The sequence below is a fragment of the Sapajus apella genome, unplaced genomic scaffold (genome assembly GCF_009761245.1).
Source record: "Sapajus apella isolate SASKATOON/1434 unplaced genomic scaffold, GSC_monkey_1.0 scaffold1, whole genome shotgun sequence".
NCBI lineage: Eukaryota > Metazoa > Chordata > Mammalia > Primates > Cebidae > Sapajus > Sapajus apella.
The window spans coordinates 44,326,437-44,457,089 of NW_022436941.1; the positions used below are offsets into that span (position 1 = coordinate 44,326,437).

The following is a 130,653-nucleotide window of genomic DNA, read 5'->3' on the forward strand; positions in this document are numbered from 1 at the left end:
AAGATAACACTGTATCACTAAAGTGAATGAAATTAGCAAGCGTTAATCATGTCTTAACAGCTAGCCAATCTTAGTGGATTGAAATTAAGTCAATTTGCAAACTGTTTACCTGTGATTTGACAGGGGCTTCCACTTAATCCAGGGAAAGATAATCCATAGTAGGTGTAATTCACGTTACACACCTACTATGTTTGAGGGTCTGAATCTAAAGGGAGTGCACCCATACAGTGGAGAAGGCATTTATTGGGAGGGAAAGACATGGAATTATAGCCCTAATCCTATTTAAAATAATGAAAAATATGGATTACATTTTCCCGGGGAATCCCAGTAGACAAGAACAATGTTTTATAAGCTGTGGGTAAAAACAAGCGTCTCAATTAAAAAAAAATAATATTTTTTTAAACTGCCTTTCAACAGTTTCAAAGCTTTCAATACTTTGTTTTAGCTGGTGTTTCTGATCACCCAATTAATCCATCCTCTGACAGGAACCCATCTGTCAGTCTATCCACACACAGCCTGAAAGGGACTCCAGATTAGGCTTCCTCTTTTAGCCACGCCTACACAGGAAGCATTCCGAGGAATGGAAAGTATGCCAGGCCTGTGCACACCCCTCACGCCCCCAACCCTTCACTTAACCTGGACAGCCCATCTCTCTTAACCTTTAAACCCTAGCTAGGTTTTCACACAGCCCTATCAAAGAAAATGGACAGAGCCCAAACTGAATCAGAGAATGAGAGTGGTCGAAGTTTAATTTAGGTCAATGCCAGTTTTACTCTTCTAGAGTCCTTTGCAAGGAGATTAACATCCTAACCAGTTGTGATCCCAGAGAATCACAACAGGGCGTGGCGTCGGAAAGACTTTGAAACTCAATTCTTTATTATACCATGCCCCCCATATGAAAGGCGTATTGTATCATGCCCACCACATCCCGCGTGGTTTTGTCCTTAAGATGCTCCACAAGATCTAACACAACTCCTACAGCTAAGAGTCGACTCACTAATTTCAAGAGGTTTTGTTTTTATAAGCTCTGTGTGTGGCATCCGATAATCTCAAGTTTACAGTAAAACGACAAGGAAGGCTTTCCTCCAATCCCATTTGCTCAACTACGGTACTCGGAGTTTTGAGGAGCAGCTCACTAGTGAGTTCACCTACTGCGTCCTCCCCAACGCGTACACACCAAGTTCCACAGCTTCCGCAGCCGTCGGGGAACGAAGTCCTTATTTGGTTACGGCCATCCCTTCACACACTGGAGGTGGAGATCCTCTTCTCCAAGGACCACCCACACAGGGCGAGTTTCCCCAATTCGGACTTTCCACTACTATCCCCTCCAGGGGCGGGGCCCCAACTCCAGGTAACCAGACCAGGCAACTTGGACTCCCAATTAGCAGAGGAGACCCTAGCCAGCCTGGCCAATCATGCCCGGCAAGCCAAGACTACCAGACGTGACGTCAGACATGAGTAAGTTGGCGCGTCACCTAGACGTCAGCCTCTTACCTCTCGGACGTCCCGTCCCAGGAGCAGAACTCCTGCTACTTTGGACCCCGCCCCCGTGAGAGTGGAGAGTGGCCAATGAGGGCGGTTCTGAAGGGAACAAGGCCAATGAGAGGAGCCCGGGGCGTGGCGCGGGGCCGGAGGGTGGAGAGGGTGGCGGCTGTGGCAGTCCGAGGTCTGGCTGCGCGCAGTATATGACAGTACGTCAGCAGCGGGATGGCCCTAGCTGTGGCGGCGGCTGCAGAAGCCCAAGCAGCCGCGGCCGCAGTGGAGGCTAGAGCCGGAGCGGTGGCGGCGGCGGCACCCCAGGGAGTTTAAGATGGCGGCGGGGGGGGCAGCCGGCCTGCGGGAGGAGCAGCGCTATGGGTTGTCGTGCGGACGGCTGGGGCAGGACAACATCACCGTACTGCATGTGAAGCTCACCGAGACGGCGATCCGGGCGCTCGAGACTTACCAGAGCCACAAGGTGAGCGGGCCGGCCGGCCGACTGGCTGGGCTCAGGGAGGCAGAGCGCACCCCTCACTGACCAGCCGCGCCTCCCTCTGCCAGTGCGCCTGGTGCGGAGCCGGCGGGGCCGTGGCTGGCAGCTGCCGCCGTCAGCGCCCACCGTGGCCGGGCAGGGCAGGGCCGGGCAGGGTGGCTGACGCCGCGGTCCCGGGCCGGCCGGGACGTTGGGAAGCGGGCAGGCGGGCGGCCCCTGGTGGCGGGGCCGAGGCAGCCGCAGCCCTTGGTCGGCTGCGCAGCCGCTGCGGGACTTTCCGACGGCGCCCGCGGATTTCCTGGCTCGTTGGGTCCCAAGGAGGGAGAGAGGCCCGGGTAAGAGAAGTGAGATGACCACGCTGCCCTCGGCGGGGAAGGGGGGCAGCGAGCAGCGTACAGGCAAAGAACTAGGGAGGATGTGCGGGCACCAGCTGTCCGCGTTTTCCAGTAACGGAGGCACTGTGGATCAGCAGAGACAGGACCCAGGCGCTCCGCGTGTGGGGGTGGGACACCCCATGTATTCCCAGGGACTTGGGGACACAAGCGCTCCGCGTGTCCCCAAGTGCTCGAAGGGATGGGGACTTGGGCTCTTGGCGCATTGAGAGGGGCACACGGTGTACTAGTAGAGATAGCGACTTAGACATTCCGTGTAAGGGGGAGGCGCACACCGGAACGGCGAGGACACTGGCGCTTCGCGTACGGGGCGAAGGGGACACACCTGCATTCTCAGGGACTCCGAGACACAGGCGCATCGCGTTCCTGGAGACGCCCCGCGTCCCGGACGGACACAAAACAACACAGCGCCCCGGGGAGAGACCTGAGGACCCACAAACAGTTATCGATCCCTGGGAGCAAGACATCGGGTTCTGGGGAAAAGAGGTTTACGGACGCTCAACGTACTGGAAAAAGCTCCCGGCGTCTTGGGCTGACTCTGGGACATGTAGACTGGGAACGAGCCAGTAGGTGGGGAGAGGATATAAAGCATCGCGAACAGAGACTCGGGCCTCTCACCCCGTGTTCCCGAGAGAAGCCCATGGACACACAGACACACACACACCCCTCCAGTACAGAGAGAGGCTCACTCAGATAGGTGCACGTACACTGCAATTGGACTACAAATCCAGAACGCTTTCATGTTGGAAAAAAGTGGGAGAGAGAGAGGGGTCACCGAGAAGGGACGCGGTAACCAGGGTGCATGGGGAAACCGTTTATGGTTTTGCAGTACTGTATGGCTTTGAGGGAAACTGAATGGATACATTGCATGAGGGAGGGATATGCCATACGAGAGAACCTGTAACGTTTTACAGGAGAGGAGAGAGTCGGAAGGGAGATAGAACCCACCGGGCATCTGACAAATAGCCTATTCTATAATGAGGAGCACACTCATAAAACACGAAAAAAGGGCAGAAGGACACCGAGACAGAGACTCACATAGTTATTCAGCGAAAAGTGGGGGAAGGAACTGACATCTGTTGAGCTCCCACTAGTGCCAGGCACTTTAAATACATAGAGCGAAGGCAGAGTCTAAGGCAGAGCTGCAGGAGAGGTGTGAACCCGGGTTCATTGAGAGTGTGTTCAGAGACACCCCCTTCTATATAAGTGTGCACACAGAGGAAGGCATTAGTTTTTCACACTTTGGATAGAAAATGGACTCACGTGATAGGGCATTTGTAAACAGCAGTAGAGACTCAGAGGTGAGAATATTGTTAGGAAGGCACTTACAGAATTAGGTGGACACATGGGTGTACATACTAGGACACTTGTGTTACTAACCAGTGAAGCATATGGTGAAAAACACTCACAGACTTTGTGTGGTGGGATGAGGGGGTGTCAGGGAGGAGTGCAGGCACAGGGAGAAAGATACCTTCCTACATGCAGTGAAATCTGGGGAGAAAATGTCAAGAATGGCTGGGAGAGGTAAGAGAAATACAAAACTGCATGTGCCAATAGCTACTCCCAGATAGGTGCACCTGCAGCAAAGAGACCAGCATCAGGACGGAGTGGGAGGCCCGTACGGGGGAAGCCAGATACACAGGCAGAGGGACAGAAGCAGACAGTGGAGAGAAACTCACCCTTGCAAGATGGAAAGATAAGCTTGCCTGCTCCAAGGGAAGGGCGTGGGAAGGAATGGCAGTGGGAAGAAGGTAGGTAAGGAGATGTAAAGAGAAAACCCAGAGGCTCAGAGAGAAAGAAGTCAGCAGGAGGCAGCCAGCCCCTATTCAGGAACAGACCTGAGGAGCAGAGAAAGACTGACACACAGTGGGTGGGAAGAGGCATCTCTGAGGGCAGTAAGTCAGTCAGCTACCTTGGGAAAACAACAGGCAAACTGTACAGTTGATTACAGCAAGATTGACAGTGTACACTTGTGGGGAAACTGAGGAGGTCCACTTGGGGAAGGGAAAGTTCAGTGACAAAGATGCCCCCAGTGCCCACTTATCTGCATGACCACTAGGGGCCCCAGAAGGGAGTGCTTTGTTTTCCTACTGCTGTAAGACTTTTTCTGCTTCCTATATGCTACTGTTTTTATATTTGAGATTAAGTTTACAGTGCTCTAAAAGCCCGGGCATTTATATGCCAGTAGCTTCCAGGGGACAGAAGATCAAAAATTCTTTCTCTTCCAACCCACCTTTAACTTAGTTCTTAATTAAAAAAAAAAAAAAAAAAAAAAAATTAAGAGGTACCAAAGTCGTCAACGGCTTTGCTTGCTCTGTCTTTTTCCATTTCTGTGCATGCACATTTATGGGTCTGATTGTTCCCTACAGGGGCAGTAAAGGGAAATGGGGAAGACTTTTTCCAGCTCTCTCTACCTTAAAGCATGGAGCCAGGTAGATTGTATTAGCCCTAGGATTCCTTTTCTTCTGCAAAACTGGTGGTAGAAGCAGTGGCATGGGAGGAATGGTACATAAGCTGACTATCCTTAACCAGCTCCCATCCTCAGGCCTCACTGTCAGCTCAGCCATGGAAACACTTATTAAGGGGTGTGGAAAAGCAAGCAGGATTTGGAGTAAAACTGTCAACCTCAGTTGGATGAAAACTGGGAAGACACCAAAAAAATGAGACAGATATCTTTCTGGTGGCTAATTGTATCAGTGGTACTTACTGCAGGCTCCACCTACATAAGTGTCCTCAGTGCCCCTCCTCCTGGCTCAGCCAGACCAGTGCACCCCTGTGGGCACAGTAACAGTTGCTACCTTTTATCCTGGCTGAGCTTTTATCCTCCAGTGGAAGGATATTAACTTGGCCTTTTTCACCATTATTATAAATCCTTTCCATCATTATTAGAAACAGGGCACTAAATTGAAGTAATTTTAATTACTTCAATTTAAAAAAATTGAAACAGGGCACTAAATTCACATGGCTTTAAATTGAAGCTGCTTCACATGGGAATTTATTCGCATTGATTGGCTAATTTGGAAGAAGTTTCTGGTGGTCAAACCTGTTCTCTCTGGGGGGAAAATTGGTTTTAATTTCTCTTATAAAACTGCCTTCCACCATTCCTTTGCTCATATAGGAGGGTACTTGATAAGCAGCTCTGGCCTATGTAAAGTGATGACTATTATTCCTTCTCTTCTAATGACTAAGAGCCACAAATTTCAACAGGTTAATTTGCTAAATTAATCATCAGAGAATTCTTTTTTTGTCCAAATTATTTTGTCTATTGGAGTTACTCTTCTAAATTAACCCACTTTGACATAAGGTTTCAGAGAAGTGAATTTAGAAATTTTAGGAATCTATGATTTAGGCAGAATAGAGAAGTTCTTTAGACATAATTAAGCAGATTTACAGAGTTCTTAGGTTCTTGGAAAGAGAATCTTTGAAAATTCTGAAATCTTGTTTTTTTTTCAAATTACAATTGCTCACTATTTCAAAAGACACATAATCCTAATTGACTTTCAGGTTTCCTATTTGTAGAGAAGTGATCTTGGGAGCCTTTCTAAACAGGCAGAGGGGCATTGTGAGTCCAGCAATGGGAGTTATAGTTGGAGTAAATATCTTTTAAAAGTTGTTTTTCCACTCACTTTGAATACAGAAATGGTTTCAAGTTGATTATATATCACATTAACTGGAAAGTTATTTTCATGATTGGCAGAAAAATTTAGACATGATAATACAGATATCTACAATATTAATCTTCTAAAATGTAGATTATTTTGATTGAGGAGAAAAGTTGTTAAATAAAATTACAAATTACAACTTTATAGTCATTTCAAATTGTTATCTGTGATTGTGTGGTCTACATAAGTTCTACATGTTTTAAATGAGCCTATATTACTGTAATTACATATTTCTCCCAAATGTAAAACTATATTTAAAAATAAAATCCAACATTTAAAAATACATTTCAGCTAAGTTCCTCAGTAAGGCAGCTGGCTTTATTTTGATGTTTGAGTAATTTACTTTTATAAGAAAAACTTTATCAAAGCATTATTTTCAGATTTTGTTGTTCCTGAGTCTGTCAATTTAGTTTTTTAAAAATGTTTACTCAAAGTTTCAAAGGTGGTGGCTCAAATAATTTTACCATGTTTACTGAACTATTACATAAGAACTCTTGCATAGTCGTGTCTGGGAGCAGGGGCTGCTCCTTCTCTATCCCTGAAGATCAGAAAGCAGATGCCTTTAAGTAGGATTCCACTAACACATTCTCTTGTTAACTCCATTGGCTTTCCATTTTTCTCCCTTCATTAGTGTCTTCTAGGAAAGTGATAATGTTTTTAAAATTTGTATATTTAATTGTTCATAATTTTAGATGCCATTATTTATAAACAAAGCATAAGTTCTTATTTAAGCCTCCAAAATTATTGTCCTTCATAGTGGCTCCCTTTAATGTGTTACTTGACCTTTTGATAAATCAGTGAGTCCACAGGTCAGAGGGTAAGTGACTTCCTCACCTTATCCTTTTTTTCTACCAGGTAAACTTTTTAGCATTTGATTCATTGTAGTTTAAGACACAGAAAAGACTCATACTCTGCTTTTTTCTTATCTCTTTCTTTTTCTGCCTGCCCACATTTTGTGTGTGTTTTCAATGTTCTGCCTTATAAATACAGAAGACTGTTCTTAAGCTACCACTTGAGCATCCAGACCTGCCAGCACAGCACTGCCACCACTGTTGGGCACGTTTATTAAGTAAAATAGTGAGGTTTGCTTTAGCAGATTCTATTTGTTTCACTTTTAAAATGTAGCCAAGCTTAATTTAAATAAATTAGTCCCACTGACTTTTAACTTAGACCCATCTTCAGTCTGTGCTTGATTTTAAAATGCTTTTTATCAAGTCAAGTCAAGTTTTTTACCCATCCTTCAGTGTTTGAAAAGTTTATTCAAATGCCCCGTTGCTCAATGTAAAGAAGGTGTTCCTCCCTGAGAGAAGTAGTAGCCAGATTGCCTAAAAAGATAGACAGGGAAGCTTGGCACCAGAATTGGGAAGAGAAAGAAAGAACATATGTGAAGGATTGGAACATGTTCAAGAAAAGAATTTAAAAGGAAAGGGGCGTAGAATTCTTGGAATGACTTACAGGAAAGCTTACCAAGGACAATCACCAGATTCAGCCTTTCCATTTTCTCCATTTGCACTTGTGAAAAATTACAGAAGCTGTGCTCATAAGGCTTATTAGGTAATTGGTGATAAAGCCAATGGAGAGAGAAAAACGAGAATTTCAGCTGAACCAAGGCTAGGTCACCTTTAACAATTTATGATGTCCTTTTTCTCTGCAACAGAGAAGCTCAGAAGCCTGGCTGTAGATCCAGCCCATTATTTGCTGGATTGGGCCAAATGTATTTTGGATTGTTTGAGAAAATGTCCATAAAATTTGGTATTATAGCCATTCTTGCATTTAAGTGGAGCTAAGTTTTACAATGAAGAAAACAACATGTATATAGCCCAGCATCTGACTGTCCTGCATACCTCAGCTCCATACAGAATTTCCTAGGACTTATTCACAAATCTCCAGCAGTTCTGGAGTAGAATGTAATAAAAATGGCCATGTCTTTAGAGCAAATTAAAGCTGAAAAACATGGCATAACTTGGGTCAGGTTACCAGCGCGTCGCTATTTCTGTCTTTTATTTTTTTATCTCCTTCCTTCTGCCCAGAATTTTTTTTGTCTTTTTTTTTTTTTTTTTTCTTTGAGACGGGTTTCGCCCTGGTTACCCAGGCTGGAGTGCAATGGCGCGATCTCGGCTCACCGCAACCCCCGCCTCCCGGGTTCAGGCAATTCTCCTGCCTCAGCCTCCTGAGTCGCTGGGATTACAGGCACGCGCCACCATGCCCAGCTAATGTTTTGTATTTTTAGTAGAGACGGAGTTTCACCATGTTGACCAGGATGGTCTCGATCTCTTGACCTCGTGATCCACCCGCCTCGGCCTCCCAAAGTTTTGTTTTTTTTTGATGGTGGCATTATGACTTGAGAGCCATGTTAAATCTTAAGGAAGAACTGGTTTAAGAGTTTCCGCTAATACTTTGCCAGCAAAGACCAAAGCTAGCATTTCCATGGTTAAATTCACGATATAAGAAAAGGGGATTTTATTAATGAACCTATAAGTTCCCTGAATATTCATAAATAAAATTATTACCTTAAATTGACCTCTACAGTAACAGTGTTTGGCTACTGGCTTCATAGTAACTAGATTGTTAAACAAATGGCATGAGTTTCTTTTCATCATGGGGATCCTATATGTTATTGATGTAAAATCCTTGGGTCATAAAGGATTTGTGCAAGATTTTAGCAGACAGAAACTGGATGGGGACCACATCTGCAGCAGAAACAATGGCATAGGTAAGAAAAGAACCATGGTAGCTAGGTTAAGCTCCAAGAATTGCCATAAAGACCCTGTTCTGCTTAACATGGAGGGCCGGAGAAAAATATAGTTGAGTTTAAGAGAGAAAAACTAGGTCAGAGCAGATTTATTACCTTACTAAGAATTTTGCATTTTATTCTGTGAACACTGAGTAGAAACTTAAGGTAATTTGATCTGTGTTTTAGGATTGTTATGGCCTTGTTGTGCAGGATGACTATAATGTGAATCTGGAAGGAGATAGACAAGTTAGGAAGAAGTTTCTGGTCCCGGCCAGAGATAACTGGAGTCTACCCTACAATGTTGGTAGGAGATCAACAGAATCTATAGAATTTAACAAGAGATTTTAAAGAAGCAGGATTGAATTGAGATTTCTAGCCATTGGCACTAGGATGGGTACTCCTAGTAGAAAAAGGGAAATTGGAAGCAATTGGGAGAGTCGGGTGGGGGTGGGGCAGATAAAGATGTGAGTACCATTCTGGTGAACATTCATTCGCTCAGTTTTTTAATTGGTAATGAGGAGACTTGGGTTTGATTAAATGTTTTATATTTGAGAAGTATATTCAGGAGTTTGAGGCAGACAGATACGTAAAACACTGCTGTATTACTTAACATGTCTTTTATAAACTGTTTTATTTGGATGGAAATTTTAGAGATTGTTGATGTTTTGGGGAAAGTTGAAATTCTTTGGGAAAAAAATTGGTTTTGAGCAGGGCATTTTAAATTTTGTTTGTTTGTTTGTTTTTTTGAGAAAGAGTTGCGTTCTTGTTGCCCAGGCTGGAGTACACTGGCATAATCTTGGCTCAATGCAACCCCCGCCACCCAGATTCAAGTGATTCTCCTGCCTCAGCCTCCTGAGTAGCTGAGATTACAGTAATGCACCACCATGCCCAGCTAATTCTGTAGTTTTAGTAGAGACGGTGTTTCTCCATGTTGGTCAGGGTGGTCTCGAACTTCCGACCTCAGATGATCCGGCTGCCTTGGCTTTTCCAAGTGGTGGAATTACAGGTGTGAGCCATCGTGCACAGGCTTTGTATTTTTATAGACTTTCTTTATTGAATAACCTCTATAAATTATGGCCATCATAGGGCACTGATAATATGAAATCTAATTATATTGTAACATGAAAATCAGACCATTTGTGGTTTCTGTCCCTATTGATTAATGAAACATAAGTAACTCTATATAATGTGTCTGGATTTACATTTCAAGTTTTATTTTGAAATAGCGTAATTCCTAAAGGCCTTGAAGGAGTACTTTCACTTATCTCACATTACCTCTATTCCTGTTTTGGTGTTTTGATTTCTTTGTTTCTTTTTTGTTTGGCAGTTCCTTATGAAAAACAAAACAAAAGAATCATGAGTGCATAAAACTTTTGGTATACATACACATTGTAATGGACTACAATGCTTGGTTGTTGATCCAGGGAGATTACCTTGTCTGGAAGACTTTTTCACTGAACAGTGAGCTTATTTAAGGGTGCAACCAGGCCTGAACTTTCTTACAAGATTCGCAGAGATACTTTAAGACTTAAATACGCTTAGCTAGAAAATTAAGTATTAGCATATTTTAAGATAACATTTGCTATTATTGCTTTTCACTCCATTATTAGAAACCACGATGCCTCAAGGACCAGAAAAGGTGTCCATGTAATAAAAACTCAGTGGAGAATCTTAAGATGTTTTTTCTTTAATAAAAAGTTAAGAGGTAGAGGAGTTAAACTACCAAATATTCATCTGTTCATTCAGCAAACATGTATTTATCTTCTGACATTTGCCAGGGATATAACTAGGCATTGGAGATATAAAGCTGAATAAGTCATGAGTGGTCACTGCCAAGAAAGTGCTTGTCATTTTAGTGGAAGCAGGCAAATGTGAAAAAATAAATGTTATAAAGTTTGTGTTCAAAGAGATGTCTTCTTTACTTGCCATCTTCTTGCATTGTTTTCACCACACCCCTGAGGTTATACCTGACAAGGTCCCTGTTGAAGTCCAGTGGTCATCTCTTCGTTTCCATCTTACCAGACCTCAGAGGTATTCCGTTCTCTTGACCAATTCTTCCTATTAGAAACATTTTCTTGATTTTCCTCCCTGCCCATTCTTTCTTTCTCATTCTCCTTTGCTTACTTTCTTTTTGACTGGCCTCTGAATGTTGGTGCTCTCTTATCTATTTAGTCACCCTAGGTGAGCTCATTTAGTCCTTTGAATTTAAATGTCATCTATATGTTAATGACTCCCAAATATTTATCTCCAGATTTATCATTTTCTCCAGCTCCGGGCACTTATTTCCAATACGTTTCCTCATCAAAGTTTAATAGACATCTCAAACCTTACATATCCAAACTGTGATTTATACTCTTTTAGGAGTTTTGCTTAAGGGTATGGCTAATCATTGCAAGGAGAAAACTATCCTCTGATAATCAACTATTTCAATAAGTGTAGACGTAAAGGAAATTTTAAAACTGTTGCCTGATTTCGTTATTATAAAAGATCATCTCCTTTGTTGATAGGAGAATCCATGATGGATCAAGTAAGATTTTTTTTAACTTTTATTTTTGGTTTGGGGTACATGAACAGGTTTGTTATGTAGGTAAATTGTGCGTCATGGGGGTTTGGTGTACAGATTATTTCATCACCAAGTACTAAGCATAGTACCCAATAGGTAGTTTTTTGATCCTCACCCTCCTTCCACCCTCAAAGTAGGCCCTAGCGTCTGTTGTTATCCTCTTTGTGTCCATGCATATTCCATGTTTAGCTCCCATTTATAAATGCAAACATACAGTATTTGGTTTTTTGTTCCTGTGTTAGTTTGCTTAGGATAATTGCCTCCAGCTCTGTCTGTGTTGCTGCAAAAGACATGATCTCACCCTTTTTCATTGCTATATATATTCATGGTATATATATACCACCTTTTCTTGATCCAGTCTACTGTTGATGGTCATTTAGGTTGCTTCCATATCTTCACAGTTTTTAAAGATGATTTTACTTCTCAATCTATATCTACCTAAGTGTTGCCTATCTCAGTAAGTGGCAGCACTCTCTACCAATTGCCTAGAAATTGACTAGCAACTGTTGATTTGTCTTCATTTTCTTGACATATTTGATCTGTCAGGAAGTACTGTCAACCTTCAAAATATCCTGAATCTAACCCCAGCCATTACTGCTATTCCAGTCCCAGTTACACCATCATCTCTCCTCAGGATCACTGCCATGGACTTCGAGTTGGCCTCCAAGTTTCTACTCTTCTCCTATAATCCACAGAAGCTAGAGTGATCTTTTTAAAACATTAAGTATGATCAAGTAGTTTCCCAGTTTCAAGCTCCCTAATGGCTCCCTTTGTTAAAAGTGTTTTAGATGCTACATTTTATGAATTTCCAGGTTTAAAAAAAAGAATCTCCATCTTCTAACCCAAGTTTATTTTACCGTTTCTTATACTTCTGCTTTAGAGATCATGATCTCAGGAAACAAATCTTTACTTGCATTTACAGTCAGATTTGACATGAAAGCTGATTATAAAATTACAAGGCCCACAATAAATCTGGGGAAAAAATGGTGGGGTACTATGCTTCAAGTGTTGTTAATTTAAAGGCTGGTTCACAGTAACTAACTTTTTGGTTAGTTGTTTGGTTTAGATTTTTGCCATTCATGTTCCTTTAAGAGCTGTTTGAAATTCTAACATTTAGGACAACTATATATGTATATAATTTGGCATGTGTCAGATAGCCACTGTTTTCGAGAAGCTATCTTTCAAAACAAGGGTTGTGTTAAATAGATTTGGGTTTTAGTAATCTTTTATATTTCACTCTTTCCATGCTGTAGTAGCTAGAAAGAAATTATTCTTTACTTCATATATTCTTTAATCTGGTTCTTCCAAATCTACAGAAAAGGAATTTCTTCTGCATCTAAGATTAGATTGACTCACAGGGCAAAGCACTAGATTGGTTTTGTGAAGCTTAATGACTTTCTTTTTGGCATCTAATAAAAGGTTTGACGCAAAGAAGGAGATACCATTTATTAAAGTAGTTTTGGATTATCTCTCAATTTCATATCATGTATTATTCTAAGCATATTATTGACTTTTAAGAAGAGCTGAGTATATTTGAGTTCTTCAGGATCAACTGTCTGATTTCCTGTGCTGTTTTCTGCTTTTAGCTCCTATTTTCTTTCTTCCTCTTCTCTCCTTGCCTAGATATTTTATTACAGTGGTTAAAATGTAATTATTAGATAGTCTTCTTTGGGTTCTCCATCATATGATGTCCTAAAGAACAAAGAAAAAAGTTATGAACAAAAGAATCATTACTACCAGTTCTTAAATAGGGGGAAAGAAAGATGATCTATTTTATCCAAGTTGCATCCCAGGGAAAAGTGTATCTACTTATTTACTTTTTACCAGTGCAAGTAAAAACAAGTTCTCAAATTGTCTAGTATTTTCCTTCTGCCATAGTGCAAAACCAAAGAAGTGATTCTTAATTCTCTAGCTTCAGTTTTAAATTTCATATTACTATTGTTGGAGAGGGGCAGGAAAGACTAACTGTATAAAATGCTGAATAAAAGCACAGTTCTGAGTCCCAGATCACTTATTAGCTGTGTAGTCTTTGGTAATTCACAGGACTTACCTGAGAAATGAGAATAATAGTATCTACCCCACAAGGCTGCTTCTGAGAATTCCCAGAGGCAGTAGTAAAAATGGATAGTGCCTGACACATTTTAAACACTCAAATAATAACTGGTTAGCTATAATTGTTTCTTTAAACAATCCATGTTAAGTAGTCACTTGAACTATAACCATTTATATAAAGTTTTTTTGTTTTGGGCATAGTTCCAAAATTATATTTGACATTGGAATTTTTTTTTTTTTTTTTTTTTTTTGCGGTGTCTTTATCGTGGCTTAATGCAGCTTAGATACAAAGGTAGATACAAAGTATTTAGTAAATATTTGCTGGTTGATTTCAAATCATTTAAGAATTCTTATATTAAGAAAGGAATAATTCAAGAGTTAACTTTGAATTAACTCAGAGTTCCATGATGAATTCAAAAGGGAAGCTAAAGGTATCTCAAAAACATCTCTAACCTTAGAGTATAAAGTTGGAAAGATCTCTATAATGCTTTTTAGAAATATTGTTATTTTCTAGACCCAGAATGCTACTTTATGTTTGTATATTCATAAAACTGACAGTGTTTGATAAGGGAAAGGTAACCACATATTTAATTTGTTTACATGGATAAGCAATATGTAAATAATCAAGAGATGGTTATAAACTACCTTTACAGGATAAGTAACTTTTTTATTCAACTTCAAAAAAACATGAGCTGTGCTCTTCTCCCACCCCAAAGGAATCATGTCAGATTAATATTCCTTAGGAAAATTAACATTTCTTAGGAAAATGACTCAGTAAATTATCTATTACTTTTATAGTTCTGAAATATTGTGGGGAATAGTCCCTGGAAATAGGTGTACATAGATGTCTTTAGTCATAGAGCAATTCCTGTTGCAGTAGCATTGGCTTGTAAATGCAGATGTCGAGTATAACCAAACTTAAGAGCATTTTAGCATTGCCTGTACTTCTGTTCTGTGCTTAGGAATGCCCAACATTTCATAAGAGGTATAGAGCTTAAATTCAAGGAGCTCTACGAGCAGTGAAAGTACTAAAATTTGACAGAATCTTTTGACTGCAAACCATCACTTTTATCAGGTTGTTAAAGGAGTTTCCCTAGCTAATTACAATCTGCCTTTGTGTTCTGGGTTGGAAATACATACCAGATCACTCTCTTTTTTTTTTTTTTTTTTTTTTTGAGACCGAGTCTCGCCCTGTCGCCCAGGCTGGAGTGCAGTGGTGGCACAGTCTCAGCTCACTGCACCCTCCGCTGCCTAGGTTCAAGCAATTCTGCCTCAACCTCCCGAGTAGCTGGGACTACAGGCGCGTCCCACTAAAAACTTAGCCTGGCTAATTTTTTGTATTTTTAGTAGAGATGGGGTTTCACTGCACTAGCCAGGATGTTCTCCATATCCTGACCTCGTGATCCACCCACCTTGGCCTCCCAAAGTGCTGGGATTACAGGCGTGAGCCCCCGCACCCAGCCCACTCTTAACTTACAGCTCAAATACTATTCCCTTAAGCACTAGAGTAACTTGATTTTCAAAAGAGCTACTTGGCAAAAATATTTAATTAAATCTAAAAGCAAAAGTTGAAGCCTTACCTGAAACTCATTTCTAATGGGAATGTACTCAGCAAATGTTTAAAGATACAGTGAGTTGAGGTCATGTTTGTACAATTAAACTTAGGCTAAAAAATTTTTGGGTAAAAAATCTAACATGCTTTAGACATTTGCTTATACTGGTATTGACTTCTAAACTTTTTCCTGATGGCTATCTTATTAACACAGTGAGTGATCATCAGATGCATAATAAGTGATACAGAGTTCTGTTTCTTACTGTGGCATTTTTAAAAACATTCAAGAGCTATAGCATAGTTAACATGTTCTTTTCTAAAATTGGGATTAAAATCAGTAAAGCATTTGAGGTTCTTTTAAGTATTTTTCTAGACGGCTAGATATATTAAATGAATTTTTCAGTAACAATGAGCTTAGTTTGCCCTGTTTGGATAACTGCATACAACTATTCCATAAACAAGGGTTTTATTATTTATTAAATAAAATGGTAACAAATATTTATGTATGTTCTTTCACTATACATGGTCCTTAAAGGAAAAAAAATCTAATTTTTTAAATTTTTAGTTCATCAGAAGCTGAACTAAATTATAATTTAGTTTTTTTGGAAATTATAGTTTTTTGGAAATTATAATTACTTTATGAAATTCATTTTTGTTGGAAACAAAATGCCAAAAGAACGGAGTGGACATTTAAGGTCTTTTAAATGTTTAGCACTAGGGGGTAACCCATTTCCAAGGCAAGAGGAAGAAAGAGTACTGTATTTGGAATTTGTCCTGTTTGGATAGGTGCATACAACTATTCCATAATGAAGGTTTTTATTATTTATTAAATAAAATAACAAATATTTATGTACTTTCACTAGGTTCTTAAAAGAAAAAAAACTAATTTTTTAAGTTTTTAGTTCATGAGAAACTGAACTAAATTATAATTTTGTTTTTTGTAAATTTTAATTTATTAGAAATTGTAATTACTTTATGAAATTCATTTTCCTTGGAAACAAAATGCCAGAAGAACTGAGTGAACATTTAAGGTCTTTTAAATGTTCAGCACTAGGGGGTAACCCATTTCAGAGGCAATAGAAAGAGCACTGTATTTGGAATTCAGAGAACTGAATTTAAGGCCCAAATCTGCTAATCCAGCTCTGTGATCTCGAGCAATGTACTCTACCTCTGTCTCTGAAATGGAAGATAATGTTCTTTCCTACCACCCAGGGCTGCTTTTAGGAGGCTCACTTGAGACAATAGATATAAAAATGCTCTGTGCCATACATTAGAAAACTATGTAAATAAAAATTATTCTTGTTGAGGGGTCAAGCAGTATAGATAGAACTATAAGGATGTCAAGAAGTCAGGTTCTTAATTCAGGGCATGAAGTAAGAAAATTGCATATGGTCAAAATTACTCTTGCAAGTTTCTAAATTGACGTAAAGAATAGTACATACCGTCTTGTCTGTACAACCCCGAACAGTAATATGCATAAGTGTACAATATTTATAGTGGTATACTTCATATATAAAGAAAACATATAGAAAACGATTTTACAATCTTTTTTTTAATTTTGCTAAGCACAACATAAATACTTGTAAGTTACATATGGCCAAGGCTCCTGTATCATAACAATCAGAAGTAAGACAACCTTTGAAAAAATATGCCCAATGTAGTGGAACAGTTAGATGCTGGCATTTGGACAAACAGCTAATGAGATTTAACTCATAGTTACATAGTTCCAAGTTAGCAAAATGGTAGCACCAGAGTTTTGTTTGGCTAGAAACAGGTTTAACATTTTTAAATTTGGATTTTTTCCTTTGGGCATTCATTCATTCTCCAGGTACTCGCCACTCCTTGTTGCCTTACATCCATCTGTTCGAAAGACCTTTGGGTTTCAAAGACATTGAAACATTGAGTCTTTTTGACTCCTGGTTTATCCAAAGGAAGGTCTCACTGAGCAAACTAATTTTGAGCTTGAATGTTGAATAAGCAATAAGTATGGATTGGCAAAGTAGAGTTTGGGAATTTATGCCAGGTTGGAAGAACAGGAAGGAGTTAGCAAAGTCTTTGCAAAACAAACAAATGTTAACAAAGCTGAGCTATTGTTGGGAAGAAGTGGAAGATAACTTGGTTGATTCTGGTTGATCTTGGTTGATAGTGGATGTGTTTTCTATTTAGTAGCTGACTTGTTTTGACAGACAGTGGTAAGAACTACTGTGGGCCAAGAGTGGTATGTGAGAGAAGTTCTGCTAGCTAATTGAACAATTTGGAAGGACTTCAAGGAAGGGGGAAAGCCATTATCTAGTTGTGAGGTGATAAGGGTCTTGCTTTCCATACAGAGACTAAGAACTTAATTTGATGGAGTTTGGGGCAGAGTGGCCAGAGCTGGTGACTGGGAGCCCTGAGTCACCTTGGCATCATTTTTCTTTTGTGTTTGATCACGCTTTCAACAGATCTTATCATTTTTCCTTGGGAATGTCTGCTGTGTCCACCATCCCCTGTTAGTTGCAGATGCAGTCATATTAATTTAGATCTTTATTACCATTTCCAGGATATTTCTAAAGCATCCCCCTAGAGCTGTGCAGTAGCTCATTTCTCCAGCCCTGCCCTGCCCTGATCCATCTCTCTCCATCTGTATTATTCATGACTGAAAGAGCTGCCTTCCCCTAAAACACTTCTTTGAGCAACTCACTTTCTTACTCAAAAAATTGAGAGAGCCTCCAATTGTTTTTCAAGTTAAAGGCAACAGTAAAACCCACCAGGGAGGGGGTACAGAGGGGATTAGGGCAGGATTATTTCAGAGTGATAAACTTTTTGAACAGTCATGCTGAGGTCTGAAATTTAAATTATTGCTCTATTTATTCTGTAGCAAATAGAAACTAAAAATGAAGACACATTTTGAGGATAAAAATTAGGCAGGAATTTGCAGGTCAGATCTATCCTTGCTATTGTATTTCAAGTGGGAAAGAAGCCTGCCCCTTCATTATACAGTGTCCATTCCTATCTCCTAGCTTTTTTCCTCAGGGTATTTTCTCTTCTTGGAACTTACCTTTACTAAACTGCTATTTAAGAGCCACCTTTTCCATAAACACTTATTTATTCTAACTCATACTCTCCTTTTTGAGAATTCTTACTGCATATCCTAGTGCTACTTAGCCTAGGACTTAATCATTCTCAAATTTCCTCCAGCTAAAAGATGAACTCTCTGGCATGAGGGATTAGGCTCCCACACTCTTGAATACCCCATAGCAGATATGTGTGAAACACAAAGTAGTAGAAGAAAAGCAGCATGGCAAAACAGGGAGATTGAGTTTTGAGTTCTAGTCCTGTGGGGGATAGGCACCAACTGTATTATCTCTAAGGCCTCATCTGGATTTAGAATCCTGTGATTCTCGTGACATGTAGTGTGTAAATGACTAATAGAATATGAAGTCAGGGAGAGAAGAGACTATAAATTAATTTTAAGGCGGTAAGCCCGGAGGACCAAGAGGATAGAAGTGCCATTGCCAGAATAGTAGGAAAAAGGTGACAGTTTATTTGGGAAGGCTGGGGATAGGGGAATTAGTGTCATTGAGATTTGCTGCCATTGTGAGTTTCTAATGCAAAATGTCCTGTTGGCAGTAGTAAGTAGCAGGCTATGGAGAGGTGCCAGCTGAGGAATGGAGAAGAGATTCAGAGTTATCACCCAACAGGTACAGTGAGCCTCCAGGATGAAGTGGATCTAGAAAGAGGAAAGGAAAGGCACTAGCCTTTTGAAATGAAAGGTGTGATCAGAGAGCTAGGAGGACTGGTGTCTCTAAGTGCAAGAAAGAGGTAATATCCACTGGGGATATCAGCAATTTGAAAACTGAGAAGTTTGCATTTATCTGACCAAGAAGAATCAATGAACTTAATAGAGCATTTCAAATTTCAATGTTGAGCTGAAGACAACCTCTGAGTTGCCAGGATTCAAGGAGGGAAGTGTAATGAGCCTCAGAGGCTATGTTCAGTGCTTCTGATTTGAAGGGACATTCAGAAAGCAGGGCTGATGAAAGTACTGTGAAAGCTGAAAGCTGAATCTGTATAATCTCAGTTGTAGGGCCACCTTACTCTTCCACATGAAAAGGGGCTCCCCAGACTCCTGTGGGCATGCTTTCATTACTTCAGAAAGACTGAGTTTAGCTGTGGAAAGTAGTTTGGGGGTGGGTTTTTCACCTTAAAAACGTTAATCTCTATTTATATTTTCATAAAAGGCGGTGAATTATAATTAAAATCTACTAAAAAAATTAGGTTTTTAAAATTCAAACACTACCTTTTTATTTTTCCTTTTTAAAAAGCTCACTTCTCCCACACCAGTAAATGAATTTGTTAGCCAGTAGTACTTAGATTCTTCTGATAACTCTAAAGTTAAATGATGTTTTATATGGTAGCAGAACAGTGATAACAGCATCCATTGTAATGTTTTCTCCAAGAAGATATTTGTTTATTCATTTTTATAAATAATAAGATGGCTAATGTTACACTTGATTTTACATTTAGGTGGTCTGTCTTTTAAAGAAGTACTTATCTTTAGTTCTCTTTCTCTTTCATTTATTATAATCCCTATTAGTAAACTTTTAAGTCTGCAGAGAAGTTTTGGGAAGTATTTGGAAGTAGTAGGTGATATACTATAGCTGAGGTGAGGAACATATTAGTGCCTCTATTTTTATCTGGGGTAGAGATGAGACCAGAAACCACTGTTTTTATACATCGGATTTGAATATGAAGGTGTAAATGGTTTACAGGCTGATGTACTGCCATGAAACATTACTCAAATCTGATTTCTTCATGGGTTTCTGTTGGCAATTTGGAAAAGCTTTCCCATAGAAAAATACGCTCTTGACTTTGAATACAGGAAATCATGCAAAAGACTATGGCTGACATTTACACTAACAGCTTTTCTTCCAAGTGCACAACTCTGTGATAAAATATTGAAGTTATCAAGAAGACAAAGCTCATAATAAAAAAATACTGATCTAGAAATTACATTCTCCTAGTGAGAATCATATGAGAGAACTGGTAACTTATTTGGCTCTCAATTAAAAACGAATCTCTGATAAAATGTGAGAAAATGGAAAACTGATCTATTCTCAAATATTTAATTTTATGTTTCTAGGATCCTGTTATAGTATCACAAAGTTCCTCCAATTATCTCTTCCCTCTTCCCACCCCTATTAAAAATACGCCAGGAAACTATGCAACAATACAGTTTTTAAAGGTAAAATTGAATTGGCATACTAATCATTTTTTTCCAAATCATGTCAGTCAGTTTCAAAAACATGATTAGCTGCTCTGCCAAAAAATATCTTTTGGTTGTGTGGTTCAGAGAAATGTAAATAGTGTGATATTGTTCATCTGCATCTTAATATAATAACATGCAAAAGAAGGTATGTAATGAAAAGGGATTTTCACACAGTATGACACTGACCAAATACATATTTTTTTTCCTCTTCTTTCCCTCTTTATTTATTTTTTTTTAAATAGAGATCGGGGGTCTCACTGTGTTGCCCAGGCTGGTCTTGAACTCCTGGCCTCCAGTGATCCTCCTGCCACAGCCTCCCAAAGTGCTGGGATTAGAGACATGAGCCACTGTTTCTGTCCCAAATAATGTAGATTTAAAGTTTAAACATTTAGTTCTATGTTACAGTAACCAAGGTTTACCTGTTTGTTTCTTTTGTTTCTTTTAATAGAATTTAATTCCTTTTCGACCTTCAATTCAGTTCCAAGGACTCCACGGGGTGAGTACTCTTACTGATTTAACAAACAAATCTAGTGTTCTTGCATGCTATTCAGCTTTTAAAATCCGTTTTCACTTGACCCTTTTAATATAATCAGTCACTCATTCTGTGAACTTTGTAACTAAATGAAAATTTCTGACATCTTTAAGATGCTTGAATTATCTCCCTTTATTAATTTACTTTTTAAAAATTCCTATATGGTTATTGATATTGAAAGTGTTTTTTATCCATATCATGGATAATTGCATGTGTGAATCTTTTTATTAAAGTATAACATACATCAAGGTAGTATGTGAGTATGTTTTATCACAGTTTAACATCCATAAGGGATTATTTATTTCAGATAAGTTATGATTGTGATTGCTTTTACTATTAATATTTTGCTGTGTGTATACTTTTTTAAGTTGTATGTACTAGGAAATGAAATATGTAAGTAGAAATTGAGTTCTTCATATATACAGAATAAACAAAGTTTTCCATGTCTTTTTTATTACTGCATTTAAAAGCGTAATAAATGATAATGCCTAATAAAATGGACCTATGAATTTTGTCTTTATGATAGATGATAAAGTTTATAGGAGTAGAATCAGTACTTTAAAATTATCACTATTAATATTTAATAGTAATAAAAGTCAATTGTTCTTTTTGCTTCCTCATTTAAATTAATATGTACTTCTATATTTGCCCCTATATATTAGATATAGTATGGAAATTAGTAATACCAGTAAGTGGATTTTTAGAGCTATAGAGAAAACATAAGCTGAAGGAGGAAGATTATGTTCTTGATTATTGTAAATCTGCATACTTGTGAATTTTTGTTATGTCACAAAATGTAAAAGTTAAAAGTGTCCATGTAAATAGTTTTTCTAAACTTTATAACTTGAAAACAGTTCAAGAGTCAGATTAATTACATCATTCAACACAGACCTAGAGTACTTCTAAATGTGTTACATAATGCTTACTTGAAGGAGATGTTTGTGTGGATGTCAGAGTTTTGCTTCTACATGACAGCTTTACAATGAAGTCCTGTTTTTCCTCTTCAGTGACTAAGTATTCATGAATGGGATCCTAATTGGAATAAGTATTCTTCTGAATTTTGTAGTATAGCTTTTTAGGTAGTCATTAGCACATGCTGATTTTCTATTTGAGGGCTTAGTTCAGGTGTTTATTTAAGGCTTCTTCAGTTTTCCTGCGAATTTTAGTGGCATCAATAATAGCTGAAGAGATGTGCCATGGAATCGGGCCTGATTCTACCAGCCCTGGAGGGCTCCATGGATTTTCACTAAAGGATTATCTTGGGAGAAGAGGGCTAGAGAAAGAGAATAAGGTTTGAGCTGCGTTTCTCTTACTAGGAGCAGTAGGGTTCTAGGGCTGATGCTTCCCTTAATTCTTTCTACCAGGAAATGCAAGTAAAGGATGTTTTCTAAGTAGGCATCAAAGTATGCTGAAACCCTAAATTATGGGGCACCAGTATGTGCAAGCTTCCCAACTCTTCTTTCTGACCCTTGCAGCTGTTAGCAGTTTGGGAGGGAGTATGGTTTTCTCTAGAATACTAGTTGCCCCTGATACCTAAGCCCCACTGCAAAGTGGGCAGTTTATATTTGAAACCTTGGGCCACCTTTTCTAAATTTTCCTACCTGTGTCCCCCTGTACCTTTCCTGTCCCATGTGTCCAAATGCCCTCAGTTTATCTTTGTCTGCTCCACTTTCTCTTCCTACTGTATCCCTTGCCTTGATGTAGTTCACTGATGAAAGCAATTTAGATATAAATGACTGACAGGTTTAAATCTTAATGGATGTTTGAATTTTAACAGATAAGCTTTTAACCCAGGTGAATGGCGATTAGATTTGGTAGAGTAGATAAGGCGTGGAGGTACCATAGATGGAGAGCTATGAGATGTTTGATCCTACCTTGCTTATTCTGAGTCTGTCTCCTCAAACCCCCACTCTTTTCATTATTCTAACTGGGAACAAAATATATGGACTCAGCATTGTTTTAGAGCCTGCAGCTGCATTCCATCCACCCCTCCCCCCTTCTTTTTGCAGCGCTCTCCCTAGCCGTTTGGGACTTTGTAAAAACAAAGAGTCATTACTGGGGAGAGAGTGGGTTGGCACAGCCCACAGGGAATACGCAGGGCCATTAATGTGAGGGTCTTCTGTACACTGCTCCTCTGTTTTTCTCAAGGGCCAAATTTAACGTTGTCTTGCCGATTGCTTTAAAACCTCTGAAGAAGCATGCTTACAGATTTTTTCCTATGAGGAATATGTTTAGGGCCTTAAATTGAAAGATTTAAATTTAAATTTTTCGCAAAGAATACTTTTCCTTAATGAGAAATTTTATTTCTCTTTTTACATCAAATGTGACTGGAAATGCACCTTAACTGTCATGATACTGTCATGTATAGGCATATTTGAGGTATAACTAAGCATTGTTAAAATATCGTTTTCAAACTGAACATAGAGTGTTAAAATCATTTTCTGTTTCCCTGATGAGACTCATGCTAAGCACTGCATGGTTATGCTGTTCCTTGTTACTAATTATAAGATTTTTTTTTCCCTCAGTGATGTCTATAGAAGGCCAGAATTTGGGTCTTGGCTGGTTAGCTTTTAAGTATATTTGCTTTTATGCCTGAACATGCTCTCTAGGTTGGAGTTTTCTTCTAAATAAATGCAGACTGAAATATTAAAGAATAGCAATATGCTGCTGAAGAGTGGAAATTCTGAAAGTCATTAATTACCTGGATTTTTATTATCACAGTTGGGCAGCAGCTTTTATAGCATTAAAAATAGAAATTGTGACTTTCACCATTCGTTCTACCCCTTTCCGTTAATGGAAGAAGGTACTCAGATGGTCATTGAAGGCATTTTCTGGATTCAGAAAGATGAGGAAATATCTATGGTAGCAACTGATTCTCATTTCTAAACTCATGAATATTAGGAGATAAATAAATCATCCAAAATTGCTTTGCTGATTCTGAAGAGTGATAATTGATATAATCAATTATCACAGTTCTAATCTATACCTAAGATACTCATAACTAAAGGTTTACTAGGATTATAAATCTCTCTAGACTAGCATATTTAAACAGAATGGTAGCTGGTATATTTACATGAGCTACTGCATTGCGATCTTCAAGTTACAGCATTCAGAGGGGTATAATGATATAATGCACCCAATTTCCAAAAGCAACATTTTTATTGTAAAGTAAGCTTTATAAAAATCAAGACAGTTCTATCTACTGATCTGATACTGAAAATGTGACAGGTGAAAATTTTCCACAGATGTGTGTTTCAGTACATTTTTAAAACTAAACTCTGTATTTGCATGCTTGTTGAAAGTTTCTTGTCTAAAGACACACAGTTAATAGAGGCAGAGCTGTAACTACAGTCTTGGTCTTCACACTGCTAGAGAGAAGTTCTTCCTGCCATACTGTAATAGTAGTTGTTACTGATATAGTCATCAACTAACGTAATTGTTCTAAGCAATAAACTATAAACAGGTGCCTAATCAATGAATGTGCTAATAGGTTAATTTATCATTTTGCTTGTTTCTTATTCACTGTGCAAACATTCTTTCAGCCTTTACTGGTGCCAAGTACTTGTTATGTGCTTTGTGTGAAAAGATGCAGGGATGGGCATGGCATGGGCTCTGCCCTCAGAGAACTTACAGTCTTAACAAATACCTACAGACTAATACTTAGAAAATAATTCATAATGTAGGATTCATCCAGAACCCGCTACTCAGAACTTCTATGGAAACAGGGATGATCAGAAACACAGCTTATATGCATATTTCTCATTGGTATGAAATAGCCTTTTAAACGAGGGTTTTAGTAGATATAAAATGTCACATTTTGGAAATAGGTTTGTAAAATTCCAGAAGACCTATTTAAGACCTGTGTGTATGCATGTGCACACCCAAAAGTAAGTGTGTGGTATATTATAATTGAGATAAAATCTGAAATGGCAGGGTTTTCAAGAGTGAATAATGCCCACATCCGCTGGCATGTGGTAGCCTTGTAGAGTGCACTTGCTTCATCCCTCAGGGACTCATGTCCAGGGATTGACTTCCCCAGGACAGTGAGAATAATGTTAACTTTGTCGCAGTATGTGAGATTCTAGACTTCAGTATAACTCAGTATTTGTTATGAGAATATTGCTCTAAAATTCTTTCTAATTTAGTTGCTTACTTTCAGGCTCAGTAATACCAGAGACTTCAGAAAATAGTTTCATATAATGTAATTTTTAAAAATAATATAATAATAATTATTTTTTGAGACAGGGTGTTGCTCTCCAGGCTGGAGTGAAGTGGCACAATCATAGCTTACTGTAGCCTTGAACTTCTGGGCTAAAGTCATACCCACTCCTTAGCCTCCCAAGTAGCTAGGATTACAAATGTAGGGCCATGTCTGGCTAATGTCTCACTATGTTGCCCAGGCTGGTCTCAAACTCCTGGCCTTCGAGCGATCCTGCTGACTGGGCTTCCCAAAGACCTGGGATTACAGGCTTGAAGCACCATACTGGGCCTAATTTTTTGAAATTATTTTTAAGAATTTAAGAAGAGGACTGAAAATAAGTATTTTCTGTAAGTACTATGCAATATCTCATGTGAAACACTGAGTCACACACTTTGCCAAGAATGAACACAGAATAGCCAGCCAAACAAGTTCTAAATGTATGCCTTCTAAAAAGGCACAGTGACCTTCCAAAGATGAAATTGGCATTTAACTGGTAACTTTAAAGGCTTCAGTAGTGCTATGAAACTCTTTCAGTAGAGTCATTAGACAGAGGGTTGGATTTTTCTCTTTTTAATCCCCAAACTTAGCAAAGCCTTCAGAGATATTTTCTTAATTATTTATTTTACTTTGTGGGGGCTGTGGAGAAGATTGAGTTTGAACAATTAAATTATACAGTGTTTGAAATTAGTAGGCAATTTCAACCCCCTTGAAAATGCTTCCTGCAGACTGTCCTTCCCTACCCTACTTGGTTCGTGGGGAAGCAAAGATAACTATCAGCTTGAAATACTCAGCAAAGGTAAAAATAAATTGCCAGCACTGCCATTCCTTCTTAGATGATATGCCTTCCCTCCGACTTCTTTCCCTTCATGTTTTGGTTTGGCTAGTCCTCTGGTTTTGCCAAGGGTTGTATTTAGTCAGTTGGCTCTGAAGATTGCCAACTAACAGCTACCTTTATACTCTTGGTGCTGAATGTAATACTAGAAGAATGTTAAAATCCTTTTATCCAGGTAGTTCTGTTTTAATTTTTTTAATATTACAGTGATTAACATGCATAGATATCATTTAATATTTTTACTGAATTACAACTCTTTAGCCACATGTTAATTTACCACGGTGTTAATAAAATAGTAAATTACCTATTTTAAAAAATTAATGTTTATATATAAACATATGACACACACACACACACACATTTTTTAAAATCTCATTTTACCCAGCAGATGGGCTACCCCTCGGAACTCTGGAAACTGCGTATTTTCTCACATAATAATTGAATCATAGTTTGAAGCTATTGTAAATTGACCAGAAGACCCAGTCTAGCCCAGCCCTTGCCCTTGAAGAGCTTAGAATAGCAGAGGGTGGGAGGGTAACTTTGATTGTGTGTTTGTAATGCTCAAGGAAGCTATCTCAAAGTACTCACAGACCACACCCTTACACAGGCTTCACTGTGAGGTACACCAAATCATGAGCACAAATAGGGGTGCTCACCCTGCTCTGTCCTTAACCAAACTGCATCACTTTTGAATGCAGCAGCTGGAGCCATAACTAATATCTGAAGCTTCCACAATTGCCACAGATTGTATTCTTAGCAATGAATTAAGCTTACTGCCTTCACTTAGCAAACATTTGTGAGTACACAATGTGTACCAGGCACCACGATAGACAGACACTGTGTAGACAAGGTAAAATGGCCCGTTCATATTCCTGACATAAATTTGTCACTAATGGCTTTACTTTTTTGTTTTCCCACCAAAAACTGAACTTGTGGAATTGAGTTATTTATGTTGCAGGCAGTATCACTTTAATAGCACTCACTTATTTAAGCTTAGAAAATAATATTTTACCAATTCTATGATACTTTGTAGTCCATTAAATTTAACCATCCCTTACTCCGTCACTTACATTGGAGTACAGTGGCTCAATCATAGCTCACTGCAGCCTATGGAGTAGCTGGGACTATAGGCACACATTACCACACTCAGCTAATTTTTTAACTTTTGGAAGAGACAGGGTCTCCCTATATTGCCCAGGCTGATGTCCACCTCCTGGACTCAAGCAATCCTCCTGCCTCAGCCTCCCCGTGCTAGGATTACAGGGGTGATCCACTGCCCAGCCTTACCTTCTTGAGGAGTTAGGATTTCACCTTGTAAATCAGTGCTTTTTACCTATAAAATTTCCCTGGAGAGCTATGATGAGATTTAGAAACCTGTACTTTAAAATAATTTTTTTCCCCAGATTTTTACTATCATAAGAATGTTTGAAGAATATACATATGTATAGGTACGTACACATTCTCTTCTCAGAAGAGGCTTCATGACTTCCATCAATTTCTGGGTGACCTCTGACTTCTCTAAAGTGAAAATACTACTTCAGTAAGTGAGTGGCCTTCAAACACATTTACAAATAATTCACAGTAAGACAAAACTTTTACATTGTATAGCTTTACACATATGTATGTAGACATTCACACAACTTAAACAAAAGTTCTACAACACAGTCTTTACCCCTACTTCATCAATGTACCCTGATATTTTCTATTCTATTCCCTTTCATTTAAAAAGAATCCTAGTCACAAGCTGCTAAATTAATGCCATGACCTTCTAATGGGTCACAACCTATAGCTTACCAAACATGGTAGGAGATTATCAACTATTTAAAACATTTTAGTGAGGGAGTCATGTGGTCAGATTTGCATTTTAACACGCTTCTCCAGTGGCTGCCTTGACTTAGTCATTCCTTATATACAGAATTCCTTACATATAGGAGGAGAGGAAAAGACAAGGATGACCCTCTATCTATTACTTGAGCATTTGCTTAGGTGGTGAGGCCATTCTTCAAATCTGAAATTGATGAAAGAGCAGGTTGAGACAGGAGACATGGGGTATGTTTGGTTGGGAACATGTTATCCGTGAGATGTTCAGGTAACACTCCAATCTTCATTCTGTGAGAATGGAGTTGCCCAGGGGATATTCCCATTGGAGAATTGGAACAAAAGGATTTCAAAAAGCAACTCCAAAGGACATGTTATTGGGTTTAATTATATCTGGAACTCTAGTAGTGAGAAGAAAGAAAAGGTAGATTTACAGATGAAATTCTGATGAAGCCCTATTTAAAGAGTAATATTTTTCCAGCTGTTAAAGAATACTGGTTTACATATGAATACTTAAAGTATGAATATTGTTGCTTTTCATTACTAACATTTAGGAAATTTGAAGCTTCTTTTAAATTTTGCCCATACTAATTAAGAACAATGACAGGCTAATAGAGATGAACTGTGGTATAATCATTTAGTGGAAGAGTATACAACAGTGAAAAGCAGTAACTTATTACTCTAGGTAGGCAAAAGAATACATATGGTGTGATGCTGTTTTTATAAAGTTTAATAACAGAGAAAAACAATTTATTGTGTAGGTTTACATACATGATAAAATTATTAAAAACCAAAAGAGGATGATAGTTATGAAAATGAGAATAGTGATTACCTCCGAAGGGAAAGGCAGGCAAAGGGAAAAGGAGAGCAGTATGGTGGATGTGTTATTGCTGACATTTTTGTTCTTGAGTGGTGAGTTTACAGGTGTTCAGTATGGCAGTGAGCTTCATAGCTATCAAGCTATGATTATTTTGCAGAAACAAATATGTTAAAGTTTGTTCTCATTATCATTAAAGATAATTTGTCATCTTTATGGGTTAAATAAGAAAAACTAGAACATGTTTCAATAGATGCCAAAAGGGCATTTTAAATCTGTATTTCCTAATAGCCTGACAAACCATAAAAGAAATTTTGGAGATGCCAAGTTTAAATATGACAAGACTTTAGGGAGAAAAGCTGAATATTAAAGGCTAAAAAAGCAAGTTGACAAGTAGAACAGAGAAGGCAGGTCTTGAAGTTATCTAGAGCTAGACACCAGCTAAATATCTTGCTAGTCAACTACTTGATAGAGTTGCTCTGTCATCTATCAGTGGAGAAAGAAAGTTTTCTCTCTGTCTGTGATCTCTCTCCCCAGTGAAAAGAAGGTAGAGGCAGGGTTGCTGGTGTTGTCAAGGGTGTGGGAGTAGAGGCTGCTTTCCTTTCTGAGTTAACACTTGATGTTTTGGAGAAGTGGCATTGTAAAGTGTCCTGGGGAAAAGGCCAGTCTAGAAAGGACAGATTAGGGGAATGAAAAGCAGCAGTTGGTTGAATTTTAAAAGGTGAGGTCCTTAGGGAGCTTAGGATAATAAAACTCAGAAAGCAATAGGCAACTGATTAAAGAAGAACTAAACTGGGCCCATATCAGGAGAGGGTTGGTACCTAAACAGCCATAGGAAAAGGGCAGTTCTTTATAATACATGAAGAGCCTAGTGTTTAATAACCACTTAGTAATTATGTTATGAATAGCTTATTTTAGAGTGAGAATATAAGGCATAGCCACATTTACGAAGGTAGTAATGCTCTACTAATCAATACCTAGAAATTTTTCTTATGACCTATTTTGTGAATGCTTTTTAGTTTTTCCTTAATCTAGTCATGTTGGTAGTTTATAAGTCAGTCTTCAGATTAGGAAGAAAGGTATTTGAGGGTATTCCATTTTCACTGAATAGTTTATATTTCCACACCTGTTTGAAAGTTCTGTATTTGGCTATAATGGAAAACTTTATTAGGGATACTTAATACTTAGTTTTGTTTTTAAAGGAAGATAATGTTTTGTTCTTTCAGAAAGCTTGAAGAATAGAATAATGAGCCCAGGATTAATTTTGGATAAAGTCTTTTGCTTCATAATTTCTGATTCTATATTTAAAAAAACAACTCTAACTTCTTTCAAGAATATTTAAGGTAACTGAGTCATGAAGGGCCAGTATCAGCGATAACCTAAAATGCAGTTATTATTTTTATGTACCCTTTATTGTTTTTCTGGTTGAGAAACAAAGTGAATGAACATTTTAAAAGTGTATAAAATACACACAAGAATAAAGATGAATAACAAAGGGGTCCCTAGTAGTGAAAAACAGTTTTATTCAATTTTTTTCTAGTCTTCTCTTCTTGCTCACACATTCATTTTTAAAATTGCAGTCTCAGTGTGTTTGTTGCTTTTTTTATATTCTGCTTTTTTCACTTAGCATGTATCATGAGCATTTTCCTATGTTATTAAATAGTACAAGTCACTTTTAAATAGCTACCTAACATTTCGTTTTAGGATGCACTATTATTTAGCCATTCTCCTATTACATGTATAGTTTCTGTATAACAATAATGGTATGATTAAATTCCATGTGAATAAATTATTATTGCTATCTTTATTTCTTCAGGATAGATTCTTAGATATGGCATTTACTAGGTCAGAATACTTTTAAGTTTTCAATAACTGTCTCTAAATCACTCATTCCGTCCCCATCCCCACCCCCAGAAAGCTGCTGCTGCCTTATATTGCCACAGCTGTTCAAAAGTGCCAGTCACGAGGGGTTTTCCTTGGCCAGTATTGGACACATGTTTTTTGAATTTCAAAATTAATCATTTGATAATATTTAAAAACTGTTTGACAGTGTGATTTGTTTGATTGTATTTTGACATGAGTAAAATATTGCAATGTTTTAAGATAGTGTGAAGTAATGTCCAGTGTCTTGTTGTCTCCATCTGGTATTGCTAGAAGGAGTAGCTTTGAGTTTTTTATTTCTTTATATTATTCATGTTTTCTCCCAATATGGTGGGAAGAGTTTTTATTTTAGTAGTTCATGGACTCCCTTTGACAAAATTACTCTATTTCTCTAACTTTTAAAAATAATTATACTACTTATATAACTTTTTACATACTGTATTTTGCCATTTTGACATTTTTCTTTACCATTGTTTGTGGTCATAATAATTTAGTCCTTTTGAATTTCTACCTTCATCTTTAGATGCCTGTCTTCTTTAAAAGAACATTGCAAACATCTCACAAAGCCTAGTGGTATGGATCTCTCTCTTTTTTTTTTTTTTTAATAAGGCAATGCTTTATTGGCCAGAGGTTAAAATGTTTTGCCTTATTGTTTTAGAGGGACTCTGTGGTGTGTGGTTCTACCTCATAGCAGCATTAAATAACTATCTGAAAGATAATCAAGCAAAAGTTTTGTTTAGTTATTCAAATATAGTAATTGCCTTAACTGCCCGTATGTAAACTTTTGCCCTTTCTTTGCCAAAGTGTCTCTTTCTCTTTGTGAAGGCATAGGTTTAATGGCTTTGCCAATAGCCTAACCATACCATCCTTAGAAGTCTTTTCAGTCCTATATTTCTTGCAATTATAAATTAGTCTAAGAAACCTTACAGGCCCTCTTATTTACATCAGACATGCCAATCTCTTAGAAATCAGAACTGTAGTCTCTAATTTAGCTCTTGATGTGTTGTGTATATCAATAGCTTTATACATGTGAAATTAGAAATAGTTTTATTTCCTTTATAGGCTTGAAGAAAATTAACAAACAAATTTGACTTACGAAAACTGAATACAAATAAATTTTATGGAGTAAACCAGACTCTGCCTCAGGAATGTATTTTCAGAGTAGATGTTTGGAAAGAGATTTATAAAAATTAAAATACAATATGTTTGGTTCATTTTTAGGGCCACCTATAGCTTTGATACAAAAAAATATCCTCACAAATTTTAAAATATTGTTTGTATTTATGAAGATTGAATGCTTTAGAGTCAAAGCTGTGGTTCTCATGAGGACACTTAATTCTATTTTCTTTCTTTGTTGTGCTGTAGCTAGATCTGGAACTCTCCGGGAATCTGAAAGCAGCATTTTTTTTTTTTTTTTTTTTGATAGGGCACTTGTGAAGCAGTGTTTTGCTACCCTTCTAGAGGAGCAACAGGCATCTGTAATTTTTCAGCCTTCTGTAGACACCTGTTTCAGCTGATTCATTCTCATACCTTATCTTTCTGTATTTTGAGTTTGAGACAGTTGGAAATATTGCTAGTGGTTTTCATTATTTGTTTCTTTATTTTTCCAGATAGTTTATTTGACTTCCATTTACACTAACACTTAAGCTTTGACCCAGAAGACGTGTAGCTCCTTATTTTTCTAAATTATGAGGATTCAGAATGAGTTTAGTCAGCTTTTGATTACCCGAAGAGCTTGTTACCAGAAATTACTTTAAAAATCAAACACCTCAGTATTCTAAGGAAGACATGCATGTGTTAAAGTCAAACAGGTCAAAATTGGAGTGGGGAGCTCCACAACATAGTCTTTGCATTATCAAAACAAACATTTTTTGGCATTTACTGTGTGCCAGGCCTTGTGCCAAGTACCTTAGATGGGTTATCTCTAAACTTCACATCAGTCATATGAGGTGTGTAATATCATTATCTACATTTACAAGTATGGAAACTGGGGATTACTGAGGTTAAGTATTTGCCCAAGGTACCACAGTTGGTAGATTCTGGAGCCAGAGTTGGAAACCGGACATTTTGCTGCAGAGCCAATGATCTAGCATCCTAGATGTGGTCCAAAAGGAGAAAGAGCAAGACAGCGGGACACCATTTCCTATCTTCACTATCTTCCAAATAGTTGACACCAATTCTCATTTAAAAAATGGCACATAAAGGTGCATATTTTTACACACACCCTTTTGTAATATTCATTTAAGATATGACTACAATTTAATTAAAATGATGTCCCCCAAATATTGTGTGTCTTGTTGCTGCTTCACCTTCCTTAGCATAGACTGTGCTCTTGTGCCTTTGGTCCCCAGGAAGGACTTACCACAGTGGTCTTACCACAGTGGCTGCCTCAGCAATTCCAGTCTCTCATCATTCCTTCCTTAACCAGAGCATTTCTGAGTCTGTTTGTAATACATGTTGCGTGTCCCCATAAGATTTATTTTTATTTTGAAAAAAGCATTCTGTAACTTTACCCAAAGAAAAGGCTCAAAAACAATTGAAGTTGAAAACAGAATTAAGAGCTAAATATACTTCTAAATCTATATGGAAAAATTATTCAGACTTAACTCTTGTTTGTCTTATTGAACTTACACATTTTCTTGGTGACATTGATTAGTTGGGGTGAAACCATGTGTTTTGCAAAGTCTAGGGCCTGGGCTTTTTGAGACTTCTGTTAACCTTGAAGACTTGCATGTGTCAAATACCAGTCTCTCCCCTAGATTTACACAACTGCTGCTGACTGCAGGCACGAATTCTAAGCCCGCTTATATGTGCCAGCAGTTCCTCCTGGCATCATGCAAAAGAATGTTGCTCAAGGGTCCAGGGTATAAGGAAAGGAAATTGGCAATGAATTGGAAGTTGCCATTCATATTTAAGATTTTTTTTCCTTGTAGAATTCAGGTTTGAGCTTTGTTTCTGAGAAACCATTTTTTGAAACAAAATTCTGCTTCCTACTTGACCAGAAGAATTACTAAATTTAGAATTATTTAGTATGGTTAAATTCTAAATTATTTAAAATACTAAATGGTTTAAAAGAGGTTGGGTCATATTTTCAAATGGAACTTCATGAAGCCAGAGTATTCTGTGAGTGTTTTAATAAACATGAAGATACTCTTTAAAGAAGAAAAATGTAGAATATGAACTTAAGTCCCACAAACCCAGGAAGCCACTTGGCCTAGGTTTTAGGGCTAAACATAGCACAAGAGAGTTTAGAAAGTTTCTCATCCTGACATGTGTACCACACAGCAGGCAGCTGTATGGGTTTTTTTTTTTTTTTCCTTTCTTTTCCTCTTGTTGTTTATTTTTGCCTTCTCTGGGGAACCCTGGTTCTCAACAGATTCTTAAGTCATCTATTTCAAATCCATTTATAATTTTTTAGTATCCCTGGCATAAGGTACCTTCTGAGTGAATTTAGTTCTAAGTTTCTTCAGATAAATCTAACAAATATTTATTAGATATCTACTGTATTTCAAATATATATATATATATATGTGGGTAAGACCATGAACTCACAGTCTGGTGAGAGAGAAAGACACATAAATAAATACTTAGCATACAGTATAGTGAAGGCAGCAATAGTGATGAACACCTAGAGGGGACCGTGGGAACTCAGAAAGGAGGCTTCTAAACGTACCTCACTGGGCAAGCAAAGGCTCCCTGAGGGAAGGACTCCTAAGCTGAATCTCACTAATAAGTTAGCATGAGCTAAGACAAGAAGTGGGGACACAGAGTAGCATGTTCCGGCACCCAGCAAGCACAGTATTGCTGTTGGAACATGAAATACAAGGTGGAGATGAGGCCCAGTTAAACTGGTTTAGTAGCAAAACTGCTGACAAGGAACCTTATGTATACTATTTAAGAAGCTTACGCCTACTACTAAGTAGTAGGAAATCATGTAGAAATAAATGACCTTGAGACTGACAGAGTCATGTTGACATTTTATAAGAATAGTTGTTGATAAAAACTGAATGATTAGAGGATGGCAGCTGAATGATTAGGTGATGGAATTGAGAAGGGTTCAGAAGTAGAGGCTGAAAGCAAAGTTGTCCAAGCAAAAGGTAATATTGACCCAAAACAGAGGATAGAAAAAATATACATTTAAGAAATATTTCAGAAGGAAAAAGCAGTAAGTCTTATGATTATGTGGATGTTGACGGGTATGGAGTAGTGTGAGAGAGAGGAGTCAAATTTGACTCGTCAGGATGCCAGTAATCTCAGTACTAAATGAATGGTGGTTTATTAACCGGGTAATGTGGGAGGGTGGAGAGATTTAGGAACAAGTTGATAATTTAGTTTATATCAGCTTTGTATATTTAAATTTAGGAAGGGACTGGTTAATAAAACAAAAATAAATGCAGCTTTATGGTAAGTTGCTGAACTCAATGGAAGGTTTTAGTTTTTGCCACCAAAGAAGATCTTGTGGCTTAGCCTAGCCATGACTTTATTTTGAAGAAACTACTTAGATTTTCTCAATGGCTGTCTCACTTCTATTCCAAAACCACTTTGGCACTTAGTTCAATTTTGCATTCATTTTTAAATAAGTTTTCTGTTCTCTCATCCTCCATAGTCTGTATACCTTTTCCTTGATGCAATATCTTTAGTATCTGCTATTTCCATCTTTCCCCTGCCAATAACTGTCATCACCCCTTTTTTCCTGGAAATAACCAACTACCAAACAACACTCACTCAGACACCTGGTTTCTTCTAAATAATTTTTAGTCACGAAGCTAAAAAAAATGAATCATAACAAAACTCCCTTTGAAGCACCTTTGTAGCTGGCGAAACCAACGTTGGTCAATTGTACGGTATTTAAAAATAAGAAGTACACTTAACCAGTTAATGGATTCAGTTACATTAAGGTGCTTATTATCACAAGGTTCAAAAAATATTATGTGTGTGTGTGTGTGTGTGTGTGTATATATATGTGTGTGTGTGTATATATATATATATTTTTTTTTTGGTCTATATGTATGTACCCACAAACATATACTGAAGCAATTCCATTGTTCCAGGCAAAATACTTTGGAGTTATACTTGATTACTTGCTTTTATTTCTTATATTTAATATGTCTAGGAAAGCTGCTGCATGTACCTGCAAAATACATCCCAAATCCATCTATTTCTCCTTGTCTTCTGGTCCTAGGCATCATTACTTGTTCCTGGACTTTTATACATATGTGCCACAATGGCAGGAATCTTTGTCAGTTTTATTCATTCCTATGTCATAGAAACCTAAACAGTGCCTAGCACAGTAGCACTCAGCTAATATGTGAACTAATGAATTAAATGGAATAAGTAAATTTAATGAAAGAATCAATTAATCCATGTCATCAGACACACTAACATTTAAAAGGCTAGTTCATATTAATAGAGAAGCCATATTTTAAGAGGGCCAAAAATTACTCAAAGCAGTTTTTTTGCAGTTTCAGTTATATAGCACTGAGTGTATTGGGTGTATATGATTTTTAAAAATTACTACTTTACTTTAATGGATGTTATTGCATATTTGTAATTAAAATTGGTTTTGAAATGTTGCTATCAATGATGTTTTCTCCAAAATGGTCATAAATTTAAAAGAATACATTAGGGATGAGAATGTAGTTCTCAGGAATGACTTTTCTAGTAAGACTATATCCTACAGAAATAACAGAATTAGGAAACCTGAGTATTAGGCTACTCTACTCTTTAATCTAGAACTATTTGAGAAATTTTAATACGGGATCCAGGGGAACTATATGAAAAATAATAGTGAAAGCTATTCCACTTTACTTTTTCATTGCTTTAATATACATCTTGCAAAAGAGGAAGAATGCAAGGAAATAAATGGACTTCTTTTTCCCTGAATTATTTACGTTAATTGCTATATGACCTGAATTTTAGGGATAACTGCCAATATTTCTCTTTGCGCTAGAAAAATTTGGCATTTTGCACTGCTCTTCTCATTAAAATATCTATCATATGGAAATTTTAGATGGTTCTAATATGTGTTGGATCCTCTCTACCCCCTGCCCTTCCCTCTCAGTAAGAATATTTAGCTGTTACTGATTTGTCTAATACTTAACTTTTTCTATTGCCAATGAAGGCTGCCCTCCCCTTCCTACTACCCCACCGTCCAGCATTGGCTTGCACATCTAAGCTGATCTGAGAGGCTTTTTTCTTTTTTCTCCCCTCAACCCATAATGTTGGGCCTAAAGTTATAACAGCAGGTCTAGTTTGAAAAATAGCACATGTGGCTTTCAGGTTGAGGTTTCTGTTTTCTGTTCTGATTCTCGATTATTCTGTCCCTAAACTGAGGAACCTGAATAGTACATGCAAATGTATTTCTCTAGCTTAAAGTATATTTTCTAGATTTTTAGGAAATCACAGAATCAAAAGTCTGGAAAGAATTTGAGAACAACAGAGAATTCTAATGCTTAAAGGTTGCAGTAAGTTTATCTATATCTAAGCTAATATTTACAGCCTATATGATAGATGTTAGATAAAATTAAGAGACGGACTGGCTTCCTGGGATGCTGGAGGGGAGGTGGGTTCTGAGGCCATACAAATTGGGAAACTACTATTCAGTATGAAAGGACTCACAGCAAAGAAAATTATTTGGTTTAACTTGGCATTTCCTGAATTTATTTGAGGATAGAACCCCCTTTCAAATGAGGAAACTTTTCAGCATGCTTTGGAAATGCTGGTGGAAAGAAAACAAACACTTCAGTTCTAGGCCTTAGCATTAATGCCTTAATGCTCAGGCATTAATCCACATTTTCATTTAACAAATATGCATCAAGTGACTACTTTGTGCCACACATCATTTGAGGTGCTGACAATCTGTTCAGGGAACTCAACAGACAAAAGCCTCTGTCCTTGCACAGTTTATATTCTAATGGAGAGAGAAAGACTATAAACATAATATGTTAGTCCCATGGAGCAGGGTAATGGGGTGTGGAATACAGGGATTGTCAACATAAATATGGCTCTAATTTGAACAAATCACTAAGCCTCATTGTCCCTAATCTATAAAAAGGAAATTATAGATGATCTTGGCTCTCTCAGCTATAGGAGTTCACTTTAACACCAGGAATTGTCATATCAAACCATGGTACTGCTGGTTCATGAGTATTTCCTTAAGTGTTTACAATCACCTTATCAGAAAAGGTATCTTTCAAAGAAGAACTCTAAGTTTGAATGATTTGTAATCCCACAAAAGAACAAAACACTTAAATAAATGAAGAAAACCCTTGCTGGTTCTATTTTTAATATAATATATACCTCAATCCAATATTGAATAGAAAGGGTTTGACTCAAGGACAGGAAACCTGCAGTAAAGGTACCAACAGCTTTTCAGCAGATGTTAGCATGCACATACGAGAAAGCTGGAGCAGTGTGCACATTGTGCTTCTGCCCTAGATCCTTATGTAAATAGAACATCCGTGACTTGATGTTGAAATGACCTTTCAGACAGTATTCTGTTGCCACATGCCTGAGCTTGTATCTTAAAGTAATTAGACGTTTTGACTTACACACCTTGGTATACAGTGTTTATGCTAATTATAAATGTCTGAAAGTTTCCTGAAACTTTTTCTTTGTAGCTTTTTATCGAATTCAGACAGGAGGTTGGGAGGAGAGTTGTGGATTGTGGTCCTAAGCCTTTGATTTTCAGTCTTTCATTTTTGGAATGAAAATTAAAATCTGCTTTTCCAGTTGCTGAGACATGGTGGTATATTTTTATGTTATTCATCTTGAATAAGAAACTGTTCATAATCACAGCCTTTTAATACTTTTTAAATAATATTCTTAAGGACTTTAGCTAAAAATTCAAGATCATGAGTTCCTAAATAAAAAGTTATTCCAAACTGACCTGTAGGAAAAGCTTAAAATATTATAATTCAAATTGAGAAGTTTCTGTCTCACAAAGGAATGGTCTTCCAATATTGTTTCAAAATCAGACCTCAGAACTTATTTCCTGTGGTGGTTATCTCAGTCCTCAAAAGCTGACCCTAGGTTTACCAATAGCAGTCAGTACATTTTCACTTCCTCCTCCTCATATTTCATGAACCTGAAGGGTAGTTTTTATGAAAGTGCTTCAAAACCATTTTGGAAGAAAGAGCTGTCTAGATATACTATGGAATAGGCTCCTGTATATCAGAGGGGAGTGATGCATAACCACAGGTTCCTCTGAAACTCTAGCTGTCTGAATGGCTGTAGCTCAGAAAGGTCTCAGACCCACCCTAGCTCTGGCCTTCAACAGTCCCACAGGTTCTGGTCTACTCTGAAGTTACCATAGATTAGTTCTAAAGCTTCCCTCTCAACAACCTGCCCTAATTGTCATATATCACCTCCTCTTTCTATCAAGTCTCCTGCTTTCCTGTCCAGTGGCTAAATTGTTACATGGCCTTACCAGCCATAAACATATGTGCTACCTTATACCTTGTATACCCATTTCATTCTTAAAAGTATACTTGGACATTGATACAATTAAGTTTGTATCTAATAAATACATTTTCAAGAAATTAGATGCACTAAATCTACAGACCCGTTTGAAATTTTAAGGATATAAAATTTACCTGAAAACATCCTGCTCTTGAAAAGCTTGAGATTAGCTCAGACCATACCATCTGCATTGCTATTGCTATTGCTCTGAAACCACCAAGAAAAGGTAATGTAGAACTCTGATTGGCCTGGGCTCCATGTCCCTTTATTCTCTAACCTCTAAGCTCCACTTCAGCTCCACAACTGGAAAAAAACCCATGACATGCATCAGGAGTCACCCATTGGTCCTAAAGTGAACACTATTTGCCCTGATGCCTGCCTCTGCCTTATCTGCATGCTGCTCAAATATACTCATAGTGGTACAAGTGGGTCAGAGAGATTGTTGAGAAGTTCTGCTATCAGAGGTGAGGACAGAGTGGTTCGTTACTGATCTTTAGCAGCCTGAGAATCTTTTATCAGTGTGTGTGGCATGTGGTAAGAACAAGGAAAAATGGTAGGGATTAAAAGCACTCTGCAGATAAGTTACTCTCTATTTTTTCTAAGCTGAAAACTATACTAGCTTTTTCTACTTGTTATTGTCAGAGGTTTAAGACCTTTAAAAAAATGATAATCAGAGTAGGTATTCCAATAAAAATATTTTTAAATAATGCCCATTAAGCCATTTGTTTATTTGCTGGACTTGTGATACTTAGAAGAATTTGCAGAAGTTTATTTGCAGTAGGAACTTAATCTTCACATTCTCTCTATAGCTAAATATTCTTTAAATATGGCCCATGTGTGCTGCTTATCTTTGCTTTTCAGTTTCTCCTGATTGGGATAACACACTGATAAAAGATTCTCAGGAGTTATAAAACTGGAATAAGTAAACTTAAAATGGCTGCTTTCATTTGAAATAAAATGGGTATTTATATTTCTTTAAAGATGCCATTTTTCTCCACTTATTATTGACTTTCAGAAACCAATGAAGTCAGAATTCTGACTTTTATTTTTTCTTTTCTTTTTCACTTTTTTATTTTTATAGAGATGGGGTCTTACTGTGTTGCCCGAGCTGGTCTCAAACTCCCAGGCTCAAGTTATCCTCCCATCTCAGCCTCCCAAAGTGCTGGGATAACAGGTGTGAGTCACCACACCCAGCCTGTGACTTCTTTTCTAAGGGACTGACCTATTTCTATTTCTAATCCAAAGTTTCTCAGCCTTGGTTCTTTTGCCGTTTTGTACTGTGTAATTGGAGGGGATGTCCTGTGCACTGTAGGGTGTTTGGCAGTATCTCCGGCCTCCCACTGCATTCCGTTAGCACCCTCCCAGACCAAATGTCCTCTGGGGGACAAAATCGCCCCTTGTTAAGAACCACTGTTAATCTATGTGTAACACAAGTTTCAAAACACTTTGGTAAGTACATAGGATGGATTATGATTTTTTAAAAACTTTGTTTCTTTTTAAGCTGATTCTTTCTATTCTGGTCATTATTATATTCTTAAAATCTGCAGCTTTTTTTCTACTGAAGAGACTTTTAAAAAAACAAGAATATGAAAGTCTGTGTCCCTCATCAGGCCAGACTATGATGCTTTAAGAGAAAAAATGCATAGAAGGATAATTCTTTTACCTTAAAAAGCATAAGTGTTACTTAAGAAGTTAGGATTGTGTGGTTTGGAGGATGAAAAAGGAAAAAGCTACATTTAATTAACAAAGATTTGTTAAGAGCTTTCTGTAACCTTCTGTTTAGTGGACATTTGAACTAAAGGACTCCAGACTATAAGTTAAAAGTTTACACTAAAAGAATATTGCACATTTGCAGAATTTCAGTACGGACTCTAATCACGCTTGAAAAATAGGGGGAGAAAAACTGTACAATTCTACCTTTTAAAAATGCAATTTAGAGTCTCCCAGATGGGGTGGTCTTCCATTCTCTGATGGGTATGGAAGTACTGCAATATTCCCAAACCTGAGCTATGCACTAGGGAAAACTTTAGATCTAAACTGAAGCTGGAGGATCATAGAAAGACTAGATATCACGTGGAGAAGAGACTACTTTAAAAATTTCTCCAGCCAGGTTCTGCAGATCTAGACGAAGGGTTAGGGGAGAAGATGGATGGAAGTTAAATGAGTTACGCCTATGGAGGGGATTTCATTCAGGTGTCCACATCTTTCTTACCTATCTACCTCCTCCATATTGCATATCCCTCTCTGTCAGCAGAACCCTGCTCTTCCCAGAAAAACAAAAGCAGACATTAGTGAATACTGTTACACCAGTATACAGGTAGACTTATGTTCTCTTGTGCCTGATGCAAGCATTCCTTTGGCCTGTGCTCGCCTCTACTGCTATAGGATTAAGAAGTCCCCAGTATGTGTGTGCTGACTAGGTGCTGAGTGTTTACACCCAATAAGACAGCCTGATGAGTACCTACCTACAGAGTAAATTAAAACTTGTTCACAAAGTTACAGTACTTTAGAACTGGGGAAAGTTTTGGGAATTGAAGAGTAATGTTAGGGCCCTTAAAAGGTATTATAAAATAGATAAAAACACAGAAACTTGTGCCAGGAGTTGGATCTAATTTAAAATAGGGAGTCAAAGATAGTTTAAATTCATGGATGCCAGGGGCTCTATGGAGTATTATCTAACCTATTGTATCTTTGGTGAAATTTGACCTTTTAAAGTTCTACACAAGCCGGCTGAATCTCCTTTGAAAAGACATTTTTCTTTGACTTATTTCTTCTTATTCATTTATTCCTTCAACAAATATGTATTATATGTCTACTATGTGCCAGATACTACAAATTGTCTCTTCCTTCTTACCTTTGTTTTTTGTTTTTTGTTTTTCTTTTTAACTACTTTCCATGGTTGGGAGGAAGGGAAGGCAGGAGTTGGTGGCTGCAGTTCTTTCCTGTAGGTCAAGGCTTGGGAGACTTTTAGATTGAGTGAGTCAGAGATTACAGGGTGTCTTGCAGGACAGAGCAAGGGTAGGGATCATATATGCTTGTACTCACTAGCACATTCATGAATGTGTGTGCACATACACCCACACACTAAGCAGTGAGTTAGCTCTGGGTCATCTTATAATGGGAAGGACAGATTTTTTGGAGAATGAGGGTTCTAAAACACTTTTCCCTTCCCTGCTTGTCTGCTAAATTACTAAGACTGTGTGTTTGGGAGCTGAAATTTGGTAAGTCATATTTTACATTCTTGCCAACTAATCTTTTTTCTTAATTATCACCTAACACCATGCAGACCCAAGGGAGGAAAGGTTTCAGACACTAGGAAGAGTGAAGCAGTTGAAAACAGAAGATTCCAACTGTACACACCTTTCTTGAGCTCCTGCTATGTACCAGGAAATGTGGCCGATGCAAGACCTCAGTGGTCTTTAACAACTCTGTCCTTCTGCTCCTGGGACTTCCCATCTAGCAGGGAAGCCAGACCTTGAACAAGAGTATAGAAAATACATCTGCCTGTTCCACAGTGTTGCCTGGGTATCAGCCTGGGAGGGACCTCCAGAATCATCTCCGTAGGCTGCAGACCCTGTTTCTGTAAACATGAGAATGAATACTGGAATCTTAGGGCAGCAGTTTTTACCTGTGAATGTAATTATGGCATTAACCTTATGCTGTTACTCTTGTTCAAAAATACTACTCCAAGAAGCAAGAATTAAAATGAAATGTGTTTTTTTATTAAGAGAGCCAAAGATTTAGATATGGACTCTGTCTCAGAGATTGCTTCAATATATAAAAGCCACTTAGCAGGTGGTCATATAAGCCAAAGACAAAGCTTGTATAGCTCAAAAGAGGAAGAGCTTTTTATAAATTCACTAGTAACTCTTTCATATGAACTGTAACCATTTGCTACTTTGAAATGAAAAGACTTCCTCTTATAAACTAATAGAAACTATTGAGCATAAGTGATTACCGACACTTAAAGGTAGAAAATGGAAATAAGAATGTGATGAGTTATAGGCATGTTTGCCAGGTTCCTTGAATTGTTTGGTCATTTAAATGCTGTGATGTATCAAAAGGGCTTAGAAATGATTTTCACTAGAAAAACCAGTAATTCAGTTATAAGACTTTTCTATGGCAAATTTATAATTTGAGGCATTTCTCTCTTTTCCCTCCATTTTAGCTTGTCAAAATTCCCAAAAATGATCCCCTCAATGAAGTTCATAACTTTAACTTTTATTTGTCAAATGTGGGCAAAGACAACCCTCAGGGCAGCTTTGACTGCATCCAGCAAACATTCTCCAGGTAAGTACTTTTCAAGGTATACCAAAGGGGGAAAATTTTTTATTTAAGAGGGCTTTAGAAAATTAAACAATAAGATACATAATAGTCATCCACAAATATGTATTAAATTGAATTACAGAGCTCATTTATTTATCTGAAAAATACTAAGCACCTACTATGTAATAGAAATTTCATTTGTCATGGGGATACAGTCACAACAGTTCTAAGATTTTTTGTCTCATGGGGCTTTTAAGGTAAAGAAGATAATATTTTACCTATAAAATATGCAGTTTTTAAAAATTAAAGACAATTTGAAAAATTTTTTTTAAAGATTTAATTCATTGAATTTAAGCAAGAATCATATAGCATACCTGAGGCTCACACTCAAGGGTAAAGAAGTTAAAAATATCCATCTTGCCTGCCCTCTTCCTCCTTCCCTGTTCAAGTCGTGTTTTAAGGTAGAAGGTAGATTTTTAAACATCTCTATTCTACAGCTGCATGGAAACTAGAAATTAACCCCATTAAAGCAGTCTCTTCTTCTTCTAATTAAAAAAAAAAAAAGAGGGTGGAAGACAAGAATATACACCCACACCCAAGGGTACCATGGAACGCTTATCTACTTAGATCCTCAGTAAACAATAAGCCACTTGTTTCACTCTTCATTGCTTTGGTTGTTTCTGATTAAAGAATAGGCCCTTGAGCAGGAGAAGTTTGTTCTGCCCCTGGATAGAGACAAGGGAGGTTAGGGTCTCTCTTGTTTCCTCAGCATGTTAGGCTTTGACATTAGCCCCAAGAACCTAAGACCAGTATATCTCTATGACTTATCAATGCAGTACTTGAAACTGTGTAAATACTTGCTCAATGTGGGGGAAAAGAAGGAAAGCAATGTTTCAGGCAGGTACAGGAGGCAGAGATACAAAATAAGCCACTGAAAGAGTTTTAAATTTATCCTCTCATTTAAGGTGACTAAGTAACTTTGTTATTTAATCTGTCATTTTCCTCTAGTATATATTAATTTTGCTTTCTGAAAATTGCCTACGTTTAGACTTAAATGTTTTGGCATAAATTGTTATATTATAGATTATATAGACTTTTCTGTGCTGTCCACTGGGATGGCCACTGGCCACATTGACTATTTACGCTTCAACTGATAAAAAAATTAAATAAAATTTAAAATGTCATTGCACATTTACACTAACCACATTATTGTGTGAGTCAATCCCTTCATTTCACAGGTGACTTATCCAGAGTTACATAGCTGGTTAGTTAGTGGCTCGGCTAAATGAGCACTGAGCTCTTCTAACTCCCTCCCCAGTATTCTTTACACACTACATGGTACGCTTAATTTTTAATTATGGTGCTTTGTTTTATTATAGTGAGCACATTTTTATATCAAATTGAACAATGTCCCCTTAGGAAATTCATTAAAAAGCTTAATCCTATCTTCAAAATCATTCATACCATCTTAAGTAATATGGTTTTACCCTTGCGTTATAAATACCCTGTGTGATTCTTTCTGCCTTCCTTGTTTAGAAAAGGATTTAAGGTCACTTACAAAACTATATATGATGCAGCAAGAGAACAGAAACATTTATTGTGAGAATACTGGGGCAAATGTATTTCCTCTGTATAATCCAAGGTGTTTTATAAAATAAGGGGGTAAGGGTATAAATTGAAGCCTGCCACTAGGAAAACAAAAGCACTGGCTTTTGTTCTCAGGCTTTCACTTAGCCTGGCAAGCTGACCTGTTTATAATATGACTCCACCTTTTCTATTCAATTTAATTTCCATTTTCCTTATGGATCTTGTCTCTCTGACCACAGTGCATGCTCTTCAAGGGCAGAGACTTTCTTATGCCCTTTTCTAATTTCAGAGTGCTGACTGAGCTTAAAATACATGCTTATTGACTCAACCTGGAGAGGAAGGGGGAAAAACAGATGCTCAGTAAATAAATGTTCAGCAAATACAAATTAACTAGTCTTATCTATATTTTTAAACTTCCTTGACTCTCACTTTTCTCATATATAAAATGAAATCAATCTCATAGTCAAAATTGCCTTTCAAAAATTCCCTAAATCTACCCATTCTCAGGCTTAGTGAAAAATATCTAGTCTGGGGTCTATAGCATATAATAATGCACATTTAGGCATAGGAAATGGTGAGCTAGGCTAGAGCAAAACTAAGGGAACATTTATATTGCATTTGTCCAAAATATTTAAAACTTTCAGGGTAACTCAGTTCAGAAGGAATGAGTGAAGAGTTCTAGAGAGTACCTTCTTGTCTACAGAGTTCAGCTCCATTTTGTTTTGCGTAAAGACCTGTTTCTTGACTTTGCATGAGTGGCATTATGTTCAGCTTATTCTCACTATGTCAATTACTTAGTAAATAGTAAATAAGAAGAAGAGGCCAGGCACGGTAGCTCACACCTGTAATCCCACCACTTTGGGAGGCCAAGGCAGCGGATCACCGGAGGTCAGGAATTGGAGACCAGCCTGGCCAGCATGGTGAAACCCCTTCTCTACTGAAAACAAAAAAATTAGCCTGGCGTTGTGGCAGGTGCCTGTACTCTCAGCTACTGGGGAGGCTGAGACAGAAGAATCACTTGAACCCGGGAGGTGGCAATTGCAGTGAGCTGAGGTTGCGCCACTGCACTGCAGCCTGGGCAACAAAGAATGAAATTCCATCTTAAAAAAATAAAATAAAATAAAAAATAGGAAGATGTGTTGAAATACAAACTTTCTACCACCAGACCTTAACTCTATTGCAGTCATTTTTCTCCCACTCTTCCCCCGTCTCTCCCACTTCCTCTGAGGATTACCTTCCTCTCTCAGCATTTCTCTCTCAGTGTTTGAATTTTTTCTTTTGGCATGCAAACATACTCAAGTCTATCTTATTTTAAAAAGAAAAGAGAAAACATAAACAACCTCTCTTACACTCACCTCTCAACCCAAAGTCTGGCTTCAGTGCCCACCATTCCACTGAAACTGCTTCCCCAAGGGAGCTGTGACCTCCCTGCCCCTGAAATCCAGTGGATGCATTATTGGTTCCTTATGATTCTGGACTTGTTGCCAGTCTTGCACTGTTGACCACCTGTTCAGTGGCTTACATTACACAGTGCTCTTCTGGTTTCCTTCCTGCCTCTATAGCTGTGGCTTTTCAGTCTCATGTGGTCTTCTTTTCTTCCTTTTGCTTAAATACTAGTATTCTTCTCAGTTGGTTCCCTCCTGGGACCCCTTCTTTTCTTATTCCTTCAAAGTCACCATCTCCAACACTGAACTAATTTTCTTTGTCCCAGTCCTGTCTCCCAACCTGCCCTTCATCTTGTGTTCAGTGTTTCAGTAAGTGTCAGCTCCATATACCTTGTAACCTGGGCATGATCTTTAACTTCTTTCCCCCACCTCTCTGACTATGGCTAACTACTGGTCAAGTTTTGTCAGTTCCACCTCCTCACTATCTCTAGAATCTTTGTACTATTGTATATCCTCACTGCCCTACTCTGGTTCACGCCATCACCTCTTGCCTGGTATCCTTCAGTAGCATCGCAACTGGTCTCTCTACTTTCCTTCCGGTGTCCTTCTTCCTCTCAATCTATCCTCCATCCAGATTGAGCTTTCTACAATACAAATGAGTTATTTTCTCTCCCCTGATTTCAGCCTCTTGTTATCCTTTGGTTACAAAACCCATAACATGACCCTCAGAGCCCTGTGTGGTGTATTTCTCATTCCCTCTTCAGCCTCAGCTCTAACTGTCCTTCCCAACTTTCTTTGGACAATTTGGAAACCTCTGTGCTCTTCCTGAGCCTGCACAGGTTAGTTGTCCACCTGGACGCTTTCGTTCTTCTTCTCCCTTGCCCAGTCATCTTTCTAGATCACCTCAGACATCACTTCCTCTAGGAAATCCAGGTGAGATTACCTTCCTGGGAGTCCTCTGCGCCCTGGCATTTGTCACACTGTGTTGTGATTTCCAGTTTGCCCATCCTTGTCACCCATTAGACAGCTCCTTGAAGGAGGGACCACAACTGTCTTAGTTCTTGTCACTGCCTCTGTACCTCACACATTGCTAGGCATGCAGTCCCTGCCCAAGAAATGTTTATGAGATGAATTAACTGTTTTGTTTTGTTTAATAGCATTTGTAAAGACAGTTTTTAGCAATTTATAAAATCTACCCTTTTTTTTTTGTATTATAACAAAGTTACTTCTAATTCAGTTTGGAAATAGATGATCAGAGCTATAGTGTCACTTTCATTACTTTTATATACTACTTTGTTTTCAGGCCATAGCAATTTCTTTGTAAAATACCAGTTATGACTATGACCATGACCATGATCCCCCTAATATTAGCATGTTACTTTGAAACAGCCATCTTCTAAGTCCATGTTAATATTCAAGATTATTTTAATAAAAGCTTCTTTTTTATGTCTTCCTTTTTTTTTTTTTTTTTTTAAGATGGGGTCTCATTCTGTTGCCCAGGCTGGAGTCCAGTGGCATCATCTCAGTTCACTGCAACCTTCACCGTCTGGGCTCAAGAGACCCTCCCACTTCAGTCTCCTCAATAGCTGTAACTTCAGGCACACACCACCACAGCCAGCTAATTTTTGTGTTTTTGTAGAGACAGTGTTTCTCCATGTTGCCCAGGCTGGTCTCAAAATCCTGAACTCAAGCAATTCACCTGCCATGACCTCCCAAAGTGTTGGGATTACAGGCATGAGCCACCATGTCCAGCCTTAAAAAAAATTACTGCAAAAATTATTTGCCCCGTGTTTTCTTCAACATTTGCTATAAGTAGGTCATCTTATATAGAGATTTAACAAAGTAAATACAAATTTTGCAATTTTTAGCAACTTTTTGGCCTATTACTAAAGTAAAATAATACTAAATTATTTAATGTTTGTCAGTATTTTAGCCTTAAAATACCTTATTAAGAATAAAAAAGAATGTGTGGTGAGTCCATTTCAACTAGTCAGTCCAAAGCATGTATACTGTGGTTTCACTAAAAGTAAACTTTTTTAACTTTTCTCATATCAGTGTTAGATAATCCTTTAAAATAGTTGACAGTTAAATAAAAGAACTACAATGCCCATTGGAACTCTGGCGTCTTTCCAAATAGTGATTTTTTTTCTTTTTCAAAATTTTATGGATTTGGTCTCTGAAAGCTCATTTCATCCATTATATTAAAAAAAAGGTGATATGAAGAAGAGGAGCTTAAATATTTTAAATAACACTTGCATTTAAAAATTAATTGTTTTAGGATTGCAAACTTATTTGGGCTGCTGATTTTAGGATTATATAATTCTTGTTTGCCTTTATTCTACAAAATGAGGGTCATCTCTAACAAAGCCACTGACTTACTTGACAGCTCTGGAGCCTCCCAGCTCAATTGCCTGGGATTTATACAAGATAAAATTACAGTGTGTGCAACAAACGACTCGTATCAGATGACACGAGAAAGAATGACCCAGGCAGAGGAGGAATCCCGCAACCGAAGCACAAAAGTTATCAAACCCGGTGGACCATATGTAGGTTTGTATAGATATCTTTCTTCCTCTTGCCGGTTGATTGGAGTAATTCAAGATCACCGTAGGTAAATACCAATAATATTAACTTAATGAAAACACAGGAACTAGTTTTTAGAACATTTTGGATAACATGGTGAGGAAAACAAAGTTATTTGTTCTCTTCACACTGCTGATAAATTGAAGAGCATATTTTAAAGTTTTATGCTTTCCTACATCCTGAATCATCCATTGGCTACTTACTATTATTTCATAGTACTGGGGTTTGGTCATATTACTGTGTGAAGTTGCAATCATGGTACCGTTGTGTTTTCTTTGTCACTAAGTGATGTAATTTCAATGATGGATACTATGGTTCTTGTTTTGCCTTTTTGTAGGGCTATTTTTATAGTAAAATCTATTAGTAGAATTTATGGGTTAATAATCTCATTGTTGTAGGTTTGCATACATTTTCATAGCATCTTTGTACAACAAGGATTTTTCATTACAAAAATATAAAATGTGCTTATAGCAAAGCATTACAACAGAGCATTAGAGTGATGTCTCTTTGGTTCCTCAGCTGTGACCCTCATCCTCATCTATCCTTTAATTAAGAGCCTAACCAACCCCCATCATCAACTCACTCAAGTGTCTATCAGATTGAAGGAAGGTAAGACCAGACTTGCAAGATGAATCTCTCCTTTATGAGCAGTGATCCTAACAACTTTAAGGAGTCAATTCATGGTGACTATTAACAGTAATAGAATTATCAAGAGTGAGGATGAGCTCTTTGAGTCCTTAGTCAATTTAATAACACAAGTAACTCTATAGTAAATGATGAAAGCATATTAATTTAGAAACTTAAATGCTCACAAAAAGTCTCTTGAAGAACCAATCCCTTAACTAGCATCTTTCCAAGGTTTGGCTTCATTCTACTTCTGTATTTTCCAATTGCTGCTCTAGCTACGGTACATTCAGCTTTGAGAAGCTCCACTAGTGTCTTTAATAAGTACTTCTTTGGAACAAAGCCAATTCTCCTGGGGCTTGGTGCTTAGCTTAGATACATTTACTTCGGTTTAACAACAATTCATCCCCTCCCCAGATACCTGTACTCATGGGGCTTAGTTCCCTGCTCAGCAAGTTACTAGCAATGAGATTTTTCACCTTCTCTTTCCTGCTGAGTGAGGTAGCAACTTCCAACCTCCTTCCTTTCCCCTTTGTCCTTAAAAGTAACTTAATTAACTCTGTGTGTTAGTAGGCTAAATCTCAAATTGTTTTTAAAACACACAAGATCTACCACACTTACATTTAAGTACAAACTATGAGTGATCTGCCCCTGTTGCTTGGAAAATGTTGTTTTACTCTGCCTAGTACCACCATTTTATAAACAGTGAGACAAATTGGTGTGTCTGACAAAGGAATAGAAGACTGAAACCATCAAAACAATGTTTTCCCTTCCCGATATAACTAGCTGAAAAAAACCCTCCCCTTGATTTATTCCAAAGCTAGAAAATCAGTGATGATGACTGTACTTTTCCATTGAATGGTCCTTGGGTGTCATCCGTGCTCATGTGTTTTTGTTTTCAAAGAGTCAGGTACAGTTTGTTTATAGCTTACACAACAGACTTCAACACCCCAAATCCCACAGTCCATATACTTATTAAAGGTACTGGGAATTTTAGAACTTGCAAGTTTTCTTAAAGATACTACAAATAATTTGCATACATTTTGGAGGTGACCACAGGAAATTTGAGGGTATCAGAGTTTACGTGTGAACCATATTACACCTCCCCTCTGCTAAGAAGAGCTGGCCACCCTCTCTATACCTTCCTGTTCGCCGCAGAGCCCTGCAGCGATCGCTGCCAATCTGGGCACTCTGTAGGCCTTTTCCTGTTTGCTTTGTCCTCAGTGTCCTAGCCACTCACCGTCACAGCACAGTGTTCTTCTCTGGTCATAAATCTTGTCATTTAACCTCCTCAGCCTTTTATTCTCTAGGTCAAATAACCCCAGCTCCTTTTATCTTTTCTTAATATGGCCTGTATCCCAACCCTTTAATTATTTTATTGCTCTCCAGTTCAAAACTGGGCACACTACTCTTAAAAGTCTGATCAATTCTGAATACAGGGAAGGAATGGATTCAAGTATCTTGATTGGATTTTTTGTTCTCTATTTTTTTTACTGCACTTTGTTATGTCATGTTTTGATCTTTTTCTTTTAACCTTATTCATTGTCAGCCCTTTCCCATATATTGTTTTCCTTCCAGGCAGCTCAGTTTGTATCTTCCTGCCTCTTTCAGTGTCTCAAAACTGTCTGACTCATTCAGTTCTTTAAAATGTCAATCACCCTTCAATACTAATAAAACCCAGCATTTACTGAGTTCTTGCTGTGCACAAGGAATCTCGTAATCACCCTATGAAGAATATTATGATTCTCTCTGTATTTTATATACCAAATTGTTGGTATCAGCAAATAGCAAATTGTATGAGTATGACCTTATTAACAAGTTCTGTGTTTAAGACAGTAAGATATACCCCTTTAATTAATAATTGACTATATCACATAAAGTGACACCAAAAGTTCACCTGTGTCTGGTTAGAGGTAACTGTAGGACAAGGTTGTTTTCAACACTGTCAGCCTGGGTGGAGAACCAATGAGAAAAATGCTGATCCTACTGTGGCCTGGTGGTACCATGATGCCAGCTGACACCTAGACTAGGGCAGAAGCCCAGTTTGAGGCAGTGAAGACTGTGTTCCTAGGGGTCACCTGGCCTAATCACCCAGGAATATGAGTTTCTGCAACCCTCTTGGGGGCAGAAGAAACCAAAACCTATTTGCCTAGAGAGAAGCAGGAAAGGCTTTAACCTAGAAAACATTATTATCTTCAGTAATATTTTTACATCTAGTCATGACATTTATATCAGTGGTAAACAATATTGTATTATTATAATCCCTCTCCTTTGTTTAAAAAAAAAAATCACTAATCACCACTGCTTCTAGTTCACTGATATTTTAAGTCTGCTCACTGACTTGTACCTAAATTATGGATATGTACTAAATTATGCATTTTTATATGTAGTAATATTTATTTAGTTATATAAAATAACCAGTCTAATTTCTAGGATCCTGTTTCCAGTTTTTCCGACTTCCAGACCACCCTCCTTATTATATTTTCTGCTCTTTGTGAACAAACCTCCTTATTTTTGATGCCAGACAAATCATTTAACATCTTGCCTTTCTCAAATACTAAAAAAAAGGGGGGGAGGTATTTGAACTAGACAATATCTAAGGTCCTTTACAGTGTGCTAACATTTTGTGAATGTTAAGTATATATATTTTGGTGTTAAACTTTTTGAAAAAGTAGTCACAAGTGCCAAGTGGTGGTGATTTCCCTTGCAGTGGATTATGTATTTAACCATGACAGAGTCATGTAATTGTCATGAGTCTGCAGATGTTTTTAAAGCCTGAGTCTGTGTTGCCAGGGCTTCTGATCAGGTTCCACAGAATGGAAAAACAACAGCAGAAAATTACCGCGGTCCCTTCTCTCTCTGTGATGGACGTTAACACCTTCCTTTCAGATTGTTTACTCAGAGCCATTAGACAGGAATAAATACTTTTACCATCTCATGTTAAACAGAGAATCTAGAATTGGACTCCTGTTATGAAATAACGATTTAGTTGTAGTCCCAGACTACCCAACCCTGTCGGAACCCCTGATGCTGTTTATATAAAGAGCCCAGGGAATTGATTAGCAGTTGGGTCTGGGAAGAGAATTAGGTTCTCCCACAGGTTTTATTAAAATGGCTTTTTCTGAGGCAAATATAAAAAATAAATCATTTCTTCTGCCCACCTTGAACATGGCATTTTCTTGCTTTACTTTTTCTGTTAGCATCTCAATTCTGTAAATACCTTTGTTGCTTATGTTTTCTTCATCTGTAGCCTGTCTTTCCTTAAACCAGAGGACTCCTTCTTTGTTGAATAGGCACAAAAGGGATGGGATGGGGAGGTAGCGAACAAGTGATCTTTGAGTATGAATCAGTGTCCAGAGTGGCTAAGTTGTCCTTTCAAGCATTTGAATGAGATGTGTTACCCCATAACTGGCTATCTAAAAGAAAAATGAGGTAAAGGGCAAAGTGAGTTGTTTGGTGGGTAGGGGATTCATGGAGAGATGATAGTCAAGCACTGGGCCCCAAGTAAGACTCCAGTTCTGTCTTCTCCTGGTCAGACTTTTAATTTCTTGCCAAACATCGTATGTACATCCCTTTTAAGGGCAAAATTAGTGTCCTTTATTTGTCTCCTCCATATGTGCTTTGGAGAAGCATGGAGGTAAACCCAATAGACCTTGGAGACCTTCTAAGACAAGGATCGAAGGTGAATCAGAGGTACAGAGGAGGTAGGGCAACTGAATCACAGTGGCAGTACTGTCAGTTCCTCTTTTTATTTTTATTTGCCTTGCCAGCTTGATGCATCCTAAATGACCAGTCCTAGTGTGTGTAGCTTAGCTAACAGACATTCTCTGCCCATCTCCCTTCCCAGAGAGACAGAAGGGCTCCCTAGTTAGCTTGGTTTAGAAAAGAATTAAACAAATTTCTTTTTGCTAAGACTTGTTAAGGGGGAGAGAGCGTGGAACTTATCGCATTTTTTAAACTTGTGACCTTGGCTCTATTTAAAAAAAAAAATTTCTATTAAAATTTCAATGAACAGTAATATTTGTTAACACTGTTGCAACTGGTAAATGATGAATTAAAAGGTTTCCCTTGCTGCATTTTAAATTTCAATGTGTGTTCACACTCTGGCAGCCTGGCAATGTGGGGAAATATGTACTATGCTGATTCCTGCTCCTCTGCTTACTTGTTCTCTTGCTGTCATTCACTTAGTCATTAAATACTGACAAAGCACCCACTGCCCTGCCCTCATGGAGCTTATAGCCTAACACAAAACAACAGTAAACATTAGGGATTTGTTCATAAAACCTTTTCTGCAAAGACTTACAGGCAGGAAAATTAGGTATTAAATCACAGAACCTCCCAAATGCTAAGTGAACACTTTACCCTTTGAGCATATCCCATTAAAAGCCTCAATTTTCTCATCTGTGAAATAGGGACAATGCCTGTCTTTTCAGGTTATTGTGAGACCTAATGAGATAACGTGTATGCAGCTTTTAGCACAGTGTCCCCCACATAACTGTGTATTAGTTTTTTTCCCACCTGACATTGATCCAGTTGTCTCTAATTTAAAAACACAGAAACCCAATCTAATCTATCTCTACAACTCTAATTATAACTTAATAGTTTTTCTTATCATTAGGCAGTGTCCCCTTAATGTTGAGTTCCTTTGTTGTGTAATAGTTTGATTTTTGCAATTGGTTTTGTACAGATAGTAAAGAAACATACCACCCAGTAGAGGTTTCAGTTTGAGAGCATTCATTTTTTTTCCCTTACTCGAGGCAGGATGGAGTCAAAACACATAGGCCCTCTGGCCAGGCCGGGGGAGCCCAACATGGACAGAATTACTGTTTAGTAAAGCTCCTAGTTGTTATTTTATTCCTAATGCAGTTGTCCACATTGTATGTTATTACAAGTTCTTCCCTTTCTTTAACCAAAGGGTGTAGAGTTGGGGCTTAGTGTGTCCTAAACAAGCTAAAAGACTCCACCTGTAAAATCATAATAATGAGAGTCTCATACAGTTTCATGCTACTTTTTGTCCCTTCAGCAAGGAACGGTTACAGGGATTGTCAGTGACCAGGCATGTCTGGATAGCTTCACACATACACATAATACCCCGTTCCCCTCAGCCCACACATGTTCTAGAAGTAGCAACTTGCCCAGTGGCAGTGTTTAGTCTAAACAGCAAATGGGTTAACCACATGAACAGCACTGGCCCATGCAAGAATGGTGTGAAGGCCTCCTTTGTACCGTTTTCAATTTCTCTAACTCACATGTGTAGTATCAGCATTGCAGAAGATAGATGTGTTTGTGCCCTCTGAGATTGGTTGGTTGGTTGGTTAGTTTTGTTTTATGAATCCTAAAATTTTTCATAGCCTGTTTAAAAAAAAAAAAAAAGAATATCGCTAGTGGATGCCTCATGATTTTAACCTCCACCCCCCTTGTGGCTTTTGAACCTGTGAAATTACTAAGGTTATGCCCAAGCTCAGCCAAGACTGTCTTCTTAGAGAGATCTGACAGGTATTTCTTACATTTCATCATGATTACTGTATTATAGGTTGCTTTTCAGAAATGGCATATATTTATTTAAGGTATAAGTTATCAAGTCTGTTGTTACAGTTTCTGTCACTAGTTCTTATAATTGTGTAGCTAAATGACCAAAATACATGTATAATACATATTTCCAAGAAATGATTTTATTAAAATAATTTCTAATTCAAATTTTAGGCATTTAAAATGCTTTCTGTTTACATGCCTTCTTAAAGATTGAAATAAAGTGGCCTTTATTATTATTATTTCCTCTAGAAATGAAGAGGTAACTAAATCAGAATTATGGAAACTGAGATGCTCATATGGTAACCCACAAATGTGTAACAATGTCATTTCCACTGGACTTTAGGGAAAAGAGTGCAAATTCGGAAAGCACCTCAAGCTGTTTCAGATACAGTTCCTGAGAGGAAAAGGTCAACTCCCATGAACCCTGCAAATACAATTCGAAAGACACACAGCAGCAGCAGTGTCTCTCAGAGACCGTATAGAGACAGGGTGATTCACTTACTGGCCCTGAAGGCCTACAAGAAACCGGAGCTACTTGCTAGACTCCAGAAAGATGGTGTCAATCAAAAAGACAAGAACTCCCTGGGAGCAATTCTGCAACAGGTGAGGACAGCTGGAGAGAGGTGCTTCCTGCTTACCTTCTTGTTACAAAGTTAATTTAAAAAGGCTTGTTGTCATTATTATCATTATTAAGTTAGAGAAATTTCAGGATTATTTTGATCAGTGGTATATGAAATACAACTCCTGAATATTAAGTTAAATCATCTTATTTTAAGCACTTAATTAAAAACCAGTTTAAATGTGAGTATTGTCTTTATTTGAGACCAACAAATTTTGTTCTCAAATTCCATTAAAAAGAAAACAAGAAGATTTTGTTATCTGTTTGTAGTCTTGAATACACTAAAGTATTGCCTTAATTTGTACTGGTTATTGTCGGTGAAGTTGTGCAGCGAATTCTGTTGGCCTTTGATTGGTATAAGCCAGAATATTTTTGCCTATTAAATAGTGTATCTTGCCCGCATACTTTGTACTCCCCTTATTACTCTTTTTCTGCCACTGTGTGTGCCAAGATCAGTCACTTGTTTGCATAAAAGGATATAAAATTGTAATGGGTTATCAGTGATCCCGTACCTTATCACAAGCTTTAAAGATCAGTGGTTTGTCAGACTTTAACCTCCTGTATTTTTTTTTCCTTCCTTCCATCCATCTTTCATAAAGGTTTATGAGCACTCAGATCCACCATAAATAGTGGTCCGCCTCTTTAATTTTTTCTAAAGAAATAACATTTCCAAAGAAGTTATTCTAAATTTCATAATTAAAAAAAAAAAAAAACCCTACAGGTTTTCATCTGTTATTCAAAGAGTAATACTTTGAAGTATAGTTTTTTTTTATCCATTATCTCTTACATCCACCACATAATACTAAATGTTATGAAAGGGTAAAACCATTGTCTCCAATTCAGGTTTAGTCAGTCCCCAAGTTATCGCAATCAGTCTTAAGTATCTTTATTAAATCCTTTAGCACTTTTTGGAAATAATTTAAATCCGTATGTCACATAGCGGTTTTAAGAGCTCAAATGAAAGGATGAGAGAATAAATGAGAATGATGGTGTGTGTGTTCCATTTGATATTTGGAGAAGCAGTGACAGTCAGGTTAAAAATCACAAAACATTTGGTAACCACATCTCCAGAAACGTTGTGAATTACCTTCTCAGTTTTTGATAATGGAGAGGGCAAAATGCAGAGGCAGTTCGCACATAGACTACTACTGATATATGGCAGTAGTTATGTGATTATGTATATACATATAGATATCTAAATATATATGTACGTGTGTGTGTGTGTATCTAAAAGTGCAGATATACTTTATCCCCAAGCAACTGAGGCATGAGAGTTATTAGTATTGATCATTTGATAGAATCTAGAGCATCATCTCATCCTGGTAACATATTAGAATCCTTTGAGTAGCTTTTAAAACATGCCAGTGCCTGAACTCCACCCAAGACCAGCAAAAGCCAAGTATCTGAATGTGAGACCTAGGCACTCACATTGTATATGGCCCTAATGATTCTAATATTTGAGCTGAAACCACTGGCCTAGTGAAAACACAGATAGAAAGGCTAATCACATACCATTTTTTGAGCATATACTATTTGCCAGGCATAGCGCTAGGCATTTCACATGCATGATCTCATTTCATCCTCACAAGGAAGATAACAAAGGAATATTCAGAACTTTGACGTAAACCAATTATACCTAAGTTCCCTTTCCTGAACATAGCTAGCAGCTAACAAGAAAAATAAAATGACTTTGCTCCAATAAAATTGACCTTAGTAGGCACCAGAGAAAAAGAACAGCAGGATACACAAATCATCCCAAAATTGATTATTCTGTCCCACACAACCTAGTTGGAAAACAAGTTACCTAAAATATCATTTATGCTTTATCTGTGCCAGTGGAGATAATTTGCTTATTTGTTACTTACACAGTAATTTTCAGAACCCTGTGGACATTATTAATTCATCAAAATAATAGGTTTTTGAAATAAACTAAGATGTTGGCTCCCAGTAAAATTAGAAAGATTGTACCTAAATTTAAAAATGCTTAACATCCACCAGGAAATTTATTTATTGCTGTTTATTATTAAACTGATATGTATTAATAAAATCTTTTTTTCTTAGAATGACTTTTTATGGAAAAACTAAATTTTAACATCAGAAACTAGATACAGTTGAATGTTTCAAGCTTAACATTTAGATATTTGGCTCAAGCTGAACATTCATTCATTCAATTCAATTTATTAAGTACCTACAATGTACCAGACACTGTTTTAAATGCTAGAATCCCAAAGTGACCCCAACAGAAAGCCAGCCCTCATGAAGCTTATTCATGAGACAATTTCAGGTCGAGTGGTGTGTTGACAGGAGCTGGGGAAGGGATCCCCTACGTGGAGAGATCAGGGAACCTTTTCTCACATGGCTGCATTTTAACTGAAATGATGTGGGAAAGACAAGAAGACGAGTCAGCACTTGTAGGTGGGTTCAAGACAGAGTCCAGAGCAGATGGAAGAGGGAGGCAGAGGTTAAATCCCAGAGGATTTTTTTAGGCCATGGGCAAGAAGCTTAGGTTTTATTTTGAGTGAGATGGGAACTCATTATGGTTTTAAAAAAAGATACGATATAATCTGATTTATAAGTTTAATAAGATCACTCAGACTCCTACGGCAAGAATGGCTTGGAGGGGCAGGAGTAGAGGAGAGAGACTATTTAAAGGGCCAAACATTTTGTGATACGATTTGGTAATGGTTGGGTGTAGGGAGACAATGAGGGGAAGAATGGAAACTGTGATTATGGCTAGGTTTTTGTCTGAGCAACTGAATGGATATTGAGCCATTGTCTGAGATGGGGAAGGATGGAAAAGGAGTAGGTTTAAGGGGGAGAAGAGAATCAGGAATTCTGTTTAACATAAACTATATTTGGAAGATGTCTATTAGACATATCCAAGTGGAGGTAGATGTCAATAGATAGTTGTATATAAGGGTGTGGTTGTCAGAGAATAGTTGGGGCTAGAGTTATAAATTTAGGAATTAGCAGCATATATATCAGGTATTAAAAGTCTTCAAACTTAATGAAATCATCTTAGGAGGAAATGAAGAGAATGAGGAAAACAGAGCAGAAAACAGGCACTGAGCACTTCAGCATTTCAACATATAGAGGATTGAGAAACAGAGACTTAAAAAACAAAGGTCCTGGGCCTGGCACAGTGGCTTATGCCTGTAATCCCAGCACTTCGAGAGGCCGAGGTCAGCAGATCACAGGGTCAGGAGTTCAAGACCAGCCTGGCCAACATGATGAAACCTTGTCTCTACTAGAAATACAAAAATTAGTTGGGTGTGGTGGCAGGTGCCTGTAATTCCCACTTCTCGGGAGGCTGAGGCAGGAGAACTGCTTGAAGCCATGAGGCAGAGATTGTAGTGAGCCGAAATTGCACGACTGCACTCCAGCCTGGGTGACAGAGCAAGACTTCATATCAGGAGAAAAAAAGGTCCTAAGAGAGGAGGAAACCAAGAGAATGTCCTATTACAGAAACCTAGAAAACAGATTGCTGTGGGGGTGGGGTGTTATTATGTGTAGTACTAGGGGTAAGAGAAAATGGAAGACATATTGGCTCATACTTACAGTCCCAGCACTTGGGGAGGCCAAAGGAGCATTGCTTGAGCTCAGGAGTTTGAGACCAGCCTGGGCAATATGGCAAAAACCCTTCTCTACAAAAAATGCAAAACGCAAAAAACTAGCTGGGCATGGTAGTGTCCACCTGATCACCTGACCCCAAGAGATTAAGACTGCAGTCACTCCAGCTTGGGTGACAGAGTAAGACCTTGTCTTGAAAAGAGAAAAAAGAGTAAGAAGAAGGAAAAGAAAACTGATGGATCATGGATTGCATTTATTCCACTTCAAGAAATCTGATATTATCCTATATTAACTTATTTACAAATTTGAATTTTAAGATAAACCTACTGTTTTCTTCTTTATAGCAACATTGATGTTAGAATAGTGTTCAACTAACCTGTGAGAAGCATAAACTATCATATTATATTTGATAGTACTTTTAAAAGACATAGAATGATCTATTCCAGTAGGAAGTGATAGGCAAGAATAATTTTCTCCTAGCCTTAAAAATTACTTTTGGTTTGGCACATGAACCCATATGTTTGTGTAGTTAGTTAATGGTTAAGCCCTGACACACTAGGAATTGCAGTTAAGGGATAAGAAAATGTTACACTTCAGAATAAACTGGCTGACTAATAACAGTAATTTAGGGGTTCTTTAGGCACATGTTTTCATTTATTGGTTTGGGGAATTTCAAGGACTTCGAATAAGAAGAAGCAACCATGGTTACCCAAAAAAAGACAGACAGGATTATCAGAAGTGACACTATGACGTAAAAGTTTTTGTTGATGACTGAATGTTTATAACCCAACACTTGGGCACTGTTTGGTTTCTACTTAATACAAGGATTTTTATTGTAATTCAAAAGTAATGGACTCTGCCCAGAAGTAAATAAGGATGTTAGTAATACCATAGTCCTTATCCATGGTTTCGCTTTCTGGGATTTCAGTTACCCAGGGTCAACTATGATCCAAAAATATTAAAAGAAATTTTTCAGAAAAAAACATTTTGTTGGTTTTAAGTTGCACACTGTTCTGAGTAACGTGATGAGACCTCACATTGTTCTGCTCTGTCCTTCCTAGGATGTGAATTATCCCTTTGTCCAGCTTTACACTGTAGCTGCTACCCACTCATTAGTCACTTAGTAGCCATCTTGGGCCATTATTAAGTATAATAAGGGTTACCTGGACACATGTACTGCAATACCACTGCAGTGGATCTGATAACCCTCTATATGTCCCCCATTAGTCACTAGCTGTCTCCGTTTTCAAATCGACTGTTGTAATATCACAGTGCTTGTGTTCAAGTTACCCTTATTTTACTTAGTAATGGCCCTAAATCGCAAGAGTAATTCATGGCCAGCATGTTGGCATAATTGCTCTATTTTATTAGTAGTTATTGTTGTTAATCTCTTACTGTGCCTAATTTATAAACTATCAGGTATGTATATATAGGAAAAAACAGTATATATAGGGTTTATTACCATGAGAGTTTCTAGGCACCCACTGGGGGTGTCAGACTGTATCCTTTGAAGATAAGGAGGGGACTACTGTACAACTGTTTTTGATTCCTTTGACTAAAATAATTGATTTTTTTAATTGCATTTTTTCCTAATATGAGCTTATCGTTTGATTAGAAATATTAAAAATGTAATGGCCATTCAGGGAAAAAAAACGTTAAGCTGTGTATATAAAGTTTTCATTCCCAAAATGAAGTTAGTGGCATTTATTGAGATCTGGCTTATAATACAAACTAGCAGTCCCTTTGGGGCCAATTGATGTAATTATTTTCAGTACGAATCCTAAAGGTTGCCTGTTTTAGGTTAGGAGATGATAATAAAAATACCTAATGCTCTGTTTTTATACCTCATACCAGGTAGCCAATCTGAATCCTAAGGACCTCTCATATACCTTAAAGGATTATGTTTTTAAAGAGCTTCAAAGAGACTGGCCTGGATACAATGAAATAGACAGACGGTCATTGGAGTCAGTGCTGTCTAGGTGATTTCTCTTTTTCTTGCTTTAAAAAAAAAAATTTCTTTAAAAATTAAAGAAATAAGTAATTATTTTAGTCATTGTTATTTTAGTGTTAAGGTGGGAAAGAAAAGCAAGGTGAGCTTTCCATCATGAACATTTTTAAATTATCTCCATAACACATAACATGTGTATCCTTTACAGAAAACTAAATCCATCTCAGAATGCTGCAGGCACCAGCCGTTCAGAATCTCCTGTATGTTCTAGTAGAGATGCTGTATCTTCTCCTCAGGTATTTCATAAACTTACAGAATTATAGACCTGACATAGACATTAGGGGCCACTAATCAGTTCCTCTGATGTATAAGTGAGGGAGATGAGGCCCAGAGAAGCTGCACAGCTTGCCTGCCCAAAGCCAGCTGGTTGTGGCTGAGCTTAGCCTAGAATTTAGGTCTTGGCTTCCAGCCCAGAACTCTCTCTACTACACAGCACTGTTTGTCAGAGTACTTAATGTCTACCTTGGTTTCCATTTTTAAAGTTTACATTTTGTTGTAAGATTATCTACTTTCCAATTTGGTGACTAACTAGAAGACTTATCCAGTCCCATACAATTATCAGATTATATGGAAAATTGCAGAGATTTAATTTTGTCTGGCAACATGTTCCAGAAGAATATTTTGGGGGGAAATGGATTTACAACCAGCAAATAAACAAAAATGATGGCATGTTCCCATGCTTTCTTAAAGCCCTTTTCAATTGGATCCTTATCAGAGTACTCCCAATCAGATTCTTCTCCATTTTAGAGTTTTCCCCAAGAGATTCAGCTCATCCAAAGGTGAGAAGGTCCTAGGCAATACTAGAGTGAAGCTGCCTGCTTCTTAGCTGACTGGCCAACTTCAGAACTCTCTCAGTGTTCTGGGTGCTTTTGACAGACACTGGGATGGCCTCCTCACCCCGGTAGTGCTGACACAGGGTCCTGCCTCTCTCTCTGTGAGAGACCCTACTCCCAAGAATTAGTGAGAGGCCCACAGATGTGTGGAGAACACTAAGCATGCCCTGGGCAAATGGCCATTCACACATCCAAAAATATTAGAAACCTATTGTGATGAACAGAGGGGGAACAAAAAAGAAAAAGGAAAACAGTTCTGTCCTTGCATATACAGTGTCTGTGGAAGTCTCACTTTTAATGCCAACTATTATGAAACTACTTCTACTCTGATCAAATTATATACTCGGTGCCAAATAAATAGTGTTAAATTGAAAACAGAATAAAGTAATGAGTTGATTACCATTATTTTCTTTCAAGCCAAAATACAAGCCACAGCATTACATTTAAGCATAAATGTGAATTTATATTTTGTACTTTTCAACTATCTAAATTTCCTTTTTAACTTAAATACTATTATTGTGGTTGACAGCATGGGCTACTATTACCATTAAAATTTTTTAGTACTTCTACCTAATTTTAGGCCAGTTATAAGACCTATTTTCCAATCTGGTAAAGAGATATGTAAGGGTAAAAAAAAAATTAAATAGCATTTCAATAGTGATAGAGATAATTAGAGAAACTACTCTGAAAGTGCTAGCTGTTCCCACTCTAAGACAGGTGGAATGATAAATGACAGCCAAAATATTCTTAACTGGAGCATTTTAGCCCATCAAAGATTAAAATAAGTGTGGGCTATTGCCCTTTACCTAGCTGTGTTATTTCACGGAGTCAAACGGGACAAATTGCTTTCTCTCATTTAATATAACTAGGTCAACCATGGCCAGCAAGGAGGGCGACTGCCTTTGTTTAACACTCTCCCAACTGTTAAATCAGCATAGTCTCGCTTGGAACTTAGGGTAAAGCTGTATGATCAGAAAGAATTCAGTAAGCACTCCGAGAAACATTTGCCAGATTCTGCTTTTTGACATTAAACATGAAAATTTATTTCACGTTTGGTTTTATGTTGTTATCGTTCTGGTTTAGTTTTTGTTTGGGTGGGTTTTTTTGTTTTGTTTTGTTTTGCTTAAGTGTGAAGAAAGGTTAACATAACCCTAGTCATAGACTTAAGTATGAGTAATATGACTTAGTTGTTTAACCCCATATATATATTGAATTTATTTAATTCTAGTGCAAACTGGCTCACTTTTTTCCTTTTCCCTCCCCTAGAAACGGCTTTTGGATTCAGAGTTTATTGATCCTTTAATGAATAAAAAAGCCCGAATATCTCACTTGACGAACAGAGTACCACCAACACTAAATGGTCATTTGAATCCCACCAGTGAAAAATCTGCTGCAGGCCTCCCGCTGCCCCCTGCAGCTGCTGCCATCCCCACCCCTCCACCGCTGCCTTCAACCCATCTGCCCGTCTCACATCCTCCTCAGATTGTAAATTCTAACTCCAATTCCCCTAGCACTCCAGAAGGCCGGGGGACTCAAGACCTACCTGTTGACAGTTTTAGTCAAAACGATAGTATCTATGAGGACCAGCAAGACAAATATACCTCTAGGACTCCTCTGGAAACCTTACCCCCTGGTTCAGTTCTACTAAAGTGTCCAAAGCCTATGGAAGAAAACCAGTCAATGTCTCACAAAAAATCCAAAAAGAAGTCTAAAAAACATAAGGAAAAGGACCAAATAAAAAAGCACGACATTGAGACTATTGAGGAAAAGGAGGAAGATCTTAAGAGAGAAGAGGAAATTGACAAGCTAAATAACTCCAGTCCAAATTCCAGTGGAGGTATTTTACCTTTGTAAAAGTACTGACTACATGTTAGATGAACTGGAAGTGCATGCTCTCATGAGTTTGAAATTATACAGTTTATAATTAGTAATGCTTTTTTAGCAAATGCCATTTCATTATATTATTTAGTGTTGTGCTTTTGAGCAGTTTTGTTTTTTTTTTGTTTTTTTGTTTTGTTTTGTTTTCATTTTACAGCACTTGTTTTCAGTCTCTTTTTGGCCAATTATTAAACATGGTTTCTATATTAATAAGAATGGCATTTGAAAATAACTCTGTCACACTTCAGAGACTTACTTTTGGAAGGTGGACTTTTAACATTCTTTTCCATATCTGTTATGATATTGTACAACCTCAACATGACCTATTATATGCCATTCTTGAACTGATTTAACCAGACACAATTCACAGTAAGAATATTCATTTCCTTCTTTCTCAATGAAACAGGGTCACCTTGCTTTAATTAATATTAGCACAGGGGAAATGTCAACTTTCTAATAAATCAGGTGAGATAAAATTTCATTTGCAGATCCATAACATCATCTTTATTTAGAGTGAAAACACTTTGTTTTTTGCAAAGCTGTTAGCTAGTGTTTGCTTAATAAATCTTAAGGATTGAAGCTTTTTACCCCAGTTTTGAGAGTCCTGTTTTAGTGAACTAACATCAATTGTTATTTGTAAAATTAACCATTTCAAGCTTTAGGAGCTTAAATGCTAAATATCTAGAGATCCATACTTAAAGCTTTACTTCTAAAGGACAGAGGTAATTCATTAAAAGCCTGCTTGCCTAAGATGTCCTGAGTGTTAAAAACTGACAAAATTAGATTTTTCTTATTTAAAAATATGTCCTCTAAAACTTAATGCCTTGCATGCCGGCACATAGAAGATCCAAGTTCACCATTTGGCATTGCTGCCAGTTTTGAACGCAGAATAACTAAGGCAAAATTCCCTGGGAAAATATGGCTTTGGAAAAATTACTTTAATGAGTAGAGTTATAAGGAGAGTTGTCTTTCTGTATTTTGCTCATAATTCTGAAAGTCTGTAATCTTTAGATTTAATCTTTGCCATATGAGAGAAGCTGTTTTCTTTTAGTGGTACTTCCAAAGAAGTCTTTGCAGGATAATATGATACATTGCTTTTATTGATCTAGACTGGATACATTGCATGTCAAAGCATTTCTGTTTAAATATTTCAGTCAATATAATACTATGTAATGGCACAAAAGGTAGGTATAAGCTTTTTCCCTCAACACTCTTGTAGTTGAATTTGTCAGGTCAGGAAAAGAAATTAAGAAGTAGAACTCCGTGTTCAGAGTTCATAAGCCACTGATTAAACTGCACTCTCCACACTTTCTACCCTCAGGTGGTGATTCTGAGTCATAGGCTAGAGACAGGAAAACTGTATTTCAGTATGTTGAGATCTACATCAGAGTTTCAAGTGTTCTCAGAGTTGGAGACCTGGAGAAGCAGACTTAGTCTCTTTGAATCGTTTACTGAGGATATAGTAACTTTCAGACCCAGTTGGCATAATCACAAATTTAGAAAAACTCCAGACCACATCTGCATGTTTTGGAACTTATCTGGTATCTGTGGCAAAAGGAAAGCTAGGTGACCTGCACTCAATGCCTTTCTCTTTAAGACTCAGGCTATTGTAAAAGTGTGTTCTTTTACCGAAGCATGAATCAAATATATTTAAGGTGAGCAGCATGCACTCAGAATCTATGTATAATATTTGCTTAGGGTACTTTATTCTTTAAAATATTAAACCAAGAAATTATCTAATATTCACTTTCATTTTATATGTTTTGCCAGTAGGTATGATTAGGGTTTGAGTTATCAGTTTAACCCTATTTTGAATGATAAAAAATTACCCAAATAAAAAATCTGAACATATCCTCTGGACATGGTGCATTTAAGCAAATGGAATACTGAAGGATTTACATACTTGCACTGTGTGGCCACAATGCTTAGCACTTAAAAATGTTTTGTCCTTAAAAAAAAAAATCTGCTTAGTGTTATGAGTGCTATAGATTACAGGAATATAAATTGACATTCAATAATACCTTATTTTAAATTACTTTAAACCAATGGGAAAACTTCCTACCCAGTTTCACTGTCTGCATACAAAAAAGGGAGGCAATATAAATACAGTGACCAAAGCAGTCTGCTACCTGACTCTATTGTCTCATCCGCCTTGTTTGAATCCCATGAAAAGTAGATGTTGATGTAAAATTTGTATCTCCCATTGTCTGGCTGCATCTGCCACCACAATCTTTGAATTGCTGGGCAGATGCCACAACTGTTGTTGAAAGAATAGAAGATTGACCTTGGGTTAAGATGGAATTCCTTTATTGTGCAGACACTGCAGTAGCCAGGGTGCTTTAAATGCCTGGCGTCGGTTCTGCTGGCGCTGGTCATAGGGCCTCTATTGTTCATGTTCAATTGTATTCCTTGCTCACTGTTGCTTATTGAGATGGAAGAATAGAATTTGAGGAAAAGTGTTCCAGATGTTTCTAATCTATTTTAGAATTACAGGCATTTGATAACCTTCCTGGTTGATGAATGCTCTGATTTTGTTCTTATTTTTTTTTTTCTTTGTAGGAGTTAAAGAGGATTGCACTGCCTCCATGGAATCTTCAGCAATTGAACTCCCAGATTATTTGATGTAAGTTCATGTGTCTGCCAATGGAGAGAGCAGTTTAATTTTAGAAAGTTTGCAAATTCTTTTCCCATAATTTGCAAATCAGAAAAGTAAGAAGTTCCAGAAATAGAGTCCTGGAGCCACCCCTGCAATTGAAAGGCTGCCATTAAGCCTGCTTGTCCCAAATCTACCCTTGTCTGCATGAGCAGGTTGTGCCTCCCCCCGCGTGAGCTGTGTTTGTTGGCCTTTAAGTATAGAGAAGCCTGTTCTTTGTTCCGGGGCCAGGCTAAGCATTTGATTGTGGAAGATTTTAGGGATCTGACTCTTCAAAGCTGACAGTCTGTCAATGCACAGTCATTCACTTGGGCCCCCCAAAGGGATGGTTTATTACTGACAAAGTGCTTGAACCTCTGCACATAATAATATAAAGTGTAAAGATAGATTTTTATTTAAGTAAAGTTCTTTCCTCAAATTAATTTTTAGAGGAGAGAATAGTAAACTCTGATCATTTCAATTTAGTAATGGTTATAATGTTTTTCTTGTTATGACAACAAGTTGCTAAATGCTGATCTGGGGACATTTTTGTAACTGGTTATCACAGAAATTATAACTTGAACACATAATTCTAGCTTTTTTACAGAATAAAAGTCTTCTGTAAGAAGAAAATAATTAAGTTGCAAGAGCCTGGAAAAATGGAGAGGGAGAGAGCAAACAAATATGACTTTGGATAGCTTTGAAAATGAACAAATGTGCAAAATAGCTAGAATGTAGAAGGGAAAATTGAATCTGGGCTGTCTGAACATTTTTTTTCTATTAAAAGCATCTCATGATGGACAGTGTTAAACTATGCTGTTTAGCCCTTTTCATTTCCAGAGTAGAGATCATTTTAGCTTTAAAACGTGTTACTTCTGCTTAACAGTAGTGTGAAAGCTATACTTATTGGGGAATGATATAGTATGAAACCATAATGCTGGTTATCATCTCTTAACTAACAGGAACTTGAGAAACCTTGCTGAGTACCCTCTCATCTGAGGTAGTGTATGGTTTTAGAGTTCTGTAGGAGAGCCTTGAAAGGCAGCTATCACCTACCACTTAGTTGGCCCAGGAAGGGTCACTTGTCTGCAGCCAGGCTTCCAGGACAGCCTCTGGCTCTGCTGCTGAGGGGGTTCACCTCTTTAACTGCAAACCACTTCTCCTTAGAACTTTTAAATGTCAGCCCCTTGAGTAACAGCTGCCAATGCAGTGCTCTTCCTTTTTGATGGATTTTGAATTTTTTTTTTATAATAGTGACATCTACTTATTATATATGACAAAATCATGTGGGAAAACTAAAAAATAATGCTAAACTTTTCCCCATGGATTCAAGGCTATTGTTGTTTTGCCAGGTTCATTAGTTAATCACCCCTCTCCTTTCCCCCCCACCCCCCACCACCACGAGATAGAGTTTTGCTCTTGTTGCCTAGGCTTGAGTACAATGGTGCAATCTCAGCTCACTGCAACCTCCGACTCCAGGGTTCAAATGGAGCCTCCCAAGTAGCTGGGATTACAGGCACCCACCACCATGCCTGGCTAATTTTTTGTATTTTTAGTAGAAACAGGGTTTCACCATGTTGGCCAGGCCAGCCTTGAACTCCTGACCTCAGGTGATCCACCTGCCCCAGCCTCACAAAGTGCTGGGATTACAGGCATTAGCTACCACACCGGCCTTAATTCCATATTTAAAAGGTTTTTTCAGATTACTTATCTAAGGATCGTTCCTGGATCCGTCTCAGTGCGTTTCTGTATGTCTGTCATGTTTCTAGTGCTATGTGACTGTTTGCTTAATTTATTTAAATAAAGGCAATTTATATTAACCCAAAACTAGTCTTATATAAATATAGCAAATTTTCGAAAAATGGTGAGGAAGCATGGATTTTCAGAAAAATTACCAAAAATACAGAACTTAAGTTGCCTCATAGAAAACTGAAGGGACATCCTATAAAACCTAAATGATCAACCTGTGAATAATTCATACTTAACCAAAATATTTCTGATTTTTATGCAGTAAGAATACTTTTGCTTGTAGTTGTTAAGCTATCAAAATTGTTTAAAATTTTTTCCATCACTGCATTAAGAGCCAACTTTAGAACTACAACAGTTTTTCTTAAAAATAGGGAAATGCTTTTTCTTAAAATGCCAGTGTAACCAAATAATCTCTTCTATAATAGCAACACAATTGTTTTTTTCTTCCTCAAGTGTTTATTAATTTTTTTCTATTGTACTTTAAGTTCTGGAGTCTATGTGCAGATCTTGCAGGATTGTTGCATAGTACACACATGCCATGGTGGTTTGCTACCTCCATCCCCCGTTACCTACATCAGGCATTTCTCTCAATGTTATCCCTTCCTACCCCCCAATGTCCCTCCCCTAGCCCCTTACCCCTCAACAGACCCCAGTGTATGATGTTCCCCTCCCTGTGTCCATGTTCAACACCCGCCTATGAGTGAGAACATGCAGTGTTTTGTTTTCTGTTCTTGTGTCTGTTTGCTGAGAACGATGGTTTCTAGATTCATCCATGTCCTTACAAAGGACATGAACTCATCCTTTTTTATGGCTGCATAGTATTCCATGGTATATATGTGCCACATTTTCTTTGTCCAGTGTATCATTGATGGGCATTTGGGTTGGTTCCAAGTCTTTGCTATTGTAAACAGTGCCACAGTGAACATACATGTGCATGTGTCTTTATAATAAAATGATTTATAATCCTTTGGGTATATACCCAGTAATGGGATTGCTGGGTCAAATGGAATTTCTATTTCTAGATATTTGAGGAATCACCACACTGTCTTCCACGGTGGTTAACTAATTTACACTCCCACCAACAGTGTAAAAGTATTTCTATTTCTCCACATCTTCTCCAGCATCTGTTGTCTCCAGATTTTGTAATGATCAGCATTCTAACTGGCATGAGATGGTATCTCAATGTGCTTTTGATTTGCATTTTTCTAATGACTAATGATGATGAGCATTTTTTCATATGTTTGTTGGCCTCATACATGTCTTCCCTTGAAAAGTGTCTGTTCAGGCCGGGCGCGGTGGCTCAAGCCTGTAATCCCAGCACTTTGGGAGGCCGAGGCGGGTGGATCACGAGGTCAAGAGATCGAGACCATCCTAGTCAACATAGTGAAACCCCGTCTCTACTAAAACTACAAAACATTAGCTGGGCATGGTGGTGCGTGCCTGTAATCCCAGCTACTCAGGAGGCTGAGGCAGGAGAATTGCCTGAACCCAGGAGGCGGAGGTTGCGGTGAGCCGAGATCGCGCCATTGCACTCCAGCCTGGGTAACATGAGTGAAACTCTGTCTCAAAAAACAAAAAAAAAAACAAAAAAAAAGCAAAAAAACAAACAAACAAAAAAAAAAGTGTCTGTTCATATCTTTCGCCTACTTTTGAATGGGTTTGTTTGTTTGTTTCTTGTAAATCTGCTTTAGTTCTTTATAGATTCTGGATATTAGCCCTTTGTCAGATGGGTAGACTGCAAAAATTTTTTCCCATTCTCTTGGTTGCTGGCTCACTCTGATGATTGTTTCTTTTGCTGTGCAGAAGCTCTGGAGTTTAGTTATATCCCATTTGTCCATTTTGGCTTTTGTTGCCATTGCTTTTGGAGCATCACAATTGTTGACCAGTTTGGTATATTCCCTAAGGAAATTATTAAATAAAATACTGAAGGTGTGGTTTTGAGAAAGCACAATAAATATATAACAAATTAAGTCTGAGTTTCAAGATCAGTTTAACTATGTTGCTTATATATGCTTATCCCTGGGGACCTCTTTTTATTCCGGGGCTCCCTCTGGTGTGTAGTCAGGACAGCCCGTGCCCAGGAAGGACTGTTGCACTGCTTGGCTGGCAGTGTTTCTTTTACAGCTAAGACACCAGGAGGGCAGCTTTACATCAGCAGACTATCACTGTCTCAATTACTCTTAGAAAATTAAACCTCTACACTGTCTAACTCAGCATGAATAAAAATATTAATGAGGACACTAAGTTTGCTCGCTGCATCACTTTTCTCACATTTCCTGCTAGGCATCTGTGATCTTAGCAATTTAAATACACTGATGAGCTTATATAAGACCATTTGGAGAGGACTGAACGCCAAGATTTTGTGGCAGTGAAGAATATATGTGTACCTTTAGGGGGCATCCTGAAGCTTCTGCCACCTGCCTGAAATTGCTTTGAAATCTCCATTTTTATTTCAGAAAGTCAAGGGAATTTTGCATTAATAACAGAAACAGAGTCCAAAGAACCAGGCCAGATCCTTATGTGATCCCAGTTCCTAGATCTACAAATAAGGAATACTCTAATAGGCCAGGTGCAGTGGCTCATACCTGTAATCTCAGCACTTTGGGAGGGCAAGGCAGGGCAACATGATAAGACCAGCCTGGGCAACATGATGAAACCCTGTCTCTACTAAAGATAGAAAAATTAGCTGGGCATGGTGGCGCACGTCTATAACCTCAGCTACTCGGGAGGCTGAGGCATGAAAACTGGTTGAGCCCAGGTGGTAGAGGTTGCGGTGAGCTGAGATCACGCCACTGCCCTCCAGCCTGGGCAACAGGAGCTAGACTCGGTCTCAAAAAACAAACAAACACAAAAAACTTAATACTAAGTTTAATAATAAAATGCCGTTTAAATTTACTTATTACTGAATAAATGAGTGCTCAAGGAAAATAGTCTTCTCTTACCAGGTAAGAGTAATTCACATCCCAAAGTAAAACACAGAGTTATGTCATTTTATTAAGAAAGTAAATTAGACGAATAATACAACACTGGCTTCTGTTCAACAAAGTATGACACTTAAGTGTTTGAAAAGAACTAGAGAAACATGCCTTTTTGGTCCAACTCTCATTTTACAAAATGGTTGGTAATTTCCTTTTTGTATTTTATATATTTGCCTGGTCAGAAATATGAGGAAAGGGATAGGGGAAGCAAGCCCGAGGTACCTTGTTGAAGATTTCTGCTGGTGGCATGTCTGAAAGGCCAAGCAACAGACTATCTCTCATAAAGCAGTAGGTCCAGAGAGAGCTTTGACTTTCAGCACTCAGTGACTGCGTGACATTCTCCTGGTCTCACATTACTCATTGAGTCCTTCTGTCTCTCTGTGACTTGTAACAGATGGGTTGGCATCTACCGTTAGTGTGGTAGTGAATTATGTTGGATAGAGGAAGATTCAGGAAACTAGATCTACGTAAATATTGTTTTCTTTTTACTTAGTTGCATTTTAGTTCCATTGCCACCATGTCCTTGCCACATTTACTCTGTTTCATTGAAGCTCTCAGACTCTCCTGTGTAATCATTTTACCTGGAAGATGTTTGGAGGACTGATCTGGCAGCGAACCACTGGCAGAGTGGCATTAAACATTAGTGACACATGCATGGATATAATCTCTAAATATTTGGTTTAAATCTCAGACTTGTATATTCATGTCTATTGTGTAGCTACTCTCCATTTATCTTTTTTCCTTTTATCTTATTAGAAAATATATCGCTATCGTCTCCTATGAGCAACGCCAGAATTATAAGGATGACTTCAATGCAGAATATGATGAGTACAGAGCTTTGCATGCCAGGATGGAGACTGTAGCTAGAAGATTTATCAAACTAGATGCACAACGAAAGCGCCTTTCTCCAGGCTCAAAAGAGTATCAGGTAAATGGATTTGTTCCTAGATGGACTGACTATAATATTTTACCTTTTTTCTTTCCCTGCCCTGTTCAACCTCAGCCATCACAGTGGCCTTTAGAGTAAGTACTCTTACAGACCAGTTTCTCTGCTGCTTTAGGAAACTAAATATTTGAAATAGTTCTTGAAAATAAATTATCGTAGTAAACCTGTATTTCTATCAGTGGAAAAAAACTTGTGCCACTATAACATGTCACATATTGAGAAAAATACCAAACACAATTAAATAGGAGAAAAAGTTGGATCTTGAGACTCAGTTAAATATTTGATTAATTACACTGCCAACTTAGACTACAGCTCATAGGTCTGGTGCTATCCCAAAACAGTACTATTTCAAGTTTTTTTTTTTTAAACCTCAATCTGACATAGAATAGGAAAGATATAGACATAGGAAATAAAGAAGGCTTCATACACAGAGACTTGGGGCTTAAGTAAAGAAGTTTGGTCCTTCTCACTACAGAGTGATCTTTGTTAACCCGTCTTACTTTGTTTTCACTTTCCTACTTGAAGTGGTAAAATTACTACAGCTGACAAAGAGCAGGAGATGCCTGACCTGTGTCCTGATTATTTTTTGTAATTCTTAGCAAAGGGATTGATAGAAATGAGTATTCCCTCCCATGTGGGCTAGGTTACTTTGACACACTTCACAGACAGATGGTATAGTGGCGCCTCTGTCCCAGCCCACTACCACTGTCCAGGCTGGAACTTACGTGAGACAATGGATGAGATTTCCCACAACGGGAAAGCAGCCTGAGAGCATTTGTGTCCTAGAAATTTATTATGTCTTCTATTAGTGGGCCTTAATCTATTTCAACAAGCTGATGAGGGTTACAAGAGACTGTGCCAGAAGAATCGGTGTTTAGAGGTACAAGAGGTTGGTGATATGGTGGTTTGCGTTTTTTTGTTTTTTTCATATAGTCATTTATCAGTGTATATGATTACACTGAAACTAGAATGTAGTTCCAAGGATTACTTGGTTAGGAGCGGTTAATGTTTGTGTGGCCTTGGGCAAGTTACTTAATGCTTCTCTGCCTGTGAATTCCCTATCCATAAAATGGGATAATCATTGAGTTGTGAGGAATAAACATAAGTAAGCACTAGTAAAGTGCCTGGATCCATGCCTGGTACTTGGTACATACATTAGGCTCGCTATTATCCCTCCAGGAACCTGACCGCCCCCAACAACCCCCATAGACAATCACTGTTCTGGTTTCCAGTGTATTCTTTCGGAAGTGTGTTTATGTGTGTGGTATGTGCATGTATGTATACATGGTATAAAATGTATGTACATAGTAAATTCAACATATATACCATATTTAATTGAATCTAAGGTTTCTTCATTTGTAAGATGTACCATTGTTTTATGTCCTAATAACTTAATTATGATACATTATTGTTTGTACTGGTTCCATTAAAATGGGGAAAAATGAGCATCTTACAAGTTATGAAATTCTTAGAATATAATACTATTCTGTTTTTCCCTTTTAAACAAATGGTATCAAGCTGTCCATAGTGTTCTGCACTTTGCTTTTTTTCGCTAAACAATATAATGCATCTTGGAGAACTTTTTTATATTGGTACATAAAGTACTTCCCCATGTTTTAATGGCCTCTTAGAATCCTTTGTATAGATTGATGAACATTTCAATTTTGTTTACTGTCTTCTGCTTTACAAACAGCACTGCAGTGAATAATCTTGTATATGCGTCATTCACTCAGGGGCAAGTATATCCACAGGATAAGTAGAATTGCTGAGTCAATTTTGCATTTTCTATTTTGATAGCTGTTGCCACACTGCCTTTCATAAAGATTGTTTCAAGTTACATTCCCACAGTCAATATTTCCTATACCCTTGCTTAATGCATGTTAGCTATTTGTATTGCCACACACAAAAGAAGCTGTTCTCTTCTAATTTCTAATATTTAATTTTGTAGAATGTTCATGAAGAAGTCTTACAAGAATATCAGAAGATAAAGCAGGTAGGTGTCGTCACTATTAATTTTTTAACCTGTGGTTGAAAAATGTTGCAAATTCTGCAACGTCATTCCTCACTGGTTTCTTTGTTTCATCTGCAGTCTAGTCCCAATTACCATGAAGAAAAATACAGGTGTGAATATCTTCATAACAAGCTGGCTCACATCAAAAGGCTAATAGGTGAATTTGACCAACAGCAAGCAGAGTCATGGCACTAGAACTCTGCTTGGACCAGAAGATGTGAATAAACTTAAGCTTATTTATTTCAAATTCCAAATGAGTTGCTCTAGATTCTAAAAAGGTGAAACTTTGGCTGTTGAAAGTTTCAGTATTAGTAAACTTGAGTTACTTTTTCTTTTCCATTTTACTTTGCTTCCCTGCATTTTGAAGCTGCTCTTTCTGGTCCTCCCCCATCTCGCCCCCAAGACTTGTGTTTGTTAATAGAAATAATTTTTTAGGTATTGGGGATCCATTGTCTATATTTCAAATCAGTTTTTTCTCCTCAAAAACTTGTGTTTGTTATTAGAAATGATTTTTTAGATATTGGGGATCCAGTGTCCACACTTAAAAGTTGTATGTGTTTTAAAAAAAAAAAAAAAAAAAACAACAGTAATGTGCAAGGTGAAATGCTTTTGGATAAACATAAGCCTATTTTTGACCTTTCTTAATGCAAACTCTTTGCCTTAAATGGTAGAATATTTAGAAATTTGCACAAAATTTTAAAAATAAACATTGTCTTGGAGGGTTAAAAAAATAGAAAGGTGTATATGTGGATTCACATACACATATGTATATACAGGCTGACTTGATCTAGAACATTAAATCTGCCCTGCAAGTTAACCCCCCATTGCAATGGTTGCCTTAAGGTGTTTGCTAGTTGTGTACATAGTGTGGTTAATCATTAGCTACACTGCTTCCCACTTGATTAGAGCAATGGGAAGCATATTGTGGCCTACCAGCATCTGGAAGTGTGTGCTCGATCTGTATGTGTGCAGAGGTGGTGTGGATGTGAGCGTGCATGAAGGAAAAAAAGCTGCTACTCTAAGTAGGCCGAACGCTCAGGTTAAACAACTGACGAGTGTTACTGTAGGGTTTTGTTTTGTTTTTTTTCCTATCAAATTGCTACTTCTTTTGTGGAAGACAAAAGCATTTCCATTTCAACGAGTTTGTCAGCTTTAATATTGTTGGGCAAAAATTGACACGTCATGAAAATGAAACAGATCTATAGTTTTGGGGCAAATTATAAAATTAAATGTGCAGGTAACCTATTTATATACTGCTATAAAGTATTTTTTGAAGAGAGATATGCAAAGAAGCTATTACCTACATAAGATGTATATTTAAAGATTTTTTTCATCCTGGTGCCAGGAATATAAAAAGAGTGGATATATTTAACCATAACATACTGTGATTCATCAAACAGCACAAACTTTCATTTCATGGAGTTTATCTGTTGACGTTGATTTAAACTGTCACTTGTTTTATCATGTGGGAACATAAGTTATGTGGTCAAAAATATAAGGATTTTGAACTAATGTTGATTTAAGTTGTATTGTCTTATTGTATTGTCTTTTCAAAGTGCTGCCAGTTGAAAAGGGAAGCATTATGTTTACAAATCTGTTTTGAAATGTTTGCCAAAATTTTGGTAGTGTCTTTAATAAAGATGTTTGTCTCCAGCATCCAGAAAAATAAATAGCTTTGTTGTGTGTCACTGTAAACCAGAAAAATGTTGGTTATCTAGAATACGTGAGAGAGCATGTAGATTAACTTTTCTCTTTGGAGTTCTAAAACATTAACTGGAAAAATTAGATAATATACTAAATGTATGCAGATGTATACAGACTATACAAAGACTGAAACAAGACCCTTTTGCACTACAACTCTATAACAATACTGCAGAAATTTTGTTTCTATGTAGCACGGACCTCCTAGGGAATTCTATTTCTTTTAGCGTTGAGATCCCTGGTGCTCTTTTTTTTACCTCAGAATTGGTACAATCATTATTAAACTTTAATTTATTTCAAACTTTTTAATTGAAAAAGGAAAGGGAAACTTAATTGGGGATAAATCCAGGCATCATATTATTATGATAGAGTCTCCTGAAAGGTTTGTCTGTAGGTAATGAAGTCATTGGTGTTATTTCTTGGACATCTTGGCCTTTTAATCAAAGACTGTGTGCTGCTATTTGTGATGAGCAAGGTTTCTCAAAAGCAAAAGGTGCTTAGACCACTTGCATCACCTGAGTTAGAGTCTCTAGGCATAGGGCCCAAGTATCTGCATTTTCACAGGTTTCCTATAGGTGACATTTTGCAAGCTAAAGTATGAGAACTACTGGCTTGGATGTAGCTCTAAACTTTTAGGTCTCTAAATCTTGAAATCTTGAACTGAAGGTCAACTGTTGGCTTTTCTTCTTCTCTTTTTTTTTTTAATGTCCATCATGTCAGCAGGTGCAAATCACTTTTCCCCTTTGCATGATTTGAGGCACCTCCTCACTTGTTTCACTGCCAACTCTCATGCAGAACCTGTTTACAAACAAGCCTTCCAGTTGGTGAATGGTTAGCCATTGGAGCTCCTGCCCATCGGCACATCTTCTGGTTTACAAGTTGGGTAACAATGAAAGCTGGAGATGCTAAATGGAAATCCAGCATTGCATATCCTTAGACCTGATCCCATACCAGTAAAAGCCTTAATTTAGATGTTAGTTGTATGTGTTGGACAGATCCTTGCAAAAAAGTGTCTGTCTGTTAGTTGTAAATTTGAAAGTTGTAAATCTCTGAATCTGCTATTATCCAAGTTTTATCCCTTTTAAAGATGGGGCATCAGCCTATTAAAATATTTATAATCACTTTTCATTCCCTGCTGCAAGACTTTTAGATTCTTACAAATGATTGCTACAGGAATAGTGGCCACTAAATGTCGGTTACTCTGGTGGAAGAATTTATCTCCTTTTTTGTTTGTTTGTTTGTTTGTTGTTTTGGAAGGGTAATTAGTGTAAAAAAATCAAGATTAAAGATTAGAGAATGAGTTGTATAGTTTTTTTCCATCACATTTCATCTCAAATGATTTGAAGGACTTTTGAAGATTTTTACCAACATCCTTAAATCAACTCCAGATTGAATAAACAATTGGTTTAAATCAAACCAAGAGAGCATTAACAGATGTGGGTTTTTTGAAAAATATAGGCATTGCGTTTCCTATCTTGTTGATTATTTATTCCCCTTTGAATACTTTAGAGGGGTTAACTTTCAACTTTTAAGTCGTAATGGATGTTTTATACTTGTTCTCACAAAATTGTTATGGTCAGTTTATATCATTGCTCCATGCATTGATCATAAAAATTCAGTATTAATTTTTTCTCTGATTGATCTTATAAGCTTTATAGGAGTTTTCTTTTCCCTTATAAAGTATTTAACCTTATTATATAAAACAAATGCCTGCTTGCATATTGGAAGATGTTGAAATTAGTTTTAGACAAAAATGGTCCATCAGTTCAGACACTCTGCTTGGATGCCTTACCCTTTTCATTAGGGCATTCTTTGCTTCTGAAACTTGGCAGAAACTCTTTAGCCAGTCCACTGCCTTTCTGACAATGTATGGAGTCACGTATGCTTGGTATATGCCTTTACTACTTTTAAAGTTCTACAGTTTGTTACTTGCCCTAGTGTTACTAAATCCTTTTCTTATGTGTACTGAATGGGGAAAAAATTATAGCCAGCACTTTGAGAGGAATGTTTTGGGAAAGGATATTAACTGGCACTACTAAGTAAAGGCCACAGAAGATGCTATCAATGTTATTTGTAGCCTGAAGATTGAACAAGGCTGTGAGGCTCATTTCAAACTATTTTGAGGTGTTAAATTATCTGTATGCTGTTTCTCAGCTGTTCCACTCAAACCATGTTAGGACTCTCGAAGGTAAAATGTCACAGGGGCTTTTCAGTTGTTACTGAGCTCAGCAGCTATGGTGGCCCCTGTTCTACACCAATTTCAGTTCAATAAAAATGTTAACTTTGCAATTCTGGTACTTGTTTTTCCTTTGTCTCATTTCAAGCCTCTGTGTCAAAAAAAAAAAAAAAAAAAAACAAAAAAAAAAAAAAAACCATGACAGAGTGTTCACAGAGATATTGCTTATTGGGGCCCTAGGAAGTGGGAACAGAGAATCTGTTCCAGGGATCTGCCTGTTTGTAAGTATAGAACACGCCCTCCAGGGGCAATTTCTACTAGGAGAACAATAATCATAGTTACCATTTATTGAGGGTTTCCTCTTTGTTACATATTTTTGCTACATTATCCCATTTCTCACCACCTTTTATCTCCATTTTACAGGTGGGTAAACTAAGGCATAAAGAAGTTAAGAAACTTGCCTGTCACGCAGTTAGTACATGGCAGAGCTTGGGAAGTCAGACCGCAGCATCTGTGTTCCTAACCACTTCTCCATCCTAGCCCTCATATGTTTATATAGGATAAGACTAATCTTTTCAAAGTGATAATTCCAGTGATACCACACAGGCTAGACAAGCCCTTTTGGTTCCAAAGGCTAGAATGTGGGGATCAGAAAGATTTTCAGTGGATTATTTTGGGGGAGTTGATTTGTCAGAAATCACAGAATACATTTGAAGGGAGGCCAACACACTCTTTGAGAAAAGGTTGATTCCCGTATTCACTTTACTTTCAAAAGTGTACAGTTAACAACAGGATATTTGAAAGTGGGCAGTGGAGGTAGAAGGGAAGGGTACAGTCTTGTAATCATATCATTCTCTCTTCATACCAAAAGGCTATCTCAGGAACAGACTCCCGCTTGCCAGTCTGAGAAGACATATGGGCATTCTCCCAGCTGAATCCTTAACCTCTGGTTTCTAAAAATCTTCTGAAGGAATAATGTAGGAGGAAGGGAAGAAAGCCTCAATCAAACATTGGTATTAAAAACCCAGAGGGAGTAATGTGGGCGGTGTCTCTGGTCATGTTTATAAGAAGCCTCAAGGATTAGTGAGGTTCCCAACACCATGACTGTCAGGTGCCCTCCCCAGTCCCTTATCCCACTGGACCTTCAACAGGCTCCTGTCCTCAGCTGTAAAATGAAAATATGCTTTCTTACTGAGGCATGCAAGGGGTTTCACTGTTGTTCGTAAAAGCACTTGGGAGCTCTGTGAAAAAAAAAAAAAAATTCTTTAAACTACAGAATATCTGCTGAATGCAAGAAGGAGTGTTTGTTGAAACACTATTTTCCGTGTAAGAATGAATTCATTTTGACTGATTGCAAGGGGGACAAAGGCAGAAACTAGAGGTTTCAAGGTGAGGTGTTAGGGGGTTGTTTTCTTGAACACTGGGTGTACACATGCCTGCTCTACTGGTTTTATCTTTCTGAGACTGGGACAGGAAGCTGACTGGCAGTGGCTGTAGGCTCTGACATGATTGCTTAATTCTCAAGTTAGGGATCAGATGATTCTGCCAGGTGCAATACTGGAGATGTGTCATTTCAACTCCTGCCTGCCTCCTTCAACTGGCCAGCCTGGCTGGTTTTTCTTACTGTAATTAGATGGTTGGTACCCTGTGAACATTTGTAGATGGACAATAAGAACTTCACGTCTAGGACTATGAATGTAGAAGAGTGCTTCCTACAGATGAGTCCACATAATTGGCCAGCATGTTGCAGTTCTACAGCTGGGGCTTCTAGAAGTATGCTGACTGCCCTTCCAGACTTCCTTCATTCCAAATAGGCTTACAGAATCTCGTTGTGGAGCACATGGATAGCATGATCTACTTTATCAGTCTGGTTGCCTGTTCCTCCCACTCTTCACACATCAGTCACACACACCTCCTTCAGGCTCTCCAATACTTCTTGCTTCTCCTACCCCAAAGGCCTCCTGTGCTAAGTAGACTGTACCACCACCACCACCCTCTTCCCCTTCCTCACTTAGCTAAGTCCTCCATATCCTTAAGCTCTCCGCTTAGGCTTCACTTCCTTCAGGAAGTCTTCCCTAAACCACCCCTGGCCCCGCCCCCACCCCCACCCCCTGCACTACCCAGGCTCCTCTGGGTATATACTCTTTCATTCTATACTTCTCCTTTGTGACATTTGTCATAATTATAACTGGATACTAATTGCATTATTAAGTCCGTGGGAGAAGAAACGGCTCTGTTCACCAGGGTATCCCCAGCCTCTAGGCTAGTGCCTGCCATATAAAAGGTGCTCAATAACAATTTATTAAAAGAATGAATGAGGCAGACTATTTCTATCGGTCATATTTAAAATTCACGTGGCCCAGGGATTTGGATTACTCCAAGAATCTTCTCTGTCATTCAAGTTTGTGTTCTTGCACTTTATCTTCCCAAAGTCATGACTAAGAATCAGTTAATGATGGCAGACTGGCACCCATGACAAACTAACTGATAGAGTTTCGATATTTGTCCCCTCCAAATCTCATGTTGAAATGTGATTCCCAGTGTTAGAGGTGGGGCCTGGTGGGAGGTGTTTGGGTTATGGAGACAGATCCCACACCAATGGCTTGGTGCCCCTCCCATAATAAGTTCATGGCATATCTGCTTGTTAATCTGGCGTGTCCTCTCTCTCACCATGTGACATACCTGCTCCCCCTTTGTCTTCCACCATAAGTAAAAACTCCCTGAAGCCCTTCCCAGAAGCAGGTGTTGGCACCATGCTTATTGTACAGCCTGCAGAAATGAGCCAGATAAACCTCGTCTTTATAAATTACCCAGCCTCGGATATAACTTTATAGCAACACAAATGGACTAATACACTGACTTGACTTTGCAAGTCCATTTGCCATGTGATTTTACTGACATTTATTTTATGCCTAGCCTTTGTGTAATCCTCCAAGTGGTAGACATTTTGAGGATAATCGAAGTACTTTGGGATGCCTGTAACTGGAGAGCTAGCAAAGCCCAGTGCTGTTGATGGGCTGGGCTAGTTCTCCATTTACAGGAATCCCAAACCTTCACGTTGTAGATGGTGAAATGAAGATGTCTAAGTGACAGCACATGGGAGAGCAGGATAAGACCGCAGGAGCTTACACACTCTTCTAGGTGGTGCTGAGAACAGCCCAGCAACCACCGGAAAAGGATATGAAGACAAGGAGTGGTAAAGTACCAGGGAAGCAGTGCTATAGCACAAGCAGCGGGCACAGAGGTTCAGAGCAGGGAGTCGAGCCAGTCAGCTTGACTTAGAGTCCTGCTCCACCACTCACAAGCCACAGGCCGTGGGCATGTTTATAAAGCCCCAGATCCTCAGTTTCCCATCATGAACAGGATAATACCTGCCTTGGAGGTTGCTGGGCTGACACATATGTAGCGAGGTGCCTGGCACCTTGTATGTTTTCTGTATGTATTTTTATTGGATACTTTATTTCTTTCCATCTTTTATTCAGAGGGGGAAAGCTTTGTAGCAATATTCGTAGCAAAGCAGCCAGCTAGAACTGAACAACCCTATTAGGTTAATTTAGACATTTGCATAAAAGCGATTGAGCTCCCCTGGTAAATGGACACAGCCCAGAACATTTTAAAGGCTCTGCTATTGATTGCTCTGTGAAAAATCCTATTTCTCTATGAAATACATTTTTTTCTATGAATTTTTTCAAGTACCACATTCGCTTCTCTTGGCATCTTGGCTACCAGTAACTTAGACACAGTGCTGATGCATTTGTTCTAAACTTGAGCTTAACTTTGAATACTCTATTCTCTTTTCCAGTTGTCTTTATAAAGGACAGTTTTTAAAAGAGCCTTTTTGTCTGGAAGCCTAAGTGCTTCTTGCCACCTAGTTTACTAGGGGGGTTGTTCATTATAGGTAAGATGCTTTGGATAAAAGGCTGCCGTGAAAATCACTTTTTCTTATACCTGTAAGATTTTCCTTCTCCTCCGAAGGATAGAGTTAATTTAAACCAGCCTTGTCAAAGGAGTGCCAAGAGGGTCTCTAGGGGTCTCGTGGCCACCTGAGCTTCAGAACTCTGCAGCTGAGAACAGCCGTAAGGAGACACTAGGGACCTTCAGCAAAGCCACCTTTTTCTCCACCCTCCTCCTTCCCTCCTCTCTCTCTGCCCCTGTTGACAAATCTTTATGACTGTGGTAGCCAATTATCATCTGCTCCTCCCTTCCTTAACTCACATCCCCACCTGCTCCTCCCTTCTCGTCATTCCCTCCTCTTGCCTGAGTGAACTACCCCAGCTCCCCTCTTCTGTTAACATGCACTTCTTAACCATTTTCCCCTTGTCTTTGGTTAAAAATGATTTGACATATAGATGGTGACAAGGCCAGGTCAGGAACAGGGACCTAAAAGCCGTACATGAAAAACTGCGGAAGGCAGATAGAAAATGCTTTATGGTATTGGAGGAAAGAATGGAACACGGAGTCCTCCACCCTGGGCCTGAGTTCCTGATATTCACCTACCTTTGACCCAGAGCAATTTGCCCAAATCCCTAGATCTCTTTCTTTCATCCCTGGTAAAATAATGCCTGTGAAGATTAAATCAATACTGTCACATTGACCATGAGGGACTGGATAGGGCAATCACAAAGCACCAGCAATTGTCATGTGTGTCCCTACAAACCTACTTTTTGGGGGCTGTTTGTCTTCAGAGATGAACTTTCTGGCAGGTCCCAGAATTCCTCGCAGACAACTACTTTTAAGTAAGTCCTGTATTCACTTTTAGCAAGGGCCTAATTTCGGTTAACTTGCAAGTCCAGTCGTGTAACAGCCACAATTCCGAAATCCACTTAGAATGGAATATTCTCCCCTCATCCAGCTTAGGCCTGCTTTAGGCTGGAAGCCAAGTGCTATTTGCCATTCTCCCCACTCCTCCCACCACCCAGCATTTCCCAGAATGAAAGGACCGGAAGGTAGGGAGGAGAGATAAGGAGCATGAGAGGGCTGATTGGATGACACACTTCAAGTCCTTGGCCTTGGTTTCCTTTGGGCACTGTCAGAGCCCACCCTGGGTGCCTTGGACTCCTCTGGCCTCTCCTATAGCCAGCCATTGCAGCGCCCCTCAGCATCTGCCTCCAATAGCATACCACCGTCACTTCAGGCAAGAAGGTAATAGCTTACTGCCCGTTTTAAAATGATCACACTAACATGCCAACTAGAGGTATCCCATCTGGTCACTCACCCACACTTCCACCCCAGTCATAGACCAATCAGCACTTTTGGCTTGGTATCCACGAGTGTAGTGACTTCCAAATGCATCCTCGACTCTGCTAGACCTTTATTTTCAGGCACGAGTCACATGCCAGCCCTGTGTGTCCCCCAAGCTTGAGGAGTCACAGATTAGTTTTTCTGAGTGGTCTTTATGAAGCTGGTCTCTTTAACCTTTGGCAAGAGGGAAGCTCACTGTCACCCTCTATAGAAAGCCTCTGATTTCTAACACGAGCTGACTTTTCTACCTCCATCCTTTACACCAGTGACGAGCCAGAAGCGAAGGGAAGAAAAGCTGGCTATTTTTACTACCCCCCTCTGTGAGTCCCGGAATATATGGTTCAGAATCTGACGTACTAGTGTGGAAGTGGTGGATGTAGATGGCACAGCTTGTCTTGTGACTTCAACCAAAGCTGTCAGCAAGTCCTACGTGAAACCCTCTTATATATATTTGCAAGTTCCTCGGTCATAGCATCTGTGCATTTGTTCCACAAATATTTGCGTAGGTTTTGTGCTAGGTGGTGGGAGGACACCATTGAACAAGACAAAGGCAAATGACACAACTTGATTCCAGTTGTGGTAAATGCTCCAAAATAAAAGGTTGGCTGCGAGAATTCATAATTCTCACAGGGGCGTGGCGCAGTGAGGGAGTGGGTTCAGCTTCCCAAGAGATGGCTGAACCTACTTGCCGATGAGAGGAGAGCTCCAGAAGGAGAGTGGTAGACAGGCCCTGAGGCAAGATGGCCTTTAGCACTCTCTGAATGTGTTTGTCCAAATCACTTCTCATTAGCAAAAGCTATTCAGGGTCTCGCTTTCTTGTTGCTGAACTTGTTCCTTCAGTGGCTAGTTTGCCTTTAGCATGCGTTTCTGGGGAGGTGAAGGCCAGACACGATTTCCCCCTGAGGCCTAGCATGTCAGGGTAGTGTCTCCTCAGTGGTGTTTCGGTATTTGAGATTCTTATCTGTGGTCTTCTCTTGTTGCTAATTAGTTCTGAGGAAAGTTTCCAAATAGACAGATACCATTTTAGTATTTACTATTTAGTGGCCAGCGGACCTCAAACTGACCCGGGGATTTCACAAGGGAAAGTCTGAGCTGGGGAGGAACGGTGACTGCCCTCCCAGCACCCTCCATCTTCCTGGAGGCCAGAGGCTGGTGCACAGTGAGTGCAGAGAGCCCCTCCCTTGTGGAGGTTTCTGGGGTTATAGCCCTATCACTCTGGGGCTCTCAGAGGTAGTTTCTCTGAGAAGAGACATAACATCTGTACTATTAAAATTGCCCCTGAGTTCTCTCTGTTGTCAGCAGCAGGTGAACCATCTGTGCGGTGTGACTCTAATGAGGTTATTGGTGGGCAAGCAGGAAACTGAAACAAGAGGCCTGGAGAAAGATGCCCGAGGGTCAGAGAACCTGAAAACGAGCCCTTTTAGGTGTGAAAATGAACAAGAGCAGGGAAGTGCAGTAAGTATTTTCTTACAAGGCCACTTGACAAGGTACAATGCTTTATCCCTTTTACAAATGTTTCCAGACGTTCTCAATGGGTCCTTCTTTTAAACTATTTTTAGCACGAGGTGGGATAAACCACCAAGAAGAAACAGGCCCAGAAGGGTCCACTGGTATCAGCGCTAGACAAGAATGCAGGTCTCAGCCGGGCGGGATGGCTCAGGCCTGTGATCCCAGCACTTTGGGAGGCCAAGGCAGGTGGATCATCTGAGGTCAGGAGTTCAAGACCAGCCTGGCCAACCTGGTGAAACCCTGTTTCTACTAAAAATACAAAAATTAGCCAGGCGTGGTGGTGGGCGCCTGTGATCCCAGCTACTCAGGAGGCTGAGGCAGGAGAATCGCTTGATCCCCAGAGGCAGAGGTTGCAGTGAGACAAGATCGTGCCACTGTATTCTAGCCTGAGCGACCGAGCAAGACACAGTCTCAAAAACAAAAAAGCAGGTCTTGTCTCCCCATTATACCCACCTCCCGTCGGCCTGCCTTAAATGCTCATCCTCTCAGGATTGGTGCTGGGCCCCGAGATTGGCCTGGTAGCTGGGGGGACCCAGCAAGGTCTCCTCACAGCCCACTCTTGTCCTGCGTCCTTGAAATTTAGTTTTTCTCCTAACGGTATTGATGTTAACCCCTCTCTACAGGAGGCACCATTTCCATTGCCCTGCTGTGCTCTGAGCCAGGCACTCCTCATTGCCCCGGCTTCTTCAACCAGGTAAACACTCGATTTGCTATGAAAATGCCTGCCTTTCTGCTAACATCACCCTTGAGTTGAGGCCATTCCACAGAAAACTGACAGCCCTCAGGGTCCCACCCACTATATAACCACCCCTCCTGTATTCTGCCTGGAGGTGGGACGCAATTTGTCTTGGACAGACTCAGTTTCCACCTGTTGTTGCAACTTATGAGAATTGCTGTTTGCATTCAGCTCAGAACAAACGGAAATCTGCGTTCTACACCCTTGTTCTGTACTCTGAACTATCAGCCATACATCCAACTGATGACGACAGGGATAGCCTGACAGCCATGCTTACCCATTGTTCTTCAGAGCACCAGTTCTCAGAGTGTGTCCTCTGACCCTCGGCAGCAACAGCAGCACCTGGGAACCTGTGGGAAATACAAATTCTCGGGCTCTGCCCCAACCCTGCTTAATGGAAAACTCATGGGGTAGAACCCAGCAATCAGTGCTTTAACGAGTGTGCTAGGTGATTCTTACTTGAGGCTGTTTGTGTTCTCTGCTGTCTTAGTTCATAAGAATCGCCTGGGGAGTTTTTAAACCACACCACTGCCCAGGCCCCCACCCAGACCAAGTGAACCAGAATGTGTTGGGGTGTGTCCTAGGAAGAGGGTGTCTGTAAAATTCACCAGGTGATTCAAATGAATGGTGAAAAGTAAGGATCAGCTTCCTAGGTAAGACTCTGGCATCTCTCAAATAAATGCCGGGGAGTGTAGGCATTACCCAAAAGAGTTCCGTAGTCTTTGTAGCATTTGAAAAATGCTAGATTTAACAGTTAACACTTATTTTTATGAAGCACTTTTTACACCTTTCATACGCTGAAATATTCTCCCAAAGGGCATAGAGACCGCAGTGTGCCCATTTTATCAGAGTCTCTTGGAATCAATTTTCCAAGGAACACAGATTTTGGAAGTGCTACTTAAGGTTTTAGGCTAAAAACTATTTCTACAGCAAGTCAGGTCCCCAGAAGGCCATGTACCTGTGCTCTAGTTCCCTGTCTTTTTTTTTTTTTTTTTTTTTTTGAGACAGAGTCTCTCTGTCACCCAGGCTAAAATGCAGTGTGGCACAATATCTCAACGCACTGCAACATCCACCTCCCGGGTTCAAGCCAGTCTCCTCCCTCAGCCTCCCGAGTAGCTGGGACTACAGATGCCTGCCACCAAGCCCAGCTAATTTTTGTATCTTTAGTAGAGATGGGGGTTTCACTATGTTGGCCAGGCTGGTCTTGAACTCCTGACCTCAAGTGATCTGCCTGCTTCGGCCTTTCAAAGTGCCAGGATCACAGGCTTGAGCCACTGAGCTCAGCCTAGTTCCCAGCCTCTTAAGCCATCTCTTATCAGAGCTAAGGCCCCTGTTAGTAATGGTGATAGAAGGAACATCCCGGTTTTTGTTTGTACAGTTGCTCTCGATGACTCTGTTATCCAGCATCCTTTATAAACTTATGTAATAAAGTTTTCTTAGAGCTTACGCTGGGGGGAAATGTATATCTCTCTGGATGAACCACTTTTAGGAGTAGCTTAGTCGGGTGGTTTGGGTTTGGGGTCTTACACAAGGTTGTAACCAAGCTATTGACTGGGATGGCAGTTGTCTCAAGGCTTGACAGGAGCTGGGGAATCCACTTCCAAGCTGACTCACGTGGTTGTTGGCACTGGTTGTTTGACTGGAGCCCTCTGTTCCTCGCCATGTGCGATTTTCCACAGGCTGCCTGAGTGTCCTAACACATGACAGCTGGCTTCTCCCAAAGTGAGAGTTGAACAAGAGAGAACACAAGTGATCTTACTTAAGACGGAAGCCACCATCTTTTACAACCTAGAAATGCAGATTCTGATGCTAAATAACATTTCTCTTCACAGCTTCCCTTTAGCAATACTTACTTTAGGACAGGACCACAGCCCTACACTTAGGAGTTTTTGTAAAAACTAGAATTGCGATTCTTATTACTGAGAAGCTTTCTATTTATCAGCTGTTGAGAGTTAGTTAGCTGATTTCCAGCTGAGTGAGATACAGAGCCCACGATGCTGCCAGTCAAGGTTTTGCCTCTGCCAGCCTGTCCCAGGCAGAAGCATCTGATGTAAAAACATAAAGGAAAGAAAAAATGTAAGAGAAGGCAGGACTAATAAGTAATTAACTCTTATGATTGTGATAGTTTGCCTCCAGAATCCTCATTCATTCATTAAAACCAATGGTACAATAGTTATGGCACATTTCCCTTGTTGTGACACCATTCTAGGTACTGAGGATAACACAGTCTCTGCCCTCAAGGGGCTCACAGTCTGTGAAAGTGAGAGCCAAACATTCCCAGGAGAAGAATATAGAGAAAGCAAATATTTAACAAATATATAGTTCTCGCTGTACATCTGGCACTGCTGCAAGCACTTTGAAAAGTCAGCTGCTCTTCATGATAACCTACACATGTTATCCCCATTGTATGGATGGGCCACAGAGAGGTTGAGTACTTTTTCAGAGCCACACACCTATTAATAGCTGTGTCTCAGAGCTGGGCTTTGAACCCAGGCAGTCCGGCTGCAGAGTCCATGTTCTTCACCATCCTAGGCTGAAAAGTGTTGGTCTCTGATTTTTTAGTAATCACTGGTGCCAGTTAGAAATTGATCCACAAATAGTGAATTTTGATCACTACGTACTGGTGTGGACATTGACAAGTGACCTAAGATTATAAGTTCCTCTTTTCAGAAATTGGCCAGGCATGGTGACTAGCCAGGCACAGTGGCTCATGCCTATAATCCCAGCACTTTGGGAGGCTAAGGTGGGTGGATCACTTCAAGTCAGGAGTTTGAGAACAACCTGGCAAACACGGCAAAACCCCGTCTCTACTAAAAATACAAAAATTAGCTGGGTGTGGTGGTGTGCGCCTGTAATCCCAGCTACTCAGGAGGCTGAGGCAGGAGAATCGCAGAATCACTTGGACCTGGGAGGTAGAGGTTGCAGTAAGCCGAGCTCACACCGCTGCACTCCAGCCTGGGCAACAGAGCAAGACTCTGCTCACAAAGAAAAGAGAGAAAGAAAAGAAATGTTTCCTCCAGCCTGTGTCTTTTCACTTGCACGGGACATCAGTGTTCCCAGAAGGGCATTCCAGACTTGTCCTGAGACAACCAACAGAAGAGGAGAATCCGAAGCTCTGCCAGGCATCAAGTCCAAATGATGAGGTAAAGATGGAAATCGGAAACCAAGCAGCAACATTGGAGGACCATCTGGTCTGGAGTATGACAGGATGTGGCAGAATGTACAGAACAAGGCAAGAGGGTCAGGCTGGAGCCTGTGGACAGCAGGTCCTGGAAGGTACTCAAGAAGTGCTGCCAGGATGGGAATAGAATCTAAAGGACACTCATAAGCAAGTCAATTCCAGCAGATTATCAACCTGATTCACTGACCATGACTGTTATGATGATCCACTAACAAAAATGTGTCCTTTGTCTTTTTCTCAATGTGTTGTAAAATGTCATTTCTGCTCTGATTTTTTCTTTTCTTTCTTTTTTGTTTAGAGACAGGGTCTTGCTCTGTCACCCAGGCTGGGGAGTAGTGGCGTGATCATAGCTCCCTGCAGGCTCAAACTCCTAGGCTCAGGGGATCCTCCCACTTCAGCCTCCCAAGTAGCTACGACTGCAGGCATGCCATTTTGCTTCGCTTAGTTCATTCAAAAACACTTGTTGGGGAGATAATAGATGTAGAACAGTATGTAAGATGCTGCTTAATATATAAGACTTGAGATCTACTTTCAAGGAACATATGGTGTAACTAACATGGGTAAGAAGAGAAATCTATAAATAACTATAATAAGATGCATTTAATGAGGTCAATGAATGATCACCCATTATTATGACAGTGATGATGATGATGGAAGGCGCTATATAGACTGAGACGAGTATAATCACATTCAGATGAAGGGATGGCAAAATTAAAAGGAAAAAGAAGAAATCACGGGCAACATTTATCCTAAGTAATGAGGTAGGGTGGTGTAATGGCAAGATATATGCTCGCCCCTCAGGTCGTACAGTTTCTGTGTGCCTCAGTATAGCCACTCTTCTTTGAACTTCAGAGATTTTTTTTCTTTTTCTTTGGAAAATTAGCTAATACTACTAACCTGTTGTAAGGATCAAGTGGAATAATGCATGTTAAGATCCCTGCACAATGCCTGGTTCATAGCTGTTTTGTATATGTTTATTTTCTTTCCAAATTAAGTCTACTTGTGTAATATGCTTCATTCCTTAATTGCCGACATCTGTTGTATTAACCATGTAACATATACAAAGACTTTTTAAAAAACGAATGTTCTGGCTGGGAGCAGTGGCTCACACTTGTAATTCCAGCACTTTCAGAGGCCAAGGCGAACAGATCACTTGAGGCCAGGAGTTCATGACCAGCCTGGGCGATGAGGCGAAACTCCATCTCTACTAAAAATACAAAAATCAGCCAGGTGTGTTGGCTCTCGCGCCTGTAATCCCAGCTAGTTGAGAGGCTGAGACATGAGAATCACTTGAACCAGGGAGGCAGAGTGCAGTGACCTGAGATCGCACCAATGCACTCCAGCCTAAGTGATAGCATGAGGATCTGTCTTAAAAAAAAAAAAAAAAAAATCTTACCTCCTGTTATCTGTTATGTAATCGATTGTATAACTTTTAGCTGTATATCATTGCTCTTGTTCTGTTAGCCTTATATCTAAATGATGTACACTGTACTTTCCTGCCTCCCCCCCAAAAAAAAACAAAAAACAAATGAGACAACCATTGTGAAAGTGGTTTTCAAACTGCCAGCTAACAACATGTAAGGAAACGGTATTCTCATCATGTATATATTATGTTCCCTCACTTAGAAAGAAATCCCTGCCCTCTACCCTTTGAGTTGGAGACACCTTTAGCAGATTTGAACTGGGTTTTTATCTGGGTGAATCTTCAGGCAAGTTTTGTACTGACTGAGGGCCATTTCTCTGGAACACTTAGGGTTTGCTTGAGGCTGGCTTTGAACTGGGCCAGTGCTTTCCACAGAGGTGCAACAATGTACACGTGAAAAGAAAGTAGACCAGAATCTCCTGCGGTTGTGCTGTCTTGTTCCTCAGCTAAAGGTCATTCTTAATCCTTCTATAGCTCCTAGAATGCTGTGTGCAGTGGTTTTTTTCTAATGTTCCAGGGAGGAAATGGCGTCTATAAAGCAAAGCAGGAAACAAACTCTTCACAGGAGCAAGAGACCACAAATGTTCCAGGATTCCATTTAAAACACTGCAAAGACGAGTTCTAGGAAAACTTATGGTCATGTTTTTCCCACCGTTGAATTTCAGAAGTATATTCCTGGATAGAATTATGGCTGGGACTTTAACCATCAGCCTTCTGTGAAAGGGAATGGGAAAAGAGACAAGTCCATGAGCCAGTGTCACCACATGCAGAGGATGGGATTAAGCATGGCTGGGGTGTTTCCACTAAACCCAGGTACCACCGAGCTGAGATCACTGTGAGACTAACTGCTTCTCAGAAACATGGAAATCAAAAGCAACACTGAGGATGTCATCTGCACACTCAGACTGCTGTGAAGCACATGGCATTGAACACAGAGAACCCCTGGGCCTGACCTGCAGAGCTGACTCCTTCCCTTAGCAGCACCTCTTCTCAGGCGGAACAGCAAACCCCACCTCCAGCAGAAGCCAACCAAGTCCATTTCCCACAGCCGCTGGCAGCCCCTTCATCATTCTGTGTATTTTCCACAGGCTGGACTACACAGAACTTATCAATTCAGAGAAGAGTTTATTTCAAAACTAAAAGTAAATTTGTTCTCTGAATATGATCTCATTTCCACATTTCCTAAGCCTACCACCAGCTTGAGTTTCCTTTTCTCTATTCATAGCAGTTCCTTCATCTACTTTTGACTCAACCCTTATCAGAGCAGGGGTAGTTCCCTCAGACACTTGTCTGGAAAAACCATGTAAGTGACTCAAGAACAGACAACTAAGGAAGCATGAGCATTCCTGTATCATCCTTTTGGTCTGCTATACTTTATTTTCTAGAAGTGATACTTTTTTATCTAGCTTCTTTGTATGTAATAGCTAATAAGACAAAAACAGAAATATATATAATACATATTTTACACAAATACATATGTATGTATACAAAATTTGTTGGCCAACACCATTATAATTTACTGCATAAGTTGTACACATTAAGATATAAAAGATAGCAATGTCTCCTTAAAAAGTTATGCCAAAATTAAAACCTATGCCACGTGGAAATGTTAAAGCCCATTGTTCCTAACATCTATTAAACTCTTTTGCTTCCTTAAAACATTCTGCACAGATACTGCCTAACTGGGGAAATCCATGCATCCTTTCCCTCCTTTTAGCCCCTAAAATAAAACTAGCTCCCTCAACTCTCTCTGCCTACCCCCCAAAAAAGGTAGGTTTGGTTTTGATTTCTTCTCATGTGGTATCTCTGCTTATGCTGGGAAGTGGCTGCAAATGTGTTCACTGTGGCTCCCAGGCTTTTGGGGCTGGGAAGGAAGTTTTGTAAAATGTGGTTTAGCCTGGGCTCATTTTGGTTCCTGAGCCTAAATATTTCTTGCCTCTTTCTGCTCCTACTCTCATGCCACTTTTATTGATTGCTTGAGATGAAGTTTCGCTCTGTCACCCAGGCTGGAGTGCAGTGGCACAATGTCGGTTCACTGCAACCTCCACTTCCTGGGTTCAAGCCATCCTTCCACCTCGGCCTCCTGAGTAGCTGGGATTACAGGCACGTGCCATCATGCCTGGCTAATTTTTTTGTATTTTTAGAAGAGATAGGGCTTCACTGTATTGGCTAGGCTGGTCTCGAATTCCTGACCTCAAGTGATCCTCCTGCCTCAGCCTCCCAAGTAACTGGGATTATAGGTGTGTGCCACTATGCCCAGATTTTTTTGTGTGGGGCGGGGGGAGGGGCAGGTCTCACTATGTTGCCAAAGCTGGTCTTGAACTCCTAGCCTCAGCCTCCCAAAGTGCTGGGATTGTAGGCATGCCCAGCCTCATGCCACATCTTGATGTGGGCCTTAGCTTGTTTTTACGTAGCTGTTAGTCCACTTTTGTACTTGTCTTCTCAGCTTCCCTCAAGGGGACTAGAAGGCATCAAAGTCAAGGTGACTCTAAAAGCTTATTTTGACATAGTCTAAAGCCATGACTATCTATGGTAGAAACATCTGGTCACGTGAGCAAAAACACAAAGCAAATATACATTGACTATAGATCTTACGTGAATTTTATCATTTCTTACCATTAAACTTATACTATAGAAGCTTGCCAGTTGGTGACAAGCTGTGAAATTTGAGTTTTATAGGTAGCTATACCAGAAAGACACAGGTAATACTGTTCTTTGAGTTCTTGTGATTGTCCTTTGGGCCAGTAGCAAAGAAGCCGTCCTGGCAGAGGGGTTGACTTTGGGGTCTGCAGACACCCAAGGCGCTCTTGGATAGAATTCCAAGGGTCTATAAACTTGGATGGAGAAAGACCCACTTATTTTCACTAACCTGTAATTAAAATTTAGCATTTTTTCTATTAGGAAGGCAGGTAACTGTCTTACTCCATTTGTGTTGCTATAAAGGAACGTCTGAGTCCGGGTAATTTATATGGAAAGAAGCTTTAATTAACTCATGATTCTGCAGGCTGTACCAGAATCATGGTGCCAGCATCTGGTCCTGGTGAGGGCCTTGGGTTGCTTTCACTGAAGGCAGAAGGCAGTGAGAGAGCCAACAGGTGCAGAGATCACATGGCAGGAGAAGCAGCAAGAAAGGAAAAAGGAGAGGCTCTTTTTTTTTTTTTTTTTTTTTGCCTTGAGACTGAGTCTAGCTCTATCACCCAGGCTGGAGTGCAGTGGTGCGATCTTGGCTCACTGCAACCACCACTTCCCAGGTTCAAGCCATTCTCCTGAATCAGTCTCCAAAATAGCCGGATTACAGGTGCTCGCCACCATGCCCGGCTAATTTTTATATTTTTAGTAGAGACAGGGTTTCACCATGTTGCTCAGGCTGGTCTTGAACTCCTAACTTCAAATGATCCACCTGCTTCCTCCTCCCAAAGTGCTGAGATTACAGGCATGAGCCACCATGCCTGGCTAGAGAGGCTCTTTTCAACAAGAAGTTCTCTTGGAGAACTAAGAGTGAGAACTCACCTCCACAAGAATGGCACCAAGCTATTTATGAGAGATCCACCCCCATGACCCATACACCCCCAACCAGGCCCCACTTCCAACACTGGGGGTCAAATTTCAAAATGAGATTTAGTGGAGCCAAACAAACCATATCCAAACCATAGCAGTAACAAACAACAATCAACACCTGTGACTGTCAGCAACAGTTGTTGCTAATGCTTTGAAACATCATTTACATTCATCACATTTTGAAGGTACAATACTCATTTTTTTAATTTAATTTTTTTTTTTTGAGATGGAGTTTTGCTCTTGTTGCCCAGGCTGAAATGCAATGGCGAGATCTCAGCTCACCGCAACCTCTGCCTCCCAGATTCAAGTGATTCTCCTGCCTCAGCCTCCCAAGTAGCTGGGATTACAGGCATGTGCCACCATGCCCAGCTAGTATTTTTTTGTATTTTTGTTAGTAAAGATGGGGTTTCTCCATATTGGTCAGGCTGGTCTGGAACTCCCGACCTCAGGTGTTCCGCCAGCCTCAGCCTCCCAAAGTGCTGGGATTACAGGCGTGAAGTTACAATACTTATTAAACCCATCAATAGATCTTATTTAATGTCTTAATAAAGAAGTATCTATGTGACTATATCACATATTTTTACAAAGTGTTTATAATTATTCTTCAGTAGAATTGGTTTCTTTGGTATCCTATGTATTTAGTTTTATGCTTTTAAAAATAGTGTTCTGAGAAAGGGTCAATGGTTCTACAAGACTTCTAAAAGATGCCATGTCTTTAAATCTGAAAAGATTTAAAGACTCCCTGCCCCAACTTTCTTGGATTGCCAGTTATAAATACATCAATCACAGCAGAAACATGGTGGATGATAATGACCAATGCTTAAGGAATTTAATGTAGGCATGGGCTTCTAATAGGGGTTCAACCCTCCTGGGCTAAGACACTTCAATGAAAGGGTAGAGAGAAAGAGAACCTATTGTCAGCAAGCTTGCAGAACTGCAAGGCAAACCATTGCATAACCACGGGCTTGATTCACTAGTTGGCCGCTTTTATTCAGCTTGTTGAGATTATGATATTCTTGTCTTCAAGGATGATAGCAGGTTATTAGGCCTTCAGGTTCAAAATTGCCCTCTGCAGCTCTTGTGAACTCCCCTGACTCCCCACGTAATGCCCATGGAGTTCCCCGATTCTTTGTCCTAGAAGTCCTGCCATAACTTTGACTTAGAGCTTCATGTAGAACTTTATAAGAAATAAGGTTCTTTGTCACCAACAGAAATTGACTCTATAATGTCAGGTCCTACTGGACATTACTTGAGATTATTTTTCCCTGAGTTTCAGCTGATTCATATTCTCAATGGCTGACTCAATTATGACTCAATCATGATGACATCGTTTTAATTTACAAAATTTGAAGAGAACCATGGACAGAAATAGAAGGGAAAAATATGTAAAATGAATAAGAATAAAAAGAAAACATGTCAAATGAATAACAGTGTTCCTTTGTCTTGGTATAAAACTGAAACTTTTCTAATAATAACACATAATTTACATTTGAGTGCTTTTATAGTCATCACGTGGTTGGATGTCCATAGCAACTCTGTGAGGTAAGCAGTTGCAGAGGCTGAATCACAGAGAACCTAAAGGACCAGCTGGAGACCTTAGACTAGAAGGCCTGACCCAGGCTGGGGACCAGGCCTTCTGATCTCCGGGCCCAGTCTTCTTTTCACAACATCTGAAGAGCCCAGAGCCCTTTGGTGAAGCTAAATAAAATGACATAAACTAAAACAAAGAACTGTGTGTTGATTGAAAACTGAATGAGATTGAAGAGCAAAATAATAAATATAGGCACAAAGCCCATGTTTTCCAGGAAAGCTCTTCATGTTCATAACAGTCGCAGAGGAGAGAAGAGGAAGGAGAAGTCATTGGCCATTCTAAAGAAAAGAATGAGATGATCATGTACACGGAAGGTAGGATCCTGCAAAAGAACCTGGAGATCATAAACAATGGAGAATCTACTTTAAGTTCTATCTCAGTGTTTAACAAGTTTACTGCAGATCTACTCATATGTTTGCTTTGTTTGATATTCATACACACACATGTAAGTATATAAATAAAAATATCTGTATATTTGATGCATTTCTCATCATAGTATGATCTATGATGCAAATAATAACGCCTTGGGTTTTTAAATATAATATCTATGCAATTTGTTGAATCACATACAACAAAAAATATCTAACATGTTTGGTTCTATTCACAAATAAGTAAATAGCTCCAGGTCTTGGTGGTTGTTCTTTTTATTGCAATTGGGACAGATTTTTGTTTTGTTTTTTAATTACCTCTTTCCCATCTACAGGGAAAACTTCATGCTCATGAAAAGAAAAGGAGGCTGGAGGGCCCTGGCTGGTCGCTAAGCATCGTACATGCAGGCAGTTGCTACACAGGTTTCCCGATCCTGATTTGAATCTCAGGGGCCAGAGCTGTGTGTGTTCCACAAAAGGCCCTTTGAAACTCCCTTCCCTTCCTGGTTTGACAAAGCCCTAAATGAATGACCTTTGAGGGAGGGACGCATTGATTTGGCTTGGCCGCTGATCTCTCATGAAGGACTGTGAGCCATACTCGTCTGCCCGGGATCTGCTGCCTACTGCCTCCACCTTACTGAGCTCTTTGGTTATTTTCCTAATGAGCTGTCTGTTTGCCTCCAGCCTTCCAGCCAGAAGATGAATGTTTGCAAATCATAAAGTAAGTATGCAGCACTTTGGACCTAAAAGGAGCCGTTCCGTATATTGTGAAATCCACCCACTCTGGAGCACTTGCCGGGGCTGTCCCTTTATTCTGTTTGGCCCTTGGCTGGGCAGGCATGCTACCCTTCAGTGAGAGCTGTCCCCAGCCTTGCCTTTACATTCTCCCAAATCACACCTCCATAGCTGCCCCTTCTCACCTCCCGAGCCTTGCCAGATGTGCTTAGGTGGCTAACAGGCAGACGGTGCACAAGCTTAGGGCAGCAGCAATTCAAAGAAGAAAAGGAAAACATGAAAATGCTTTAATCAACCAGGTGGTTACCATGGGAAACATTTTTATATTTATGTTGTAGCTTTGAATAGCCTTTATTTTGACCATGGGGTAGCAGACAATGAATCTTAATATCTTTGATTCATGGAGACTTCAAAGGTCTTTATCAGGCTCTGCTTTCTAGAGTTCTGCAGACTAGCTTTTGCTCCTCCCTGCTTCCCACTGAATCTTGCACCCCAAGTTGATGTGACTCAGGAGTTAAATCCTGCTGGAAATCTGGAACTCAAGCCTTGATCTGCCTTAACATGAACTATTTAGCTCCTATTGTTCCACCCTTGCGTGACCCCAATTAAGGCAATTACAGAACCCAGCACTTTCAGAGTCTTTAAAGCCAAATGATAAAGGTTTATTCCTTAGATCTGTGGTAGTTTGGAATCTTCATTTTCATGGAGTTGATGAACACTAAGTATTTACTCTCTTCACGTATGTTACAAAAAAATTGTATGACCTCAATCTCCCAAATCTTCTAAAAGACTTATGTGCATATATATTTTCATTAGATCATAGACCCACGATCTAAAACGGGCATTGAAATTTTTATTTTAAGACCTAGAAGGTGCGGTGTAACCAAATTCTCCTAAATTGTAAGATGGAGTTTACACACCAAGGTAGAAGGACCTGTGGACAATACGCCCATAGGAGTCAACTCAGGTGGATACGCGATTGCTGTGCTGGCTGGACCATTTCTGCTTTAAGTCACACCAGGTGAGGTTGAGAAGACGAGGGGCTGATTTAGCAGCTGTTAGCTGTTACCAAATACTGTATGAGCACTAGATTTCAAAAAACTTTGAAATATATATATATGTGTATACGTACACACATATATACATATACACACATACACACATATATACATATACACACATATATACATATACACGTATATACATATGTGTGTATATATATATATATATATACACATAGTGAGTGTGTATATATATTTGCACAAAAAGTAAACCAGATAGACGGTTGCATCTCTTAAAGAAATTACAACAGCACTTTAAAATAAAAATTTTAAAACTACATTGCCCACAGCATTTAAAATATAGCATAGGTATTTTTAGACAGCTTTATGAAGTTTTTGAAAAAATAAAACTACACGCAGAAGACCTAATGATTTGATTTACAGTGCCAATTTTAAAATTGTATTTTCAGAGTTCCAACAACCAATACATCCCCTCACCCCTGGAGTCCCACGTGTCCTTTCCTAGGTAACCTCATGCTGGGAAAGAACATAAGGACTGGAGCTGCAAGATCAACTCTATATTCTATGCCTACTCCTTCTCCTACACTGACAGGAAGAAATCATGGTGCCTGAGTTTTTGTAAACAGGAGGCTCTTGCTCAATGCTCTGGGGAACGCAAACCCCAAGTCCTGGCAGAGGGGAAATCTCCTCCCACTTTCTAAAACGAGACAGTTGGGTCTAGTGTGAGCTGTGGAGTTCAGTGGCGTGAGCCTGAGTGGTCACAGTGTGGCCACATCAAATCAAAACACACAGGCAATTTGGGTACATGTCCCCTGCCAGTTTTGGATGGAAATGAGAGTCGGAGGAAAGACCCCAAGAGCTCCAAACTTTCACCCTCCAGGTCACTGTTCGCCTTTCTAGGACCCCAGGGACAAACTGCTCCTCTCTGTGATGTGGGATTCGCTTGCAGAGACAACGCATTTGTTTAGCCTTACACATGAATGAAGAGCATATGGAGAAGTAAACCCCACTGACCACTGCTTCCCCGAGTGACTTCTCTTCCACGCCCCTCATAGAAAGCCCTACAAAGGAAAAATCAATCTTCTCAGCTTTAAACCTGCCTTCTGTCCTCGTCAGATGTTGCCAAGCACGAAGCGTTATGGGGGCTCCTATCACAAAGCAAACAGAGCTGGAGCAGCCGGAAGGAGAGCTGCTCTCTAAAAGCTTTTAAACACTGTTGTATTTTTAAAACCACTTACTGAAGAGGTGAGTTATTTTCTACTCCTCCTTCCCCAGAAGCACAGACATTAAGGTTACCTAGAAACCTGTCCAGGAAGCATGTGGCAAATAACAACCATGCAATGGGAACATCCGGATTTGTCATCTAATAGGAGATGGTATCAGCAAGGTCATTTTTGGTTAGATGTGGAAGATGAAACATCATTAGCTTGCATGCCCTGGCTATTGGGGGCGGGGAGGGCATTCCCATGTCCTCTGGGGGAAGGAGACTTTGCTTTTATCTTGGCTGGGAGGGCCTTTGGTTGGTACAAGTTGGAAATGAGTAAGATCCGAGATCGATGCTTCTCATACTGAAGACTGCCCATGGGAGGAACAGCAGAGGGAGAATACAGATGAGATGGGATCACCTCTACCCTGGAAGAACATCTCATCTGTAGGATGCATGAGATAGGATGGACACAGAAAATGACCTGAGAACAAAATTGGTTTTTTAAGTTACAGAAGCAAAATAATATTCCATGAAGGACAAGAGGGGGAACAGGAAGCCTTTTTAGTAAAGGTAGTTTTAAATCAAGTCTCGAGAGACAGTGAGAACAGCAAAGAAGATGGGCGAGAAGGGATGGGATGGCGGCATGGTTCTGTTAGTGAGTCACGTGCGCTGAGGACACGGATGCAGTGCTGTTTACTCTGATATTTTATTTCCATTATTGTAGGAAAGGGAAGGAGAGATGACTCCTCTTTATTTTTATAACTTTAGCTGCAGACTTTCTTTAAAAAGCCTTCATTTCATGAAGGCAGTGTTGCTGTTTCCAAAGAGCTTATTCCTAATGCATATTTCCAACCAACACCCTCTCTGTGTCAGATGAGGTGATAACGTTTGTAATGACAGAGAAGCAGAAAAGTGTGACTCACCTGTTTCACCACAGAGACTTTGCTGCAGACGCGGGGCTTGGGGAGATCCAGCTGGCGTGAAAAAAGCAGCAGGAGCAATGGGCCGCTGGAAAAATGGTCTAGGGATCTTTGCTGTACCTTGTTCCCTTTTGCTTTACCCCAGAATAGATCCTTTTTCCAGTTCATCATAAAGAAGGGGAACTAGTGAAACTCAGGACTTCTGGAAGTGAAGCTATCTGCAAACTTATTCTGAGGAATCCATGCAAACCCACAGGGCCAGCTATGGGACAATTCCTGGCCTTTCCACATTGACTTCTTTCCATTCAGTGGTCATCGGCTTTAACAGGGGCATCAGGGTTTTTGCGTAAGTCAGTAAGACATGGCCGAAGGGACTTGAGAAACCACAAAAAATTTGACACTAAAAATGCAGGCAGGAAATCTGTACATGCAAACAATCCTCAGGAAAGGGAGAGGCGTGCGTCATAAAGGTCTGGCTGACATTCTATAACTCCTCTCAAATTACATGCAGCCAGTGCCGTCGGCCTGACAATGTTGAGCAATATTCCAACCATTCTCCTGTCACGTATGCTTCATGAACGCTGGGCTCACCAGGCAGGAGCACCCAGGCGTCAAAACACTTGCCTGAGTGCTGAGGAATGCAGCCATGGTCTTTCTGGCGAGGCCTCAACTGTAGGAGGCACCTGACCTCCGCTCCTCTGAAAATGGAATGAGGCACTTGACAGAACTGTACCTTGTCCTCCCCAATCACCTGGAAGAGGATAAGAGGCAGGAGTTTTAAGGTATGAGTTGGAAGTTGAAATATTTTTTGGCCCTTCTGACATACCATGACCTCAGGAAATTCAGTTAAGCTTTCTGCAATTTTTTGTTTCCCCGTCGCTAAAATGATGTGAATTCACGCTACCCATTCAGCGGATATTAAAATGCAGTAGACCCAAGCATTGTTCTATGTGTGGGAGAGTGTATGTGCATTGCTAACAATCCTTTTCTTTTCCAGATTTACTGTTCTCACTACCCTGATGTATCTGGATCAGTTACAACTTATTACTTAGCAAAGTTTCAGTTTAAATTTGTGTCCCCTCTCTCTCTCTCTCTCTCACACACACACACACACACACGCACGCACGCACGCACACACACATTCACTCAAAATAATCAGAATTCTTTTTGTTTTTGAGACTGAGTCTCACTCTGTTGCCCAGGCTGGAGTACAGTGGCGCAATCTCAGCTCACTGCAACCTCCGCCTCCCAGGTTCAAGCAATTCTCCTGTCTCAACCTCTTGAGTAGCTGGAACTACAGGCACCTGCCACCGTGCCTGGCTAATTTTTGTATTTTTAGTAGAGACAAGGTTTCTCCATGTTGGCCAGGCTGGTCTCAATCTCCTGACCTCAGATGATCCACCTGCCTCAGCCTCCCAAAGTGCTAGGATTATAGGTATGAGCCACCATGCCTGGCCAGAATTCTTTTTTTTTTCAACTACATATGTTTTTCTGAGTGAGGAAGAAAGAGAATTTACATCACAAGGCAAAAATTACTTGTCGTATTGCATGTATCCATGAGCACATATTACATATACTAGCACCGTTTTCCCTGTGTGCCAGGGGTGGGGCAGTTTAGTTGGAAAAGCTAAATTCTGCTCCACTTGGCTTGAAAACATTCAGATGTTTTGTTTGTCTATGTGTTTGCTTTCTTGCTTACTCACCTGGGACATCTAATCTTTGGTCTGAATGGTATCCAGTGAATACACTCCTGTCCCTCCCCCAAGCCCTCACCCAAATCCAGTAAAGCAAGAGATCAGCAGGGCAGCCAGAGAGCCCACACCAGTGAGGCCAGGAAGGAAAACAGAGCTCAAGAGGGTCCACACAAATGTTTTCTTCCATATCCACTCCCCAAAGGCTTTTTTTTTTTTTTTTTTGAGATGAAGTTTCGCTCTTGTTGCCTAGGCTGGAATGCAATGGTGCAATCTTGCCTCACTGGAACCTCTGCCTCCCAGGTTCGAGCGATTCTCCTGCCTCAGCCTCCTGAGTAGCTAGGACTACAAGCATGTGCCACCATGCCCAGCTAATTTTGTATTTTTAGTAGAGACAGGGTTTCTCCATGTTGGTCAGGCTGGTCTGGAACTCACGACCTCAGGTGATTCACCTGCCTTGGCCTCCCAAGGTGCTGGGATTATAGGTGTGAGTCACTTCGCCCGGCCTGGCTTTTTTTTCTCAGTAAAACTCCCCCCAAAAAGAAAAACAAAGAAGGAAACACACAAAAAAAATCAATGTGGTATAGAAATTTCCATAGAAGAACTTTAATTGAACAGTAAGATTTAATATTTCACCAGGTGAAAAGAGGAATTGAAAATTAGTAGAAAAATTCCTAGGAGACCAGATAGCCAGAACAAGGAATGGGGTGCGGGGAACTTAGGGATGTATCTTCCCCTCAATATGAGTAGAGGAGCAGCGTCAGGAGCAGGGCGTTGGAGAGAGGCATAGAAGAGAATCACTTTCTCCCAGCCCAGGCAAGCTACCTGGTGTAACTTCAAGTTCAGGCCAGCTGACGCTCCGGCCGGCTCTTGGAGAGGAAAAGGTTTCCCATGCCCCCACCTCCTCCCTAGTTAATTCTCTCCAGGTGCTTCTCTTGCTGTGAACCCAGGGTGCTATTAGCAGGCTCCTTCTTGTTCTCTTGCTCAAATCCTTTCGAACCTTCGGAGCTCTGCTGTTTCTAATTTCTAACCCCATCTTGTTTCTTTGCCCCAGTACTGAATTCTGCCATAATCTTCAGATCAACTCTAGTCGTCTCCATTCTTTTCTAGATGCTAAAATCTTCCAGTCATCTTCTCTTCCACTCTCTGTCCACTCACGAGTCACCCGCATTTCTCACCCCAGTCGTCATCCTCATCTCCATGAACCATCCTCTCCAGGGCTTCCTGCCAGAAAAGTATTTTGCAAGTTTCACTTGAATTGCTACACAGTATAATTCTGAACATGTAAATAATATATAAAGCCAACCTATTTTTGGAGCTAAGAGTAGACAACAATCTCTTACACTACAGATCCATCCCAAATTGGTAATGCCCTTAAAAAAAAAAAAAAAAAAAAAAAAGGTGCTTATGAAATACTCAAATCCCTTCAGTTAGTACAAAAACAACTGGTGACCTAAAAATTCAAGGAATGGCCCAGAGTGAAGGGAAATGTAATGTTGACTCTGGTTTACAGAAAGTGAGTCTGAGTCATGGCAGATCCTGAAATTTCACATGAACTCATTCTGCCTGTAAATGCCCCGGCATCAATAGTGAGCAAACGTGCATTCTGGCCAACCAGGCAGAAGCACTTTGTTTTCCATTGTGCGGTGACGCCAGATCCCCGTGGCTTCTGACAAAGGCCCTCGTCAAGCCTGTGTGTCATCGTTTGCGTTTGCCACAGCTGAAGCGAGGTGCGCGCAGACCACTTCCCGACTGTGCATCCACCGGCCACCCTGCGGCCACGGCAGGCAGGCTGGGTCCGCGCGGGGTGCAGCGCCACCTGCTGGACTTCCTGTGGTGAAGCAGCAACCTGGAGTGGCGGCGGAGTCCAGGAAGTCCTGTCCTTGCGGTTTGCTTTCAGACCATGGTCAGGCCTGACTGCAAGAACAAAAGCACTTGCAGAAATATGCACTCTTTATGCAAACCAGTCCTTAAGGAGGCTTGTGATCCCTTCCTCACTACAGAATGTGGTGTGGCATGTATGAGTGCACCAGCATGTATGTGGGGGGAAGGGGGGTGCACCCATTTGTGGGGGGGGTTATAATGTGTATGCATGTGTGGGTGTCTGTACATGACCTCTCAAAGGTAGGAAAAGTGACATCTTCGTCAACCTCCTTGTTGGATTGGTAAGGAACTGTACAGTTGACAGAAACTTCTATAATGTGTTCCATTTATCTCCTTGTTACGCTGTACAAGTAGATAAAATGTTCTCGACCAAATGAATTTTTGCCAGTGCTCTGACTCTGTGGTAGAATTACCCATGACCTAACCACACTGGAGGCTGACAGCTAACTAATGATCTTTCCCTCTTTTCAAAAGACTTCGCCCATATGGGAATAAAGACTGTCATGATCCCCCAGCCAGGCAGGGCTGGCCCTGGGCTTGGAGGAGGCAATGAAGTAAGAGGCAGCCAGCTATGGGAAAAAGTCAGCCGCTTCCACGAGGCCAACTGTGGGTGTCTCAGGAAACAGACAAGTCACAAGTCTAGGTTTTTACCAGATCCTCTGGCCCTTCAGAGACGTGCCCGCATGTCACACGCGTGAAGCCACTTTCCCTGCCTAGGAGGTTACTGACTTAAACGCAGGGACATTTGTCAAAGCTGGAAGCCTGACAGACAAAAGCAAAGGTGTCTGATGAAGGGCCCTGCTGGCTGGTGATGTGGAATGTTTGCTGACAGTTCTAGAAACACCAGGGAGCCAGCAGATTGAGCTCTCTGTATTTTCCTGGCTACCAAATAATAACAACTACAGTATCCTGAGGGCTTACTCATACCAGGCAGAAGGCTAAGCGCTTTACCTTTGTTTTTTGTTCATGCAATCCTCAAAACTGCTCTATAAACCATGCAGTATGATCAGCCCTGCTTTCCCGATGAGGAAACTGAGGCCCAGAGGGGTAAGTTCCCTGCCTAAGGTTTCGCAGTTCAGGAGAAAAGGGAGGGCTCAGGTCTCTGTGGCCCATCTCCTGATGCTGACCCTCCTGCTTCCCTGCCATTGGTGCCCTGCAAGGCCCTGACCTGTCCTCTATTTGTCTGCTAGGTTGAGGGCCACAGCAACTCACCAGCCACAGGCCCACAGCACTCATTTTCATGAGAGCAGGGCTTGAGGAAAGAGCTTTCATTCCTGTTGTTTTGAGCCAGGACAACAGACTGGGAAATGGTTGGAACACACAGTTCTGGGTCAGAGGTCAGGGAGCAGAGAGGACTCCAAAGGCTAAACTAAACAAGGCTTCTCACAGCAGCTCGGGCCATGCCGAGACCCACGGGCTGGGGCTGGCCAACCTGCTCCCACATGGGATAGAAGAGTGTCCACAAGGGTGGCCTGGCCTGTTCCTGCCTAGAGCAGATGAGGAAAGCCCTGTCCTGGATTCAGCTCCCAGTTCTGCTACATTCCAGCTGAAGGCCTGTGGAACAGTCGTGAAGAGCCACACATGGCAATGTCCCCTCTCTGGAACCCGAGACGCCAGGGCTTCTCACTGTAAAGTGGCAATAACGCCAGCCAGCATGCAGAATTGTGGTGGGGTAATTAACGGGAGCTAATGTATGAGAAGGAGCTGTTACACTCCAGGACTCTAGATACCCAGTTTTATGGCTATCAGTTTCACAGCAAAAAAAAAAAATAAATAAAAGTATTTTTATTATTCTCATATTCTTCTTATTAATTCTGGTGTGCACTTACATGAGAAACGGCAAAGGGATATTCTGCTTGCAGTCTTTTGCCCTGTGGCAGAAACTTTCCAGACAGGGTGTCATCTGTCATCCTGCGCAGCTTCTGTGACGCAGTTTGATCCTGATAGATAATAAGAGTGACATGTTTTATCAAAATCTTCCTACATGGCTCAGGTTCACTTCCACTGACACCAGTGCTATTAATATTTCCCCCATTAAGCCAATCCATCCTAAAAGCCAAAGAGAATACCACAGTTACAGGTTTCAATTTAAAGGCTCTGATGGATGAGCGTAAGAAGGGAGTGATCACCGAAGCCCAGTCCTTCCTGCAGGAGCAGGGAAGCTAAGACCCGGGCCAGCACTGCCCACCCCCCCACCACCAAGGGTGCAGGGCAGCCACGTAGAAACTGGCACTTACTAGGCCAAGACGGCACAGGCCTCCAGCCTTCAGACAAAAGCCTTTTGTCTGGGAGATGCTGAGGGACACCACACAATGCTGTTTCTTTCTAAATTATTTTTTTCCCCTGAATGCTATCTAGATCCTGGAAAGCTATTTCCATGAACTGATTTTAAAATATCCTATATAAGTGAACACTTGTCATTGACATGAATGTCCAACATTAGGGGCTTGGTTAAGTATAAGATGGTGTATCCCATGATGTTTATGAGAGTTTATAAACGCAGAGAGGAAGGATGCAATAGCATACAGGAAGGCTTGTGTTAGGCTCACATATGAAAAATAAAGAAACAAGAAAAAAGAAGCTGCAGGCAGGAGTGTACTGGGGCTGACAAGCTGACAATATAAAAGATAAATGCTGAAACTATTCTGCAGGATACTGAAATGGTGAATACTGACCTGCATTCGTCAAAACCCACAGAACTGTGCAACACAGAGAATAAACTTAACGTCAATGATAGATTTTATTTAATAATAGTGTATGAATATTGGTTCACTAACTGTAGCAAACATAGGGCATGAATACCAGATGTTTGTTATAAGATGATAATAACAGAGGACACTGTGCTGAGGAAGGCAGAAGGAAACAGCTGTCCTGGCGGCTCAATTTTACTATAAACTTTAAACTGTCCTAAAAAATGAAGCCTATTAATTTTCGTAAAACTAAAAATAAATAAAGAGATAACCAGAAAGCAATATATCAAAATATAAATAGCACCGTTTTTGGATAACAAGATTATGACAAGTTGCTTTTTCGTGTTTTACTTTTCTGATTTTCTGCATTCTAATTTTTTTGATCAGGTCAAAGCAGTGGAAGGTTTGAAAACCTTGTCTGGGCGACTATCCTCTGAGGCAGGAACTGTGCCGGCTCACAGTGCTCTTGGTCCAGTTCCCTAAACACAGCAGGACTCAGTAAGTTTTGCTAATAGAGCATAAGCACTTTAAATGCGTCTTCGGCCAGGCGCAGTGGCTCATGCCTGTAATCCCAGCACCTTGAGAGGCAGAGGTGGGCGGATCATGAGGTCAAGAGATGGAGACCATTCTGGCCAACATGGCGAAACTACGTCTCTACTAAAAATACAAAAATTAGCTTCACGTGGTGGCACGCACCTGCAGTCCCAATTACTCAGGAGGCTGAAGCAGGAGAATCGCTTGAACCCAGGAGGTGGAGATTGCAGTAAGCTGAGCTCACGTCCCTGCACTCCAGCCTGGCGACAGAGCAAGACTTAAAAAAAAAAAAAAAAAAGTATTCAATTCTGTCTGCCTTGCAGCCTGCAAACTTGTCACCTCACAGCCTGACAGAGGGCAGCAAATTAAAGTAACAATTGTGAGAGGAACAGATCAGAGCATCTAACGAGCGATTGGTTAGGTCACCGTAAATTGAAAATCTCTCCTTAAGTGGACAGAGGGCTGCGTGAGCATCTTGAGAGGTATCTATTAAGTGGCATCAATGGATAGAGTGGCGGGTGCTGATATAAGACCAAACCCGATATATCATGTCATCAAGAAAGAAGCATGGGCAAGGCTTTGGCATGTAGAAATTGAAGCAGTGGGATTGGTTTAAGAATTGGGAACAATTATACCAAAAGAATTCTTAGCTGAGTGTCTGATTCTTGGTGAATCAGTCAACAAATAGTAACTGATATTTGAAAGCATTAGAGGGGTTTATTAGATCCTAGTTTTATAATTGTTTAGGAATAAAACTCAAAGATAAAGTAATTCTTCATATTAAAATTATTTTACAATTTACAATCCTTCTCAACATTGATCTCGTTATCTGCCTTCATTTGTTCACTTGACTTGTAGCCTTGTATGACTGCAAGCTCCACGAAGGCAGGGCCATGTCTTGGTTTTGTATCCCCTCCTCTTAACACTATGTCTGGCACACAGTTGGTTCTTACAGTGGATTAAAGGCTCTTACCACAAATTTGTTGACGCCTTCCATCCAGAGGTGACATCTATGTATTTTATTTCCCCTTTTGAATCTGGGCTAACTTGTAACTGCTTTGACCAACTAAGTATGGTGGAAGTGACATTATGACACCACTGAGCCTAGGCTTAAGACAAACTTGGTCTCTTGGAGCCCTACGTTTCATATAGGAAGTCCAGCTACCCTGCTGATGAGTCCACGTGGAAAGGCCTGAGACCACATGGAGAGGGAGAAGAGCCCAATGAAGTCCAGCCTTCCAGCCATCCCCATCAAGAGATCAGATAAGTCGGCAAAGCTATTTTGACCTGAACAGATCAGATCAGCTCTTACTTGAATATCTCAAAGGACTCCAGGTGGCTCCACAGGGAGCAGAATCACCCAGCTAAGTCCTGTCTGAGTTCCTTACCCGCAAAAGTCATCAGATAACATGAAATGATTGTTTCAGCCACTAAGCTGGGGTTGTTTGTTATGAAACAATAGATAACTAGAATAGCTCTTACTAAATGTTTGCTATGGATGGATAAAGGAATGGATGGATGGATGGATGAATAGATGGATGACTTAGAAGGGCCATTATCTTTCCCAGAGGAATAATGCTCAGAGAGAAAGCCAAAGGTCCTACAGTAAGCACTTGTCATTACTTCCTCCTCCCTTAGCATCTGAACCTCCTTATTCTCGTGGAGAATTTCCTGTCTTATTAAGTAAAGCTACTTCAAATTACAAAAGCAAAAATGCCATATATACCCTTCCACAGCCTTCCTTAAAGCTAAGGTACAGGACCCTGATGCAAGATCTTCAGTGAGACACTCCTGCCTCAAATTGTGAATCAGAAACTGGGGCAGGCTCCATTGCAGTGGGTGGTGGGCAGCAGCTGGAGTCTCAGCAACCCAAACCCTCCAGAAGCCCTGCAGCCACAGCCCCAGCAGCAGGGCCCGGTGTCTAGGTTCCTGGTATGAGCCCTCGGCCAGGTCCCATGTCCAGTGATTTGAGCCAGAGCTACTGTGCCCAGCAGCAGTGGTGCCTTCACTGCATTGTGAATTCTTCCTACCTCCAAGATTGTCGTCTCTCCCTCTCAGGGGTGGGGTAGTAGATTCCTTCTCTGCTGAAAGCTAGGAACCCTGGCTGATAGTACCAGATGTGGATTTCTCATTCTAGGATGCCGGGTTTTCCATGAATAGTTTTCAAACGGTGTCCTCAAGGTCCCAGGGTTCTGCAGAGGAAAAGCAAGAGAGTAAGAGAGCAGAACTCAGGACCCACATCCCTTATACTCCCAAACAAGCCAGCTTTTAGTTTAGTTTAGTTTTGTTTTTTCTGGAGACAGTCTTGCTCTGTCACCCAGGCTGGAGTGCAGTGATGCAATCTTGGCTCACTGCAACCTCTGCCTCCTGGGTTCAAGAGTTTCTCCTGCTTCAGCCTCCCAGGTAGCTGGGATTACAGGTACCCACCACCACCACCCACTAATTTTTATATTTTTAGTAGATATGGGGCTTCACCATGTTGGCCCGGCTGGTCTTGAACTCCTGACCTCAGGTGATCCACCCACCTCGGCCTCCCAAAATGCTGGGATTACAAGCGTGAGCCATCACACCTGGCCACTTTTGTATTTTTAATACTATGATTTTCTATAAAATTTTATTTGGAAGAATAGTTCTCTTTCTAAACAGCAAGTTTGAAAATAACCATTTAAACACATAAAAACATAACCTATGAAATGGATTGTTTGGTGAAGCAAAGACAATTAACCAAGAGAAATGGTCACATAAACATCACAGTAAGCCCTTAAAAAAGATGCTCTTTGTTCTAGACCAGTTATCTCCAGGGGTTCCCCCTGGTTAAGGTTGGTTTTGATAGATGATTAAAACAGGACATTGAGGGGAGAGGTTGTGACAAAGACTGCTTGTCAATATACATCTAGGTCTAGTTACCTAGAAGGTGTAGAAATGGAACCCCAACCCTTCCTTTTGAAGTTTAATGTTATTAGAACGTCTCAATGGGTAGTAGCAAGGCCCTGCATGGCCAGCAGACTGGCAGTCACACCAGGGTAAAGGCCCATGAGGGATGATGAAATCCAGACCAATGACAGGCTCAACCCCCAAGGACATAACCTTCTCAAGGTGGGCTTGTCCCAGCATGCATCAGGCTACAAAAATCTCCTGTCCCACACACCTTGAACTTTGGGGATCCCTTTGGGGCAATGGCTCTGTGTGTGCGTTCGTGTATGTGTACATGCACACAGTGTGCCTGTGCAAACATAGAGATGCTAATGGTAACACCAGCACCTTCATCTGTGGTGGTGAGAATGACCCCGGCTGAGGTTGGTGAGAAGGGTCATCTTTTGCTGCCCCTCAACTGTGAGCAAAGACTGCTGGCCAATCACTGAGCCTCAGGACTATGAGCACCTCTAATTTTCAACCACCACAGCAGGGAGCAGGGACTGCCATCAACCCACAGCACACCTTGCAAGGCAGTGAAAGCCCCAGAGCAGCACAGATGGGGCTTCCTGAGCCAGGTGGCCATTGGGTTCCTTAGACTCAGCACAAGGGTTGAGGAGATTCCAGCAGAGGCAAGAAGGACATTCTCTTGACAGTAATACGAGAACTCAAGCTATTTTATTTGAATATGTTTTAAAGCATGGCTTTACTTTATACTCCAAGCTGGAGAGTTAGGAAATGTGTTCTATACATTGTCCTAGGATTGGAAGAAACCTTGGGGGACACAGACAATGAATGCTGTACACTTAGAGCAGTGGTTCTTAACCAGGGGGTGATTTTGATAATGTCTGGAGACATTTTCAATGGTCACAATGGAGGCAGGGGTCTTACTGACATACAGTGGGTAGAAGTCAGGTGTGCTGCTAAGCCCTTCCACGCACAGCTCAGCTCCTCACAATAAAGAATTATCTGGCTCAAAAATTAATCTGAGGTTGAGAACCCTGACTTAGTGCAAGAGAGATCACTTCCAGCTGGTTAAAAACTAAACCAAGGGAAAAGATGAGAAATGTATAAGACACCATGTCACGGAGATATGTTCTCTGGATTTGAAATGTGTAGGAATCCACAGACTTTTATTGGAGGGGCCAGTGGTGAGGTTCTACTGTGGATCACATGCTATCAGGTGTGTATATAATATCTCAAGTTTATTTTAAGTCCCTAGTCTACTCAATATTGCTTTGGGTGGTATGTATTGTTGTCTTGTGCAATTTGGGTCTTTCTTTTAATGAAATTTTCCTCCTCAAGTATTGACTTCTGTGCTGTGAGCTCCTGTTGAAAGGGGGCATTGGCTGCTCTGGCACTCTGCATCAGGGAAGGAGTACAAGGAAGGGAAGGTAGTGGGCTCCAACCACTAGAACCATCATTCCTAGTCCCATTTGCTAACATTCCCATTTGCAAGTCTAGTTAGGATTTACCTTTAGCTTTAGGAAGAAGAGCAATAGGGATAAGTGGTTTGTTGTCAGTTTCTAGAATCCATGCTTCCTTCTTGCTTCCATAGCTTCTTCAACATTGCTTTGCAGGAAGGAGATACAGCCACACCAGTTGGACAAGTAGCAGGAAGTGGAAATAAATGATTAATTTCACCTAGAGGGCTGATTAGAAGAGGAATAACTCATATGTGAAACAGAGCTGGGTCCCAGCTTGTCTTGGCCTGGACTGTTGGCTCTCTCTAAGTGGTCCCACTATTACCTTCTTCATGCAGCCCCTGATAATCCTACCCTTGACCTCCAGAAGCTGATGCTCCAACCATGAGGTAGGGGCATCTAGAGTTACTGACCTCAGTGACCCCATTCATTTCTGTGTTTAAAGTTTCTGAGAAACCTGAAGACTGACTCAAAACTGCCTGAGATATTTCTTCATTGCTCAGTTTAAACACAAGCCACGATTGCCTAAGCAAGTAGGAAGGGAAGGTAGATGTCAGCTGTGAGCTGAACCTCACCGAGGAAAGCCTGGCTTGCCTGCTGCCACTGTAACAATGACTGGCCAGAGAGGCATTGACAGAACCCAAGAGCTTCATGTTGTTCAGAACAGCAGGTCTGGGAAACAATACGACCTTGCTCAGTGATTGCCTACAGAGAAGTGTCCTCAATATCTCCCTCCTCAGAGAAACAAAGCCATTTCCTTGACAACAAAAGCCCATACTTGTATATTGTGCTAAAAATTTACAGCGCAAAGCCAAGGCTGAGTGCATGTGTGCACATGTGTGCTCATATGCTGAGCTTTCGAAACAGACCTTGCTGATGCCTGTCTGCCAACAAACTACCTTTTAACCCTGTTTCCTTAAAAAGCTCAGAGTTATAATTTTCAAAATTCTTAAGTTCAGCCAGGCGCCGTGACTCACACCTGTAATCCCAGCACTTTGGAAGGCCAGGGCAGGTGAATCACCTGAGGTCAGGAGTTCAAAACCAGCCTGGCTATTATGGTGAAACCCCATCTATACAAAAATACAAAAATTAGCCAGATGTGGTGGCAGATGCCTGTAATCCCAGCTACTTGGGAGGCCAAGGGAGGAGAATCACTTGAACCCAGGAGGTGAAGGGGTAGTTATCCAATATTAAGCCACTGCACTCCAGCCTGGGTGATATAGCAAGACTCTGTCTGAAAAAAAAAAAAAAAAAAGTTCTTACGTTGAAGTTAAAGAGAATCAGAATAGTCTTTATTCAAGCTAAAAGTTTTTGTTTTATTCAAAATTAAAAACTCTCAATTTGTTAACTTCAAAGTCTCCAACTCTGAACTTAGACCTGAATATGCCAGCCTTTTTCCCACTGGAGAAGCTCAAAATCTTCCCAGCCATTTCCCTAGATGCCAGATGAAGTATTCCTGAACACACATCATTACTTAAAACTTGGGTTAAAAACATTCTATTATTGAGATTTCTATATGATCATTTATGTATGCTTTTATAGAGATATAATTAAAACATTTCAGTGACACATTGTTCTTCTAATACACACAAAATACTGATGAGTTAATAGATCATAAGGGCTATCACATATTATGCTTACCATGTGTTCAGCACTGTTCTAAGTGAGTTTTACATATACTAATATACTTGGACCTATCAACAAATAAAACAAAGACCAGAGTTAATAAACAAAAAAAAGGATGGGTAGATGGATGAATGGATGGATGGGTGGTAGGTGGTGGGTAATAATAGACTAGATCGATAGATAAAAATTTAAAGTTGAGGCTAGGCATGATGGCTCACGCCTGTAATGCCAGCACTTTGGGAGGCCAAGGCAGGTGAATCACTTGAGGTCAGGAGTTCAAGACCAGCCTGGTCAACATGGTAAAACTGTCTCTACTAAAATGCAAAAATTAGCTGGGCGTGGTGGCACATACCTGTAATCCCAGCTACTTGGGAGGCTGAGGCAGGAGAATCACTTGAACCCAGGAGACAGAGGTTGTAGTGCGCCAAGATGGAGCTACTGCACTCCAGCCTGGCGACAGAGCGAGACTATCACAAAATAAAGTAAAAGCTGAGTCTATTGACTTGCTAGCCACAGGAATACAGGCTAGGGAGAAATGTACTGAGTTAAGTGGTAGCTCACTGAGAGGGAGAACTCAGAGTTGTTAAAGGCTTGCCAGGGTTGGTTCATGTGGTTATTGCTTATTAAGGGTTGAAATCCAGTACTTTGAAAAGAACAGAATGAATCTGAAGCTCTAAATAGAGTTGGTTAAAAGAAACACCATTGCTCAGTGTTTGGGAAAAAGTCTTCAGTTAGGACCTAGTATCCCACAGTCATTCCAAGTTCATGGTTATTTATTTAGCTTCGCTGGTCTGGAGTCAGCCTGGAGAAACACAATAGTCAGTTATGATCTGTCCTTGAAAAACGCTCCTGTAAGCAGAACATGTTCTTTTCCATTCCTCACAACAACTTTTTAAGGGGGTGCAATTATTGTCGTCCTCATTTCCCAGAGCTGGAGACTAAGGCGCTGAGGTGTTATTTGCCCAAGGTCAAGCTAGAATTCAATCCTGGGAAGTCAGAGCCCACACTCTTAACCCCTCTTCTCAGCCAGCAAGCACGGCACAGATTCGGAACCAATTGCTGATGTGTATGTTGCCTATTTAAAATTATTTGTTATTAAAATTATACATATAAAGTTGTTTATAATTTCAGCTAAATTAAATGAACAAATACTAATTCAAAGAGTACTCTGTATGATAAGTACTATGACTATACACTAGGTTTAACTTGAGATCTGACTTTAACCTTTGCAAACTGCTTTGTAAATGTTGGCTATTTCATGAAAAAAATAGGAATATTTGCCTTTTTTTTTTACATCTGTTGTCATAGGAACCAAGTCTATCTCCACAATCACACACATTATACTAACACCATTCTAAAGGAGTGAGTCTTTTAAAAGGCCCCCTGTTAAAGACTTTCTCATTCTCACTACCCACCCCCACTCACCCTAGTCTTACCTTCTACATCACTTTAAAACTTTTCTCATCAGAAATTAGAGGAATATTTTCTAATAGGAAATGAATTGCACTTGTTTGCCCATCTATCCCTCTCCTTGTATCTGCAAACCATTCAAAGACCATCACTTTGAGCTCTTTCAAGGGAAAACCATCCCCCAGAGTTTGAAAGGCACAGTGATGTACTGCAAAATCTGTGACCAGCGTCTTCTTACTTTTGGAGAGATTTAGTTTGGGGAAATAGAAGATATCTGATAAATCTGATAATTAAGAAAGTTGGCTGAGCTGTGTAATGCAGTTTTATTGTTCCAAACAAGTAGGACCCAAAGTAAAGCAATATGATTTTCATGTCACCAGTATTAACTAACACAAAGGCCATTTTAAAAGAGAAATCATGGTCAGGCACAGTGGCTCACGTCTGTAATCCCAGCACTTTGGGAGGTCAAGGTGGGGGGGATCACCTTAGGCCAGGAGTTGAAGACCAGCCATGAATTAACATGGCTAACATGGTGAAACCCAGTTTCTACTAAAAATACAAAAAATTAGCCAGGCATGGTGGTATGTGCCTGTAATCCCAGTTACTAGGGAGGCTGAGGCAGGAGAATCGCTTGAACCCAGGAGGTGGAAGTTGCAGTGAGCCGAGATCTCATCACTGCACTCCGGCCTGGGCAACAAGAGCAAAACCCTGTCTCAAAAAAAAAAAAGAGAGAAGTCCCCAAATTGTCTTGGTCAGTGGTGGTTCTATTGACGTAAAATTACTGCCTCTGAAGATGACTCCTTTAGTGGTGATTTTTTTAAACGTTTTAGTAAGTTTGTAGGAAAGCTCAGTATGACCACAGCATAAGCTGTATCTCATATGTACATCAAATTCAAATGTATAGACAACTGCATGGCTTCCCTTGTTGACAGCTCTAAATGTTTAAAGGTAATAGAGGTGGCAGAATAATATTTTACTAGAAGAAAGAGTTCCATGGCTAAGAAAATTTTCAGTACAGGACTAGTGTATCCTTGAGACTTTTCACAACACAAGGATTCTAAGATTCAATATTCTAAAAGATCTATGGCAAACTGAATTATTTTCAGAAGTGAGTTTCCACTGAACTAGACACATTTTTTCTCTTAATTCCTCCTGTAAATGGTAGCAATCATTTATAGGCTAGTATTAAGCATCTTATCACTGAGAACTCTATAATATTTAGTCTTCCTTATGGTGACACTGATATCTTTGGGATAATTAGCAAAAGACTAAACATTATGTTCAGTATGTTTTTGCTTTAAAGTGTATTTTAAATGAGTTTCTTTTTGGAGAAAGGGAATCCCTGAAAGCGATTTAATTCACTATTAATATTTACCCATTTACATTTCATTGGAAAATCACTCATTCATCGCACGCACTGTTCTTCACTGCCACTAGGTGGTGCTCCAGCCATAATGTCGATTCCTGAGCCTCCCGAACCTGTACGCTGCATACTGTCCTAGGGCAGGTCCCACTGAACGTGGCTGGTCTTGCAAAAACCACAGCCAGTGTGAGGTATGTTTCTAAGCTCCCTAAAGTTTACACAGAACCCCAGAGTGAGGCTGATAGTAGAAAAGCCTACTATACAGGAAAGCAGAACTTAACCCACAGTGGAAAGAAAATAACTAAGGCAGGTGGGGTAGTAGAGACAGACCCAGGATTTTCCCCCAATGGTGTCTTCAGTAGTAACCCAACCACCTACTTCAGGGGCTGGCCTAGTAATGCTGAAAGATGAGGCTACGCAGACACCTTCCATGGCCTTCCAAATACCACAGTTTGGCCAACATGAGCACCAGGAAAAAAAGATCTGAGAGAAGGACCAAGTATGGGGACCTTAGGTCTGTGTCTGCCCAGCTGTGCCTGGTACCCATGTTTCATATCTATCCAGATAGTATTTGCTCTGGGCTAGCAGCTCAGCATTTGCCAGCAGAAGTGATTTGCCCCAGGAGGGCAGACCTTCCCCTGGGGTGTGAACAAAATTTCTCTCCCTATTTCCCGGAGTTCTTTCAGTTACATCTGTAACTTACTAGTCAGTTCTGAGTCACTTTCCAAAAAAAACGCATAGAGGTACAAGCTTCAAAGAAAGACAATCTCCATACGTGGTTCAGTTTACAAATATGGACAGTACGTGTGCATAGTCACAAATGCCAAGTGGCACAGAAAAAGAAGCAATCTGCATGAGCCAGAATATTTAAAAGGCTTCACAGAAAATGTGGTACTTAAAAACAGGACTGCAATGTTTGGAGCTGGAAAACATCTTGGAGAACACCTGGTCTGAGGCTCTGAAATAGATCATCTGAGTTTTTTGGTTTTTTTTAGATGAAGTCTTGCTCTGTCACCCAGGCTGGAGTGTAGTGGTGCAATCTCGGCCCACTGCAACCTCCACCTCCTGGGTTCAAGAGATTCTCCTGACTCAGCTTCCTGAGTAGCTGGGACTACAGGTGCCCGCCACCATGCCTGGCTAATTTTTGTATTTTTAGGAGAGACTGGGTTTCACCAAGTTGGCCAGGCTGACTCAAACTCCTGACCTCTGGTCATCCGCCTGCCTTGGCCTCCCAAAGTGCTGGGATTACAGGCATGAGCCACTGCGTCCAGCCGTTCATCTGAGTCTTAACGGCTCATAAAGTTATCTCAAGAGCCATGCTTGAAGCCAACCAAGGAGGCTTCCGGGTCTCACCCACATTTCAACAGCTCCAGTTTTATCTGTTTACTTTATGGGGTTTCTCTTTAAGCTCTGTTTGAACAAAGAATCTTACTCCTTCTTTTTATGTTGGAACCACTGATCCAGTCGATGCTGCTCATTTTACAGATAAGATCACCGAAGCACTTTGGGGACTTTCCCAAGCTCACACATGCCTTGAACTGAAAAGATAGGGAGCATTTTGGATATGTTGGACAAGGGTGATATGGTCTGGCTTTGTGTCCCCACCCAAATCTCATCTGGAATTGTAATAGGTGACTGGATCATGAAGGTAGTTTCCCCATGCTGTTCTTGTGATAGTGAGTAAGTTCTTATGAGATCTTATGATTTAAAAGTATAATACTTCCCAGCCGGGCATTGTGGCTCATGCCCATAATCCCAGCACTTTGGGAGGCTGAGGAGGGTGAGTCAATTGTGGTCAGGAGTTCGAGACCAGCCTGGACAACATGGTGAAACTCCATGTCTACTAAAAATACAAAAATTAGCCAGGTGTGGTGGCAGGCTCCAGTAATCCCAGCTACTTGGGAGGCTGAGGCAGGAGGATTTCTTGAACCTGGGAGGCGGAGGCTGCAGTGAACTGAGATCACGTCACTGCACTCTAGCCTGGCAATGGAGTGAGACTCCATCTTACAAACAAGCAAGCAAACAGACAAAAAAAGTACAGCACTTCCCCTTCACTTGCTACCTCTCTCTCCTGCTGACATGTAAGACACGCCTTGCTTCCCCTCTGCCTTCTACCATGACAGTAAGTTTCCTGCATCCTCTCCAGCCATGCTGAACTGTGAGTCAATTAAACCTCTTTTTTTTTTTTTAATAAATTACCCAGTCACAGGTATTCTTTATAGCAGTGTGAAAGTTGACTAATACAAAGGGAAAACAGGGTGTCTGCAGGGAACAAGAAAGAACCACATCTTCATCTGACCCACAGGTTAGAAAAGCATGTTTGTCAAACTACATGAACCTAAAGACAGTTTATATTTGCTGCCCAGGTTCTATTCAGAGATATTATATCCTCTTGCCAGAGACACAGACATGCAAACCATATTTAATACTTACTAAACCCGAAACTCATACTCATAGACCTTGAAAGATAATAGAATTCTCATTTCCATTGTCCAGATGAATCTTCTCCATCTTTTGACAAAGTTATTTACTACTGTTTCTCAGAATGACTCCAAAGCAGTTAAGAAAAAGGCAGTACTCCATCCTGGAGATGATAATCCCGGCTCAGCAGTGGATACACTGGCGGATGTTTAGCAAGCTTTATAAAAATCAATCTTACTATAAAATGTTGATGCTTCCTCAACTCCCGTTTCCTCCTTATTTTATAAAATGTGGAATTTATTTCAGACTAGAGCTTGAGTCAAGCACCTGAGTTGGGAAGACCAAAAGTCAGTTCAGAGGCTAACTCTTGAAAAGCTCTGTGAAATCTATAATTCAGGTCACAAGGAGGACTCTATTGCTCTTCCTCTCTGCTGGTGAAGAGAAAACAGAAGGTATCCTCTCAGTGTCCCAATGTATTTAGGTGAAAGATGCCCACCTCAAACCCACTTAAGCACAAAGAGAATTTACAAGCCCAGGCAATGGGAAAATTCAGGGCTGGCTCATGCTCAGCTGGAGAAGGAAGAGCCCAAATTGTGTCAGGAGAAATCCATCTCTCCCTCTCTTGTCTGAGCTTTATCCTGCTGTCTTCATCCTCACTCACGCTTTCTTGGAGAGAAGGCAAAACCCCAACAATCGCAAATATACAAACTCAAAGTTCTCCAGCAAGAGAGCACCTCTGGCCCAGGGGCTCCAGGTACTGAGTTGCATCTCAATGACTCAAATTGCCTCTCGAGCCTCTCTTTGGATGTGTTGCTTTGATCGCATGCCTAACCCTGACACTGGGATTTGAGAATTTACCAGAGGTTACCTCCTGGTAGAACTGAGTCTTCAAAGATGGAACCTAGGCCAAGGACTACGAGTAGGGAGGGGTGGCTCCCCAGGAGGAAAAGATAGGTTCTGTTTCAGGAAGAAGGGACACTGAGCAGGTCAAACCACAGCTGTGTACTACCTTCACCTACCCGGCTCTGCGCCTCTCTGTGCTAGTGGACAAGGCGCACCTGATACCTTTGGAGGGCTTTAGAGTAGCTAAATAATAGATACTATTAGCCAAGCTAGCCTGCCCATTCATTTGTGTTCATTGAACAAATGTTTATTTGTAGTAAGCCACAAACTTAAACTGAGCTCTTGCCGGAAGTCTATTGGGTAAATCAACTTCCTGGAACCACTGTGTCAGGAATTGCCACAGGCTTCTTGCTGGCCACGCCCCTGGGGACACACTTGGAGTCTTGGCTGACTGTCAGCTACCTTTTTTTTGCCTCCGGTTCCTAGGTGTTTTCTCTTCTGCTAACTCTGGCTAGGCATTGTCAGGCCTCCAAGTCCAAGCCTGGCCGTTATAGCCTTGGTGACCCGCACGTACTCCTCTGGATGGTCCCCAGGAACCGGAAAGTCTGGACCACAAGTAACCAGGTGGGCAGAGAAAGAAGTGAAACAACTTGTTCCTGCCTCAACTAATCGCTCTGCCCCTGCAACCTGCAACCATTGTTCCTGCTCAGCCTTGTGAAGCTTCCCTGCTGGACATTGGGTTTCTCAGGACCCCACCCCGTAACTATGTAATTTAATATACCGCACCCTCCCCTCTGCTAGCAACCGATAACCGCCACCCTTATGATCATGCCTGTTTGCAATAGGTGCCCCCTACCCTTGTGACCATGCATCCCGTGATGCCCTTCCCCTCCCTAAAATAGGTTACCGCCTTTAACTGACCACTTGCCCCAACCTATAAAACCAACTCCTATCCCCTTGCCCTCTGCTGACTCTCTTTTCTGACTCAGTCCGCCCACCACACGGGTGAATAAACAGCCATGTTGCTCATACAAAGCCTGTTTAGGGGGGTCTCTACGCAAGTGGTGCACTTAACAGGCCTAGGACACATCTTTCCTTCAGCTACTTCTGACACGCTCAAAAACAAGAAACAAGATTTTTTCTTTATCAGGACTGGAGATTTACTGAGGACTGGGAAATGTTCGAAGATTCAGAAGTCTTACTGCTTCCTTAGGGCCATTCTGCCTGATCATTCAGTTCTCAACCTTCACGGCAGTTCTGCCTCCTCTTCTGTGGCTGCAGTGGAACTCAGGCCCTCTCGCTCCTGTGCACTGGCAGTGCCAGCTACCCCTTACTAAGCACCTACTCTAGTCCAGGTCCTGTGGAAGACGTGTTATTAATGTATCATCTCAAATGCTCCTCCTCTCTCCTCTGCGGTGAGTCCTATGACCCTCACCAAAGAGGAAACTGGGGGCCGGAGAGATGAAGTCACTGGCCTGCATTCTGTGGGCAGTGGGTGGCAGCCGAGGAGCCGGGACTGGGTGTGCCTGGGACTGAAGCCACGCCCTTGACCACCACACTGTAGTGCCCTCTGTGGGCCCCTACTTCAGGAAGCCCTTTTCCTGCACGTGAGCCTGAAGCCACAGAATGGCAAGAACAAACCAGGGCACCTGGAACACTGCTCAGGAGCCTCCAAAGACTCGGGAAGGCTGTTGGAACTCCCCATGACCACAAGGCTGAGTGATTTCAATCTCTATGTCTGACAACTCACCACCCATCAACAGCATGCACAGAAGATTTGTTACAGGGGTTTTCTTCATGTATCACCCCTGCTGGTATCAAAGTAGTGTTGCTCAATCATATTTTACTCATGTGTCCTTCTGACAGTGCAAAATTCTTACTACCACCGTCCCAAATGCTGGGATGGTCCCAGGATTTCTTTCCTCCCATTGTGATATTTGCATTTCTCCATCTCACTTGCCAGTGGATTTTGCCAATGACAAAATTTCTCCATACTACCAATTCCTGTAGTTTGAATTACAAAAGAAATCCCCTCCTTTATCTTCCATATATAAGATGTTTATGTAATATTAAATGTAATATCAGAACACACCCGACATATTTAAAATGTTAACACCTCAGATGGCGTTGGCCCCAACCAATCAGAACAGCTGCTGATCCTTACCGCATGCTGGTGAGTTGCAGCCTAGCATTAGCCCTGTGTGTACTTCCAGGAGTCCTGTAATACCTCCTGAGGTCACCTCTCCCACCACAACAACTGGGAAGCCTGAGCTAGGACCTAGTGTTTCTGCTAATGTTGCCATAGAATTCAACTAGGTGGGGAAAAAACAAAAACAGAGATTGCGTCATCCTCTTTCTCCTTTCTTGTATGTGAAACTTCCTCCCGGCCAATTGCTTCATCATGGTGGGGCTGTCCTTGCTCTCAGTATAAGGGGTGGAATAATCCAAGAGGCATAACAACAGCCAGGTGTGTCACTGTGTGTCTGAATAATGTCCCGTGTGCATTAAGTTGCTATCAAAGGGCGTCACCATTTGCTCACCTCAGACTCCAGATAAAAGGACACCCAGGTGATGTCCACACGGCAGCCACCCACCTCTTCCTCCTGAGGGACTTTTTGTTTTTCGGATCATGAGGAAATGAGGCACCCAGTTTCATAATTCCCGAACGCTGACCCAGTTCTGGAAGCAGCCAACACCCAGCTGGAGCATTACTGCTCTTGCCTGTGTCAGAAAAGGAACACGGTAACACAGCAGGGGTCTTAGAGTGCCGCCAACACCTCCCGTGAATCAGTGCTCACGGGTCAGAGCCTTCAGCGCGATGCTGAAAGGCAGGAGCGCTGCTCAGCCCAGCAAAACAGCAGGGCCTAACGCAGACGGGGCTAGAGTTGGGGGAAGGAAAATACAGATTAAGTGCATGTCTAACACCATCTGCTGATTCCCAAAACTTAGAGGAAAATCTTTGCAAGGATTGCCATTCTCTACTGGAAGATTCAGAGGAGGGGAAAAAAAAAAAAGCCGTGCAACAAATGCTACATTTTTGTTCACAACAGATAAGGTATATTCAATCCAATCAAATTTTATTGAGAGCCTCTGGGTCAGACTGCTGGGCATGTAAAGGTGCAGTCTCTTCATCCCTGCACTCGTGCACATAAGGGGAGCTTCGTCTAGAAATTTCTGGGATTCAGAGGAGGGAAAAAACTGAAATATCAACCCTTCAGATATTTTCAGAATCACCTCAAAGCTCCAATGCCTTGGACAGGGAAACCCCAAAGTTCCCCAATATTAACAGTTCCTCAGGATTCAATTCTCTGGGTCCTCTGACCTCAAGCTCCTGAGTCCCCAGGTACCTCTGCGTTCTCCAAAAGAACACGCTCACACAGAAAGAAAGTCGTGCTGGAAACTCCAGTAACAGGAGACTGGTTGAATGTATGAAGGTACATTCACCAAAAGGAATCGTGAGTGGCATTCTAAAGATGAGTTAGGCGTACATCTGCTCAAGGTCAGTTTCGAAGTGAGCAGGGCGGGGGCGGAACAGCAGCAGAAATGATACTGTTTAAGAAAAAATACAGGAAGGGCATCCCCAGAAGGAGACACGAGAAGCTGGTAACAGCTGCTGCCTTTGGTGAGAGGAGCTGAAGCTAGCGGTACACATTTTTATAGGAGTTTTTGTAACAATAAATCAGAGTTGCTTTTAAAAATTGCCAAGAAGGAATTGGGGTAAGAGAAGCCATCACATGTAAGCATTGGGGAACCAGTTTCAACTTGACTGAAGATGCCCTAGAGGAGGAAAAGAGCTTAAGATCCATATCCCACAGAAAACGCCAGCAATTGCTGGTCCCAAAGTTCCTTTTAGAGCACCTGCTGCCGGGGTCTCCTGTCCTGGCTTTCCTGCATCACCCCTTTGGCTCTGTTGGGCTTTTTCATGCCATACATCAGACTTTAATTCTGAATTCTACCCTCTTCTTCAAAGCACTAGATGGAAACGGCCTCCCTCAATGATCTGCTTAAACCAACAAATCTATATAGGTCGTGTGAATCACTCCACTACCCTAGAGCATAAGAATTGCCACATTTCAGCCTGGAACAGTGGCTCACACCTGTAATCCCAACACTTTGGGAGGCTGAGGCCTGTGGATCACGAGATCAAGAGATTGAGAACATCTGGCCAATATGGTGAAACCCCATCTCTACCAAAAATACAAAAATTAGCTGGATGTGGTGGCGCACACCTGTAGTCCTAGCTACTTGGGAGATTGAGACAGGATAATCGCTTGAACCCAGGAGGTGGAGGTTGCTGTGGGCTGAGATCACACCATTGCACTCCAGCCTGGCAACAGTGTGAGACTCTGTCTCAAAAAAAAGAAAAAAAAAAAAAGAAGAAGAATTGCCGCATTTCTTAATTTCTCTGAAGAAAATTAAATCTGACCAAGTCCCCAGTCGTGTTGCCCCTCCCTTGGGAAGAACAAAGAAGTCTAGAGTCCTAGAGTTTCCACCATTAATGAGCATTGGGCAGGGGACTTTGGTGCAGCATGGTAGCCAGTGAGCTGCTCATTGTCCAGGCCCCCAGGATGATGATGCCCCCATCTGCAGGCTCCTCTGGTGGCCCCCACCATCTCTCCAGGTCACGCAAGGTCCTGACCCTTTCATTTGGCTCCCAGTTCCTGAGACTCCAGGTCTCATCCCCAGGTATCTGTGGCCTCAGTTTACTCAGTTCACCTGAGATGTATATCTCAGCTTGGGTGCTGGATGGTGAGTGGCATGCAAGTCCCCACCGGTCAGCACTGGCCACCCTCTGTCTGCCATCAGAACCAGGCCACTCCCTTCTTCTTCTCAAAGCCAGGTTGCTCTCCCCTACCTCTCTCCAGCTTACATTTCAAAACAACATTTCCATTCTAAAAAGCAAAAGAGCTTAGCATTTGCCCATGCTACACCCAGGACAAGGGAGTCCAGACCTCAGAGCACAGAGGCCGTCTGTTCATGCCTTAAGGGGGACGAGGATGTTGCCTGCACAGCAAAGCAGCTCCACGCAGGATTAACCCCCCACTCTGCTACACCCTTCTCCCAGCAAATCTTTGTGTTTCACATGGCAGAAAATACTTTCCATAAATAAATGGAGAAACATTCAAAGGGAGGCAAGGGCTGTTCGTAGCCAGGGTCCCTGAGACTCAGTTTCCTGGATTGAATGTCACAAGGGAGTAAATTTTTTTTTTCTTTTTGAGACAGTCTTGCTCTGTCGCCCAGGCTGGAGTGCAGTGGCACAAACTTGGTTCACTGCAACCTCCACCTGCCGAGTTCAAGCAATTCTCCTGCCTCAGCCTCTCAAGTAGCTGGGACTACAGGCACGCACCACCATGCCCGGCTAATTTTTTTGTATTTTTAGTAGAGATGAGTTTTCACCGTGCTGGCCAGGCTGGTCTCGAACTCCTGACCTCATGATCCACCCGCCTTGGCCTCCCAAAGTGCTGGGATTACAGGCGTGGGCCACCATGCCCAGCCAGGGGAGTAAATTTCATAGTGAAACAGCACCTCACAGGGTAGGTAAGCTTCCCAACACGTGGCAGAGAAGCCTGTCTGCAAAGTGAATTTTCTGCCTCCCAGCAAAGATGGAAGAGACACCTTTGAGTGGGTTTTCCTCTGAGGAAAAAAGATCACAGGTAGGAGCACAATTCCAAGAGGACCTCCAGGGTTCCAATTTGGTTGTTCCAGGTTGAGGCCCAGAGAGGTATTTTTGAAGCTTCCCAAAAGACGCTCTTGTGCAGACAGGTTGAGAGCTGGTTTCGTAAAGGCCTAAGATGTTGTGTTTCCTCTGTACCATGGGTTGGGTTCCCAACCCCAGTCTTCATTTCCCAATCGCCCAGCCTCACATCAACACCTGCTGTGTATTCTCCAAGTTTCCATGCTCCCCACAGTCTCCCGGCCAACACAGTTGCATGCCCAAATCCCCTGCTTGTGTTTTAGGCCCCTTCACCTCCTGGGTCCCTCTTGTGGTATCCCAGATGCTGAGGTGGAGGCCCCAGGGACCCTCGCTTAAGCATTAGAGGGAGCATGGCTGGCACAAGCCTAACCAGTGGAGACCCTTTTGCCTTGGTAGCCAGATGGGATGCAGAGGGGCAGGGCAACCACAGAGTAGCACCGCAGGCTTTGGGGACGCTGCAGAGTGGAGGCCAGGGTTTCCACAGCTCTGCCATATGTCCCCATCTCCTCAGCTGGCAAGACCTGGACCCCCTCTTCCAGGCTGCCTTCCCTTTGTTGCGGAGATGGATCCCTCTCATCTCTCTTCTGTTCCTTGACCAGCTTTACTTGCTGTGAGGTCAAAGACTTCCTTCCTGCTACTGAGACATGAGACTGCTTACTCCTGGAGCAGTGAAGACCTGGGCAGGACAGGGGATCAGTGGGGCTGGTTTGGATTACCCTGTGTCACTCCAGGTCGCCCTGTTGGTTCTATTGTAATGGACAGACCCGGTCCCATGGTTGGCTCCAAACCTCCCCAGTCAGCATCCTCTGCACCAATATTTCCAACCCTCAATGTCAAAAGCTACCTTTCCCAGATTTTTATAGGGGATTCAGAAGACTGAATTGTTGCCGTCCTTCCTCAGCTTGCCCTGTGTCTGAGGGTTTTCGGGAATCCAGATAGAACCAGGCAAGCAGGGCTCCTCCCTTGAGCAGAAGGACCTTGGAGGCTGCGTCCTGAAGACTTTCCATCAGGAACTGTGGTTTCCCCCTTTGAGACCAGCCACTCTGGCAGCGTCTTAGTGGGAGCCAAGAGTCAGATGTTCCTTGCCTGTGAGATGATGGTGTCACTGTCAGAAAGCCCCCTCCATTTATGATCATCTGCTGCTTCTGTCACATGCAGACTGGCTTCACCAGTGCCAATGCCCATTTCTGCATGTCAGCTACGGCACAGGGCTGGGGGACCATCTCATGCTCCAGAAGTTAGGTATCACCAGCCACACAAAGATAGCCCATTTTCTTCCCCCTTCCCTACTGCCATGTCCCCGCTGAAGGGCAAAGACCTTTGAGATGGACTTTTCAAGCTCAGTCTCTTCACAGTTCTCTGGTATTCCTCAAATCTGCAGAAGTAAGCTACTTGGGTCTGCCACGACTACCAAACTTTCTGTCCCCTGTTTTCCAGTGTGGTCTTGACTAGTAGACCTGGACTGGGTCATTTCATGTGTGTATCACCACTTTACTGGTTCTCCAGTTTCTCATGAAGGCCTCAAAGAGTTGATTACATAGTTTTCATTTCTGGTGCGGTTTCTCTTTATGTTCTTACATAAGTCATATATGAATATATCCTGATTGTGTAAGCTTCAAATAATATAGAAGTCTACAGAGCGAAGCTGAAAACTGCACCATCCTGCTCCGGTTCACTCTTCCTCAAGGTCACACTGCGCACGGCTGCCTGTGCCTCCTCACAGCCCCTGTCTAGGAATCCACACTGCACAGCACACACCTCCATGCACGTGGATTTTTTCACCTTTCATTCTTTAGATGTAGGTATTACTTTGCAAATTAACAAACTTAGTATGTTTTTTGCTTGGAGGTTTTTTATATTAGGATATACAGCTCTATTTAATTCATCCATAACCACACACACACGTATATAATGCTTTCATACTCTAGATTTTTATATTCATACAAAAGAGACTGTCTTATGCACATGGTTCTGCACTTTTAGTTTTTTTGTAAGTTTTTTTTCATTTTTTTTTTTTTTTTGAGATGGAGTCTCACTCTGTCACCCAGGCTACAGTGCAGTGCTGTGATCTCAGCTCACTGCAACCTCCATCTCCCGGGTTCAAGCAATTCTCCTGCCTCAGCCTCCCAAGTAGCTGGGATTATAGGAGCATACTACCACACCCAGCTAATTTTTGTGGTTTCAGTAGAAATGGGGTTTCACCATGTTGGCCAGGCTGGTCTTGATCTCCTGACCTCAAATGATTCACCCACCTCGGCCCCACAAAGTGCTGGGATTACAGGTGTGAGCCACTGCTCCCAGCCCACTTTGATTTTAGACACAGAATACTCAGCACTTACATGCCTTCCTTGGTTTTATCAACAACTGTGTCATCTTTCATAATTTAGATGTGCCAAAAATGTATTAGCCAGAAGCCCACGGGAGAACGTTTTGTCACAAGTACACTTCTTATCTATCTGTGTGAGTCCTGTAATTGAATTTCATATTCTGTGGAGCAGTCATAAAATATGAAAGCTGAAAGTTATTACACATGGAAAAATTGCTGGATGGACAGGAATGGCAGAGAGGATTCTTGGGTGAGGAAGGGCTAAGCGGCTATTGTTTCCTCCTGATTCATTTTCTTAATGTTCTGGTGATGTGGGTCAATAATCATTAGCTCAGAGTTTTACTTTTCAGTTTCAGTTTTAGTTTTACCTCAAGCTCTTTTGACAAGTCATTCCAAGTGACAGCTCCATCTACGCATGAGCCTGGCGATTATTTCTGGGTGGGACAAGCTGTCCTTTCTAATTAAAGATGCTCTATCCCCAGGTGATTCAATTCCTTTGAGCATTTCAGCTCATGTTTAATTTCTTTGAAACCAGGTGTGTGAATGTATCTCTTACGTCTGTATAAGGCAGGTGTATACTCATATACCTGATATTAATAAACTGTTGATGTCATGTTTTGTTGCATTGCGAAGTTGTCAGCCTAGGCAACTTGTTTTCCTCCAGAAGTACTGCCCCTCTGATTAAATAGACCTCATTCAATTGTGAGGACATGTTAACCAAAATGACGTTTCCCAAAAGCTTGAAAGTGTTTGTTTAACTTTTACTGTTTTGTTTCACCATGGATGACATTGCTGCATCAATTTAGTTACGCAGCCCAGCAGCCACCAAGTGCCTATTGAATTTCATGACACTGAGAGCCTGAATTTCCTGTCACCGAGCATAACCTTTTAAAAATATTATTGCTTTTTTTAAACCCTGGCACAGAACCAGTTTTTTGTCTTCATCTTGACTTAATCCCTCCTCACTCTGCTCTCTCCTCTTCTTCTCCTGGCTCCACTCACCTCCTCTGTAGCCAGAAACCCACAGCTGGCTGTTTCGGCCATGTGTCCACAGTCTGGAATCCCTCATCCCCTTGGGCTTGCACTGTGGCCGGTTAGCTTGCGCAGCCTCAGCTCGGCACCCTCCCTGTCTGTCCCCTCCCACCCCATGCTCCCTCTGAAGATGCACCCCTCTTCTCCGAGGTCAGCCCCCTCAGTCCCCTTCTTCAGTGCTATCAGTGAGTTTGCTCCATCAAGCATCCTCTTTCTGTCTCTCTCTCTCATATTTTCCCCCTTCAACTAGTTGCTTCCTCTGTAAAAAGAAAAACTAAAACAAACATAGTCAAGGCTCCCTCAGACCAGAGATACTTTTTCTCAACCCTCCTATTCCCTCAAGCTATTGTTGTATCTCATACCTTTCTGCCAAAGTTCTTTAGCGTCTAGTTCAAACTGGTTCCTCTACCTCCCTACATCCTAGTACCTACTTTAAATAAATAAAAAGATTAAACATCAAGTAAAAGTGCATATGGTAAATATTCATTGAAGAAAGATGGAAAATAAAAAGCCCATTCCCCATCTGAGTGATAGGGAAATTATTCATTAATTAATAGAGTCATCAGTCTCTCTTCAGATAATATATACTGATTTTATATATTGTATTGTGTATACGTATAACATATTACATAGATTGTACACATACACACACATGCAAATATATATGTAATCTTCTAAATTTTACACGTATGGAATTATATGCTGTTGTCACCATTTTAAAAAACTTAATAACATATCCTGGCACAAGAATCGAAAAACAGTGGTTGCCCCTGGTGAGAGGATCTGAACTGTTGAGGAATGAGGTAAAAGAGCAACTTCCTGGAGGCAGCGGCGAGGCAGTCACTGGGCCAGGGTCCGGGGCCACCCTTCACAGCTCTGCTTCAGGCTCCCGTGCGGGCGTGTAGAGGGACATGGCGAACTCGGGCTGCAAGGACGTCTGACCCAGATGAGGACAGTTTTCTGTACTTTGCCTATGGTAGCAACCTGCTGATGGAGAAGATCCACCTTAGAAACCCCTTGGTGGCGTTCTTCTGTCTGGCCTGTGTGCAGGCAAGAAGGGGTTAAAAGTGGAACATATGTTGTAATAGAAGTTAAAGTTTCAACTCAATAAGGAAGAGAAATAACCTGTCGAAATTATCTGATGACAAATTATGAAAGAGTTCCTCCATCCCCACAGTATAAAAAAATTATTTGCATGGGTGCAAAAGGAAGTGGTTTGCCACTGGAGTATCAAGAGAAGTTAAAAGCAATAGAACCAATTGACTCTACAGGAAAGGCCTCAGAAGAAATTGAGGACATCATCAAGAGGGGGGAAACACAGACTCTCTAGAACATAACAATATATCTAAGGGTATTCTACGTACTAATATAAAATATTATTAACATTTGAGAACAGGGATCTGGGGGGTCTCCATGTCTGATCCATTTTCAAAAGTGCTCTGAAGGAATATCTCTCTTGGATGATTCCTTGTTTTCAGACTATAAAAAGAAACTGGGCTAGGAGTTAGAGAATGTAAAAGGGGGACATGAGGCCCTGAAATGTGTGACAAATGAATGCGAGTACCCCTTCTGTAAACAACACTGAAAGCTCTTCTCTTGGCTTGATCTTAAGTGTCTCCTTACTCTAGTACAGGATAGATTTGTAGCTTGCTTGATGACGGTGCTGGTGAAATGCTCTGCTCTGAGATTTTTAAAAATCAGCTTAATGAGAGTGATCTGCAGATAACTGATAATAACATTTTGAAAATTGAAAAGATGGTATACTGTTTCTAGAGGAATAAACATATTTGTGGCTAAAAAAAAGAGCAATGTCATCTGCACTGCATACCCTTTTGCATTATTGGAATTTTGTACTATGTTCATATGTTGCCTATTTAATAAATCACTTAAAGTTATATATCTTGAATATCTTTCCATAGTAGCATGTACAGACAGAACTCATGATTTTGTGGATATGGGCAGACTGTCTCTGGAAAGATACAGAAGAAATGAGGAAAAGCCTCTTAAGGAATGACTTGCAGATTGACCCCAGGCTATGTATATTTTCTGCCTACCTTTTGTCCTGTTTTTTTGTTTGATTGTTATCATGTACAAATATTACACAAAACAGGCTTCAAAAGAACTAGTTATATAGATGTACCATGACTTGTATAATTAGTTTCTTATATTTAGGCCATTCTCAAGTAGTAAGGTGACTATTATTATCATTATTATAAACTCATCACAGGGAGGATCCTGTACATGCATCTGTAATACTATGGTGATGTTTCTTCTTTCCTTGTCCCAGACCCCTTTCCTCTGTTATTATCTGTACACCAATCTCGTGATGGCACTTTCTGACTACTCACCCTTGAATGAGGTGACTTTTCCTTTACAAGCCTTTGCAGGTGGTCTGGTGGGGAAGGCTAGGGTCAGGTTCCACTTTCTGGAATGTTCTCATGACCCAGGATGTGAGAGACTCCTTTAGCAGAGGACAGGCAGGTGGGGGGCTGTGTGCCTCTCAGTTTCTCTTCTGCCTCCTGCCACCTGGATGGGCCAATTCTAGCATGCAGCTTGCCTGTGGGTGTCCTCATTCATCCTCACTTCCTCTGCCCCTCAGGACCAAACCGAGTGCAGAGTAGCTCCCATCGCCCCTGCACCCACTCCTTCTGGGCCAAATATTAGATTGGAATTTTGCACCTCAGTGTGAACCTATTAACTTAAAGAGGTAAATTTGGTTGATTTTTTTCTTTTGTTTTTTTTGAGATGGAGTCTCACCCTGTTGCCCAGGCTGGAGTGTAATGGCACTTTCTCAGCTCACTGCAACCTCTGCCTCCCGGTTCAAGCAATTTTCCTGCCTCAGCTTCCTGAGTAGCTGGGATTACAGGTGTCTGCCACCACACCCGGCTAATTGTTGTATTTTTAGTGGAGACAAGGTTTCACCATGCTGGCCAGGCTGTTCTCGAACTCCTGACCTCAGGTGATCCGCCAAAGTGCTGGGATTACAGGCGTGAGCCACCACGCCCAGCCTTGGTTGATTTTTTTCTGAGATATAAGGGTCCTGTCTCCATTCTTCCATCGCACCGTTACCCTGACCCCGTTCCCTCTCGCTGCTTTAGCATGCCTTCTGCCTGTTTTGTGTACTTATTTGTACAGGATAATAAGCAAACAAAAACCAGCACAAAAGGTATGCGGGAAGTATACCTGCCTGGGGTCAGGCCACAAGTCATTCTTCAAGAGGCATTTCCTCATTTTTTCTCTATCCTTCCAGAGATAGTGTGCCCATATCCACATATATGGAGCTGTGGGAAACTAACCTAAAATGTGTAGGTTTTTTTTTTTTTTTTTTTTTAACTGATCACAACTTATAGCTGTGCTCCGTCCAATCTCCCATCTCTATGAGGGAGGCAGAAAATGAAGGGGTCCATAGCTTTCTTCTCATTTTTAGCTGTTAAAAATTCTGGTGTAATCTAGTTTAAAATTTCAATCTTTTTTTTGAGATGGAGTCCCCCTCTATTGCCAGGCTGGAGTGCAGTG

General features: G+C 40.5%; 1 protein-coding gene, 2 long non-coding RNA genes and 1 pseudogene across 5 annotated transcripts; 2 read left to right on the forward strand and 2 right to left on the reverse strand.

Moving 5' to 3' along the window:
- The first annotated feature begins 1,247 nt into the window (after positions 1-1,247).
- ELL2 (elongation factor for RNA polymerase II 2) lies at positions 1,248-77,907 on the forward strand. 2 transcript variants are annotated; one of them, XM_032275947.1, is made up of 12 exons: positions 1,248-1,957; positions 20,624-20,671; positions 42,885-43,006; positions 48,305-48,504; positions 55,037-55,296; positions 60,737-60,861; positions 61,039-61,126; positions 62,990-63,560; positions 66,161-66,224; positions 71,717-71,888; positions 73,855-73,899; positions 73,996-77,907. In XM_032275947.1, exons 1-12 carry the CDS (start codon positions 1,811-1,813, stop codon positions 74,110-74,112), a joined length of 1,959 nt encoding a protein of 652 aa, XP_032131838.1. In that variant the 5' UTR covers positions 1,248-1,810; the 3' UTR covers positions 74,113-77,907. The 2 variants fall into 2 exon arrangements, with proteins under 2 accessions (XP_032131838.1, XP_032131847.1); XM_032275956.1 differs by having other exon boundaries at positions 1,460-1,957; positions 48,341-48,504; positions 73,996-75,589.
- Positions 76,412-87,006, reverse strand: LOC116550161. Of its 2 annotated transcripts, none has more exons than XR_004268260.1 (3): positions 86,895-87,006; positions 85,558-85,630; positions 76,412-79,417 (listed from the first exon to the last, which is right to left on the reverse strand). It is a non-coding gene; the product is annotated as an uncharacterized LOC116550161 (long non-coding RNA). The 2 variants fall into 2 exon arrangements; XR_004268263.1 differs by having other exon boundaries at positions 76,412-84,025.
- Positions 87,007-101,572: 14,566 nt separating this feature from the next.
- LOC116550168 lies at positions 101,573-111,435 on the reverse strand. The gene is made up of 4 exons (XR_004268265.1): positions 110,473-111,435; positions 108,199-108,276; positions 104,690-104,800; positions 101,573-102,200 (listed from the first exon to the last, which is right to left on the reverse strand). It is a non-coding gene; the product is annotated as an uncharacterized LOC116550168 (long non-coding RNA).
- A 16,538-nt stretch (positions 111,436-127,973) lies between these two features.
- Positions 127,974-128,467, forward strand: LOC116550174 (annotated as a pseudogene).
- The last annotated feature ends 2,186 nt before the right edge of the window (positions 128,468-130,653 follow it).

Bases quoted from the DNA above. Each gene is read 5' to 3' on its own strand.
- ELL2 (XM_032275947.1), top strand. From the start codon at position 1,811: ATGGCGGCGGGGGGGGCAGCCGGCCTGCGGGAGGAGCAGCGCTATGGG. The intron at 60,862-61,038 runs GTGATTTCTCTT...TATCCTTTACAG, and splicing joins TTGGAGTCAGTGCTGTCTAG to AAAACTAAATCCATCTCAGA. The intron at 66,225-71,716 runs GTAAGTTCATGT...TTATCTTATTAG, and splicing joins GAACTCCCAGATTATTTGAT to AAAATATATCGCTATCGTCT.